Below are 144,179 nucleotides of genomic sequence, written 5' to 3'. Positions count from 1 at the left end.
CTCACATCATATATAAAAATAAACTCAAAATGGATTAAAGACCTAAACCTAAGACCAGAAACCATAAAAATCCTAGAAGAGAACATAGGCAGAATATGCTTTGACATAAATCATAGTAATATTTTCTTTGGATCTGTCTTTTCAGGGAAAGGAAACAAAAGTAAAAATAAACAAATGGCATCTAATTAAATTTAAAAGCTTTTGCATGGCAAAGGAAACCACTGACAAAGTGAAAAGTCAACCTACCGAAGTAGATGATGTGGGATAAAATATTTGCAAATGATCTGACCCATAAGGGGTCAATATCCAAAATATATAAATAGCTCATCCAACTCAATAAAAAGAAAACAATTAAAAAGTGTGCAGAAAAAAAAGAGAGAGAAAAAAATAAAGTAAATAAAATAAAAAGTGTGCAGAAGACTTGAATAGACATTTTTCTGAAGAAGATACACAGATGGCCAACAGGTATATGAAAAGATGTTCAACACTGCTAATGATCAGAGAAACGCAAATCAAAACCACACCTCCAAACAGTCAGAATAACCATCATCAAAAAGTCTACAAATAATAAATGCTGAAGAGGATGTGGAGAAAAGGGAACCCTCCTATAGTGTTGGTAGAAATGTAAATTGGTGCAGTCACTCTGAAGAACAGTAGGAAGGTTCCTTAAAAAACTAAAAACAGAACTATCATATGACCCAGCAATCCTATTCTTAGGCATATATCTAGAAAAGACAAAAATCTCTAATTTGAAAAGATATGTGCACCTCAGTGTTCATAGCAGAACTATTTACAACAGGAATACAAGAAAGCAACCTAAGTGCCCATCAATAGATGAATGGATAAAGAAGACATGATATGTATGTATACATATGTAATAGAATATCACTCAGCCATAAAAATTGAAATTTTGCCATGAGCAGCAACATGGACAGACCTAGAGACTATCAGCGGAGTGAAGTAAGTCAGACGAAGATAAATTTTATATGATATCACTTATATGTATCATCTAAAAAATAATGCAAATGGATTTATTTACAAAGCAGCCCCACAGACATAGGAAACAAACTTGTGGTTACGAGAGGCGGAAGTGGTGGAGGGTAGGTGGCAGAGGGAGGGGTAAGTCAGGGGCACAAAGTAAACAGACACACACCGCTATATAATATAAAATAGACAGCCAACAAGAATCTACCGTATGGCACAGAAGGCTATACTCAGTTTCTTATAATAGCCTATGATGGAAAAGAATCTGAAAATGTATGTATGTGTGTGTGTGTGTGTGTAATTGAATCGCTTTGCTATACACCTGAGAGTAACACAATACTGTAGTCCAACTATACTTCAATCTTTAAAAAATGAGAATTACAAAATTACTAAAGACCCTTCATGTCTAAGAAATACATTCAAGGTATAAATGGTCTGTCAGCAATGAGTTTAGATAGCGAGTAGGATCTGAAGGTCCTTCCTTGCTGAAGGAAGTGTTTTGAAAGCAGAAGTACAGGATTTTACCCCTGAAATAGATGTAAGCTATGGAATTCTTGAAAGCAGTCTATGACTGCCCTCTTCTGTTAATTTCATGGGGAAGATAAGAGATAAACCAAACACACAGTGTTTTACTTTAAAACTAACTTAAAAGATTCATACCACCCCTTATGACAAATACTCATTTACTCAGAAAACAAATACATTAAAATACAACATTCAGGTGAGTTTGATTGTAAAATTTTATAGTTAATGAGAAACTCCATGGCTATTAATACATTAAATTTACCCAAGAAAATAATATGCAACATGTTAGGCATCACAAATTCATGTCAGTAAATATAATACTTACAAGGCATAAAAATATTTTTATGCCAAAAAAGGAGCAGAGTTGATCTAGTCACAACTTTGCCTCTGAAAAAGCAGCAAAGAAAGTTCTATTATATATATGCTGACGAAATCTCAAAATTCAAGGATCCATACCAAGTATCTTTACTATCTCCTGACAACTAATTGTGCTATTTAGAAATCAGACTTAAATTTTCTTTGCTTTTACTTTGTTTTATTTGTTTGTTTTAGTCATTGCTGTTGTTTTATTTCAACAATCAGAAAACAGTATTTTAAAAGTGCAATGAATTCTCTTACATCTACATTCAAAAATACAACTATTTTATTAATTCAACAACTTTTAAAAAAATGAGGTATAACTCACATACCATAAAATTCACTCTTTAAAAGTGTATACAATTCAGTGGTTTTTAGCCCCAAGGGATAGCAGCTATGTATCAAGCTGAAAGTCTACTATTTATCAAGTCCTTGTTTAATTTGATATTCATGTACTAGAAGTCAGAATTTTCAAATTATTTCATTTCAAGGCCATGCCGGATAAACCAGGCAATGTTGGAATAATCATTGGTTCCTGACCAGAGATGAACAGAGCCAATGTGGAAAATGGAATATGCTTCCAAAATTAAAAACAATACAATGTACAGAGTCAAAAATTGTTTCACCTTTGCATAGCCTCACCAGCTTATAAATACAGATTGAACCTCTGGTATTGGCTAGACAGATAAGAAATGATTTGTTACTAGGGAGAACAGGAGATCATAGAATTTTAGAATTGGGTGATGCCTTAGAGATCATTTATATCTTAAATCTCCATTGTACAAATCAGGAGAACAAAGACCATAAGAGAGTTAGTGTCCAACTTAAAGTCACAAACTCAGAGAAAAGCTTTAAGATTCTTACTTACTGCTTCTTCCTCTACAATAATTTGCAAACTGTATTTCTCCAGGATTTTTGGAGAAACCTACAACACTTCTAGGATGATGGAGGGGTAGCTGAGAAGAGCCTCTGTATCTCTCTCTAACTTATTCTAACGTCTTTGACTTTTAAGATTCTAACCAAGTTTTCATTTTAAAGTAGTTTCACTGCTAAAAAAAAAAAAAAAAGAATACATCTATTAATAAAATTTTTGGAATTTGCTAAACTACTCCAGTTTCCAGAGAAGGTATGTACTTAACACTGCAAACACAGTTTAAACATCCTGCCTCGAAAACTGCTCATCAACACCTAAACAGTTCACTGGTTTCTTAGTTTTAGTCCCTCAGTCATGTCTGACTCTTTGTGACCCCATGGACTGTAGCCCGCCAAACTCCTCTGTCTATGAGATTTCCCAGGTAAGAATACTGGAGAGGGTTGCCATTCCCTTCTCCAGGGGATCTTCCTGACCCATGGATTGAACTCGAGTCTCCTGCATTGCAGGCAGATTCTTTACCATCTGAGCCAGCAGGGAAGGCTTAGCACATGGTATTATGTTTTAGGAATTGTTCCTTTTTCATGCAAGTAGAATTTTTAAAATATATAGAACATGCTTGAGTCCCCCAAAAGAAAGCATTTTCTATTTACTGATCTCAAGTTCAGGTACTGAAATGACAGGAAAAAGAAAAAACCCCGCATACGGGTAGATGACTATTAACTGAATGCAAATCTGTCTACATTCAAAAATGTATTTCTGACTATAGTTTCTGTAATATTGATCTGAATTGAAAATAGAATAGCACTTTCCCTTGAGTACTTCATTCTTAAAAATAAAGTTACTTATAAAATGTTTGAAGTCAAATAATGACTAAAGAAGTAATAAAGATGCTTTTCTAAAGAGGCTATTCAAATACATATTCTAGTACTGTATACTACTACTAGTATAGCAAATATTTTCTTATTCCCTAAGGTAACTGACCTTCAAGGAGTATGAAAGGCTGCCTTGGTGCTAGAGTACCCAATATATTTAAGTGTCACCAAAATGTGCTGGGAGTAAAAAGAGTGGGGTGTAGACACTAGATCAAAGCTCTTTGAAAGTCATTTCAATAAATTACTCCTGTAGGTACTTTGATGCTTTCTTGGGTCACTTACCATATTTTAGGGCTGAGTTGACATCTACACTTGGAGATCCAGAGTATCATCTTACTCTCCCGAGTAAGAGTAGACACATTTAGAGGCCAGGTAATAAATGTGCCACAGACAGGGCCACAGACTGGGTGGCTTAGACAAAAGAAATTTATTTTCCCAGAGTCCTCTGATGCTAGGAGCTCGAGATCTAGGTGTCCGCGGGCTTGATTTCTTCTGAAGCCTCTCTCCTAGGGGTCTTCACATGATCTTGCCTCTGTACCTGTCTGTTTCCAAGTGTCTTCTTTTAAGGATACCAGTTATTTTGGAATGATCTCACTTTAAGTGAATTACGTCTTTAAAGATCGTATCTCCAAAGGTAGCCACATTCTGAAGTCCTGGGCATCACGACTTCAGGATATGAATTTTGACAGGACACAGTCGAGTCCACAGTACTCACCATGCAGCAAAAATTGCTGCTGGTAAATGTTTAACAAGCAGCTCACAGGAAAAAAAAAAAAAAGAAAATGCCCTGAATTGTAGCATATATTTATTTCTTTGGTTTAAAAGTCTCCTGTCTCAGCCAGGGTCAAGCTACCAGTGTGATCCCTATGAGTGCAGAGTTGGGAAGAGATAGGCAGCAACACAGCTTTTTATAGTATTTCTACCACAGGAATACACAGATGTAAATAAACTTAAGAACAGAGGTCAGGAGTCAGCAAACTTTTCTGTGTGTGGCCAGGTGATAAATATTTTCGATTTGTTCAACTCTGTCATCGCAAGAAAGCAGCAATAAATAATGTGTAAACACATGGGCATGGCTATGTTCCAAGGAAACTTCAGTCTGCAGCTGGCCTTTGCCAACTGATAAGGAGATGAGGAGATCTAGCATTATTTCATTGCTTCTTTAGCAGCTTTTAAGCAGCCTCCCTGAAGGCCCATTCCCCTGCTCAAGTTCTCCTGCTACAGTCACTGGTACCCCTGAGCCTTCTCAGGCTAGGGCAGCCATGGGCATGAACTACGCAGATCTCCCTTCAAGACATGACTTCGCCATTCCGCTGCAATGATGCTAATAAGCTGACTGCCTCCACATGCAGCACTTTTAACATCTGCCAGAGCCTTCCAGCTGAGGCGATCTCCTGCCTCGCAGGCTCTCGGTCAACAACTGAGCAGGGCAGTGGTCCTGAGGCTGAGCCATTTCTGCCCAGTGTAGGATTTCCATGACAGGGAATGTTTGCTCCAGAGCCCCACACCGTGTTGACTGAGCTTTTGTCATTTCTGTTTCACAATCTGAAGCTTTTCCCCATTCCTGCTCTCTCCCTCTTTTTTTTCTCCCAAGAGACTTCTGCTCCTAACTTCACGTCATCTTCGGTCTCTTGGAACACCCAAAGTGACACTGTGGGTAAAAGGAGTACTCCAAGAAAATCAAGCAGTAAGACAGGGGTTGGGCTAGACCAGAACCACCCCGCTATCAATGAACCTCATCCCATATGGTATTTGGGGCAGAGATAGTCCCTGGCAGAATGTGGAGGCCTGATTACTAAAACTCTCACCATTTATGACATGTGAGACCATTCTGATACAGAGGAATGCTTTGGGTGGGGAAAAATGCAGGCAATTCAAAAGTTTGTGTATGTGTATGGAACAATGGATACAAGCTATTATTGGCTGGCCATTACTAACTTGCACTGAAGCCTACAGAAAGTTAATGAAAAACCTGAAAGTGCTTAATAAACAAGTGAAAACTCATTGCCAAATGGCTTCTTTAGTAGCTTCCAAAGAAGCCCTTTTCCTTATCTCTGGGAAAACAGAAACAGCTTGAACACCGAACTCAGAGTTTAATCATCTAGATGCTTTAAACGTCATTAAAGCCAAGGATAGATAACTTGTCGGAAAACTTGAGATCCTGACACAGAGAACGGGGACAACTGTGCAGACGTCCTCAAAGATTCTGCTCCTGAGACTCCTCAGAACACTGGCATCTGCAAAGGTCACTCACAGTGCTTATTAAAAGCGAGCACTCCCCCTAAGCCACTGCAGTGAGTGCTTCTGAGCAAAACAACACAAAGCCCCCCAGAAACCTATCTCACCTCCTCTCAGGGCTGCTGTACCAACAACTAGCGGCAAGCTACAGCACAAGACACATGGGCATGTGCCAGGTCTGATCCACACTCTGAAATAGCAGCAAGAATTTGCCAGCTTATGCTGGCAGGAAACAGGGGAGCATTGGGGACTGGACTTTGAGGGTCCTTGATCAAGAGAGCTAGGTGAGACTGGATAAGGGTGAATATATTGACTTGGAGGCATTTTGGGGATAAAGGGTTTAATACCCTGGCACCAAAGGATAGGGCCAACTTCCCATTAAGATGGTTTCTAGAAGTCTGGAGAAAGTAACTGTGCTGAGATGCTGAAATACCTGAATTGCAGACAACAGAAGGTGGGATTAAAGAGTTTAGGGAAGTGGGCAGATTGGAGTGCATAGATCATGGGAGGCCAGGAGCCCACAGGAGACTATATTCCATGAGAGGGGCCAGAGGGTACACCATTCACCAAGGTCATCAGGAGTGCCCTCCTAAGAGCGTTACTCCCTCACTAGGAGGCTCAGTGACAGCTCACCTCTGAGGGCCAAGGCTCACAGCAGGCGATGCTATTCACAGGCTTGGTGTATTCAGTTGCAATGGGAATGATGGAGCCTAGAAGCATAGTAGACCAGGAGGCAGAACAAAATGCCAAGAATCAGGATAGTCACAATCATCATGTGTGCATGCGTGCTGAGTCACTTCAGTAGTGTCCAACTCTTTGTGACCCCATGGACCGTAGCCCGCCAGGTGCCTCCCTATCCACGGAGTTCTCCCGGCAAGAATGAGATTCTTGACCACCAGCGCCACCTGGGAAGCCCTCCTAATGACTAGCCAAACTGGAGTGACAGCTAAGGGAGCTTGACCTGGAACTGGCTGAGGAGTTTTATAGAACCCAGTGTTACTAAGAGAAAAACAGATGGGCAGGCAGCAAGATTATGTCTACCATACATAATCAAAGACAGTAAGAGTGAGTGAGGAGAGTGAGGGCGGTCACAAAAATAAAAAAGGCCACAATCTCTTGCCCAGCTCCCAGATCCGAGCCAATTTTCAGACCCAGAACCTGTTGACTGTGGAGGTGGCAGGTACTGGAGGAAAGCACCCCACACACTATGGCAAGTGTATATTGTAATGATTCTTCTGGTCCTTCCCTAAAGGCATCTAGGCCTTTTTTTTTTTTTTTTTTGGTGATTGCATCCCGAGGAAAAGGGAATATCCAGACAGTTCAGGGAAAATCAGACACAGGGTCTGAGTTGACATGGATACTTAGAGATCCAGAGTATCTCTGGCCTTGGCCTCCCCGTTAAGAAACACTTAGAGGCCAGGTACTAAATGTAGTCCTGGCCAAATCCTGGCTCACAGTGGGTATCTGGGTCCATAGAAACAGCTAGAGGTCATTTCCTCCATCCCTGAAGGTTACAGTTGTGATTGACACACTTGGCAGTTGGCAGAATCCCCACACTGGGTTTTAGCTCCTGAAGTAAGAGCTATTATAGTGGGAGAAGGCCAAGCAGAAGTCTGGGAAACTGATACCCAGCCCACTTGAGACAAAATAAACTGAAAGCAACATATCATATTTTAGGTGGGGATGGCTAAGATGAGTCCTACTCTTAAAAAATCACAAGGGTTGTCTGTGATGCTTAATTTTATGTGTCAACTTGACTGGGTCACAGGGTGCCCAAATATTCGGTTAAACACTCTGGGTGTGTCTATGAGAGCATTTCTGAATGAGATTAGCATTTGAATTGGTTGACTGAGCAAAATGCCTTCCCAATGTGTGTGTGTGTGTGTTAGTTGCTCAGTCGTGTCCAACTCTATGTGATGCCATGGACTGTAGCCCGCGAAGCTCCTCTGTCCATGGAATTCTCCCGGCAAGAATACTGGTGTGGGTTGCAATTCCCTTCTCTACGGGGTATTCCTGATCCAGGGGATGAACTCGAATCTCCTGCATCACAGGTGGCCTGTTTACTGTCTGAGTTGCCAGGGAAGCCCACATAATGTGGGTGAGCCTCATCCAATCTGTTGAAGTTTGATGAGCACAAATCCTGATAGAGCACATAGGCTGAGTAAGGGGGAATTTGCTCTCTCGGCCAGACTGTCTTTGAGCTGGGACATCAGTCTTCTCCTGCCTTCAGACTCAGACTCGAATTAGCACTTACACCATCAGCATTCCTGGTTATCAGGTCTTGGGTCATGAACTGGAGCTATACCAAGGGCCATCCTGGGTCTCCAGCTTGCCAACTGCAGGTCTTGGCACACCTCAGTCTTTACAACTGCATGAGCCAATTCCTTATAAGAAATCTCTGTGTGTAGATATGCTGTTGGTTGTGTTTCTCTGGAGAATCCTGACTAATACATGGTCTCTAGCAGGCATGCATGCTCAGTCGCTCAGTCATGTCCGACCCTTTTGCGACCTTATAGACTGTAACCCCCCAAGCTCCCCTGTCCATGGGATTCTCTAGACAAGAATACTGGAGTGGATTGCCCATTTCCTTCTCCACAGGATCTTCCCAACCCAGTGATCAAACCCATGTCTCCTGCATTGGCAGGTGGAGTCTTGACTCAGATCCACCTGGGAAGTGGTTCCTGTCATAACTCTACTTAATTCACCTGTCTGTCTCCTGCAAAACCTGGATGAATCCTGGAGAATGAGCAGCAAGCCCAACCAAGTAGCCAGCCCTAACTACAGGTACCAGCCTCACACTGTCTCTTTACTACAGTATATTAACATGGCTTCAGGTATACCGTATGTCAAAAAGCTAACTGAGCACAGAACCTTCTGAATGCTTATGCTATTTTTTTTTAAGTTGTTTCCTCTATGCCTCACTTATCTGAATATTTTTAGTCAGCTGCCTTCAGTTTTCAAAAAGCATTCCACAAAAACTTCATGGAAAGAACGATTTGCCTTCTTAGATCATCAGTTTACACAATTTTTTTCAATTCCATAATTGTGATAACTAGTACAAGTGGCATCAATAGGCTTAAGAACAAACATGTAATCTCTAAAACACACAATTCAACTTATAGGAGCAGAAATGTATGTTGTATTAGAGTAGTTTTACCACCTGTGAGCATTTAGCGATTCAACATGCCAGTGACAGCAGCATTCTTACGGATGGAAAGGAGAGGGTCTGTTATTCATTCCAAGGAGTCAGAGTGGCTTTAAAGATTAAGTGGAGCTCAGTTATGAGTGTGTTTACATTCAGAAAGGACATGACTCTCATCTCTTTCTCTCTCACCCTGCATGTGGGGGCGGAACATGGAGAATAGTTGGCCGGGAAATGTACTTTTGCTCTCTCAACACTGAACAGATCCGATCTTATCATTTGTCTGCTTCCAAACCACCACAGTCAAAGCTATGGTTTTTCCAGTAGTCATGTATGGATGTGAGAGTTGGACTATAAAGAAAGCTTAGCACTGAAGAATTGATGCTTTTGAACTGTGGTGTTGGAGAAGACTCTTGAGAGTCCCTTGGGCTGCAAGGAGATCCAACCAGTCCATCCTAAAGGAGATTAATCCTGAGTGTTCATTGGAAGGACGGATGCTGAAGCTGAAACTCCAGTGCTTTGGCCACCTAATGGGAAGAACTGACTCATTGGAAAAGACCCTGATGCTGGGAAAGATTGAAGGCGTGAGGAGAAGGGGACGACAGGGGATGAGATGGTTGGATGGCATCACCGACTCAATGGACATGAGTGTGAGTAAGCTCCAGGAGTTGGTGATGGACAGGGAGGCCTGGCGTGCTGCAGACCATGGGATTGCAGAGAGTTGGACATGACTGAGAGACTGAACTGACTGATAGCATGAGTCCCCACTGCCTTCAAGACACATAAACTCTTTAAAAGTAGTGTATCAGGCCCGTCACTGGCTCAGACTCCCTATCACTTCAGTCATATTTCTACCTCGTGCCATTTACGCCCCACCAACTTCCCTGTCATGCCAAACCAGAAAAGATCACACTTTCTCACTTACTCGTGACTTTGCCACTGAGTCTAGAGTGGATTTTTTCCCTTTTTTTAGGTGACTACATAATTTGCTGTCCAAATTATTATACACTTGAGAGTGAAAGTAGACACTAATCAGATGGGATGATGAGAAAACAGATATGAACTGGGGTAGCCCTATGCACAGGTCTGTGGTTCTCCTACTCATTACGGGCCCACCGATTACTTCATTCCTGTGATCTCAGTGCCTGACACTCAGTGCGTGCTCCAAAAACCTTATTTGAAATTGATTATATATTAATATTCTATAACCTTCTTCTAGGGCTGTTTTTGCTGAACTGGGTGCTGTTTTTATTTCCCTCTCCAATCTTGTCCACCACAAATACATACTGCAACCTTGTATGAATGACAAAATGTGCCCTTTCTTCTTGGAAGCAAAATCCAGACTACACAGTGAGTGCACACAGGCTGGATTTCAGCCACCATTTTCCCCTCATGTGGACACTTCTCTGTAGTGAAAAAATTAGTCAATGTGTGTATCTAGAATATATAAAAATTAACTGGTTGTGGAAGGTACTGGAAACACTCCACCAATATATGTGTCAGATGACATTTGAAATCTGGATGAGAAAAGACACAGTGAATCTATAGTAAGAGGAGGAAAGTATCAAACATTATCTGAAATTTTATGTGGAGTGAACATGAGAGCACTGTAAACATCTACTGTGGAGTAATAAATTTGTTTCACATAGAAAAAGAAAAGTATTTTACAAGGGGAACATGGGCCATTATATTATTTAGAGCAAGTGTATTATCAACATACTCCATCCATAGTTCTTTTGGTACTCTGTCTACCAGATCTAGTGCCTTGAATCTATTCATCACCTCCACTGTATAATCATAAGGGATTTGATTTAGGTCATACCTGAATGACCTGGTGGTTTTCCCTAATTTCTTCAATTTGAGCATGAGTTTTGCAAGGATCTGAGTAACAGTCAGCTCCCAGTCTTGCTTTTGCTGACTATATATAGCCTCTCCCTTGTATAGACAGTCCCTTGGACTGCAAGGAGATCAAACCAGTCAATCCTAAAGGAAATCAGTCCTGAATATTCATTGGAACGACTGATACTGAAGCTGAAGCTCCAATACTTTGGCCATCTGATGCAAAGAACTGACTCATTGCAAAAGACCCTGATGCTAGGAAAGATTGAAGGCAGGAGGAGAAGGGGATGACAGAGAATGAGGTGGTTGGATGGCATCACCAAGTCAAAGGACATGAGTTTCAGCAAGCTCCAGGAGCTAGTGATGGACAGGGAAGCCTGGCGTGCTGCAACTCATGGGGTCACAAAGAGTTGCACATGACTGAGTGACTGAACTGAACTGATAAGAGTCTCTCCATCTTTGGCTGCAAAGAATATAATCAATCTGATTGCAGTACAGACCATCTGATGATGTCCATGGGTAGAGTTATCTCTTGTGTTGTTGGAAGAGGGTGTTTGCTATGATCAGTGAATTTTCTTGGCAAAACTGTTAGCCTTTGCCCTGCTTCATTTTGTACTCCAAGGCCAAACTTGCCTGTTATTCCAGGTATCTCTTGACTTCCTACTTTTGCATTCTAGTCCCCTGTGATGGAAAGGACATCTTTTTTTTTTTTTTTTTTTGGTGTTAGTTTTGGAGGTCTTGTAGGTCTTCATAGACTAATTCAACTTCGACTTCTTCAGCAATAGTGGTTGGGGCATAGACTTGGATTACTGTGATATTGAATGGTTTGCCTTAGAAATGAACAGAGATCATTATGTTGTTTTTGAGATTACATCCAAATACTGCATTTCGGACTCTCCTGTTGACGATGAGGGCTATTTCACTCCTTCTAAGGAATTCTTGCCCACAGTAGTAGATATAATGGTCATGTGAATTAAATTCTCCCATTCCCATCTATTTTAGTTCACTGATTCCTAAAATGTCGATGTTCACTCTTGCCATCTCCTGTTTGACCAAACCCAGTTTACCTTGATTCATGGACTTAACATTTCAGGTTCCTATCAGTATTGTTCTTTACATCAGCAGACTTTACTTTCACTACCAAATACAACCACAACTGGGCATCATTTCTGCTTTGACTCAGCCTCCTCGTTCTTTCTGTAGTTATTTCTCTGCTCCAACCCAGTAGAATATTGGGCACCTACTGACCTGGGGGGTTCACCTTCAGTGTCATATCTTTTTGCTTTTTCATACTGTTCAGGGGAAGACTACTGAAGCTTCTTGCCATTCCCTTCTCCAGAAGACCATGTTTGTCAGACTCTAACTAGCAGGGACATGCTCTTCAGCCACTCAACATAGGTGGATGACATGCCTGGTGCCCTAGCTATGCCATTGCTGGTCCTCGTTGAGTGTTTAAATCTTCACTGACCATCAGGTGTCAGTCAATGTGTGGCCAGGGGTCAAGGCAAAGTGGAGTGGCTGGGAAGGGGGTCTGCGAAAGGCTGAAGCTGAGGGTGGATGACACCCAGGAGTGGAGAGCATCCTGGTCTCATGGCTGTGGTTGGCTGCCCCTGGAGCTGATCCACTCCCCAGGAGTCGCTGTCCACTGCGGAGTGGATCCACCATTGGGGAGCCGCTGTCCACCAGACATCCTGGAGTGTGAAGTCAAGTGGGCCTTAGGAAGCATGACTACCAAAAAACCTAGTGGAGGTGATGGAATTCCAGTTGAGCTATTTCAAATCCTAAAAGATGATGCTGTTAAAGTGCTGCACTCACTGTGCCAGCAAATTTGGAAAACTCAGCAGTGGCCACAGAACTGGAAAAGGTCAGTTTTCATTCCAATCACAAAGAATGGTCAAATTACCATACATTTGCACTCATTTCACATGCCAGAAAGATTATTCTTAAAATCCTTCAAGCTAGGCTTCAGCAGTACATGAAATGAGAACTTCCAGATGTATAAGCTGGATTAAGAAAAGGCAGAGGAACCAGAGATCAAATTGCCAACATACACTGGATCATCAAAAAAGCAAAAGAGTTCCAGAAAAACATCTACTTCTGCTACATTGACTATGCTAAAGCCTTTGACTGTGTGGATCACAATAAACTGTGGAATATTCTTAAAGAGATGGGAATACGAGACCACCTTACTTGCTTTCTGAGAAACCTGTACATAGGACAAGAAGCAACAGTTAGAACGAGACATGGAAGAACTGACTGGTTCAAAATTGGCACAGGAGTACATCAAGGCTGTATATTGCCACCCAGCTTATTTAACTTATATGCAGAGTAGTACATCATGAGAAATGCTGGGTTGGATGAATCACAAGCTGGAGTCAAGATTGCCAGGAAAAATATCAACAACCTCAGATATGCAGATGATATCACTTTAATGGCAGAAAGTGAAGAGGAATGAAAGAGCCTCTTGATGAAGGTAAAAGAGGAGAGTGAAAAAGCAGACGTAATACTCAACATTCAGAAAACATTCAGAAAAGATCATGGCATCTGGTCCTATCACTTAATGCAAATAGATGGGGGAAAAGCAGAAACAGTATCAGATTTCATTTTCCTGGGCTCCAAAATCAATGCAGACAGTGACTGCAGCCATGAAATGAAAACACGCTTGCTCCTTAGAATAGTTACGACAAACCTAGACAGTATATTAAAAAGCAGAGACATCACTTTGCCAACAAAGGTCTGTATAGTCAAAGCTATGGTTTTCCCAGTAGGCATGGATGGATGTGAGAGTTGGACCATAAAGAAGACTGAGTGCCAAAGAACTGACACTTTTGAACTGTGGTGCTGCAGAAGACTACTGAGTCCCTTGGACAGCATGGAGACCAAACCAGTCAATCCTAAAGGAAATCAACCCTGAATATTCAATGGAAGGACTGATGCTGAAGCTGAAACTCCAATACGCTGGCCATTTGATGTGAAGAGCTGACTCATTGGAAAAGACCCTGATGCTGGGAAAGATTGAAGGCAGGAAGAGAAGGGGATGACAGAGGATGAGGTGGTAAGATGGCATCACTGACTCATTGGACCTGACTTTGAGCAAACTCAGAGAGATAGTGACGGACAGAGAAGCCTGGTGTGCTGCAGTTCATGGGGTCGCAAAGAATTGGACAGGGCTTAGCGACTGAACAACAACAAAGGAAAAAAAAAAAGCTCATATTCTTACTGATTAGAAATAGACTATGTTAACCATACATATAAAATATTCATTTCATTCTAAGAAATCTATCATTAACAAACAAACATTCAGTCCTTGGTTATTCAACACTTTCACAGCACCGTATATACATTTAAAGTTATCAGCCATTAGTCACTTAAAAAAGATATCTTCAAACTTCTTAACCTTTTTACATATAGAACATGAACTATTTTAATCTTTAAATTGCTTATATTAAATGACAATTAAAGGGAATTTTCTGGAAGCTTTCAAGGCAAAGGGCCCAGGTTCAATCCCTGGTCAGGGAACTAAAAACCCGAAAGACACGTGGCATGTCCCCCAAAAAAGTAATTTAAAGGAATAATTTTTAATGGATTAAATTAAAAATTCTAAACTTCATTAGGTTCTTTCTAAAAAAAAAAATCTAAATAATCAAACTACATGTTTAAGAAATCAAATAGTTTTGAAAGGCTAACAATGAAAAACAATAGCCTGGGCTTCATCTCCCTTCCCTCCATTTCTCATCCCTGTTTCCAAGAAGCAAACACTTCAACTATGTAAAGTTATTTCTTCCATTAGCAATCTCCACTTTTCTAAATAATACATATTAATGTGTATGTATATCATTTCAACTCAGTTGCTCAGTCATGTCCGACTCTTTGCGAACCCATGAACTGCAGCATGCCAGGCTTCCCTATCCATCACCAACTCCCGGAGCTTACTCAAATTCATGTCCATTGAGTCGGTGATGCCATCCAACCATCTCATCCTCTGTCATCCCCTTCTCCTCCCGCCTTCAATCTTTCCCAAAATCAGGGTCTTTTCCAATGAGTCGATTCTTTGCATCAGGTGGCCAAAGTATTGGAGTTTCAGCTTCAACATCAGTCCTTCCAATGAACACCCAGGACTGATCTCCTTTAGGTTGGACTGGTTGGATCTCCTTGCAGTCCAAGGGACTCTCAAGAGTCTTCTCCAACACCACAGTTCAAAAGCATCAATTCTTTGGCCCTCAGCTTTCTTCATAGTCCAGCTCTCACATCCATACGTGACCACTGGAAAAACCACAGCCTTGATTAGACAGACTTTTGATGACAAAGTAATGTCTCTGCTTTTTTAATACGCTGTCTAGGTTGGTCATAACTTTCCTTCCAAGAAGTAAGTGTCTTTTAATTTCATGGCTGCAATCACCATCTGCAGTGACCTTAGAGCCCCCCAAAAATAAAGTCAGCCACTGTTCCACCTTTTCTCAATCTATTTGCCATAAAGTGATGGGACCGGATGCCATGATCTTAGTTTTCTGAATGTTGAGCTTTAAGCCAACTTTTTCACTCTCCTCTTTCACTTTTCATTAAGAGGCTCTTTAGTTCTTCTTCACTTTCTGCCATAAGGGTGGTGTCATCTGCATATCTGAGGTTATTGACATTTCTCCCGGCAATCTTGATTCCAGCTTGTGCTTCCTCCAGCCCAGCGTTTCTCATGATGTACACTGCATATAAGTTAAATAAGCAGGGTAACAATATATAGCTTTGACGTACTCCTTTTCCTATTTGTAACCAGTCTGTTGTTCCATGTCCAGTTCTAACTGTTGCTTCCTGACCTGCATACAGGTTTCTCAAGAGGCAGGTCAGCTGGTCTGGTATTCCCATCTCCTTCAGAATTTTCCACAATTTATTGTGATCAACAGAGTCAAAGGCTTTGGCATAGTCAATAAAGCAGAAATAGATGTTTTTCTGGAACTCTCTTGCTTTTTTGATGATCCAGCAGATGTTGGCAATTTGATCTCTGGTTCCTCTGCCTTCTCTAAAGCCAGCTTGAACATCTGGAAGTTCACAGTTCACATATTGCTAAAGCCTGGCCTGGAGAATTTTGAGCATTACTTTACTAGCATGTGAGATGAGTGCAATTGTCTGTTAGTTTGAGCATTCTTTGGCATTGCCTTTCTTTGGGATTGGAATGAAAACTGACCTTTTCCAGTGCTGTGGCCACTGCTGAGTTTTCCAAATGTGCTGGGATATTGAATGCAGCACTTTCATAGCATCATCTTTTAGGATTTGAGATAGCTCAACTGGAATAGCTTCCCTGGTGGCTCAGACGGTAAAGCGTCTGCCTACAATGCGGGAGACCTGGGTTCGATCCCTGGGTCGGGAAGATCTCCTGGAGAAGGAAATGGCAACCCACTCCAGTATTTTCGCCTGGAAAACCCCATGGACAGAGGAGCCTCTTAGGCTGTAATCCATGGGGTTGCAAAGAGTTGGACACGACTGAGTGACTTCACTTCACTTCAACTGTAATTCCATCACCTCCACTAGCTTTGTTTGTAGTGAGGCTTCCTAAGGCCCACTTGACTTCACATTCTAGGATGTCTGGCTCTCTGTGAGTGTGAGTAATCACACCATTGTGATTATCTGGGATGTGAAGATCTTTTTTGTACAGTTCTTCTGTGTATTCTTGCCTCCTCTTCTTAATATCTTCTGCTTCTGTTAGGTCCATACCATTTCTGTCCTTTATCGAGCCCAGCTTTACATGAAATGTTCCCTTGGGATCTCTAATTTTCTTGAAGAGATCTCTAGCCTTTCCCATTCTATTGTTTTCCTCTATTTCTTTGCATTGATAGCTGAGGGAGGCTTTCTTATCTCTCCTTGCTATTCTTTGGAACTCTGCACTCAAATGGGTATATCTTAACTTTTCTCCTTTGCTTTTCGCTTCTCTTATTTTCACAGCTATTTGTAAGGCCTCCTCAGACAGCGATTTTGCTTTTTTGCATTTCTTTTTCTTGGGGATGGTCTTGATCCCTGTCTCCTGTACAATGTCACAAACCTCCATCCATAGTTCATCAGGCACTCTATCAGATCTAGTCCCTTAAATCTATTTCTCACTTCCACTGTATAGTCATAAGGGATTTGATTTATGTCATACCTGAATGGTCTAGTGGTTTTCCCTACTTTCTTTAATTTAAGTCTGAATTTGGCAATAAGGAATTCATGATCTGAGCCACAGTCAGCCCCTGGTCTTGTTTTTGCTGACTGTAGAGAGCCTTTTCATCTTTGGCTGCAAAGAATATAATCAGTCTGATTTCAGTGTTGACCATCTGGTGATGTCCATGTGTAGAGTCTTCTCTTGTGTTGTTGGAAGAGGGTGTTTGCTATGACCAGTGCATTCTCTTGGCAAAACTCTATTAGCCTTTGCCCTGCTTCATTCTGTACTCCAAGGCCAAATTTGCCTGTTACTCCAGGTGTTTCTTGACTTCCTACTTTTGCATTCCAGTCCCCAATAATGAAAAGGACATCTTTTTTGGGTGTTAGTTCTAAAAGGTCTTCATAAATCCGTTCAACTTCAGCTTCTTCAGCATTACTGGTCAGGGTACAGACTTGGATGCCCGTGATATTGAATGGTTTGCCTTGGAAATGAACAGAGATCATTCTGCCATTTTTGAGATTGCATCCAAGTACTGCATTTCGGACTCTTTCTATGACTATGATGGCTACTCCAATTCTTCTAAGGGATTCCTGCCCACAGTAGTAGATATAACGGTCATCTAAGTTAAATTCACCAATTCCAGTCCGTTTTAGTTCGCTGATTCCTAAAATGTCAATGTTCACTCTTGCATCTCATGTTTGACCACTTCCAATTTGCCTTGATTCATGGACCTGACACTCCAGGTTCCTATGCAATATTGCTCTTTACAGCATTGAACCTTGCTTCTATCACCAGTCCCATCCACAACTGGGTATTGTTTTTGCTTTAACTCCATCCCTTCATTCTCCCTGGAGTTATTTCTCCACTGATCTCCAGTAGCATGTTGGACACCTACCGACCTGAGGAGTTCATCTTTCAGTGTCCTAGCTTTTTGTCTTTTCATACTGTTCATGGGGTTCTGAAGGCAAGAATACTGAAGTCGTTTGCCATTCCCTTCTCCAGTGGACCACATTCTGTCAGACCTCTCTACCATGACCTGTCCGTCTTGCATGGCCCTACAGGGCATGGCTTCGTTCCATTAAGATAAGCTGTGGTCTGTGTGATCAGATTGGCTAGTTGTCTGTGATTGTAGTTTCAGTCTGTCTGCTCTTTGATGCCCTCTCTCAGTGCATACCATCTTACTTGGGTTTCTCTCCATACAGTTCATGGGATTCTCCAGGCCAGAATCCTGGAGTGGGTAGCCTTTCCCTTCTCCAGGGGATCTTCCCCACCCAGGGATCGAAGCCATGTCTCCTGCACTGCAGGCAGATTCTTTACCATCTGTGCCACCGGGGAAACCCGACAACACTGGAGTGGGTAGCCTATCCCTTCTCCAGCGCATCTTCTGGACCCAGGAATTGAATCGGGGTCTCCTGCAGTGCAGGCGGATTCTTTACCAGGTGAGTCATCAGGAAAGCCCAAAGTGAAAGTGAAGTCGCTCAGTCGCGTCTGACTCTTTGTCACCCAATAGACTGTAGCCTACCAGGCTCCTCCCTCCATGGATTTTCCAGGCAAGAATACTGGAGCGGGTTGCCATTTCCTTCTCCAGGAGATCTTCCCTACCCAGGGACTGAACCCGGGTCTCCCACATTGTAACCAGACTCTTTACTGTCTGAGCCACCAGGGAAGTCTATATTTTGTTTACATATTTTAAACATCTCTTGACTTGATGTTAAGAGAGAGTTAGATTTCATCAGTGAGGATGCCTCAACTTATAGTAATGCCAATCCCCCCAGGTTTAAGAATTAAGAAGGACACAGATTTCCACAATTAGAAGTCCAGGGTTTGTAGTGAACCTGAGTCAGATTCATTCAGTGGCTCCAGCTCCATGCTGGGTGATTCCCTCAGTTCCATTTTCCTCTGGGTGATGTCTCCATCCTTAGACAGCTTCTCCAGTGGTGGCAAAAACCCTGTTAACAGTTCCTGGTTTTCACACTGACACACCCAAAATCCAGAGGAGAAAGAGGTTCATTCTCTAATCTTTCACATTAGAATAAGGAAATCTCTCTCTTTTTTTTTTCCCTGAACTCCTAGACAGTTTTGGGCTTCCCTGGTGGCTCAGATGATAAAGAATCTGTCCCCAATGTGAGAGATCTGGGTTTGATCCCTGGCCTGGGAAGGTCCCCTGAAGGAGGGCATGGCAAACCACTCCAGTATTCTTGTCCGGAGAATCCCATGGACAGAGGAGCCTGGCAGGCTACAGTTCATGGGGTTGCAGAGAGTGGGACATGACTGAGTGACTAAGTACAGATAAGACAGTTTTACATTAGTACTACAAACTGGGTCACAGCTCATTCCTGAACAATCCTCTGTGGCCTAGGGAATGTCGTGAATGTATTGGCTAACACCTGCCCATCTATAAATTTATTAGAGTAGCAAGGGGAATTAGGTTACATGAGTCAATTAGGATTAACCAGATCCACTTTTAAAGTTGAATTACATGACCACTATGCAATGGGGGAAAGGTGGAAGGGATGTTGAAGGACAACGCTGACTTTCACTGTAGGCATTTAGTATTCACATGCCACTCCTACCCCAAACACACTGAATTACAGCATCATATTTATTTAAAATAGTAACAGTGTTAACTTTCTGATGATTCTGGAAAAAAATGGCAATAAGAGTACCAGGATTTTACTTCCTTTCTGTATAACTTTTAGACTTTAACTGTTAACTTTTTAGTTGCTTTAAAAAAATTGTACAAAACTTACCTTCCACATATCCTTTACTTTTCCAAATGTTTCACTGTAGCAGAGTATTAGGGAACTTTACTTTCTAGTAGAGGAGAAAGGAAAAGGCAAGTAAGACAAGTAAAATGAAGAAATTGTAAATCATGATCATTGCTATGAAGAAAACAAACAAGGTAACTAGAAAAGTCACTGAGGAAGTCTCCTTTGGAGTATGTTGTTTAGAAAACCGCTCTTAAGGAAGTGAAAGACCTAAAGGATAATGCATAGCCTTCATGAGAATAGCTGAATGAAGCAGAACAGGCCTAGAAACAACCAGAGCGAGAGCCTGTGAGCGGAAAAGAATTTGGCAGGCACTGAGGACAGAAAGGAGGCCAAGTGACTGGAACGTAATGAGTACAGGGGAGAAAAACGGGGGGTCAGACTCTGGAGAGCTAGACTGAAGTGAGATCATGCAAGCTCTTGGAAGACCACGGAAAGGAGGCTGGCCTTTTCTGAAAGGGTGTTAAGCAGTAGAGTGATATGGTTTGTTTTATGTTCTTAAAGAACCCTCTGCTTGCTATACTGAGAGTGGACAGAAGGATGGTGGCAGGGTAAGGCAGCAGTGCAAGTAGGAAAAACAAGCAGGATACTGTGGCCACTCTTTCTCGTAGTGATTCTACTGGAGTGTGCTTTTTGTTCTAGAGACAGTTTTTTAAAAAGAAGTTTGAACAGTTTTGAAAATGTGTATTCACCTTTACTGAAATTTTAATGTACTGTCATCTAAAATTAAAGGTTTATTTAACTATGAAGAACTGTAGGACATCAAACTTGAAGTACTCACACTTATTTTTCCTTCTGTTCAAATATATCTATTAGTCTTTGCTAATTATTTCAGACAAATCATGTAAGCTCACTTTTTCTGAAAGTTTTGCTAGTGATACATATGAATTGATGGGGAAGGGGAAGTCGCTCAGTCGTGCCCGACTCTTTGTGACCCCATGTGAGCCTGAACCAAGGTCCTCCATCCATGGGATTTTCTAGGCAAGAATACTGGAGTGGGTTGCCGTTTCCTTCTCCTGCAATTTTTACCTACATTTGTCTAATTAAAGGGATATTAACTGCTCAGAGGAAAAAAATAGGTGAACCATAGTAACAAGTAATACCAAGAAACCACAGAATCAAATTGATTTCTAATTAAAAAAAAAAAAAAACACCTTTATTATAATACATTAAGTCTCCAAACACTTCAAATTTCATGTTGAAAAATTAAAATCTATGGAGAATTTAAAGTGTGAAGAGAGAAGCTTCTAGCTAAATAAAGCATTCTTTCTCAAATTTAGAATTTATTACAAAAATTAGTATAAATGAAAATAAACACTTTTTAAAAGTTCTCGGGTGGAGAGGGAGGGGGGATTGGGATGGGGAATACGTGTAAATCTATTGCTGATTCATGTCAATGTCTGACAAAACCCACTGAAAAAATAATTAAAAAAAAAAAAAAAAGAAAAAAAAAAAAAAGTTTGTACTCCTAAAATCACATCAGATTCCTTGCTGTTCAGCAAACAGAATAAGTATACCCTAGCCTTATGATTTTCTTCCTCACTGTTCTACATGGTGGAATAACTCTGCCCCTGAAACCTATCTGCAAGTCTCTCTTCTTTACTTCAGATGCTGGCTCACATGTCTATTACTGTATCAGAGAAGCGCTCTGTGACTGTTAAAGTACCATCTCCATCACCCTCTATCCCTATCTCTCTCTCTAAATATATATATACATATATATATATATTTTTTTTTTTTCTTCATAGCATATACCACTACTAGGTATACCATATGTTTATTTTCTGGCTCCCCTCACAGGAATATAAGCTTCAAACAATGTGGGGACTATTTTTGGTTGTTGTTGATTGCCATATCTCAAACACTTGAAACAGAGTGCAAAAAACACATGTGTTAAACACAGATGTTTAACACATAGCTGTTGAATAATAGTGTGTCCTTTTCAAACTAAGCCCTGCATTCTTAACATTAATCGAATGTTAATGTTGTTGATTGCCATATCTCAAACACTTAAAACAGTGCAAAAAACACATGTGTTAAACACAGATGTTTAACACATAGCTGTTGAATAATAGTGTGTCCTTTTCAAACTAAGCCCTGCATTCTTAACATTAATCGAATCTAGGTCGTCTTAAACTCATGATTCAGCTGTATCATTTTAAAGTGAAGACTTTCTTTGCTCCTGTATGATGAATTTCAGGGTTAGGACCTGGTGCCACTGTCCTCCTTGTCTCCAAAAATACATGCTCCTTTGAAGCTAATGCTATCAGCTCTACCACGGGTCAGTCCTCTCTAGCTCATTTCAGTTGCTCTCTTTTATTATCAACTTTAGTTCCTCTTTACTATCGTGTTTTCCCCTTTCAAGACAATATACGGTCATTTTCATTGACTTCAAAAAAATACACGTAGATGATCCATCCAACAGCATACTCAATTTTGTGTCAGTGGGTTTTTTTGTTTTGTTTTTGCTTTATCTCTAGCACTTTTTTTTGGTTCTTTCTTAGGACATCCACTCTCTGCTCTCATTACCCACATGTTTTTCCATGATGTCTACTTTACCAGTCAGAGCCCTTAGTATACTAAACATAGTTGTTTTAAATTTCCATTCCAATAATTCCAACATCTTTGCCATGTCTGGGTTTGATGATCTTTCTCTTCAAATTATGTTTTTTGCCTCTTGACATAACTGGTAATTTTTCACTGATAGCTGGATATGTTGTATTAGGTAAAAGAAACTGCAGTAAATATATCTTTAGCAATGTGGCAGTGATGTGGGGGTGGGGAGGGGAAGCATTCTAGTCCTATGGTTAGGTATCAGTCTTTCAGTGAGTCTACGCCTCCAGACTGCGTACTTCATAGTGTTTCTCAGGTTTTTCTTTTTCTGCCTTCTTAGGTGGGACAGGATGGCTAGAGTGCTCTGGAGTTGGGTATTTTCCTCACTCTAGGTCAGTTAGGCTCTGATAATATCCTAGGAGACTGGGCTCTGGTTAACTAGTTTCCCCCAAGGGCAGGCATTCTTTAGACCAGAGTGCTCTGAGATATTTCAGAATGGGTCCTTTTCTTCCTGCTGGAAGCTCAGGAAGATTTTTTGTCAGGTATTTACTGTGGGAACTCCTGGAGGTAAATTTTAGGATTTTGTCTTCCCTACCCTCCATTACTGAGTTTCCTGAAGTTTTAACTCTTTAAGAGTTGTCTGCACTGAGCTTACAGCAATTCACAAGTATAGTTCAGATTTTCTTCTCCTGGATGGTTCCCACAGTGGTTTATGCTCATCTCTGCTTAGGTAAACTGTAACTACCAAAATTCTCCTGTCTCTCCAATCTGGGGACAGAGATCTGTCCTGAGTCCTCTCCCCACACTTACGGATCCAAGAAAAGTTGATTTTTTACTCCGTTAAGACAAAGTGAAAACTTGTAAGCTCTATACACGCAGAACCAGAAACAAATGTAATTCTTTAACTTCCTCACCTCCAAAGACTATTACATAGCTTCAATTCATATCTTAGACTAACCCTAGACCATGTAAGCCCTGATAACTGCACTACCCGTGACATGTCAGTTTGGGGCATCTTCCTTGGTCCACCGCCTCACTTTACACTGGCAATAAGTCTTTGGCCTCTTAGAGATGTCCAGTCCACTGATGCTCCACCTCCCACTCCCACTACTTTTTAATTATCTGTGTTTACTCCCATGTTTACCCAGCTTGGATTTCTTGGTTCATCATTATATTCATTCTTTTTCAAGCACAATAACTGCCTTGGCTCCCATATTTCTGTCTGTTGAATTCTAACAAAACCCAAACCTGCTTGAACTCAATTTGGTTCTTTGTGCAGAAAACCAAGCAATTTAAAGAAACAATACAATCAGCTGAATGACTTCTCTTTTAATTCATAATCACAGACTGCAAATTAGCACTCAAGATAACCTGGCAATCCTACTGTGCTTCCCTAGGAAGTTCATGTTCACATTTTCTAAGGTAAAAATGTCATTTTTTCCTCTGTTATGTCAAACTCCTTTACTCTGCCTATTTGCAGTTGATGATCCTACTTCATAATTCATTATGAACACAGAAACCGTGAGAGGATTTACTTCATATTCATTCCAATAAATACTTGTACCTCTCTGTATCTGTACTCAGCTTCTTAGCCTTCTTTTCCATTCAAAATTGAAAGAGTATCATTTTTCCTATTATGGGCAGTTCTACCTCTTAATACCTATAGTTTCTTTTCTTCTCAATATTTTGCTTCTTCGGTTATTCCATTTGATTACTGCACATCATCAAATTTTCCTTCTCTGCTTATTATTCATGCCAATCTGCCAATGGACATGTGTCCTACTTAAAAAAAGAAATTCCTTCTATGACTTCCTCCATCCATCACACCTCTGACCTTTTCACAACAAAGGTTACACATACACACATTTATACATATACACAATTTTTAGAACAAAAAATAGCATTCCCCTCTCCCACTTCTCAACTATCTTCAATATTTCTAGCACATTTATATGTCTCATTTCCAAATAACATGCTTGTTTTGCTATTTATCAATGAACATATTTAGGTAGTAATGAATGGTAAATGAGGATCTCAAATGTTAACACTCCCAGTTTATGTTGTTTCCATCTTGTCTACATCTCCAAAGCTAATCCTCTAATTTTAACAGCCATTATACTTAGAGTAGGTTTCTAAGTGGATAGCTAGTGTGTGGAGAGTCACTCCTGCTACTACTACTATCCATTTTCTACACAGCAACTAGAACAATCTTGTTGAAAGCAAATCAGATTATGTTATTCTCTGGTGTAAAAAACTTTCAATGGCATTCTGTCATGTTTGGAATTAAAACTCAAATGCTTTCCATGCTTACAAGGCTCTAGATCAATGGAGGTTCCTTGACTGGTCTCTTCAGTCTCAGGGTCAACCCAGCTTCTCACTAAGCTTCAGTTATATTCACCTCCTTCAGTTCTTCACTTGTAACAAACTCTTCCTTACCTTAGGGTCTTTGCACTTGTTCTCCTTCCTACTCTTCTCATAGTTCTTGCCATAGTACACCCCACCTTACTCTTTCAGTTATAGCTTGAAGAGACTTCTCTGACCACCCATTGCTCTTTCCATCTAAGCATGTCTTTCTTTACTCTGATATTACACTATTTCTCCTTTATAAAATCCATCCCAATTTGTGAGCTTATTTCCTCACTCATCTCTCTCTTCTCCCCCTTTTCCAAACTAGAATGTCAATTCCAAGTAAGAAACCCCTTGTTCATCTTGACACTATTTTCCATATAACTAGCCCTAGGATAGGTATATAAAGATCATACAAGAAATACTTCAATTAATTCTGGAGTTTGTAGACTAAATATAAATTTAACTAGCTTGCTAAAGCATATATTGTACCCAGTAGGAGTGAGATAGAAAACTGTTTAGTCACTAAGTTGTGTTTGCCTCTTTGTGAACCCTTGGACTGTAGTCCTCCAGGCTCCCATGCCCATGGGGCTTCACAAGCAAGAATACTGGAGTGGGTTGCCATTTCCTTCTCCAGGGGATCTTCCTGACCCAGGGATCTAACCCATGTCTCCTGCATTGGCAGATGGGTTCTTTTCTGCTGAGTCACGTAAAGATGTGAGAATTGGAACATATAAAGAAGGCTGAGTGCTGAAAATTTGATGCTTTAGAACTGCAGAGCTGCAGACTTTGAGGGTCCCTTGGACAGCAAGGATATCAAACCAGTCAACCCTGAAGGAAATCAACCCTGCATGTTCACTGGAAGGACTAATGCTAAAGCTGACTTTGGCCACCTGATGTGAAGAGCTGACTCATAGGAAAAGATCCTGATGCTGGGAAACATTGAAGGCAGGAGGAAAAGGGGATGACAGAGGAGGAGATGGTTGGATGGCATTACCCACTCAATGGACCTGAGTTTGAGCAAAGTCCAGGAGATGGTAAAGGACAGGCAACACTAGTGTGCTGCAGTCCATTGGGTTGCAAAGAGCTGAACACAACTCAGTGGCTGAACACCATCACCAGAGAAGTCCTTGTAAACAAGAGGCCCTTGAAATCCTATAAGGCATGAGTTAACTGACCCACTGCCAAGTCAGATATTTGAAAATCTGTCTGTACCCAATTTGAATTCTCTTGTGCTGAGTCCTCCAGGGCCACTCTTGACAAGGACACTATGATTCTTCATTTGGTGTAAGGATACCCACTTCTAGCTGGTGCAGAATCTTTTGTACTGGAACACAGGTGTTTGAGGGCTTGAGGTAGTCCTGTGGTCCCTGATGGCTCACATAGGAAAGAATACACCTGCAGTGTGGGAGACCTGGGTTCAGTTCCTGGGTTGGGAAGGTCCCCTGGAGGAGGACATGGAAACCCACCCCAGTATTTTTGCCTGGAGAATCCCCATGGACAGAGGAGCCTCGTGGGCTACAGTCCCTGGGGTTGCAGAGTGGGACACAACTGAGCAACTAAGCACTGCAGTTTGTGGTCCGAGTCTCCTTTGGGATTTTATGGCATGCAACTGCTCTACTGTGGAGGAGTGCCTGCTAATTTTCTTTTGTGGAGATTCCTTTCGCATTTAGCTAATGTGGAAGACTTTAGTGGGTCTGGTCTCTCGTCAATTCTTCTGGACTTCTGTTTCTTAGCAACAGTTGAGACTGTCCATCCCCACTGTTCTCTGCTTTAGCCTCAAAGCAAACAAGAGAAGAAAACAGGCAAGGCAGTTTGCAGTCTGCCACTTAGTACTATACCCAGACACATACTGCAATCCAATCCTAGCAGCTATTGATAGACAATGTGAAGGATCACCACACTTTTGTGAGGCCTGACAGGAGATGGGAGCTGGAAAATGTTTTGGAGAAAGCTGAGGAACTGGAGTCCTTAATAGCACTTATTCTTCCATGAGAGTCCTATTCCTAAAATTTCATTTTCTGGTATTCAGTATCAAAACTTTAGTGTTAGAAATAGGTGGGAATAAATTACGTTGTAATTCAATAAGCCCCTTCAGTCACTTCTTGACCTGGTTGTATATTCTCAGACCAAAGGCAAATTGACTTCTAATAATCTGCTAAATTTGGCACAAGTCACTCCAATCTACTTTCATCTAGGCACTTTTTTGGGAATTCTTTTCAAATATACTTTTCAAAACTCCACACATAGAAAGCAATGCACCAATATGTTTCATATTTGGCTACCAAGATCTCTGTGTCCCACAGCAGTGACTATATTAGTCTGAGTTCTAAGACAATACCAGAGAAAGCCTGGCTAAAAGATTCAATGCTGTGTAACAGAAGCTAACAGTTTACCATCTTAAGGCAGGAAAATCTCTATTGCCTGTAGCCCTACCTTGATTCACTCAGTTTCGGTTTCTCTTAACTTTATTATTTGCATTCCCATTCCCAGTCAAACTAGAGCAGGATTCTTTCAGTTGCAATTGGCTGCTCCACTTGGGCAAACATGAAATTTTATTATAAGAATAAATTATGATAAATAATTCAAAGGTAAGAAGCAGATTCCTCTTCACAAGGGCCTAAGATCAGGAACTGGAAAATTATTAGGAATCAAAGCAGCTATTTGGTCTGACATGTCAGCACTGCTTCATGAAAACAGACTGGAATCAAACTGCCCAAGTTTTATTTTAGCTTAAAAAAAAAAAAAATTAAAAGAGAGAGAGAGAGAAAAGGAAATAAAAATATTTCATTTACTTCTCAGTTTCCTTACCTGTAGAGAACATAACTCTGATTCTTCATGTGCAGCTCTCAAAGTAGCCCTGGCCAAATTTTATGTTTCTCAGGAAAAGATCAGCTGTCTGATACTTTCTCAGTCCCAATTTTAAATTCTCAGAACAATCTGATTGGTTCAGAAAGGGTTCAGCTGTTCACCCTAGCTAAATCTAGGATAGTGTTACAATGAAACATTTTGCACACCTAAGTGATATAAAGGTAAGAAGCAATTACCTTAGGACACAACTTGCTAAGGGATGCACAAAATTAGTGGAGATAAAGCACAGATGCTCAGAGACACAGTTCAAAGTATGATGACTTGATGCTGACAGGCTGAGTGTCTTTCCCAAGGAAGGAGTTTAGAAGTGCCACTCTCACTGCTCAGGGTACATGCCACCTGCTTTAACAGCTCACTGCAAAACAAATGCTGAATGCTATTTTCACCTTTTGTGTTACTTTGTAAAAACAAAAATCCTCCTTGGATTTCTTGTTTAATGAAAACAGGTATCAAGGTACATTTTTCATAAAAGTGAAATGGCGTCAAGTGAACTTTCAGAAAGCAGGGGATTCCTGTACATGTATATAGCGGCCCAGGCCCACCCTGAATGTCTGTGGCTATTTCTCAGTAGTAGGGGATCATGAACCAAGCCTAAACTTTTAAACAATTTCTTTTATACTTCTCCCAACTCATCCTCTGTTCTTCCACAGTCACAAAAATTCCCAATGTAAGGGACTTGCCTTAAGTCATATAGTAATAATCAAGCTGTGCTTCAATACTAGGTCTGATGCCAAATCCAAAATTTATTTTCACTAACAGTGCACTAGAGTTGTTTGTACCTATTGAGAACTTGTTAGGTAGCGGACCCTGTGTTTAACCAAGTGTTTAAGATAATAACACTTCAAGTAGTTCAAAATTAGGTTTCCTTATTTTTTTTTCATAATTAACTAATTTTTAAAAAATGGGGTACATCACATGTAAAGTTCACAAAATTTAAATATTCAGCTTGATGAACTTCATACGTATGCTGTCAGTTAACAACCAGTAAGATCAAGATCCAGAACATTTCTGTCATTTCACAAGGCTCTCTCATGCCCCTTCTAAGTCAATACCCATGACCAGAGAGGTACCTACTATCTTGACTTCTATCATCATGAATTAGTTTTGTTTGTCCTTGAGTTTCATAAAAATGGAATTATACAATATGAATTGGGTTTTGTCTATTTCGTTTAACAAATACCTATGAGATCCATCCATGTTACTCTTTTTTATTGCTGGGTAGTAATCCATTGTACAAATATACTTCACTTTGTTCCTGTTTGAGGCCATAATGAATCAAACTACTATGAACATCCCTATATAAGTAGAAATCTGCACTCATTTTCTTGGGTATACACTCAGAAGAGAAATTGCTGGATTATAGTCCTAAATTCAGTTGTAACAAATACTGTTACAATATTCATAAAATATATCAATTTCCCAAAGTGACTACAACCAACTTATACACCAACAGCAATGAGTTTCAGCTGGACTTTTTTTTTTTTTTTTTAACAAAATAATGCTATCAATCTATTATGCTAGTCACACTGCTTAGTTCTACAAATGTATTTTATTTGAGGCTCTTTTGTTGCTGTTTATAAGCAAGGCGAAGCTGTTAGGTACAGCTAAGTTGTCAGGTAGATCCTTATTCATTACCATTCTTACTAAACCACAGGCCCCACCTGTTAAGATTTTACAGTAAGTCTTCTATATAGGAACAAGTTTTGAGAGTGTGTATTTTAAGTCCAATTTGTTCAATAAATCCAACAAAGTTAGCCTAGGTACCCAACTAACACAACTGGCTATAGAGTACTGTACTAATAGGTTTATAACAGTTTTCACACACACACACATCAAAAAACAAGCAAAAAATAAAACGCTTTGAACCTTACAGCACAGTACCTTGAAAAGCAGTACAGAACACCAGCTGGCGTGCAGGGATAGGTATCAGGTGAACAGGCAAGGAGAGCCACTGCAGGAGGGAGGGAGGAGGGAGACGGGAGAGCTGAAGGATCAACAGCACCAGCAGATGGAGGGTGGGCTGCGATTTCACCCACGCCGGATGTTGACGGAGTGCACGTTCGCAGCTTTGAAAGTTCACAACTTGGAAAGTTCACATGTAGGGGACTTAATGCACTAAAAAAATAACTACGTAGCTTGCTATCCTATTTTATAGCAGGGTTTCTCAACAATGACACTATCGTCATTTGGGGCCAGTTAATTTTTGATGTGGGGGTTGTCCAGCGCATTGCAGCATCTTCAGCAGCATTGCTGGCCTCTACCCACTGTATGTCAGCAGCACCACATCCCTTCCTTCCCCATTCCGTGTGACTACCAAAAATGTTTCCATATTTTGCCAAATGTCCCCAGAGAGGCAAAATCTCTCTCCCTATTAATGATCACTGTTCTGAAAAAAAGCGACTGGCCTCTCTGCACTTCATCTAAAATACATGTTGTTAATGCAATATTAACAAGATGATGTGTTTTTAAATGCCAGTGACATACTAGATTAACATTTTAAAAAGTAAACTTTTAAAGAATGCATATGCCTAGCCCTCTCCTCAGAATAATGGAATGGAATCCCTTGAAGTAGGGCTTGAGTAATTTTGTCATGAATCTCCTAAGGTGATTATAAATTTTGGCACAGTTGAGAACCACTTTCTTAACAGATTACTATCCCCATGAATATATGCTTTAAAATAGATTTCCACCAACTTTTCAAACACTAGTAGAGCACGAGGCATGTATTTGAGGAGGTTCACAGAAACTCTCAAATCCTAGCAATTAGGTGACCACCTATAGCCTATCGCCATAAACAGTGGTATTTAATGTTGTTTCTGATTGAAAAAAAATTCCTTCTCCTGAATCACTTTTAAAATAATCTAATTTCTTTCTGAATGATTATGTGGTAATCCTTCCAGATAATTCTTGTAGCTAACTCATATATTCAATCTTTCTCTCATGAGGACATTTTCTGTTGTGTCTGAAACACTCTAACTCTTTCACCTAAAAAAAAAAAAAAAAATCATGAAAACCAGGAAAAGAAAAAAATCATATTCCCTTGCAAGCCAAAGTCAAATCACCTGAAAGAGAAATTGAGGCTCACTTTTGCATTTATCACATTCTACTCCAATCTGGCTTCTAGGCCTATTATTCCAATAAAATGTTAATAGTTCTTGCTAAGGCAACTGATGACTACCATGGTAATAAATCCAGTGGATATTGTTTTGGTCTTATTTCAATCATACCTCAACAGCACTGGACACTATTCACAACTCCTTCCCTGAAGCACTTAGGCCTTTGTCCTCCACTGCACACCCTTCTGACATCTGCAACTCCTTATCCAGCTAATATTCCTCTACCTAGCCAAAAATTAACTGAAGTTCTTCATTATACACTCCAAGGCTGTCTTCCAAGCCAAGTTCACGTACATTAAAGATTTTATCTACCCCTTACACACCTAACAGTTTCTATTTTCAGTCCAGATCTCCTCCTCAGGTCCAGACTTCTATTCAAAAGCTTCTTGGATGACTTAAAAAGACAGGAGAAACTCAATTCTGAACTAAATCATCTCCACACATACCCATTTCTAAACATATTGCTATTCAACTCCATTCCACTGTATGTACAGCTTCTCTACTTGCCCAACACTGAATCCCAAATGCATCAACAAATCCTATGGACACTTTCTCCCAAATCTACTTTCTCTACTTCCACACTATTACTCTAGTTCATTAAAGTTATTTCTAATCTTTTAGACTCCTAATTCGAGAATATTGTGTCTGCTTTGATCTGCCTTTAATGTGTTTTTTGAATTTACAGTTAAATTTTTCAATTTGCAAATCCCATCAGTACCACCCAGTTTACAACCCTTCAAATGTTTATTCCAGGGAAAGAATTTACTTATTTCCCCAGTCTTTGGGTACTTAAATGCCCTAGCCCCCATGAGCTTCATCTTCCTCAATTATCGCTCCAGCAGTACCGTATTTCTTATAGACCCCTACAGCAACAACGTGTCATTCAAATCAGGATACTTCTGAAAGTAAAAACAGGTCTATCCTTGGCAACAAGGCATCAGAACAAGACCTAGTTTCCCCCTCAATCAGTCTCTCCCATCAGGAAGCTTCCATAAGCTTCTTATCCTTAGCGATCAGAGGTCAGACAGAATGAAAACCACAATCACAGAAAACTAATCAAACTGATCACATGGACCACAACCTCGTCTAACTCAATGAAACTATGTGCCAGGCCATGTGGGGCCACCCAAGACGAATTGGTCATGGTGGAGAGTTCAGACAAAACATGGTCCACTGGAGAAGGGAATGGCAAACCACTTCAGCATTCTTGCCTTGAGAAATCCATGAACAGTATGAAAAGGCAAAAAGATAGAGGACACTGAAAGATGAACTTCTCAGCTTGGTAGGTGCCCAGTATGCTACTGGAGATCAGTGGAGAAAAAACTCTAGAAAGAATGAAGTGACAGAGCCAAAGCAAAAACACCACCCAGTTGTGGATGTGACTGGTGATGGAAGTAAAGCCCGATGCTGTAAACAGCAATACTGCATAGGAACCTGGAATGCTAGGTCCATGAATCAAGGCAAATTGGAAGTGGTCAAACAGAAGATGGCAAGAGTGAACATCAACATTTTAGGAATCAATGAACTAAAATGGACTGGAATGTGTGAATTTAACCCAGATGACCATTATATCTACTACTGTGGGCAAGAATCCATTAAAAGAAATGGAGTAGCCATCATAGTCAACAAGAGAATCCGAAATGCAGTATTTGGATGCAATCTCAAAAACGACAGAAAGGTCTCTGTTTCTGACACAAACCATTCAGCACAGTAATCCAAGTCTATGCCCCAACCAGTAATGCTGAAGAAGCTAAAAGCTGAACGGTTCAATGAAGACCTATAAAGACCTCCTAGAATTAACACCGAAAAGAGATGTCCTTTTCATTATTGGGGACTGGAATGAAAAGTAGGAAATCAAGAGATAGATACCTGGAGTAACAGGCAAATTTGGCCTTGGGGTACAAAATGAAGCATGGCAAAGGCTAATGGAGTTTTGCCAAAAGGACACACTGGTCATAGCAAACACCCTCTTCCAACAACACAAGAGAAAACTCTACACGTGGACATCACCAGATGGTCAGTACTGAAATCAGAGTGACTGTATTCTTTGCAGCCAAAGATGGAGAAGCTCTGTACAGTCAGCAAAAACAAGACTGGGAGCTGACTGTGGCTCAGATCATGAACTCCTTATTGTCAAATTCAGACTTAAATTGAAGAAAGTAGGGAAAACCACTAGACCATTCCAGTATGACCTAAATCAAATCCCTTACAATTATACAGTGGAAGTGACAAACAGATTCAAGGGATTAGATCTGATAGAGTGGGTGAAGAACTACAGATGGAGGTTCATGACATTGTACAGGAGGCAGTGATCAAGATCATCCCCAAAGAAATGCAAAAAGGCAAAATGGTTATCGGAGGAGGCCTTACAAATAGCTGAGAAAAGAAAAGAAGCAAAAGGCAAAGGAGAAAAGGAAAGATATACCCATGTGAATGAAGAGTTCCAAAGAATAGCAAGGAGAGACAAGAAAGCCTTCCTCAGTAATCAGTGCAAAGAAATAGAAGGAAACAATAGAATGGAAAAGGCTAGAGATCTCAAGAAAATTGAGATACTAAGGGAACATTTCATGTAAAGATGGGCACAATAAAGGACAGAAATGGTGTGGACCTGACAGAAATGGTGTGGACCTAACGGAAGCAGAAGGTACTAAGAAGAGGTGGCAAGAATACACAGAAGAATTGTACAAAAAAGATCTTCATGACCCAGATAATTATGATGGTGTGGTCACTCACCTAGAGCCAGACATCCTGGAATGAAAAGTCAAGTGGGCCTTAGGAAGCATCACTATGAACAAAGCTACTGGAAGTGATGGAATTCCAGTTGAGCTATTCCAAATCCTAAAAGATGATGCTGTGAAAATGCTGCATTCAATCTGCCAGCAAATTTCAAAAACTCAGCAGTGGCCACAGGACTGGAAAAGGTCAGTTTTCACTTCAATCCCAAAGAAAGGCAATGCCAAAGAATATTCAAACAACCACACAATTGCACTCATCTCCCATGCTAGTAATGTTCAAAAGTTTCCAGTTGAGGCTTCAACAGTACGTAAACAGTGAACTTCAGAAGTTCAAGCTGGATTTAGAAAAGGTAGAGGAGCCAGAGATCAAATTGCCAACATTTGATCAGAGAAAAATCAAGAGTTCCAGATAAACATCTACTCCTGCTTTATTGACGATGCCAAAGCCTTTGACTGTGTGGAGCACAACAAACTGTGGAAAATTCTTCAAGAGATGGGAATATCTGACCACCTGAACTGCCTACTGAGAAATCTGTAAGCAGGTCAAGAAGCAACAGTTAGAACTGGACATGGAACAACAGATTGGTTCCACATCGGTAAAGGTACAATCGTCAAGGTTGTATATTGTCACCCTGCTTATTTAACCTAAATGCAGAACACATCATGTGAAATGTCAACCTGGATGAAGCACAAGTTGGAATCAAGACTGCTGGGGGAAATACCAATAATCTCAGATATGCAGATGACACCACCCTTATGGTAGGAGAACTAAAGAGCCTCTTGATGAAAGTGAACAAGGAGAGTGAAAAAGTTGGCTTAAAACTCAGCATTCAGAAAACTAAGACCATGGCATCTGGTCCCATCACTTTATGGCAAATAGATGGGGAAACAATGGAAACAGTGACTGACTTTATTTTCTTGGGCTCCAAAATCACTGCAGATGGTGACTGCAGCCATGAAATTAAAAGACACTTGCTCCTTGGAAGAAAAGCTATGACCAACCTAGACAGCATACTAAAAAGCAGAGACATTACTTTGACAACAAATGTCCATTTCATCAAAGCTATGGTTTTTTCCAGGAATCATGGATGGATGTGAGTTGGGACTATAAGGAAAGATGAGTGCTGAAGAATTGATGCTTTTGAACTGTGGTGGTGAAGACTCTTGAGAGTTCCTGACTGCAAGATCCAACCAGTCAATCCTAGGGGAAATCAGTCCTGAATATTCACTGGAAGGATTGATGCTGAAGCTCCAGTACTTTCACTACCTGATGCAAAGAACTAATTGGAAAAGACTCTGATGCTGGTAAAGATTGAAGGCAGCAGAAGGGGACAGAGGATGAGCTGATTGGATAGCATCACCGACTAGGTGGACATGAGTTTGAGCAACATTCGGGAGTTGGTTATGGACAGGGAGGCCTGGTATGCTGCAGTCCATGAGGTCACAAGAAGTGGACATGAATGAGCAGCTGAACTGATCTTTGACAGACTGGGATAAGTAGAAACCCTCTCTCTGGCCGCAGAATTTTTTGCCATGTTACTTTTACCTGTTATGAAGTTCTTCACTTCCCTTTTACCTAATTCACATTAAATACTTATGTTCTCAAACCATGTCACTTCCTTTTCAGACTAGGGTTCTGCATTATGAATTCTCATGGCCCTATGTTTCTTCATACCATTTTTCTCAGTTATGATTTCCAAGCCTGACAGTTTCTTGCACTAGACTTTAACTCCTGAGTGTCTGGTTTTGCTCTATTATAACCCTCCTTCCCCGCTCCTGCAGAATGCCTGGTATGCAACACAGTGAATGAATGTCAATATGTGATGGGGACAGGAGCTCACACTGTAGTATGGAAGCAACTGTTTATTTCAATATGATATGGTGTACCTACAGAATACAAAATTTTAATGTCCTAAAAGGGAGGTGAGAGAGCTGTATTACATGTCCCAGAGGGTACTGGCACAATTGTGACAGGGCACTCAACAGCTACTGATTTATCTACACCTAAAATAAAATGATTCAGAGGGACTACATCCACTTATGAGACAGATACCTTCCCAATGACCTGAAGAAATGTGTGGCTAGAATATTGTCTCCCAGGTATAATGGGATGCAATGCTGGAATCAGACTGTGAAGGAAGTAATTAAAATATTATGTATGCAAATACATGTGGTATACTTATGTATTTAAAGCAGGGGTGTGACTTCATTAGATTTCAAATCCGAAGGAAGCCTAGGGTGAGTTGGAGGGGAAGGTGTAAGGAATAGAACCCAAGTAAACAAAGTAGTGGGGATTAAGCAGAAAGGCTGAAGAACAACATATATGAATTAAATGGACACTATACAAAGGATTTGGGGGAGAGGAAGGAATGATACCTTATCAAGGCACTAATTTGATATTCTGAGGCTAGCTACTTTTAATATAAATTTATTTAATTGGAGGCTAATTACAATATTGTATTGGTGAGGCTAGCTACTTAAACAATTCCCTGCACACTTAAATTTTTACGTACCACCTCCTCTGCACACTTAAATTTTTTAAGTAGAATCACTGTATCCACTTCAATACCTATTAGATTTTATACACAGTTGCTTCTTAGTGTTATCAAGAATTTCACATCTGAAATTTAACTATGATTTTAAAAATTTATTAGTAAAACCTCCAAATACAGTGGTCATCAACAAGGTGGACGAGCTGTTGGTGGTTATCAGAACAATCTAGTTTTTCCAAATACTTAGAACCTAGAAATCGTGCATTTCAGAAAGGGACAGTTTGGCACGTGTAATTAAGAAAAACTTTCCAAGTTGACTGACTCCTGTCCCCGCCCAAGTGGGAACCATGGCTCCTCTCCTCTGATTTTTATGATCAAGCAAACAGAAAACGTCCAGTAAATTTTCATTATGAGGTGGTTTGGGATTTCATGGTTTCTGTTTATGGAGGACGTTGTAAATTTAAGTTATCATATTTGGAGGGCTCTTTCTGTTTGGCAAGAACCTGGGGAACAATGTCATAGATTGAAATCGTAGGGTATTTTAATACTGTCCTGATTGTTTTAGCAGCTTCTTGTACACGAATCTTCTAAGCAACAAGAACAAATCTGGCATGCAAAACATTAACTGAAAAGCAAGAGTGGTCATTGTCTTTTTGCTGTGCATCTCATAACTCTGGTAAGTGGTTTTCAATCTATTCCCATCTAAAGATACCCACTGGTAACTAGTCCTACCAGAACATAACAGAATTAAGAACCTACAAAGTGCTGTCCTAGATTGTGTATAAGTAATACTTTTCAAAGAATATGCAATTTCCCAAATGGAAAATCAGACAATAACAATGACCTTCTGTTAGTGTTAGTTCCTCAACTGTGTTGGACTCTTTGCAACCCCACTGACTGTAGCCCACCAGGCTCATCTGTCTATAGAATTCTCCAGGCTGGAGTGGGTAGCCAATCCCTTTTCCAAGGAATCTTCTCAACCCAGGGATCGAACCTGGGTCTCGGGCACTGCAGACAGATTCTTTGCCGTCTGAGCCACCAGGGAAGCCAAAGACCTTCTGGTTGATACTAATTTTCAGGGATTCTTGCTAGTCAAGTGCTCAGATTATTTACTGTTGCCTACTGTTTTTAGTACCAAAAGGTAGAAACACACTTTGCTTAAACAAAGTCAAACTGAGAACTTAACTCTACAGAAAAAAATATACTTTTGTCTTATTTACCAACTGGCTTTTAAAAAAACTGTTTCAGTTTTCCACTTACCTTGTATTTCTCCACAGTCTCAACAGTCATTGTAAAATTCTGTGGGGTCATAAAGTATATTATGATTTTACCACAAATATAAATCTCCAAGGTTCAGTATTTTATTGCAAATTTGGCAAGGTTCCCTGCAAAAAAGGTGCCTTGAAATTATATGAAGCATATCATATTCAAATGGCAACTCAGTAGTTTAAAAAGGTTTGACAAGTACTTTCAACAAACATATAAAACTCCATACAGTAATCACTTTTTGTAAGACAACAATAAAATGCAGTATGGTTAAAATTGAAGACTTTATTATCTGAACCACACTCATTACAAAATTCTACCATATTTTCTCAGGCTTTTATTTTTTACTTACCACTCTAGTAATCCAAGAAAGAAATTAGTCTCAGAAACTGAAAGTTCCTATTAAGGCCCCTTTATAATATTTTTAAAGCATGGTATTAAAAATTAGCACTTGGTTCCTATTTCCAGGGAATTCGGAGATGGAGATTTGCACGATCTTATTATTCCCCATAACATTACAGCAATTTAACAACTAGCAAACAAAAAAAAGGAAGAGACTAAGCACAGATCATTTTACAATCTGTAGTGGTGTTTCATTTTGTCACACTATTCATTAACCACACATTTTTTTTCCCTGAGTAGACTCTATGTACCTGTTTGCCTTCCTATACTCTGCAAGGGTAAATATACCTTTCCACATAATAAATACGCATTTAGTGTTATGTTTGGATATCTTCTTGAAGGCTTTGAACCAAACTGTTTAAACATCAGACGAAAATGGCAGTACATCCTACGTATGAAAACAATTATTTTGGGAAGCAGATATCGCCAATTCACTCAACTGACTTGAAGGGCAGGCCTTTACATCAACTCAAGTAACTGAAGAACGGGATATTAGAAAGTTTCAAAAATTATCATTAACCTGCACTGACTCAAGACTGATCTGTGGGCGAGAAAAATAATGGAGCGTAAAAGAAGTCCAACTTTAAAAGAGCTGGAGCGAAACACTACTACCAGGCTTGAAAGGGTAAGTGTTTCTTCGGGCAGATCTATAAAGGAGGTGGGGGATGGGCAGCGTAACGGAGGCCCGCAGTTACAGTTACGAAAGAAACCGTCAACTAAATTGCAGTTACGTTAACCTGAGACAGTTGCCAACGTCGCTCTTGTTGCATTTTTTTTTTTTAATGTAGCGATTCGGCGGCGCACCCTTCACTACCCCGCCCTCCAGGGAGCCGACCTGGAAGTTTCTTTTCTGAATAAGGCATATAGTTTATACTACGAACGATTCCAGAACGGTCACAGGGGTTGGAAAACTCGGTCTGTTTCCCTCAGCCTCCTCAGGTGCCTGGTTTCCCCTCCACCCCCGCCCTCGAGGGAGCCTTTGTCTCAGGGCAACTAAGCCTAGGGAGCGGCGGGAGGAGACCACAGTTGCCCAACAGTTGGGTTCCCAGGCTGTCTCGTGTGACGCAGCGCCCCCACCTCCGCCCCTCAGGGCGGGCGCTCAGAACCGGCGGCCGGCTAAGGCCCGGGCGACCGGACCCCACGCCTCTCCCCGCCCCCGCGACTCCGCCAGCCCGCTCCGTCTTCAGCATCTGCCCACCTTCCCCCCTCACCCCCACCACGTTTCCCATGTTCTTTCTCGGCCTCTTGTTTCCTGACGTCCTCACGCAACCGTCGGGAGTGACAGGAGCGTCCATACCCGCGGGGAGCGAGCCTGCAGCTCCCACTTCCCGGAATTCAACTCCAGGGCCGCTGAGGTAGCAAGCCCCAAGTCCAGAATCTGCGGCCCACCGCGGTCGCCAGAGTCCGGCAACCTCTGCGCGGCCGGCGTGCGCGCTCCCAGTACGGCGCGCGCGCGCGCCCTCCGCTCTCCGCCCCAGTCACAGACCAATCGGCTTCTTCCTAAGCCTCCCCCAACCCCGGACCGCACCCCCCCGCCCCCCTCCTCACGGCTCCAGGACGTAGCCCCGCCTATCTCCCCGCGCGCGCACACGCCAGCCAGCCGGCCGGTGGAGTTCAGCGTGCGCGTGCCCGCCCGCCAGCCCGCCTCGCGCCCGGTGGGGAAGGGGAGTGAGCAGAGTCGCTTACGTCGCGGGGAGGCGGAGGCGACGGCGACCTCGGTGGCGGCGGCGGCGGCGGCGGCTACGACGGAGACGGTTGCGCTCGCTCTCTCGGCGTCATGGCGGCGGCCGGGAGCCGATAAGCAGCGGGAGTGGGCGCGCGCGCGTGGCCGCGGGGAAGACGGTCGCTGCTTACTTGTCGCTTTCGCTGGCTCTCGCAGTTGTTCGGTGCTTCGATAATGAATTGATTGTTGGAGCCGCTCTGCAGGGGGATCGCGGCGCGTCGGAGCCGGCCGCCGGGGCTTTCCCTTCCCCTCCGCGTCCTTCCCCTTCCCCCTCTCCCCTCCTCGCGGACTGCTGCTTTACCGCCGCACCCCCCCACAGCCCACACACGCCCCGGAGCCCCGAGGACGCCGACCGCGGGGCCCGGGCGCCGGGGAGGCCGCCTCTCCAGTCGGCTCCTTCCGCCCCGCCAAGCCTGCACGCCCTACCGGTAAGAAAGGGGGTGGCGGGCGGGTCGGGATGTGGCAGGGAGGGACGGGAGCTGGCCCGGCGGAGGGCCGGGGCTCGGCGCGGGCGGGGGGGGGGGCGGGTGCCCGGGCGGAGGCGGCCCAGCGGGCCGGGACGCCGTGGGCACAGGCCCGGGGGGCGCCCGCGAGGGCCGGCGGAGCGGGCCGGGCGCGCAGGGGGGCGTGTGAGCGGCGAGCGCAGGCCGGCGCCGCAGAGCGCGCATCCTCCGGGCCGGCCGGCCAGCCGGGCGGGCGGGCGTGTGCAGCTGGCGGTCGAGCCCCGGCCTCCGTCGGCGCAGGGCCGGCCGGGCCGCGAGGCGCGAGCGGCGCGCCCGGCCGGGGCGTGGGTCCCGCCGCCACCACCGGGGCTCCTTCCCGGCACGTGGGGAGCGGGCTCGGCGGGGGGAGGGGGCCCGGCCCGAGCGCGCCGGGGAGGACGCGGGCCGGGCGTGTGAGAAGTTTGAGGCGGGAAGGGGGAGACCCCGGGACCAGCATGAGGGGTGGGGGGCTTGTGGGGGTGCACCCCGGGATCGGGGGGCGCAGGCTGAAGGGAGCCGAGCGGCTGCGGACGGCGCAGGGAGGGAGGTTTCCTGGCTCCGCTCGAGTCCCGCTTGGAAAACTTAGCCGGAGGAAAGCGTCCGTGGAGAGGCCGGGGTGGAGGACCGGCGCCGCGGCGAGGGCGACGGGCTGAGGGGAAGCGGTGGCGTCGCGCGGTGTGGAGGGCCGGCGGGGGCCGCGGGCGCCCGGGAGCCTCACGGAGCGTGGAGGGTCTCGGCATGAGGACTCAACCGCGCAAAAAGGAAGACGGGGAGGAAAAAGGAAGTTAGAAAGTACCGGAGAAAAGCCATTTTGAGGGGGGCAAACGTGAAAGGTGAAAAGGAAAGAAGGAAAAGTGAACTTTTGTTTTTCTCAGCGAAGAGAGACTTTCGGGAAAGAGGCAGTTTGCCAGAGTGCCCAGATTTTTTTTTCTTTTAAAGACCTGATCGTTTTAATAGGGAAGCTCTCTGGCCTGGTGGCCTTCATCTTTAACCTGAGGAACGAGTGTTGCGTGAAATAATTTTTTTTTTTTGGTGGGGCGCGGGGTTAACAGTTTGCTGCTGCGAAGTCGACGGGACTGTAGTCCCTGGGGAATGAAAAAAACCGCGATCTCGTTGCAGAGTTTGCGGTGATCAAGTTGGCAGCAGCGTTTCCCCCTCTTTTTTTTTTTTCCTTGCGGAATGGAAATAATCGTAGGAGTCAGTTCTGTGTGCTGAGGTCGGAGGGACAGCTCTGCTCTCAGTCGCCCGTCTCCGTCGGTACTTTCTGGCTGGGGAAGGATCTGACGTCTCCTTCCCCCCGCTTCTTCCTCTCCCTCCCCTGCCAGAGATCTCCTTTGTTTATTCGTGGTTGGCTTGTAGGTGACTCTCCAGTGTTGTGCTGGTATTTTGAAAGGTGGAAATGTTGGCTCTTTAGTCTGCGATTTCTGCCCCGTAACCTTTTACTTAAAAAAAAAAAACAAAAACATAGTGTTTATCCTATACCTTTTTTTTTTTTTTCCCTCCAGTAGAATCTCTGCACGTCCGAACTGGATACATATTGTATTATTGAAACATAAAACTCCGCTATTTAACTTACCGGTAAATGTGAAAGAACTTATTTATTTTGATACTTTGTACTTTTTTTTTTTTGCACAGATTATGTGATACACTTTTACTCTCCTATTCTTATGTGAGCAATTTCAAAACTTTCCCCTCACTCTAGTGTATGAAGCCCTTGGTGATAGGAATCAGTGCTGGATTAACAGTAACTCCCCCCCCCCCCCCCCCCCCCCCGCCTTATTTGTTTGACCAAGTATCTATTAAGATTCCTTTTTTCTAATTTTGCAGTTTAGGTAGATGTTACGTACTACCACTCTGCTTTAGTTATCTGGCCATAATGTGTGGTGTATACTATACACACACAGTTGCAGTTGGTCTGAAAGTTCTGTCACTCCACAAGCATTTTCATGTTTTCTGTCAAAAATAAGCAGTGGTGTGCTAAATTCTAATAAGTAGTCAAGAATGTAGTTAATAGAAGCCTAGGTATTTTGAGAAAAAGATCCCTACACCTTCCTTGCCACATCTAATCTAATTGGCCTAGGTAAATTTGTGTAAATTCTAAATAGGCTTCTTCAGTGTTTTTCTCTACAGGCAATTTTCTTCTCACTGAATTTTTTTTTTTTTTTTAGGTGAGTCAAAAAGGGTCCTAGGAAACCTGTGAATATTGAAGAAAATTCATCTGTGAATTTTTAATATTCAAAGAGGAGTCAGTATTTATACTCATCTTTTAAACTGGGAAGATTTATATTTTATTTTAAAACTTCTTGATATTTACAATGAATGGACACAGTGATGAAGAAAGTGTTAAAAACAGTAGTGGAGAATCAAGGTAAGCATGTTATTACCAAGTATTATGAAAACAACTTAAAACTTATGTGACTGTAATTTTTAGCTTTTCTAATAGGTGGCAGAGTTTTCAGATTCAGATTCACTCTTAACTTCCCACACAGTAAAAAAGTTTCCAATAAATGATGCTTTGTTGAAAATACAGATTTTAACTATTTTTTCCATTGAGATACACAAAGGAAAATTTAGATGTAGAAAGATTGGGATACTTAAATCTCTTTGAAGGTTTATATTATTTGGTGTAATAATTGAAACTAGAGCAAGTAAAAGAAGACATTTAAATTGATATGACTATTAACTGCACTCTCCAAATAAAAGCAATAAGAATTTCTTTACCTATTTTTTTCTGACATTTTGTCTTCCATGTGTGTGCTGTCCACTGTAATAGTCAATACCCATATGTGGCTATTTAAATTTGAAAATTACAAAACATTTCAAAATTCAGTACTCAGTCACATTAGACACATTTCAAGTGCTGAACAGTTACACGTGGCTAGTGGCTACTGAGATGGAGAGACCAGAATAGAAGACATTCCTATCACTGCAAAGGTTCTTTTGAACATTTCTGATCTATATATTTGTTAAAGTGGTGCTGCAGCCCTTCTCCCCAATTATTTTTTCAAATTTGAGTTTTAATTATATATGAATGAGCTAAGAGTTCTTATTTGGGCCATGTCTTTACAAAGAAGATAGGATTTATCAGAGTAAGCTACCTTAAGCTATTTTAATGTGTAAGAAACCTCTTCAAATGCAAAAACCTTTAAAATTCTTCTGTAGCACCCAAATTTTAAGTTACTGTCTGTGTTCATAATGCAATCCATGTAATTATACAGACTTATCATATAGGGAGATCAAGAATATGGACATTGGGGTCAGACTGCCTGATTACTTACCCAATTGTACTTATTAGCTTTGTGAATAACGACAGATTTTTTTTAACCTCTCTGAAGCTTTGGTTTTTGTACCTAATAGGCATTATAGTATTATTTTTCTTATTTAAAGTTGAAGATTAAATGAGATGCTGTATTTAAAGGTCTTAAAATATTTCCTGATATAAAGAGCACTCTATATCAGCATCACATTTTTTATAACATAGAATAATACATAACTGAAACATTATTTAATGGAGAAATGTGAAGGACAAGGAACAGGAAAGCCTTGGCAGTTAAGAGGGCCTCAGAAAAATGTTGGATAGACAATAAAGCAATGGTATATGTATTTGACTTGAGGCTTGGGGTTGCTCAGAGGGTAAAGCCTCTGCCTACAATGTGGGAGACCCGGGTTCAATCCCTGGGTCAGGAAGATCCCCTGGAGAAGGAAATGGCAACCCACTCCAGCACTCTTGCTTGGAAAATCCCGTGGACAGAGGAGCCTGTTGGGTCGCAAAGAGTCGGACACAACTGAGCGACTTCACTTCACTTGGGGTTTTCTGGTTATGCTAGGTGTACTTTATCAGTTTGAAAGGCAAACTGTTTGAATAACAGAAACATCATAGAAAAGAAAGGAGCAGTTATAGAAAGAATTATTATTTAGTAGGACAAGTATTGGTCTTAGGAGTTAACACACCCTGAGTTGACCCTGTCTCTGTGCTAGCTTAAGTTCTCTGAATGATTTCTGAACTGCAAAATAAGGAGAGTGAAATGGAATAATGTTGAAGTATCATTCTGCTACTTAATATACAAAGTATTTAACAATGTAATATAACTGGAAGCACCGGAGTTGAGGGGTTAAAATAGAAGACCTTTGAATTTCAGCTTTGATTCAAATCTCTACAGTTAAATTGACTGTAGTAAGTGAATAGGGGAGTCACTTCCACATTCTCTTGTTCATTAGTGAACAATGAAATGGTTAATAGGTAGAAGTATCTAGAGGAAACACAGGAGCCTAACTACCCATGAAATAGGAAATAAGACTCTTGAGAGTAAATTTTCTAGTTGAGTATATAGAGAGATCACATAACACGTACTGAACCCTTGGCTCTTCCAATAATTTTCTGTGTATTTTGCTGCTGTATGCAAAGCAAAGGGGGAGTTGTAAATAAAATTTGATATTGTAGAGATGAAAAAAGTTAAACCCTATAAAGTCAAATTTGCTTAAAGGAATTTTTGCAGTGCGTGCTCATTTTAAATAATCACAAAGTATATTCTCTAATTACTCTGAGTCATTATTTCTACCATATAAGTTTTATGTACTTCTGAGAATTGTGGTTGTCAAGTTATCCAGTTGTTGCAACTAACTGCCATGGTGTTTATCAGCAGAAGGGAGACCTGCCTGTGTTTTCCTTTCATTTTCTCCCTTACTGCTGGTACGTCACTTTGCTTCGCTTTACAGTTACTAAGCCTCAGCGCCCCCACACCAAAAGTTTTCGTAACAAGGCAGTACAGAGGAGATTGTGCCTAGTTAAGAGTGATGAGGTGAACTTTACAGATACAGGGAGTTTCTTGCAAAAAACAAAAATTACTGTAACTATGAATATTAATATAAAATGATGAAGGGAGAAATATTTTTGCTTTTAAAATCAATATATGTTAAACAATTTGATTGTTATTGGCTAGAAGTTTTTACATGTATTTTTGCTTCAGAGTTCCTCTTTTCCTTTGTGGAAATTTATGAAATGAAGTAGAATTAGGCAGAAAATTGTTTGGCATTTTTAGTTGGTATAATTTTCTACTCAGAAGTGTTTGCTTCTTTTCATGTGAAAACCTTTCTGTAACCATTGACAGAAAGGAAGAAGAATACACAGGGGAATGTCTGTTTAGCTATGTTATAACTGACAGCTTTGAAACTTATTTACTAAGAAATGTGGGTCAGGATGCACCTGTACCTCAGTTTCAAGTTAGGGCAATGTTTGTTGTATAACTGAAGTTAAGCTTTCTGAAGATAACTGTTGAAAGATTTCAAAGAATCAGTTCTCTGCTATGTGAATTTGTTGTTATTTGGAATGAAATATTTCAAATCCTGGTTAGACATTTTTTAATCTTAAGGTTATCTATAATGATGATTTGTTCCACAGATAGATTTGTGGGTAAAGACCAGAAATATATAGTTATATTTTGCTGATTTTTGAATGATTGATAAATGTTTAATACTCAGAAGATGCTTGCCTACAGATTAGATTTTCAATAATGTAAAGTTCATGTAAAATTGAGGATTTATCTTAATCACCTTATATAGTGTGCTCATGAAAAATTATTACAGAGTGAAGGAAATTTTGGTGACGTGTTATGATGGTCTTAACTACTTAGAATTGATCCAGAGCTGATAATTGAGCTATGTGATGTTGACCTGATTCTAAAAGAATTTTTTTTTTAATTGTATTTGTTTGTTATTTTTGGCTGCCCTGGGTCTTTGCTGCCGTGTGCAGGCTTTCTCTAGTTGTGGCGAGTAGGGGCTGCTCTTTGACCCTGTGTGCAGGCTTCTCGCTATGCCAGCTTCTCTTGGGAGGTATGGGCTCTAGGACGTGAGGCTTCAGCAGTCGTGGCGCTTGGGCTCGGTAGCTGTGGTACATAGGCTTAGTTGCCCCTCAGCATGTGGAATCTTCCCTGACCAGGGATCGAACCCGCGTCCCCTGCATTTGTAGGTGTATTCTTAACCATTGGACCACTGGGGAAGTCCAAGAATTCTTTTCCTTGATACACTATACCTTTTTATAGCATTCTCAGTGTTTGATTTACCATACTTATAAATAAGTTTTAAATGTATATGTGTGTACACTTTACATTAGAGGAACTCTGTTATAATTAAATATCCTTGGCTTATTCAAAATATTTTCATTGTATTATGCTTCAGGAATCTTTGGATCTCAACTTTTAAAGTGTTTCCTCAGTAGGAAATATGATCAATGGAAATATTTTAAGTGAAAATCTCAGTTTTGGAAATTCAGAGTCTCTCAAAGACATTTTAGAGGCTTTGAGAAAAAAGCCAGGTTAGTCTAAATGACCTGTTAAATTTAAAGAGCACCAAGTCAGTTAATTTGAACACGAGGCCACATATCTCACCAAATATCTGTTAGTGTCTTATTAAAGACTACTATGCGATGCCAATTTTGTAAGCATTGCTTTTATGTATACACATACCAGAAAGATTTCTTGCCATGAAAATAAGTTCTTGTAAATGAATTTGAATACTTTTTAAAGGCAATAAAATGGTGTTCCCTAAGCTTAGTTCGAAGTTATCTCAGCATTTTTTAAAAAAGGATCAGTTTATTCTTAAATTTCAAAAGTTTGTGCAAAGAAGCATTTTAAGGAAGACAGGAAAATGTGCAATCACAAAGCCAGAATGGTTTGCAGTCATTGCGTTAAACTGGTTTTTGAAGTTAACTATGACATCATTAATTGGGCTTCTCTAGTGGCTCAGTGGTAAAGAATCCACCTGCCAATGCAGGAGACCCTGGTTCGATCCTTGGGTCAGGAAGATCCCCTGGAGGAGGAAATGGCAACCCACTCCAAAATTCTTGCCTGGGAAATCACATGGACAGAGGAGCCTGGCGGGCTGCAGTCCATGGGGTCACAAAAGAATTGGACGTGACTTAGCAACTAAACAACATTAATTGTAGGAAAGTATGACTTTTTTATGTCTCTCTTTTTTTTGCTAATCCCTATTTCTTGATTCAGAATGTATATATATATATATAATTTTTCCCCCCATCTTTTCCTACTAGTTTTTTTTTCCCCTCGTGTATGTGGTATAAGGGAAATCCAGGGTGCCATGTTGCATTAGTTGTTAATACATGCTGCTGAATCTCAGATCATCTCAGGCCATTTCGTAGGCTTTGAAAATTCAAACTGTTAGGAGCTTTGATAATATGTTTCTCTCTCTTCAAACAGAATTGACAGAACTTGTAAGATTGTGGTTAATCTATGTTACTTTAATATATTTAGACTAATTTTTAATTGGCAAAGATAAGAGAATTGTATGTGATTTGATATTCAGTGATGTTACTTTTATCCTCATTGGTGTGAAATCATGTAGGGGCAAATACTGACGTGTAGTTGCTCCTTTTTTATGCTGCTTAAGTCATTGCTTATTTAAGATATTGGTGACTTGTGGATTATAGTTGGTACAGTTCTCTGTTGAAAAATATGAGTATTTGTGGTGACGATATAAAGAATTGTTGGAGAAAACTTTTTTTACATTTTTTATGAAAAAGTTTAAAACATTACAGAAGTAAAAAGTTTTAGTTCCAGTTGTGGTTCTTGGTCTAGCAGCATTGGCATCACCTGGGAGCTTGTTTTTAATGCTCAACCTTGGGCTCCATCCCAGACCTACTGAATCAGAATTTTCTTTTTAACAAGATTCCGTGGTGATTTGTATTTATATTAAGTTATATATTATTTATTACTTATTTATTTATTTATTATTTATTTATTGTATATATATTTATATTAAGTATGTATTATGTATGAAGCTGTTTGCATGGAGTCATTTACCACCTTGTTACTTGTTATTATTGATGTTACTACACATGCTTTTTGTTTTCTCAGAACCCCCAGATAGCTGTGTCATAAGGCATGCAAGCAAGAAGCAGGGTACATTTCATTTCTCTAGAAGCAATAATAATGTCAACTGATAATTATTGAGCTCTTACTCTGACTGAGCCATGGTGTATGTGCATAGTACATTACATGAGTTTATCCTAATTCATCCTTCCAGAACTCCTGTGATGTATACAGTACTGTGATTCCCACTCTCCAGAAGGGGGAACCAGATTTATAGCCACTTTAAAGTCTTCAAAACAAAACAAAACAAAACCCAGAAACTATTAACTGAATTCCGGACTTTAGTTGGATTTTATTGGTTTTTCAATTAATGCCTTCTTTTTATTCCAGGATTCAATCCAGGATACCATGTTGCATTTAGTTGTTAACTTTCCCCAATGTTCTCTCATCTGTGAAAGTTTCTAAGCCTTTCTTTAATTTTTTCTATCAGTTTTGAGAACTACTGGTCAGGTATCCTGTAGAATGTCCCCCAATTTGAATTTCCCTGATTTTTTTGTTAGGTTAAAAGGTTAAAATAGGGTTATCAGTTACCAGTTTTTAGAGAGAGTGTCAGTGGAGATGAAATGCTCTGCTTGTCACATTATGTGGGGAGCATACTATCCATTTGTTATTACTGGTGATGTTAATTAACCTTTATCACTTGGCCAAGATAGTGTTTGCCAGGTTTCTTCACTATAAAGTTACTGTTTTTCCCTTTCCATTCTATATTCTTTGGAAGTAAGTCAGTATGTCTAGCCCACTCTCAAGGGGTGTGGTGATTGGCCAGGTGGGTGAGAATTAAGTCCTGCCTCCTACAGGAAGGGAGTGTCTGTTGTGCTTAGTCACGTCTGACTTGGTGCGACCCCGTGGGTGCAGCCCACCAGCCTCTGTCCATGGGGTTCTCCAGGCCAGAATACTGGAGGGGGTTGCCATGCCCTCATCCAGGGGATCTTCCCCACCCAGGGATCGAACCCAGGTCTCCCACACTGCAGGCAGATTCTTTACTGTCTAAGTCACCAAGGAGGGGAGTGTCTACTATCTACCTAATATTAAATGGAATTCTTCTATAAAGAAGTAATTTTTCCCTCATTAATTCTGTTATCCACTTATATAACCGTGGACATGTATGTTTTATACTTTGAATTATAATCCAGTAAGTATTTTACTATCTAAATTGTTTTCGCCTTGCCCTTTGGGAACTCTTTCAAGTTGTCCTCTATATTCATTTTATACCCTCCCATTCTTTTGTCCTAGAATCAGCCATTTCCCCAAAGAGCCCTGGTCCCTTTTTATTGGAGAAGAGGATGTTAGAAACCATGATTTGGGTGCTGAGTTGCTTCTCAGGTGTCACTGCTTCTAGGCCCTCTCAGTGGACAGAGCAGACAGAGCTAGGTTATGTCAATCCATGTATGTTTATATATGTTAAACCATGTGTGTCTATAGTTGCTTCTATATCTGTCCATCTGTGTGCATAGTAAGATAACCGTGAATTAGGACTGTTGTCTCCAACTCTGATCCTATACGTAGGATTCTTCCTAACCCTCCTTTTTTGTACCTTTGTAACTTCCGTCTGTAGTAAAAACCTTGCTCCCACTGTCTACCATCCACCATGCATACACCCCAACCTTAGTATACGAATGAAGTACTGACTAGTAGTTTTAGGCCGTACCCACAAAAGAAGCAAATTTACCAGCAAAATACAGTGTCTTGTGTACAGTTCCTGTTGTATATAGCCTTATGGTTTCAAGTCAGAACACTGTTTCCAAACTTACTATTCAAGTTAACGTTGTTCTTGTTTATCCCCTTCAGTGGGCTTCCCGTGTGGCTCAGCTGGTAAAGAATTCAACTGCAATGCAGGACACCTGGGTTTGATCCCTGGGTTGGGAAGATCCCCTGGAGAAGGGAAAGGCTACCCACTCCAGGATGCTGGCCTGGAGAATTCTGTGAACTGTAGAGTCCATGGGGTCGCAGAGTCCGACACAACTGAGCAACTTTCACTTTCATCCCCTTCAGTGTGGTTATGTCATAAATTTGTAAAAAAGTTAGATTTATCAGTTTACATATCATCCTCAATTACATGGGTTTCTGTTTTAAACTTGTATATGTTACATTTACTCTGTGATGTACAGTTTTATGGGTTTTGACAAATGCACAGAATTATTTATCCTCCACCCCAGTACTACACAGAATGATACCTTCACCCTAAAAGTTGTCCTGTGTGTCTGAGGTCTACTGAATCAGAAATTTCGATTAAACCAAATTCCCAAGGAGATGTATGAAAAAATGAAATGAAGTCACTCAGTTGTGTCCGACTGTTTGCGACCCCATGGACTGTAGCCTACTAGGCTCCTCCGTCCATGGGATTTTCCAGGCAAGAATACTGGAGTGGGTTGCCATTTCCTTCTCCAGGAGATCTTCCCGACCCAGGGATTGAACCCGGGTCTCCTGCATTGTAGGCAAATGCTTTACTGTCTAAGCCACCAGGGAAGTTGTATAGGCATATCAAATTTATACGCAAAGATATGAAACTGTTTATATTTAGTCATTTAGTATCTTGCCATGTTTTGAAATTATAAATTAAGTTGAAGAAAGATTATTTTGATCTAGAGGTAATAATGGAATGAAGTGAAGTGAAGTGAAAGTCACTCAGTCGTGGCCGACTCTTAGTGACCCCATGGACTATACAGTCCACAGAATTCTCCAGGCCAGAATCCTGAAGTGGGCAGACTTTCCCTTCTCCAGGGGATTTCCTCAACTCAGGGGTCGAACCCAGGTCTCCTGCATTGCAGGTGGATTCTTTACCAGCTGTCCACCAGGGAAGCCCAGTAGCCAAGTTTAAATACACAATCAAGGCTCAGACTCATGGTGTTGTATAGGCAGGCAAGTGAGGTGAAAGAAAAAGAAATTGGGCAAATTACTGGACTGAGGAGATGGGCTGTATGGGAAGTTTTTATGGAGTTTTGAAACTTCTGTAATCTTAACAGTGACAAGAAATGCTGTGATTTGAAAAGGCAAGAACAAATGGTGTATATTAAGCGAGATGGAGAGGAAGGTTTTCACAAGGGTCAGGGTCCCCACAGTAAAGAAGTGCAAGTTCCCTAGAACAGAGAATGTGTTGGACATCTTAACTTTCAGTTCTTTACCCTGAGGTTTGTTTATTGTCTCACTGAATTTTTTGTATAGTTTAGTCCCAAGTGGAAGAAGGAGGATAAAAGGAAGCCTTGCTGAATAAACACTACATGTATTAAGAGACATCCATGAGGAGGGACTGTATTTTCCATGTGAATGAACTGGGTAGACCTACTGGTTTCAGAGAGACTCTAGGTATCTCTTGTAGCAGAGTTAAGTTCTTACGTTTTAATGACTGAGAAAATTGCTATTTATTATTACGAATATATTATCTGTCATTGTGATATGAGGTGACTGCTTGGAAGTCAACTTTAAATAAATGTTTAACTGAATTTGAAAGTTTCTTCGGTGTGGATAAGTTGAGATCTCAGTGATTGAGGTTAAAATGCAGACACATAGTTCTGGCTAAGCAGTACTGGCTTATGGGATCCACTGTTTACAGTACCAGAGCTGTGGCATAAAGCACAAATGTAGTGGAGAGCTCTTTTCTGATGAAAATCATTCCTATTAGCTATTTCACATCTCTCCTGTTACTGCTTTTAGAAATACAGTTCTCTACTCAGATAGTTATTTAGTTTGGATTATTGAGCAACTACTATGTGATGGATACCAAAAGATGCTAAAATTTGAGATTCTTTTCTAAAGCTTAAAGTTGAGAAAGAGACAGACCTAAGCCTTGAATGTTTGAGTTGGGTATGGTAAATACAAGGAGAGTTTGCAGCTCTTCAAAGGTAGGAGACAGGGAAGTTTGATCATAAAACAAATGGTTAATCTGTATGTCATCAAGCCCAGTATCAGAATGAACTTTTGTGGGTTTTGTTTGTTTTTGAGTTGTCATTTAAAACCCTGGTAGATTTAAATTTTATGCATGTTAAAAGTCTTTGTAATGTGACTTTTATGGTGGTAAAGATGTTTTGACAGACTTTGGCAGAAAGCAAAGAGTAATTTTTTATACCCAGGAAAGACAGTGTTACAAGGCAATACATTAAGCTGAATAACTTTCATGTGAAGGAACGGGGCTGATGGGAAAGAGTTAAATGAATCTAAATTCCCTCAGAAAAGACGGTTCTTGTGTTTGTGCTCTGTGTGGCTCTGTCCTTGCTTGACTCTCTGTGACCCCATGGACTGTAGCCCACCAGGCTCCTCTGTTCCTGGGATTTCCCAAGAAAGAATACTGGAGTGGGTTGCCATTTCCTTCTCCAGTAAATGTCATTAAGTTTTGCCTACTGGTTATAGTTATAAATAATAGGAGGGTTTTATCACATTGATATTGTAACACATTTCGTATGTGTTTTGTGAAACTGTTGTTTAATAACTTTGACATCTATGTATACATAATCTTTATTTCTCATCTGATTCCTGAATGCTTACTAGAGAAACTTTTGAGTTTACTGTCTTTATCTCAGATTTAGCATAACTAAACTTGGTCATCTTTGAAGTTAGTCTTGCTAAATGTTATCTTTCTTAGCATTTATTTCTGGCAGTTTTTTTCTCATTTTTTCAGTTAGAGACTTTAAGAATAATACTGTACTTTGAGTTTACTTTCTGATAGAATTTTGTTTTGGGTTGGTAATGTAGAATGCTAAAAGGAGCTGTTGTGTTTGTCCTTTAGTCCCTAACAAAGGCGTTAACTGGTTTTCAGACCCATGGGGATGAATACTTCACAGATTTTCTCAAATTTTGATAATTATTTTATGGCCTGTACTAAAGGATATGGAGGATAACATTTTAATACAGTGTAATTTTATAGAATTTAAAGGTGGTCTGATCTTAGTTAGCATCTAGGTGAACCCTTCTCATTTTTAAGTGACTTCTTCTAGGCTAATATATTTTAAATAGTGAGTTGAAACACATTAGAGTATCATAATTGGATTTTTAAATGAAAGATAATATAAACTAATAGTGTTTTTTTGTAGAATATTATTTCATCAAACTTTTGTTATGTTACATGTGTGTGCTGCATCATTATATAAAATGTATCATGTAAGTCATGCCCCCAAAAGTTTAAAAGTCTTTGACCTCTAATTTAAAAAAAAAAAAAAATTTTTTTTTAAGTACTCAGTATCTGCTAATTTCCATATTGTTTCTCTAGGCCTGTTGAAGTGGATAATGGTCTATAAAAATAACTACAGGCCCCAACTTAATGAATTCCAGGATGTAGCTAGAAGAGAGATACATGTATAAGCATAATTGTGATATTGTGAAGGAATTATTAGTAACATATTAGCAAAATATTGTGAACACATGGGCTGGAGCAATGACTTATCCCTGGAGAAATTGGAGAGGGTCTGCCTTCAATACGGGAGACCCGGGTTCGATCCCTGGGTTGGGAAGATCCCCTGGAGAAGGAAATGGTAACCCACTCCAGTATGCTTGCCTGAGAAGCCCATTAGGCTACAGTCCACAGGATTGCAAGGAGTCGGACATGACTGAGCGACTTCACTTTCACTTTTCACTTTCACATGAAGGATAGGATATTTTTGAGTAATCTTAAAGAGTGAGAAATTTTATCAGTTGCTTCAGAGAGGAAGTGTTTTCTAGAGGGAAAGGATGGGAATACACCAATAGCCAGCTCTAAAGTTGCCCCCTCCCTGAAGCCTTGCCCCTAGTCTCATTTGCCCTACCTCCAGTTCCTGGATCAGGAACCGATATTATCCTGCCCCCCCTCCCCAACTTTGTCCTTATATCTCTGATTCTCACAAGTTTTACTTTTCCCATGGCATTTTGTCCTTTACTAGAGACTCTTGCTCAATACTTGTTAGTTGAAGAGATGAACAAATGAATTCACATTATCTGTGTACAGATCTTATTTCGAAAGTGCTTATTGCAAAAACATTGTAGCAAATTAGGGAACCATTTAAGGTGATATATACTAGAGTTTTCAGAGTCCAGGGTCTCAAAAATAGTTACTTTTTTTTTCCAATAATTAAATTATTATCAAGTGACTAAGCTCTACCCCTTGAGATTATTCAGGTGCTCTGGCTAGTGGGACAGCTTTGTTATATGTAACATATGGCTTATCTTGCCCCAGTGATTGCCAACAAGAAGATGGATGGGAGTGGGGAGGGTATAAGGCAAGCCAGTTAATGCTTAGGGCTAAGTGTAGAAATTTCACATCACTTCTAGCTGTAATCCCTTGGCCAAAACCTGTTCACATGGCCACACCTAGCTGAAAGAGATCCTGGGAAATCTTTAGCTGGGTGCATTGCCGTTTTACACGGGAGTGCCAGTTATGCAATACCAAAGGGCAAGCACAGTGGACGCTAGGTAAGTGATAGGGGCAAGCAGACAGCATACATATGGCACACAAAGGATTTTTATTTTAAAACAATTTGTATCATCCTAAGAATTTAGTGGCTTTCATTTTTCTGAATTTTCTTTCAATTCTTCATAATATTAGTATTTGTTTCTTCACTTAGGCTTCTCTGAACCTCAGCTTCTTTGTTATTTGAAAAGGAAAGGATGAGACAAGAACCCAGTGTTTGGTACATAGCACCAGTTAGTAATGACCATGTCTCCCTCCTCCCCTTAAAAAAAAAAAAATCAGTTTGTTTTGAAAATGTTAGTATTTCTACAGGCTTTACTCATAGACAGTTTATGTATTTATACTTAAAATTATGACAATGCAAAGAACACCTGAAACAAATTTTGAAGTAATGATTCTGATCTTGAACTCCAAAAAAAAAAAAAAATCATTTTTTAAATTCTAAAATAGCTATTAATATTGAGTTCCTGGAGAAGGCAGTGGCAGCCTACTCCAGTGCTCTTGCCTGGAAAATCCCATGGACGGAGGAGCCTGGTGGGCTGCAGTCCATGGGGTCGCTAAGAGTCAGACACGACTGAGCGACTTTGCTTTCACTTTTCACTTGCATGCATTGGAGAAGGAAATGGCAACCCACTCCAGTGTTCTTGCCTGGAGAATCCCAGGGACGGGGGAGCCTGGTGGGCTGCCATCTATGGGGTCGCACAGAGTCGGACACGACTGAAGCGACTTAGCAGCAGCAGCATTGAGCTCCTGGTATAGGTCAGATATTATGCTTTACATTTTTTTAAGATCTTCACAGTAATCAGTAAGTATGTTTATTACTTCCGTGTGGTAGAAACCTGAGGCTTATCTAATGGGTGGTGGTGTTCAGTCACTAAGTCGTGTCTGATTCTTTGCTACCCCATGAACTGCGGCACGCCAGGCCTCCCTGTCCTTCACTATCTCCCTGAGTTTGCTCAAACTCATGTCCATTGAGTCAGTGATGCTATCCAACCATCTCATCCTCTATCACCCCCTTCTCTTGCCATCAGTTTTTCCCAGCAGAAAAAATGCGGGTGTATATATATAAATATAATGAGACAAAAGGGCTAGGAGGCTAGAAGAAAATAAGTCAAATTTCAGAATACTGTCAAGTTAGTCTCAAATTTCCTCACAAATGTCTGTCAAAAAATTCATTCAAAAACTCTCTCAAAGATGTTCTATTGAATGTTTTTGACGTTAAGCAGTAGTTAAGGGGGGGCGGGAGGAAGGCATAAAGTGAGAATTTAGTGCAGGGTACTTGTTCTTTAGTAAATACAGTTCTTGGATTGTAAATACAGTTCTACTTATTGTAATTTAATACATAAATTATTACTGTAAATGTCAGGCACACAATCCTCTATTATAATAATCTGTCTAAAATCCATTACCTTCTGTTGGTGTGTCCTGTAACTTTTCTTCCCCTCCTCCCCAGAGTCTTAATTTATCTAAATTCTACCAGTTTTAAAAAAAAAAAAAGGAAGGAAATGCGATATGTATTAGAAAGCAAATGTTTATTAGGAGAGAAAGACGTAAATAAATGGATGCGTTCTTAAAATGAAGTCATTGATCCTAAGACTTTGATACAGGTAGTCTAACTTATGTAAGTAAAGTAAAGTTGCTCAGTCGTGTCTGACTCTTTGTGACCCCAGGGGCTGTAGCCTACCAGGCTGCTCCATCCATGGAATTTTCCAGGCAAGAGTACTGGAGTGTGTTGCCATTTCCTTCTCCAGGGGATCTTCCCGACCCAGGGATCGAACCCAGGTCTCCCGCATTGCAGGCAGACGCTTTACCCTATGAGCCACCAGGGAAGCATAGGATGTTTGAATATAGTCTTTTTTCTTCTTCATTAGTGCTACTGTTTTTGTTTATTTGTTATGAACGTTTATTTGTTTGGCTGCATCAAGTCTTCGTATGGCATGTGGGATCTTTCGCTGTGGTACAGGGCCTCTTATTGTGGCGCGTGGGCTCTGGAGCACGTGGGCCCAGTGACAGTGGGGTGTGGGCTTAGTCGTTCTGCAGCACATGGGATCTTCATTCCCTGACTAGGGGTTGATCCCGTGCCCCCTGCATTGACGGCATTGAGTCTTAACCACTGGACCACCAGGGAAGTTCCAGCTTTACTTTTGATTTTTCTATCTGTTCCAGGATTTAGCAGGGCTATTTCTTCTGTTGGTTATCTGGTGATAGGAAAGCAGTGCCTACTGCTGTCCCTTTCTTAGCAGGTCATTATTTTATTCATTCTTCCTTTATGTTCCATTACAGACTAGTTTCCAATATATGTGATAAAAAAGCTTATTTTTCTTTGTAACACAAAAGAGTCTTTGTTTATTCACTTGAGAATACATCATTCTTAAGTACCCAGTATAGGTGTTAGTATTTTCTTCAGTTCACAGGACTGATAAGAGTATAAAGTTGAGTATAGAGAAAAGGAAGTATTGCTATTCTGTCACAGGCGGGTCTAAGCTAACATGGACTTGCACTCCAAAGCACTTCTACCCACAGACACATGAAAATGCTAAATAATACAGGGCAAAGGGGGAAGAGTATATGTGCTGCTGAACTTTAGAGAAAGCTTTGGTTTGCCAGGCACAGAAGCGGACTTGGAGCAGCAAATTCTGAGCAAACATGGCAGCACAGGATTTTTGGAAGGATCCAAGCTCTCCAGACAGGATGCTGGGGTTGGGATCAGAACCTAGTATTTGACTACAGAGTTAAGTCTCCTTATTGCTGGGTCCTCAGAAGGGTTGTCTCCTCTAAAAATGGTCTATAAAAACTGTGTGCCTTCAAGGACATTTTGTTCTTATTGTGAGGATAAAATGGGTTTCAGTACCAAAATATTTTGAAAGCTATAAAAAGGTATTAAAAATTTTGTCTTAATTGGAGCATAAATGAGAAACAGCCAAAGGGCCGAACCGATAGCATAAATGTATGAAGCTGTCCAGGTATAAGACATTTGTTTAGGGGAGGCAACTGGCCAAATTGGAGGTCAAATCCTCCATCAAAAGGAACCAGTGCTACTTAGATATAGACAATTGTGACCATGTAGGAAGTGGACCTAGTGTTTTCAGATCATCTGATTCTTAAACAAAAGTTTCTTCTTAAAATTATTTTCCCCCAAACACTTTTAAATTAGATGACTTGGAGGAAGAAAAAACCCAAAAGAGAAAAGTAGAGACAGAGAAATCAAAAGTAAGAACAAGAAAGTTTCTATGGAAGACTTAGACTTATGCTATTATTGAAGAAGTAATGAGAAAGTGGTATTAACCATTTGTTAACTCACAAATACATCTTCAGAGTATATGTAGGTAGAGTGCCAGAAGGTAGGGGTGCAGTTGTTCAGTATAACACCGCTGTGCGCACACTAGCTTATGTTCAGTGCGCTCAGTGCCAGGTACCATGCTGGGTGTCTAATGCACTCCTGAGGGGAGAGGTCTCGAACTAGGGGGGAAGGTAGGACGGGGATTAACAAGTTTCCCAGGTCGGGAGAGCTGCTTTATACCAGACCTATGAGGTGAGAAGGCGTGGCAGATTCCAAAACTGAAGGAAGTTAGTGAGCCTAGAGTGCAGAATAGAGATGTTGGGGAGATAAATTGGAAAGGTAGGCAGAGATCAGATTTTAATCATTTTATCCCAAGAACAAAGGTGAGCCATTAAAACCCCTCAAGGTGTGACCAAAGCCTATGAGATGGAACCAAGGCATAATTGCAAAGTCAGAGAGGGATGTTCATTTTGATGTTTGTTAGTTTGAAAAGCATTTCTCAAAGCTAATCCATAGATACAGAATCATAACATTTTAGTTATGTGGAACCCATGAGGAAGTACACTGTTGATGATAGTGTGCTAAAGCTCCTAAAAATTTAACTTGAAAAAACAATTTAAAAATGGATTTAATGTCTTACTGAACAGAGTACTAATTTTTTGTGGTCACTCAAGTCATTAAGAACACTGACTTATCATAACCTTGGGAGTATGGGAAAAGAATGTTGACTTTTATACGAAAAGAATCTGTGCAGATGTGAATTTTGAGCAGTTTCCCTACTGTCAGACAGCTGGAAATTTTGAAGGCAAACAGAAGGGCCAAGAAAAGGGAGCATTTCCTAGCTGAGTCAGCCTGCTTGAGTAGCCTTCTGGGAAGTACAACCCAACATTTCTGCTTATATCTCATTTGTTGAAACTTTTAGCTGGTAGACATACGTTGCTGCAGGGAGCTTGTGCTATACCCTTTTTATACTGGGTGGACCTTAACCTTGAGATTTCTGTTAGTAAGGAAAAGAAGACATGCTGAGTTAGGCGATTAGCAGTTTCTGAGGCAGCTGTTGTAGGCAGTTATCTTTAATCTCCCCTCCTTGGTATTTTAACCTTTTCATATCTCCTAAGGAAAAGCTTTAAGCAGTTTTTATATTTCTACCTGTACAGCTTAGCCGTTTTATTGACTGAATTTTTGATACTTCTTTTTCATGCCGCTGAATGTTTACTTACTTGCCTGTTTCATATGCATTTGACTTCTGCAGCTTTAAAACTTCCTCACCTTTGTAGCTTTTATTATTTGAATATGAGATTTCACAATGTTGAATATTAGTGACCAAAACTTGTGGGGTTGGAGAAATTTTTTTTTGTTTATTAACATTTTAATTTTGAATTAATTTCAAATTATGGAAACGATGCAAGAATAGTACTGAGAACTTCCTTTGTATACTCTCTGTCTGCATGCACTGACTGTTAGCTTTTCCACAATTCCCTTTTATCCTCACCCTTCATACATGCATGTTTATATGTAATACATATTTTTCCTGAATAGTTTGAGAGTAGGTTGCAAAAATTATATCCATTTATACATTAATACTTAAGTATATCTATCTATCTATCTATCTATATATATAAGAGCCAAGGAATTTCCTTACATAAACCCCGTATACTAATTAAATCCAGGAAAATTTATGTTAATATACTTTAATGTTTAATGTGTATTCCAGTTTTGTCAGTCATCCCAGTCATCTGTCAGTACGGGGTTCTGTCTAAAATTGGATTTGGTTGTTATGTCTCTTTAATCTCCTTTAATCTAGAACAGTTCTTCTTTGTCTTTCTTGACATAAGCATTTTGAAGGCTACATATAGGCTGGTTATTTTATAGACTGTATCTCACAGTTTAGATTTTACCTGTTTACTTACGATTTGATCCAGGTTACACATTCCCTCCACTTGGTTCCCCTACTCTGGGCCTCCCCTACGCTTTGCATCCCCTGGCTGGAGGACTGTGTGAGTGACAATATGTCCTTCACAAAGGTATCAGATCTGTAGGCTCATAATGTATGTCTGTCCCTATTGGTAATACTAGTTTTGATCACCAGGATAGGGTAGTGTCTTCTTTTTTTCCCACTGTAGTTTCTAATTTATCCATTAATATAGCTAATAAACAGTTTGTAAGAAGGTACTCTGAGACTGTGTAAACATCTCACCAAAGCCTGCCCCCACCCCATGTTTAGCAGCTTTGGTGTTTTTGCCCAAATCAGGGTTTTCTATGATGATTGCAAAATGGTAACTCTCCAGCACTACCCCCCTGTCCACATCACCAGCTGGCATTCAGAATTCTATCAGCCCTCCCCTGCCATCTGTCTTTCATCTCCCTGTCTACCTGTCGTCAGCCTGAACTTGAGGATTCCTGTTTTATTTACTAGGTAATTATCTTTTACTGTTTGTTTTGATGCCCAAATCAGATTCGGCCAGTGGAAGCCCTTCAGGTTGGCTCCTATATCCTGTTTTTTTTGTTTTCCTTGTTTTTAGTATTTTGCTTTTTGGCACAGCAAGCTTATTTTGGTTCATCTGGTACCTTCCTATCTTCCTGGTGGCTCAGAGGGTAAAGCGTTCGCAGCCTTAGAATACGCCATTTCCTGAAGGACACCTAGTTTACTAAAGTGGTATTTGTATTTTGGAATCAAGATCTGGCTGCTAGCTGATCATAAATTTAAAACTTCAAAGGTGGTATGTTTACATTGATTGATAAGTAGCGAATAAGGTACACTGTCATAAATGCAAAATGATACATAGGGGTTTTGTTTTTGTATCATTGTGGTATCAAAGATTTGTTCATCTTTGAGGGACAGGTTGAAACTATGCTGTTATCTACAAAGTGAAGAATATGTAGTTGCATAAAGGAAAGGGGAATATATCTACTGTACCCTGTTGTGCAATGATCTCCAGGATACAATGTATATACAATATGGCATCCATTGTTTAAGATTATAAATATGTTAGTAATCATTTGTGAAAGAGGAATATAAAAATACTATTATTTATAATTTGCTTATATTGAGAAAGGACAAATAAATGAAACTTAAAAAATAATTACTGTAGTGGGAGGAAGGTCATGATGTAGAAAAGATAAAAGATAAAAGCTAGATTTTGGATTATAACTTTTGTACCTTTCAAGTTGAAGCTAAGTAAATTAATAAAGCAACATTAAATCAAAGTGAATAAAAGCAGTTCCTAAAACTGAAGTAAAAGCAAATGACCCTAATTAAACAAAATTAGTGACCATACAGAAATAAACAATTTTAGTTGGCTTCAAAGCAATAGTTTGACAGTAAGGGTGAGTATTCCTGAAGGCGAAAAAGAATTGTGAAGAAATGTTAACTTTTAGTAACCATATAATAATGGTATTACTATTTTGAAACTGTTACATGTATTCTAAGATAAAGCAAATAAATGATTTTACTATTGTCATTTGGAACCAAGAAACTCAACCCAAGTGATGGTATGTATAAATAGAAAAATCAAAGAAGTAAAAAACGTACAAATTTAAATGGAAAATATTGGTATTAATCCTTAATATATTGTCTCTAAAAATACACATATCCTAACTCATTAAAAAAAAGTCTTACAAACAATAACCAATCCACTCAGGTTGCAATTTAATTTCCAGCATAAACAGAAGCAAGGCTTTTTGATGAAATGCCCTAGTTACAGTTTGAGGCAAGAAATACACAAGATGAGCCTGGTTCATCTTGTCAGACCAGAAAGTGAGGAAGCTGTCAAAGACAACTTGAGGTCTTGTGAAAAGGATTCAGGAAGTAATAAAGGGTTTCCTGTTTGCTAAAGAGGGGACAGTTTGGGTATTAATGATGATAATGGATTGTTAAAACATTTCAAATAATTTCAGTGAGACTTAGAACATTATTGGTTGTCTTATCTTGAAAGGTTGCTAGCAATTTAGCTCATTTTGAAAACTGAAAAAGAAGAAAAATAAGTGAAAATGCCTTTCCTGTGTGAACTGTACCTCAAAGTTAACAAATATAATGGGGGAAAATTTCTCATTATATAAATATTCCACCTATTAGTGAAGAAATGATATAATGGGTAAGTAAAGAACAACAATATCACTATTTTACTGCCTTTAAATAAATAGTGGATGAGCTTGTGTAGGGCTTATGAGGAACTATGTAATGGAGGGATAAGGCTGAAAATAACATGAGCACGCACATCAAACAACCTCACACAAAAAGAGACAACCAAACATTGTTTTTCCTTTTTTTTTTTTAACTAGAGGTCCACAGGAACTTTTCAAACATGTTCTTGCCAGGGAAAACTGAATTAAGTCTGAGCCTCTAGGTCTGACAATTTATAAGAAACACAAGGGACAGAAAAATGTCAAATAATACCACAGAAGTACAGTTAGTAAAATCTGAAAAGCAGGAAGTGTCTGCAGGAAAAACTGCCTAATTTATTCCACAAAATAAATTGCAGGGGGAAAAAAGAGGGAGAGGAAACTGTTAGGTTAATAAAAGAGACTTAAATATGTGATTCAGCCGCAGAATATGAACCATGTTTGTATTTCCATTCAGTCAGTGAAGAAATGAAATCAACTAAAGAGATAAACTAAACTGGATATTTAATATTATTTAATAATAATTTCATATTTAGCATTAAGAAAATAAGTGATTTTTTAAAAATATATACTAGTTTTGTGGATGTTTAAAAATAGTGGAGTTTTTGTTGTTTGTTTTTACGTGTAAGTACTAAAGTATTTATGGATGAAATTTCAATATGTTTGAGATTGTGTGTTTGTGGAAAGCTGGATTATTTGAAACAAAATTGGTATGAGTTGATAATTGTGAAGGTGGTTGATAGATAAATGGTTATTCGATTGCTCTTGTTTATATTTGAAATTGAGCATAAAAACAATCTTGAAAAGAGACTTTAATTTGAATTGCTGTTTTATCTTTTAAATGTATTTTTTTTTACTTAATTTACCCTAAGAAAATTCTTTTATCTAAGTACCCATATGACGAGTTTTCTTTTGTAAATTGAGAATGATAAGGGAAAGAATTCAGTATTTTTAATAATCTTCTGCCTTATACTATTGGGCTGTTGAGATTTAATGTAATTCATAAGGATAACTCGTAAGTGGTATACAGATACTTATATTATATTAAAAAATCAGTGGTATTGGTTACTACCTAAATAAATAAAATGTTAATTGGAGCTGAGAAATATTTTTATAGTCCAACTCTATTTGTAAATTTTATATAAGATATTAAATCCATAAGCATCTTTGATTTGTTTGCTTATGTATATATCCATCTGCTCACCAAACATATATTGAGCCCTTCATTTAGTGCTCAGCATACAAAGAACAAGTAAAACTTCCAGCACTCTAGGAACATACGGTAGAATACCAAAAAACAAAACAAACTACAGTGAATATTACATAATGTGCTTATAGCTAAGATAGTAATAGGTACAGGATATTGTGGGAATACTGTGGTAAGTATTCCTGCTTTAGTGTGTGTGTGTGTGCGCGTGTGTGTGTGTGTGCGCGCGCGCAAGTTGCTTAGTCATGTCTGACTTTGTGACCCCATGGACTGTAGCCCACCAGGCTCCTCTGTCCATGGGATTCTCCAGGCCAATAATACTGGAGGGGGTTGCCATTTCCTTCTCTAAGGCATCTTCCTGACCCAGGGATGAAACCCTGGTCTCCTGCATTGCAGGCAGACGCTTTACCGTCTGAGCTACTAGGGCAGCCCTTCTGCTAGGAAAGCTTTAATGTTGGGGTGATTTAATTTTGGAGTCAGGAGAGATTTGTCAGAGGAGTATCCATGAAGTGAGGCTCAAGTAGAAATTATATAGTGAAAAAATAAAAAAAGGAAGTAATTGTGCAAAAGCAGAAAGTGGAAAGAGAAACTCACTTTCTGAGAATTACAAGTAGTATGCCATCACTGAAACCAAGGGTGTAGATGGGAAACTGGCTGGAGATAGGTTGGCAGAGACAGATTCCTGCACCTCATAGATGTTTGACTTTTGTTACAGAACCACTAAAGACTTATCCAGTTAGGCCATGTTTGATTTTTATTTTGGAAAGAGCATATTCAGCAGTGGATTGAAATAGAACTACTTCATTACGGAGAGGCTTTTTACCTGTTTTTCCTCAGAATTTTATGTCTCACTGTTACCCCCTTCCCCAAACCTATATATATTTATCTCTCAAGTATTAGAATTTCCTTTTAAAATAAATTGTGTAAAACATTTGCATGGTTCAGAAATTGACAGTTCATTTCAATCCTTGTTCCTTCTGCTTTCTTCTTTCCCCTCTCTTTGTAGGTAACCATTTTTAACTTAATTGTTGTATACACCATTATTGCTTTTGAAAAAAGCATAAGCAAATAAGTGTAAATATTTCTCCCGTCACACACAAAGGAAGCATACTATAAACGCAGTTTTTATCTTGCTTTTTTTACATAACTGTGTCTCATTCTGTGACAGTATATAAGGTATTCCTTACTAATTCTGTATATATTCTTAGTCCTGCTATGAACAATTTAAGTGAAATAAATACTTCATGCTTTTAATACCTAAGGTGAACACATTCTGATAATAAGCCTATGCCTTTAGAGTAGTCTAGGCTCAGGCTGTTTGCTTTTATCATCAGCCAGAACTGCTTTCACCTAAAGTGTATGAAAGGAAGATTCCTGCATTCACTTAAGAATATTGATACATTAACAAGGAATCTTGATACATTAAGAAGGAATTTTGACTAGCTATTTTATGACTACTCAGGATATAATTAAGAATATAGGCCCATGCTAGCTCCCAGATTCAATTATCCATCCGTTTACTTTTTAGGTATTTACTGAGTATCCACCTGTGTTGTGTAAGATACTCTGGGAAAAAATAAACAGTACCTTCAAGAAGCTTATAAGCAATTAAAATCATGCCCCTTCTACTTAATTCTTCTTTCTAAAGGATTAGTTCATCTTCACTTTCTCCTAAACGTTCTCCGGTTACTGTGCCTGACTTGTTTGTGTTCTTCATACCCCCTGGTTGAATTATTTTAAATATAACCCAGAGAGGTATTTATTGGTTGACATGACTGTCTCTCCATACTAGGTTAGAAGTTCTTGTAATGATAAGGACTATTTGTCTCATCTTGGTCTTCCCAGTGCCTAGCAAATGATAGTTTTTTGCTAAAGTAATAAATGAAAAGTGTCGCTTACCTAGTGGGTTAAAGGAAAAATGAAATTGTGTGTCAGGAAAAATATTTTCTCTGATATTCTTACTGAAATTTCAAGGGCCCAAATAGAATGCAGAATGGTCAATTTTGTTTTTTAATTAAAAGGCACTATGTTATTCTTGAACCATGTGTCTGTAGGGTAGAAACTGGCAGAAATGGTCTTGATGTAGGCTTTAAGATGGAACTTTTTGTTTACTCTTCCTATGAAGAAAAACATATTCCACTAGCATCCCAAATTTTAAAAATAGGTGTATGTTTGTTCACACTGTAAGCAAAACTTTTAGAATCAAATGTCTTCTTGTAAACTTTTATGTCTGTGTTTCCGTGTAGAAACTATTAATGCCTTGCTCTCAAAAATTACTTTTAGGAAGGGTTACTGTTTGATCTTGTAGTCTTTGTAGAGTAATACCTCCATCTAGTGGTGGTTCTGAAAACTACAGCAAGATAATTAAGAAGCTTGAGTTTTTTTGCTTTGTGTGTGTGACGTTACCTGTTGTTTCTCATAAAGTCAGGTAAAATTACATCAAAAGCTGAGTCTGCCATGCATTTAAAAAATTTAATGCCCTGGTTTTCAGCACTTCAAATGTAAACACCAGTTAACAAATGGCCTTTCGGATAACATTGATTTACACAGTCATTTAGGTACAGACCATTTCTAGACTACTTTGGACTGGAAATAAGTGCTGAAAAGTGTGTGTGTGTGTATAGAGGCTAGGAAAGATTGTGAGAATTTACTATTTCAGACTTATTACTATGGAACCATAAAAGATTGAATAATTTTCTCAGAGAAGAAATCAGTAATCTTATTTTTTAGTAAATTGTACTTTATCATAGCTTAGTTGTATATCAAATAGCCTTTTAAGGATAGGGACTGTGTCTTAAATATTTTGTTATTCTAAGTTTCTAGCCCAGAATTCTGTACTTGGTAGGTTTTGTTTATTACCCTTGGAGGAAGATTGTGATCTAATTGCTTATGTTTTAGCCCAAGCTACTAAATTTATCAAGTCAGTTATTGCTGTAAATTAACATTAATTCCTTTTTCTATTTGTTTGGCTATGGAAGGTTGACATACTAAACAAACAAGGCTTAATGATGTGGAGCTTTTTGCTGAGTTAAGAAAAGCTAAATTTTGAATTAATTTTGTTTGAAATCTATTTATTTTTAAATTGTAGCCAGTCGGATGATGATTCTGGGTCAGCTTCAGCCTCTGGATCTGGTTCGAGTTCTGGAAGCAGTAGTGATGGAAGCAGTAGCCAGTCAGGTAGCAGCGACTCAGACTCTGGATCCGAATCGGGCAGTCAGTCAGAGTCTGAGTCAGACAATTCCCGAGAAAATAAAGTTCAAGCAAAACCACCGAAAGTTGATGGAGCTGAGGTAATGAATAATGTATCCAATGACAGGTAGATTTCCTGTATTACTTTGGGAAAATGTACAGCATTGGTTTAGAGCATTCTTGATCTAGCTTTTAGAAAATGTTGATTTTAAGTATTAAAATGCACTTTAAATTATTCTCGAACTTGGTGTCATCTGTGGACTAATTGGCTTGGAAGAGAAGCAGTCTGTAACTGTTGATGTATAAGACAAGTATAAAATGAACACACATGAAACTTTCTCTTTTTGAAGCAGAAATTGTTGCATAAATACTCAGTGTCTCATGGATAAAAATTTAAGGATTTTGAGGTCTTTTTGTTAATTTTACAGTGTTATCTCTACTTTCAAGATCTTCAGAGGGTATAATATATTGCCAATAGGAGTATTTGATAGAATTCTGCTTCCTTGAAGATATGTGGTAGAATATGCCAAGGGCCATTCTGTTTTAAAAAAGCAATTATAAGATTTAGTAAAACTTTCTATACATCAGAATGGTATACAGAGTGTTACTTAGAGTACCAGTCATGATAACATGCTTGGGCCAGAATATACACATAGCTTCCTTAATGTAGGAAGTTCTGCCACCAGAAACAAAGAAGTCAGTTGAACTAAAACTGCTTAGTTAATTTGTGTTCTGACTCACGCTCCTCGTCTTCACCTCACACCAGTTAAAAAGATAGGTAGCCACCCTTTGAATAGCACTGGTGGCATGTATTATCACGTTGTTTTTGACAGTAGTCCTAACACCAAAGAATATATTGATTAAGGCTGTCTGTGAAACTCAACACACCATAAATTAGTTATATACATCTAAAGCTCAGCATTTATTTTAATTATATTGCAGCAATATTGTTTTACATATATGTGAGTAAGGAAAATAGTCTTATTATTATTTATTATTTGGAGGCAGTGAAAATGTTGATATTGGTTTTCAATAGATTATCCTTTTTCCAGTTTTCTCAAAACTTTGTTCTTCACTTGCGTATACCTCTATACAGTTCTGGAAATCTAGCCCTAGTATTTTGGCCGTTCAGAGATCTGCGATGCTTAAGAAGCAGCAGCAGCAGCAGCAGCATCAAGCTTCATCTAATAGTGGATCAGAGGAGGTGACTATTCATTGTGAAAGCTGTTATCTGAAAAGTAGCCTTGATGCCTAATTATTTAACTGGGGGCTATTTATGAAATTGTTAGAAAGAGGACGGGTATTAGAAGGATAGGAAAATAACTACATTTAAGTGTGCATCAGTAGCCTTGAAATATAGACATATTTTTACTATAAACACTGTAGTTCCTGTGTGCACATGAGCACGCATGCGTGTATGTTTGCCCAAAAACATTCAGGAAGAACTATAGGTTTCCCCACCTACCTGAAAATGGAGTGTCCTTTTTCCTAAGCCAAGTGGTATAGAAAAGCAAAGACGCTGTTTCCTTAGGACACATCTTGGTAACTGTCATGGGGAAAGTGAGGTAAGCACAGATGTTCACAGGCACAGTTCAGAATCCTGGCAGCTCAGTGCTGAGATAGTTCCCAGGGAAGGAGCTTGAAGGTGCTAGGCTGCATGCTTGCCACCTCAGTAACAGCTTGCTGCGAAACAAATGCTGATTGCTCTTTTTGCTGGGTTTTGTAAAAGTGAACATTCTCTTCAGATTTGTTTCAGTTAGTGAAAACAGTGACTAGTGTAGGTTCTTTTGTAAAAGTGTAGTGGTATAAATTTAACTTTCAAAGATTGGGGGGGGTATCTGTATATCAAAAACTGCCTACAGAGGAAGAAAAATACTAAATGAGGATTTGACATACCAACAATTAGGATTCCTTTTTGAGGTCTTACTAGGCAACAGTAGTGGTATCCAGAAATGGTAGATTATAAGATTTTATACAAAATGCTGACATGGTGATGTTTACCTAATTTCACTGGCTGTTACATATTTGCAGTAAAAATGTAATTACTTTATATGCTAATTTATGGTATAAACATGACATGGAAAAAAGTCTTTACAGTTTTATTAGTAAAGTGAATGTTTAATAGTATTACAAGGAAAAATGTTACTGTAGTTGAATTCTAATCATTAACAACCCTAACTTTGTATATTTTTCTCTACAGGATTCCTCTAGCAGTGAAGATTCCGATGACTCATCCAGTGAGGTCAAAAGGAAAAAGCATAAAGAGTATGCCATTTTGTTCAACTGGTTACTTTTATATCAAGAAAATCCCAGTGATTTGTATTTCTTCCTTTATGACCAATTGTTGCCAGAAGTGAACTTCTTGGTTCATGGCATTTTATTAGGTTAATTTAAACCATTAATTCTTTTATGGTTCTGTGACAACATGAGTTTTTTTGTGCCACTTGTTTATCTCCTATAACACCTCTCACATATTTTTTTTAAACTTCAGAGATCTTCTTAGTCACAATACCAGAAGATCTTAATAACTTGAAAAACTTACATAGGAATGTTGGGACCAAAGATGATGGATTTCAGATAGTTCTGATGTGAATAACTATCCTTTTATTTATCTGCACGTGAAATTTACTTCCTCTTTAGAATTCATTTAGCTACTACTCACTGTAATTTCCCAAAGATCTTGACCCAGAAAGTGTTAAAAATACTTCAAGTCTCAGTTCTGATATTTTAGATGGTCTGAGTTTCCTCTCTCATTTCTTCAAAAACATTGTTCCGTTGTCTTATCTCTCTGTCTTGGATATTCTGCACTTTCACATTGGCGCATCCAGCTTTGGATTTGTTATTTATTTATCCCACTTTATGCACTTTATGCATCTTTAATATGAAGATTCATGAGTTTTACTAGTTTCTAAAAATTCTGTCTTTGTTGGCATTTTCTCTTTTTCGTTCTATAAATTTCTGTTACTACAGTTAACATGTATATTTTATCTGTCTTGGATCATCCCTATTTTTATATATCTGTTGGATCATTCTTCCAGTCCTCCATGAGTCTTACTTTATCATATGTTTTATCCTTTTATTGCTGTGCTATATTCTGGCTGATTTCTTTAGATCTCTCTTTTGTTTTACTAAGTGTGTTTTCAGCTACTGTGTCTTATCAACTGTTTGACTTTTCCACTGAATTAGTAATTTCTAAACTTAGTATGAGTGCAAGCAAAGAATATTTTTAAAATATGAGTAATTTAGAATGATGGATAGATTTTTTGGGATATAAAAATCATTATAATACTTACTATAAAAATACAAAATGGAGATTTTTTTCATATATCCTGCCTATTGCTATATCTAATGTGCAAACTGAAAAAAAAATCTCAAGATAAAAAAATTAGCTTCTCCCATTATGTTTTTTTTTTTTAATATCATAAACCAGATTTTATCATGTGGCTTGCTTATGCAACCCTTAACATGACATAGTTGTAATTGGTATAAGCTGTGCAGAGCACTGGAGTAGAAACAGTGCCTTTGATACAGAATGTAGTGTATATGTATCTTTCATTTAAAGTTAATACTATAGTAGAATATTAACAGTGAATCCAACATTTTTTTCTTTCCATGTTATTTGGAATTAAATAGACTAAAGATAGTAATAAGGGTAAGGTAGTTAGTGACTGTTGGTTAAGATGGGATGTTTTTATTTCTTCAATTTTTTGATACCTTATTTTAAGTTTCTTAATGTGTAATATTTTAAAAATCATTTATTAAAGGGTATGTTTTTAAAAATCACAATCTCCACAAAATTAAAATGAAAGGAATTATTATAGAATCTATTTTGAAATGGCAAATATAATTAGACAGGATTTTCAAAATTAAGCACTGTGACTCTAAATTAGCATACTGTGTTTTCACCTAAACTACACTTACTTGAGTTACATTTTGATGTATGATTAAATGATTAACAGAAAGCTCTGGAGTTGGAGAAATCTATGAAAAATATTTTCCAGCATTTTCTTATTCTACAGATATTTGAGTATTTTTATAAAGAGTGAAAATGATATTTTTTATATTAGCTGGAATATAATTTAGCTTGATTATTTTTATATTTTGTCAGACAAAATTTGCTATATATGTATAAGTTTTATTTGTGGTGTCTCAGAGGGTAAAGCGTCTGCCTGCAAAGGGGGAGACCCTGGTTCGATCCCTGGGTTGGGAAGATCCCCTGGAGAGGGAAATGACAACCCACTCCAGTACTCTTGCCTGGAGAATCCCATGGATGGAGGAGCCTGGTAGGCTACAGTCCACAAGGTCGCAGAGTCGGACACGACTGAGCGACTTCACTCACTCATGTATAAGTAAACATCCTTTATATATTTTATATTCAGTGAAGATTGGCAGATGTCTGGATCGGGATCTCCCTCTCAGTCTGGTTCGGATTCGGAATCTGAAGAAGAACGAGATAAAAGCAGTTGTGAGGAAACAGAATCTGATTATGAGCCAAAAAATAAAGTTAAAAGTAGAAAACCTCAAAATAGGTAAGTATAGTATGTTCTTGGTTTGATTCTGAAAATTGTTGGTTATAGAAGGTATTCGTTCTTTTTCTTCGAGTTTCTCAAATCTTGTTTTATGCCAGTATTTCTGTAAAATACCTGTTTTCTTCGGTTTTCCCTAGATCTAAGTCAAAAAATGGAAAAAAGATTATTGGACAAAAAAAGAGACAGATTGATTCATCTGAGGAGGAGGAGGATGATGAAGAAGAATATGATAATGATAAAAGAAGCTCCCGTCGCCAAGCAACTGTCAATGTTAGCTATAAAGAAGATGAGGAAATGAAAACAGATTCTGATGACCTCCTGGAAGTCTGTGGAGAGGATGTTCCTCAACCTGAGGAAGAGGAATTTGAAACAATAGAACGGTTTATGGATTGTCGGATTGGAAGAAAAGGAGGTATTTAAAGAAAAAGAAAAGAAACCATTTTTGGTTTTGTTTTTCAGTAATATTTACTAGAGTGAATTTTTTCCTGAAGACTTTTCAACTTTGAAAGCTGAGAGTGGAGTTTTTACTTTTATACTTATTTGCTATAAAATATACCTTGCTTCTGGAGAAGGGAATGGCAACCCACTCCAGTATTCTTGCCTGGAGACTCCTATGGGCAGAGGTCCCTAGCAGGCTACAGTTCATGGGTTGCACAGTCGGACACGACTGAGCGACTAACACACATACACACACACACACACACACACACACACACACACACACACACACACACACACACACACACACACACACACACACACACACACACACACACACACACACACACACACACACACACACACACACACACACACACACACACACACACACACACACACCTTGCTTAGGGTTTCCCTGCTGGCTCAGTGGGAAAGCATCTATTTTGACTACTTCATCATACTTGTCCTACCTCTGATAAGCTTGAATCTGATCTCTCAATGAATTCCCCCTTCCCTCCTTCCCTTTTCCATATATTTGTGAACATACAGTTTATCTTTCTCTTGACTTATTTTACTTAATATGATGCTACTGAGGTCCATCCATGTTGTTACAGATAGCAGATTTCCTCCTTTTTATGGCTGAATAGTATTCCATTGTATATGTACGTACAGTGTTTTTTATCCAGTCATCTGTTGGACGCTTAGGGTCTTTCCATGTGTTACCTGTTACAGCAATGTAACCGTGAGCATGGGAGTGCAGCTCTCTCTTCCACATAGTGATTTCAAACATGTAGTTTTTAAGATGATTTTTAGTTAATCTTTCTCTTCTGGAATTCAGAGTTTCTTTTATGAATGTATAATGTAGTTTCCTATAAACTTATACCCTGTTTGTTACTTATTTAAAAGAGCACATATTTTTCTGTTTATATTCTTGAAATTTTGAGTTGAAATACTTGTATAACAGAATCACATGGAAGTGTCGTACCTTTTTTTTTTTCAGCTACTGGTGCTACTACAACCATCTATGCAGTTGAAGCGGATGGTGACCCGAACGCAGGATTTGAAAAGAATAAGGAACCAGGAGAGACCCAGTATTTAATTAAATGGAAAGGGTGGTCACATATCCACAATACTTGGGAGACAGAGGAAACCCTTAAGCAGCAAAATGTTAGAGGAATGAAAAAATTAGATAATTATAAGAAAAAAGATCAGGAAACAAAAAGATGGTATGTTTTATGTTGGAGTTAAAAATTAGTGATTCTTAAATTTATTTGTTTCAATTTCTTCATTATTCAAACTGTTTCACATTTGAGTGACAAGATGGGAGATTTTGTGCTACAGATGGGATTTAGGGGAGATTTTTAACTTTGTTCTTGGGTTAATAATCTTTCAGGTTGAAAAATGCTTCTCCAGAAGATGTGGAATATTATAATTGCCAGCAAGAACTTACAGATGATCTCCATAAGCAGTATCAAATAGTGGAGCGAATAATTGGTTAGTAATAAATGATTCTAATTAAACATTTTATTTTTCCACACTTGAAGTCATCTGAAAACTTAAAGTTTTGCCTGCACATCAAATACAGTATCTTGCTCTTATAATAATAATAGTGTAAACCAGAAGGCTTATTTTTACTTGTATAGTTTTTACCGAGAATTATTCCTTGGATGAAATTCAGTGTAAAATATATCTGATTTATCTCACAGCTCATTCCAATCAGAAGTCAGCTGCTGGCTATCCTGATTATTATTGCAAATGGCAGGGCCTTCCATACTCAGAGTGCAGCTGGGAAGATGGCGCTCTTATTTCCAAAAAGTTTCAAGCATGCATAGATGAGTATTTCAGCAGGAATCAATCAAAAACCACTCCTTTTAAAGACTGCAAAGTGAGTATTGTTTGCCATTTTTAATTATTGAAAACTGTATTTATGCATCATAAATACTACAAGCCCACATAGAGAGTTGGATCCTGATTTCATACAGGCTACAGGAGAGAACTGCTTGGAGGGTAGGTCCTACAGGAAATTGTATTCCTGTAATTACTGTGCCATTTTAGATGTGGCACTGTCTTCTAGACTTGGTGACTGAAACTGTGTCAGAAAGATAATAAATTGGTGGTGGCAGTTGTGGGGACTGGGTTAGGGAGATCAAAAAGGGAAAATTTCTTGGAAACTAGATGTATATGCTTGATTTAAAAGGTAGTGAATATTATCATTGATGACAGGAAAGGAAAAGAGGGATGTCCCCATAAGAAAGTGTCAAGGACTGCCTTGCCTAATATTTAAAAGTTACTACTAGTGATAGTTTGGGGTCTGTGTACTACTAGAATTTGTTTCTTTTATTATAAGATTTAATTAAATTCATAAGGGTAATTTAGAAATGAGAAATCAAATGGAAAGTTAAACCAGTTTTATGTTTTATTTCTAGGTCAGGGCTGGAACTGTGGTTAAATGACTGAATTTAACATAGCTTTTACTTGTGAAGCATGTGAGATCCAAGTATTTCAGCAAGAACTCACTTACCTCTGTCACTTTTTGTTCCCAGAAAAGACCAGAATATTTCACTGTACATTGTTATAGAAAACAGACTTCTTTCAGTCCTCATGTATATTTTTTCATGGAATTTCTGAGCGTGATGATTTGAGATGAAATTTTAAAATTTATGGTAAAAGCTGAGATCTTCATCTTTTAATATGATTTCTTATGTTTAATAATTCATGTTAATATTTGTTTCTACAAAAGGTATTAAAACAAAGGCCAAGGTTTGTAGCCCTAAAGAAGCAGCCATCCTATATTGGAGGACATGAAGGATTAGAATTAAGAGATTATCAACTGAATGGTTTAAATTGGCTTGCTCACTCTTGGTGCAAGTAGGTATATTTTGAATAGTTTATTTAAGAGGGTAAAATTTTTACAAATACGGGGTTTGGAAAAGATTTCTACCAGCATAGAGGATAAGACCCTCTGGTATTTATATACAGGTCTTTGAATTTCGTATTATATAAACAGTTGTTTAGTTGCTCGGTCGTGTCTAATTCTTTGTGACCCCATGGACTATATAGCCTGCCAGGCTCCTCTGTCTGGAATATCCCAGGCAAGAATACTGGAGTGGGTTGCCATTTGCTTCTCCAGGGGATCTTCTCTTCCCAGGGATCGAACCTGTCTCTACTGTCTTGGCAAGCGGGTTCTCTAGCATTGAGCCAGCAGGGAAGCCCTGTATAAGCAGTACTTCTTATATTAAGAAGAAAAAGAAGCTTTTGATTGTTGCAGTATTTAAGTATGTTTTAATTGAAATTAGAATATGTATACATTGTTTCACAGTGTGGACTGGTTCTCTTCCAGTTATTTCTAACAGCTATTTTGACTTCTGTTTTTCTCTTCCTCTCTCTTGTGTCCCCTACTCTGTTTTTGGCAGTGTAGGTGACTAGGGTGCAGTTTTTTTGTTTTTTAAACTTTAATGTAGCTGTAGTTTTATCTGGACTCTACCACTTGTAGATGGATTGTGTCCTTATCTCCATAACTGACTGTAAATAATTCTGTTAATTTTTAAGCTGCTTTTATGTTCTAAAATCATAAACTCTCTCTGTACTATTACAGTTAATAAAAATGTGTATTGTAAATAATATGTGTCAGATTAATCTGATTTAGCTTCATATAAATTTGTACATGGATTGTGTATAAAGGTTACTTGTAAATTTGAATCTTTATTGCATACATGATTTTTGTTTTTCATTTTGCAGAGGTAATAGTTGCATACTTGCTGATGAAATGGGCCTTGGAAAAACAATACAGACGATCTCATTTCTGAACTATTTGTTTCATGAACACCAATTATACGGACCTTTTCTGTTAGTCGTACCACTCTCCACTCTCACTTCCTGGCAAAGGGAGATTCAGACATGGGCTTCTCAGATGAATGCTGTGGTTTATCTAGGTGACATCAACAGCAGAAACATGGTAAGTTGTTTGCCACAAATTTAGAAATTTAGACAAACTCACCTTTGAGGACAAGTCTTTGGTCTTTATAAAGTCTTAGTTTCCAGCATTAAACTTGTTACACAGTAAGATTCATCACGTTTGATTGGCTTAATAAACATTACTTTTTGTTTTAGTGTTATTATATGTATATTTGTCCTGCCTTATTACAAGTTTGAAATGCACATGAAGCCCACAGAAGAACGCAGTGAAGTCCCCGCGTCCTCACACCCAGCCGCGCAGCTTTAACCCTTGCCTGCTCTGCTTCATCTGTCCCTCTGCATGAGACTTTTCCTCCCAGTTATATTGTGACGCAAACCCCAGACAGATTTATCCACAAAAGAGAAGTCACTTTTGTTTGGTCATATGAGCAGTTCCTTTAGTGAAAAGCATATATTAAAAATGTGGCTATTAAAAAAAAAGTGGTTATTTTTTTATAGAAGGTTTTGATATGCTGGAGTATTTATATTTTACTTATAAGTAAGATCAGTGTAGCTTGTACTGTATAAAGAATTGTTAAAGTTATTTATTATATAAACATATAGACGGGTTTTATGTATTTTGAGTGGATTTTGCTTCATATATTCAAGTAAAAGTATACTTTTAAAAAGATGTTTATTTTTAAATTTTCTTGATAGATAAGAACTCATGAATGGATGCATCCCCAGACCAAACGGTTAAAATTTAATATACTGTTAACAACTTATGAAATTTTGTTGAAGGATAAGGTATGTATTAATCTGTTTTTCTGTTTGGTGTGTATCAGTTTTTCCTTTACGTTGTGGATAGGATAAAAAGATAAATCAGTGGTCAGCAGATTCAAAGTCCGTGGATCAAGTCCGGCTTGTCTGTTCATTTATTTTTTTTATGATCTTTGAGGTAAGGTTGATTTTTATATTTTTAAGTCTTGTAAAAACAAACCAAAGGATATGAAACTAGCTTGGTATAGTGTCTGTTGATTTGTAAGGTATTTAAAGAGGAGAAAGGATTACACTACCACTGGCTAAATGCTTTATAGCTATTGTCTCCTTTAATTCTTCATAATTACTTTATAATACACTTCTGTCCCTATTGTGAAGAAAAGTCAAAGTCTCAAAGAGGTTGATGAACTTGCCAAAGTTCAAGTTCAACTTGCCTAAGTCATGCAACTTTTAAGTAGCAGAATCAGGCTTGTCTCCATAAGTCAGAGACCTTTGTGTATATATTGTAAATAAACAATTCATAAAAATCATAGCAGTAAATTGTAACTACACTTGGAGTTAGATACTGTTCCAAATTTTTATTTTGTCCAAATTAACATTAATGAGGTTTTTACTGGACTTAGGCTATAAGCATTGTGAAATTTTAAAATGACACTATAGTTTTTATTTTCAGTATGTAAGCTAGTAAAAACTTTCACTTGATAATTATACTGTTTTTCTAATGGCTGAGTTAGTCATGGAAGGAACTTTTGTTTTTCATTCTGAGTTACTTGAAGATTCCAATAAATTTTAGAACAATACATAATTTTTATTTGAAATATTGGACATAAGTTTGTTTTTAAACTTGCCTCATTTTAATGATTTGAATTCCATTTTTCTCTAGAAATATTAACTATGTTCTTCTGTTCATTTTAAGGCATTCCTTGGAGGTCTGAATTGGGCATTTATAGGTGTGGACGAAGCACATCGATTAAAGAATGATGACTCTCTTCTGTATAAAACTTTAATAGATTTCAAGTCCAATCACCGTCTCCTTATCACTGGAACTCCTCTGCAAAACTCCCTCAAAGAACTCTGGTCTTTGCTACATTTCATTATGCCAGAAAAGTAAGATAAGATACAATTTTAATGTTAGTTTCATTTGCTAAGTTTAGCAGGAAAATAATTAGTGTAGATAATAAGGTCAAAAGAAGGTTTTATTGTCCCAAACATTGGATCAGAGATTATTAAGAAAAGAAATGGGACAGAATAGAATTTGAAATAATATTTTGATTTTTCAATTTTGTAAATAAATAAGCTTGAGCCATGGATAATAAATTATAACAGTTGATTTTGCCTGTTGTTCAGAATATCCCTTAAAAATGGAAATAGTATCATTCTTAAACAGTAGCAATAACAATAACAAGGTATTGTTCGAAAATTCCATTTTCTAATAATTTTAGGGAAAGCAGACTAAGTAAATAACTTGCCCAAGGTCATACACATATTTTCTTTCAGTAGTTTTATAACTTGCTTTGAGAAATATTTTAGTGATAATTACTCTCATACTTGAAAATATTTCTATATTTAACTCAAGGAAAGTAAACAATTTTTCATAAAATAGCTTATATTTTCCATCTGTAGATATACAATAGATTTCTTGGAAGGATAGTTATTAGAAGTGATTAATTTTAACTAATTTTTTCCCCCCTAAAAATCTGTATTTTGTTTATGTCTGACTATGCTGTTAAATATCAAACGCAATTTGACTTCTTTCACTGATTCTTCCATTTGCTTAAATTTTTAAGGTTTTCTTCCTGGGAAGATTTTGAAGAAGAACATGGCAAAGGCAGAGAATATGGTTATGCAAGCCTCCACAAGGAGCTTGAGCCGTTTCTGTTGCGCAGGGTTAAGAAAGATGTGGAAAAATCTCTTCCTGCCAAGGTTGAACAGATTTTAAGAATGGAAATGAGTGCTTTACAGAAACAATATTACAAGTAAGCTGTAAACAGAGCAAATGTTCTGAGGTGCCCCCCAGCCCCGATTGGGTCTTAGAGAGCAGTAACAAGTCTTGAATTTTAGAATAGGTTTATTCTATGGCATAGTGAGGCAGAGAGAGATTTAATGGCATGTCTAAGATCGCGGGTGATAGAAGACTAATTCATCTTATAGCACATCATTGTGTTTCTTTATTTTGTACTATGTTACATTATAGAAGGTTTCTTTTTAAGTTTTAGGATTGCCATGATACCAAGGTATTATTATGTAATTCTGATAATTATGTTATTGACAAGTGGAAGTAGAAACCAGAGAAACAAACTTAGAACAAAATTTTAGGCCCCTCTGCTTTTTAAAAAATGTTAATAAATCATATTTTGTATAATTTATGTATGTTGGATCTGTATAGTAACACTTCAAAGAATCAAAAAGAAATATCCGTCCTAGTTTCTGTTTATACGTTCAGTTGCATAAAGCTCTGCTTCATGCATTTGAACTCCCAGAAACACATTTTATGATAAATCTGTAAGTGCCATTCACTTTAAAAATACATTTACTACATAAATGTTACATTTTTGTTATGGAAAGCTTCAGACCATATACAAAATAGGTTAATATAATAAACTCCATCACTCAAGCTTGGTCTTCAGCTCATAGCCAGCCACCCTCACTTCCCCTATTCTGTCATTTTGAGACAAATCAGATAAAATTGTCTGATAAAATTGTTCCTTCAAAAACTAACCTTGTACAAAGGAAGAAAATAAAAGATGTTAGACAAGGTAAATCATGGTGAGAGGAAATGTTATGCATAATTTGCAGTAATAAAATAGCCACTTATAATTTATCTCTTAAGTTGCATGTGTATTGTGTAAGTATTTCAGAGAAGGCAGTTTGGCTAAACCAGGTATCCTCATGAGGTGTGAGGTATCTGCCTTAGTTGCCCAGCATAGCAAAATTTGTTGGAAAGTTAAGATAGATTATAAAGTTGACCATTTTAAAAATAAATTTGGGGGTAAAGGATTAATGCACTATTAATGCATTATGCACTATTAATTCACTATGTTATGTTAAGCCTTTACTATGTATAGTTAATGGTTCAGATAACTATGTGTTGTCATGAGTCTTACAAATGAGGTTCATATAGTTTTGTGAACAAAGTTTAGTCCTTTGGAGTTGAACTTCATAATGGTGCAGTTTTGGTTTGGTACTTAATTTTTTTTATGGTTTTAGAATTCATCCTAGTAACCTGCTACATCATTTTCATAATCTTTTTTTTTTTTTTGAACAGGTGGATATTAACTAGGAATTACAAAGCCCTCAGCAAAGGTTCCAAGGGCAGTACCTCAGGCTTTTTGAATATTATGATGGAGCTAAAGAAATGTTGTAACCATTGCTACCTCATTAAACCACCAGATAATAATGAATTCTATAATAAACAGGAGGCCTTACAAGTAAGAATTTTAAAATTTTATTACTTCATGGTAAAGCAAAAGTCTAAAAATGTTTATTTCAGTTTTAAGTGAAAATAACACAGTGCTTTCAATATATTGGTTAGATGTTCTTTTTGGTTAATGGTGTATTTAAATAATGGTGCTGCTTATTTTTTAGTGTTTATAAAAATATTTTAAAGTTATAATTTATCCATTTAGTCATTTTGATCATTTTTCTAAAAGCCGATGTAACTGTGGTCTGTCACACTTTATCCAGCAAAAACCCCTTCGTGTATTTTTCATTGTGAGGAAAATTTCACTAATAGTGATTGTGCTGAATTTGTGACATGGCAAATGGTAGTCTTAAGAAGGGCATCTGAACCTTAGATCTTTAGATCTCCCTCTTCTATCGCTTCTGGAAGACAAACGAAGAGTGTGAGGAAGGCACAGTTGTAATCCAGTTGTGGCATTGCTTTGAAGTGCTGTCAGTGACCGCTGCCTATAAATTAGAAGACATTTCTCACTCTTTCAGAACCTTTGATGACTTGTTTCTTCTTTCAGTGTATTAGTTGTCGCTTAGTTGTTTCAGCTAAGATTTTTGGAGAAATGGTGTGATATCTAACAAATAAAACAGTGCTTTTTTTTTTTTGGTGTCCAGAAAATGCAGCAAATCCTAGGTGCTAAATGGCAAGGAAAATTTAGCTTAAGTCATAGGACAAATTGATCAAGGTTCTAAAAAATTTTGAAAACGTAAATAAACTGTTTCAACATTATGAAAATTAAAAATCTTAATTAAAATGAAGAAACTGGTCTTGTGAGACATTTGTTTTATTTGATACAGTTCTTTTAACATGTTATAACAATTGTAATTTATTGTTTCCTTATAGCACTTAATCCGTAGTAGCGGAAAACTAATTCTTCTTGACAAACTGTTAATTCGCCTAAGAGAGCGAGGCAATAGAGTTCTTATTTTTTCTCAAATGGTGCGGATGTTAGATATACTTGCAGAATATTTGAAGTATCGTCAGTTCCCCTTTCAAGTAAGCTTTTCATTTTGTCTTTTTTTGTTGATTTAAATTTTGTCTAATCGCTGGGTATGTTTGAAATTCTTTTGTAAATGAAGAGTAGATTTTATATAACCCATACTCTTTTTAAGAAAATAAATCCGTTTAAAAATTTTTGTCATTATTCCTTTTCTTTTTCTTCTTGACTTTACATTTAACAGCAAAGCAGTTTTTCTTTGTGTTTCTCTTAAATGTTCAAATTAAAGGGGCAGCCTTGTGTATTAGGCTTTAGTCTGAGGAAGGATAGGAGAGGGCAGTACTTCTGGTGTTACCTGAACTGTTGCAGACTCTGAAAATTGTGTGCTCATAGTTATTCTAATGCATAGTTTGCCGAATAAAAATACATGACTTTAGAGAATATACCAAAGAGCTAAAAGGGCTTCTATTCCATCTCTTCAATATTTATTTTGAAATTAATTCAACATAATTACAGCTAATATGAATGTTTGGGCTTCCCGGGTGGCTCAGTGGTAAAGAATCCTCTTCAGTGCAGGAGATGCTGATTCAATCCCTGGTTTGGGAAGATCCCCTGGAGAAGGAAATGGCAAACCACTTCAGTATTCTTGCTGGGGAAATCCCATGGACAGAGGAACCTGGCAGGCTACAGTCCTTGGGGTCGCAAAGAATTGCCCACAACTGACTAAACAACAACAAATATGAATGTTTCAAAGAGTCAGTCTTAGTACTTTACATCTGATTTATTTAATCCTTAGAGTAATTTTATGAATAATACCTGGAACATAGCAACTAGCATATGCAGCTAATAAATGACGTGTATTTAGTGCAGACAGTAAAGTAGAAGTAGAATTAGAATGATGAACCTCAACACACATAATCCCTGCTCTACTGGAGCTGACAGTCCCATGTGGGAGACAGACGTTAAGCAGGCAGTGACAAATAAATGTAATGTTATGACTCTGGTAAGTGCTATGAAGAACAGATGTTGGGTGATATCAACATGATTGAGATACATCTAGTCATTTAGGAGGAAAAGTAAAAAGAATGAAAGGTTTTACTAGTTATAATTTTTCATGAAAAACAAACTTGGTACTTTAAAAAAGCTTTTGATTTTGGACTTCTCTTGTTTAGCTAATGTTTAGTAAACACTCAACATAGAATATGTCAGACACTGTGCAAAGTGTTTTACTATGTTCTCTCACTGTATGAAGGAAGTAGTACTTCTGTGTTCATTTACTGAAGAGGAAACTGACAAGGAAAAAAGGCAAATTACTTGCTCAAGGCACTGGTGAATAGTAAAGATGCTCAAATGTGGGCTATTCAACTAGATCCCATGGGGCCTTGAATCAGTGATTCTCATATTTTAAAACAGAGGGCTTTTGCTGAATTCCTCTTACAGTTTCTGATTCAGTAGGTCTGAAATGGGTCTCAATAATTTGCATTTCTAAGTTCTCAGGTGGCGCTGATGTGTGGGTCCGTAACCACACTGGACTCAATCAGTGTTTTTTAAAACTGGGCTCTAACCCATTAATGGATCTGAGGATCAGTTTAATGGGTTGTTTAAATGTTGTACTAACATTTTTTAAAAAATAAGATAATAATGAGGGTATATCACAGTACACTGTGTCATGAAACTTGCTTTGAGTGTATACTGTGTACTCATTCACATGTAAAACATATTCTTATAGTGGGTCTCAGGTAAAATGATGATCAGTGCTATTATTTACTATTAACAAAAGTAGTTCTGGTGGTTAAGAACACAGACTTTGGAGACAGCATGCTTAGTCATTGCTTTCCTACCTGTAAGTACCTCCTGGTCTTATCAAAAGCAGTGCTGCTTTTTCATACTTGGTTTTAGTTCCTTTTAAAGGTTTTGATTCTGTTACAATGCAGTATTTTAATGTTTTATTCCAGAGATTAGATGGATCAATCAAAGGGGAGCTAAGGAAACAAGCTCTGGATCATTTTAATGCTGAAGGATCAGAGGTATGAATGCTTTTAAAATTGTAAATAAATTGTTTCAGTCATTATTTTAGTCATAGTTGTAGTTTTTTAAGAAAAGTGTTATTGGTGGTAGCCAGTTTTGATTTACAAGTGAGGTTTTTAAAATCCATATTATCTGTTAAACATGAGGAATTTTACCTTTTTGTATCAATACTATTTCAATATAGGACAGTTAATTTGGGTCTAAATAAAGTAGCCCATTTTGATTTAGAATTCTTTATGAATTGTTGTTTATCATTCCCATATATATTTGTATTTGGGAGTCTTGGTTTTTGGTTTTGCTAGCAGCAGCAGATACATTTTATTAGTAATTTTAAAGCTATGTTTCACTTTTATTGGTAAAATAGCCTTTAAAAAAATGTAATAATTTAGGGCAGTGCCGGGCCTTCATTGCTCCACATGGGCTTTCTTCAGTTGCGGGAAGCACGGACCGCTCTCGCGTTTCAGCTCGAAGGCTTCTCCTTGCAGTGGTTTTTCTTGTTGCAGAACTGGGGCTCCAGACACCCAGGGCTCAGTAGCTCCCGCACAAGAGCTCAGGAGTTGTGGCTCACAGGCTCCAGAGCGCCGGCTCAGTGGGTGTGGCGCATGGGATTAGTGGTCCCACAGTATGAGGGGTCTTCCCATTCCAGGGATCAAACCCATGTCTCCTGCATTGGCAGGATTTTTTTTACTACTGAGTCAACAGGGGAGCCTGGTAAAATACTTTTTAAATTCAAGAATTCAGTTATAAAATTCTCACATTGATTATTCACAATCACAATTAAGAATTTAAAATTGTGCCTTTATATTTCCTTACAGGATTTCTGCTTTTTGCTTTCCACAAGAGCTGGAGGTTTAGGAATTAACTTAGCCTCAGCTGACACTGTTGTTATATTTGATTCTGATTGGAATCCACAAAATGATCTTCAGGCACAGGCTAGAGCTCATCGAATTGGGCAAAAGAAACAGGTATTTTTTGTCCTCCTTATTTTACTGTTTTAGAGTCTTTTTTATCATCAGTATTTAGAATTTATTTTGGTTTATCCTTTGGGTAAGATTGTTGAAACAGGCATATTGTTATTGAATACATAGAGTGCTGAGGAGCTTGAATTTATCAGAATCACCTGGAAATTGAGAGAACTGAGAAAACTATGCCTGAGTAGGATCATGTACTCTTTTTTTGATCATAATTCTGTTCACAACTGTAGAATATAATGTTTTTCATTCAGTATATAAAAATATACATTTAAGAATATCTTCATATACTTATTTTAACTATTGAAAGGGATTTTGCATCATACATTGTTCCTTTTTTGTTAATCATGTACCCATAAGATTCTCCTTGCAAAATAGCCATTCTCATAATTTTTGTATAACTCTCTGGAACACTTGTAGTAGCCCTTGAAAAAAATCATCTGTCATCTTTTTGATATCTTGGTTCTTGTATTTTAATTACATTTACCCTCATCTGGGATAGTGTCCTGAAACTTCTTCAAAGCAGGAGGTAAACAAGTAGCACAAAGGGGCTTAGAACATTTTATTTACTTTTTAAACATATTTTCTACTGAGAACTAAATCCATAATATAAACTAAAACAATGTTTACCCAAATAATTCTCATAAAAGAGAGGGAAACTTGAAACAAGGATGACAAGAAGCCAAAACAAATTACAGACTGTCAAAAAACGAGAAGTGAGGAAACAGGATATTCTTACAGGTGAGCGGGCCTGATGTATTTGTGAAGAGATAACATATTTCTGTGTTATGATGAAATGGGGGAAAGTGTTAATTGCACTGGTAGATACCTCCTACGTTTAATCCTCAACACATGGCTAGACAAAACATTCCACTTATACTACTTAAAGACTTTGGCTACCACATCCTCTAATACAGGGTAGAAGAAAGAGGACATATTAGGAAAAGAACCAATAAGAGAAAATACTATAGAAAGGTGTGTGGTAGACCTCTGGGATGAACACCTGAATAAGATCACAAAATAATGCAATCAACTTTCTTATCATTGTGTTAAAAAAATTTTAATGTAAGTATATGTATGAAGTATATTTTTGTTATTAATGAGGTGGATTCTTTATTATTTCATTATTGATGACATGTAAGATTCCTGTGGTTCATGTACTTGCTATTTTAGTAGTAGTTGGTTCTAAATCTGATCAAAGGAGTCTAAGAGCTCCTTTTAAACACGTTCATGCAGCAACTACACAGTGAGTAGTTGTAGGTTACTAATGCAGATTAGTTTTATTGGTGACCTAATACTGTGCACATTTGGAAATAACTTTTGATAAAGATCTAAATAATACAGTATTCACTTATCTACAGATTTACACAGTAGTTGCATTACTGAAAAAATGAATGTGTACTGTAACTTTGTAAGAAAGCTTCATGTTTATATTAAAATATGTATCATTTAGACTCAGTTCAGTTGTGTCCAACTCTTTGCGACCCTGTGGACTGCAGCACACCAGGCCTCCCTGTCCATCACCAACTCCGGAGTTTACTCAAACTCATGTCCATTGAGTCGGTGATTCCATCCAACCATCTCCTGCAGTGGCGAGCAGGTTCTTTACCACTGGGGCCACCTGGGAAGCCCCTCATCCAACCATTTCATGCTCTGTCGTCCCCTTCTCCTCCCACATTCAGTGTTTCCCAGCATCAGGGTATTTTCTAATGAGTCAGTTCTTCACATCAAGTGGCCAAAGTATTGGAGTTTCAGCTTCAACCTCAGTCCTTGCAATGAATACCCAGGACTGATCTCCTTTAGGATGGACTGGTTTGATCTCCTTGCAGTCCAAGGGACTCTCAAGAGTCTTCTCCAACACCACAGTTCAAAAATATCAATTCTTCAGTGCTCAGTTTTCTTTATAGTCCAACTCTCACATCCATACACGACCACTGGAAAAACCATAGCTTTGACTAGATGGACCTTTGTTGGCAAAGTAATGTCTCTCTCTGCTTTTTAATATGCTGTCTAGGTTAGTCATAACTTTCCCTTCCAAGAAGTGAGCGTCTTTTAATTTCATGGCTGCAGTCACCATCTGCAGTGACTTTGGAGCCCAAAAAATGAAGTCTGACATTGTTTCCACTGTTTCTCCATCTATTTACCATGAAGTGTTGGGACCAGATGTCAAGATCTTAGTTTTCTGAATGTTGACTTTTAAGCCAACTTTTTCACTCTCCTCTTCCACTTTCATCAAGAAGCTTTTTAGTTCTCCGCGTTCTGCATTGAGGGTGGTGTCATCTGCATATCTGACGATATTGATATTTCTCCCAGCAGTCTTGATTCCAGCTTGTGCTTCTTCCAGCTCCGCATTTCTCATGATGTACTCTGCATATAAGTTAAATAAGCAGGGTGACAATATACAGCCTTGACGTACTCCTTTCCCTATCTGGAACTATTTAGACTCAAGATAAATTTAAAACAGTTTTAAAAAATCATTTGGAAGACTTAAAAGGGCACAGAATAATTTTTCATTTTGCCAGAATGTCCAGTTTAATGAAGAATACCTAATAATCCAGGTCCCAGTGCTCTAAATGCTGGTGAGCCCTAGTCACTGTGAAAACTAACAGTGGTTCCATAAATTTTCAAGATATCCCTGAATGGTGATTTTGTGTGATATAGAACCACTGACTTTGAGAAGCGAAGCAAAATCACTACACGTTGAGTTTTGTCTTTTGCAAAGCTTTTTGTTGTTAATGGCAGAGCTTCATCATTAACTTGAAAAGTGACTTGTGGAATTTTGGATCATATAGAATGATGAAACAATCAGAATTAAGGGAACTGGTATAAGCTTGTCATAAGTTTACCACCACCCCCTTTCCCAGCTGAAATATAATTTAAAAAATTACTGTCATTCCTTTAAAAAAAGAAAAAGCAAACTGACCAAAATATAAGGAAGGACATAGTCTCAAATAATCTTTAAATTGAGGAAGCTTTTTTTTGCTTTTGACCAGTGAAAATGTCACGTTGGCTGAATTTCAGACTCTGTAACCAGTATTTGGGCATTTAACATTAGCAGAACAAATCCTTATTACTGTACTTTACATTTCATTGTGTGTATCTCTACAGGTGAATATTTATCGTCTGGTTACAAAGGGATCAGTTGAAGAGGATATTCTTGAAAGGGCCAAAAAGAAGATGGTTTTAGATCATCTTGTGATTCAAAGAATGGACACAACTGGGAAGACAGTACTACACACAGGTTCTGCCCCTTCAAGGTAGTTACTTTCCTTTAAAAAAAAAGCTGTTGCTTAATCATACTATGCTCATTTCCCCAAAATGTTACATAGTGTAAGCAGATCACTGAAGTACTGTGTTTAGTGTTGTTTTATTTTTCAAAGCACTGAGCTAATTCCCGGTCAATGGCATACATCCAGTGAGTGCATGGTTTCACCATTCTGGTTTTGTAATCTTGGGGGAAAGCCTTAGGCTTCAAGTTCTTTAGTTTTAAAATAAGTGTACTAGTAATCTTTCACTTATCTAACTATGTCATATTAACTGTTATAAAGGTGACTATGCCAATAACTCATGAAAGTGCTATGTAAGTGTTAAATTTGTGACTGTTAGTGTTAAGTAATTTTTGTTTTTCCTAATTTTAGTTCTACTCCTTTCAATAAAGAAGAGTTATCAGCCATTTTAAAGTTTGGTGCTGAGGAACTTTTTAAGGAGCCTGAAGGAGAAGAACAAGAGCCCCAGGTAAAGAAAAAAAAACTTGTCTCAAAATGTCATTTTTAAAACTATAAATGTAAAATGTATATATCTTAAAACATAATAAAGCATATTTAAAGTAAAGATTTATTTTTCTAGGAAATGGATATAGATGAAATCTTGAAGAGGGCTGAAACTCATGAAAATGAAGCAGGACCTTTAACTGTAGGAGATGAATTACTTTCTCAGTTCAAGGTAGATTTTCTTCTTAAATTTTTTCTCATAATTATATAAATGGAGAAGGTGGGGTTTTTCTTTTGTCACGTAGTATTTTATTCATCTTTTTTTTAGGTGGGATCAGCAGGGTAATCTTAAAAAATGTTAACATCTTTGTCTTAGAATCTGCAATAATATATAAAAATTTTTCTTTCTTCTTCTAGTGACATGACTTGAAATGTACCAGATCATTTTCATAACTGAAGACTTTTAGCTGATTTTTATTGCAGCAGTTTTTGACATTAGATTAAGCATTATCCTAACTAAGAAAACACAAGTAAATCAGACAAAGTAAACAGTAATATTGATAGATACCCCTGGGTTAGGTGGTTTAGTTGCCAACTCATATCTGACTCTTGCAACCCCATGGACTGTAGCCTGCCAGGCTCCTCTGTCTATGGATTCTACTGGCAAGAAGACTGGAGTGGGTATTCATTCCATCCCTTCGTCAGGGGATCTTCCTGACCCAGGGATCGAACGTGGGTCTCCTGCATTGCAGACAGCTTCTTTACCAGCTGAGCCCCCAGTGAAGCACATCCCAGGTTAGGTGAGGGCCAACAAGGTAGCAGGGAGTCCTGAAGCAGCACAAGTCAGCCGTCCTTAGAGTAAGGTGTGCACCAGATGTTTAGTGTACAGAAGCAGATTTCTCTACATCCTCGCCATTTTCCACAAGCTGAGGTGTTTAAGGATCAATTAATGTTGTTCCTTCATTCAGCAAATCCTTACTGAGTACCTGCAATGTGCCACACACACAGAGCATAGTTTTCTTGTCTTTCCAGTTACCTGTAAGCTTTAATGTACCTGTATTGGCATTTAACCTTAAAGAGTGCTTTCTGTACACCAAACTCTGCACACTTCTTTAAATGTATTGTTATTTAATTCTCACAAAAATTGGTGTGCTGTTACTAGCTCTCCTTTTTTAGAGATGAAGAAACTAGCACTTCGGGAATCTAAATAAATTTATCTATGGTCTCAGAGCTCCTTGTGTCTTGTCATCAGCTCTTCAAGTACTTTTTTTATGATTGTAAAAATAAGAATGTTGGGTTTTTTGCAACACTTTGTGGTTAATGGGCTGGTGTGGTAATTACTACAGAAAGTGATTTAGCGTGATACTTTATAAATTTGTTGTTACTCTGTTAACTTCATCTGGTTCTATTATAGTAATAATTTTGTTGATCAGCAGGGCAAAAGAGAATCATTCCTGGAAGATAATTCTTAGAAGTCATTTGGTTTGATCTACTTTGACCTCATATGGAAATAAACTTAGTTTAGCAATCATATTTGGTTTAACCCATAGTCATATTCATTATCCTAGGACTATTTAAGTTATCTTATTCTGATATGCTTTGTCCTTCCTGTTAAGAAAGAAAAAATGTAATTTAAGGATGAATAGTTCTTTAATTTTATTCTGCTAAAATTCTGGAATTTATCAGGTTGCCAACTTTTCAAATATGGATGAGGATGATATTGAGCTGGAGCCTGAAAGAAATTCAAAGAACTGGGAAGAAATCATTCCTGAAGATCAAAGAAGACGATTAGAAGAAGAAGAAAGACAAAAGGAACTTGAAGAAATTTATATGCTCCCCAGAATGAGAAACTGTGCAAAACAGGTGACTTTTTAATTTAAAAGCTGTTTCTGTATTATAAAGAGTATTTACACCTGGACTATCTTTTTTATGAGAAATATTGGTGCTTCTTTTCTTCTAAAGACTTCATCAGATTTAATAATGCTTGTCTCATAAAATGAGTTGGAAAGTGTTCCTTCTTACTATAACCTAAATTTTATAAATATACAACTATCAATATATTTTTCTAATGAGTGTATTTGGTTGTTTCAAGAAATTTGTTCATTTTATCCAAGTTGTTGAGTTTATGGGCATAAAGTTATTCATAATAATACCCTCTTAACTATCCTTTTGGTGTTTATAAGCTATTTAGTGATTTCCCTTATTTTTCATTCTGTTAACGAAATTAAAAGACACTTACACTCCTTGGAAGAAAAGTTATAACCAACCTAGACAGCATATTAAAAAGCAGAGACATTACTTTACCAACAAAGATCCGTCTAGTCAAGGCTATGGCTTTTTCAGTAGTCATGTGTGGATGTGAGAGTTGGACTATAAAGAAAGCTGAGTGCTGAAGAATTGGTGCTGTTGAACTGTGGTGTTGGAGAAGACTCTTGAGAGTCCCTTGGACAGCAAGGAGATCCAACCAGTCCATCCTAAAGGAAATCAGTCCTGAATATTCATTGGAAGGACTGAGGCTGAAGTTGAAACTCCAATACTTTGGCCACTTGATGTGAAGAACTGACTCATTGGAAAAGACCCTGATGCTGGGAAAGATTGAAGGCGGGAGGAGAAGGGGACGACAGAGGATGGGATGGTTGGATGGCATCATCAATTCGATGGGCATGGGTTTGAGTAAACTCCAGGAGTTGGTGGTGGACAGGGAGGCCTGGCATGCTGCCATCCATGGGGTCACAAAGAGTTGGACACAACTGAGCGACTGAACTGAATTGATTGGCATTTTCTTTCTTGATCATTCTAAGTAGAGGTTAATTTTATTCATCTTTCCAAAGAGCCACCTTTTGGTTTTATTTTTTAATTTTCTGTTTAAAGTTTCGTTGTGTTTCATTCTGTGTGTTTTTTCTTTCTTTTTTCTTTTGCTCTCCTTTTAAGTATCTAAAGATAAAAGCTTAGATCATTAAGACTTTCCTTTTCTAATATTAGCATTTTTTTTAAGGTCCTGCTTTTTCTGTACCTCGTGAGTTTATGTATTTATTTATGGCTGTGCTGGGTCTTCGTTGCTGCTCAGGCTTGTCTTCCCCCCAGTTGTGGTTCGAGGGCTTCTCATTGTGGTGGCTTCTCTTGTGGACCACAGGCTCTAGGGTGCTTGGGCTTCAGGAGTTGTGCCACTTGGCCCATTGCAAGTGGAATCATCTTGGACCAGGACTCGAACCTGTGGCCCCTGCATTGGTAGACATAAACTCTGGACTACCAAGGAGTCCCAACATTAGCATTTAATGCTGCAAACTTCCATTAACCACTGCCATTTCTGAATCTCCTAAATTTTGAAATTTGTTGTGATCTCATTTTCATTTATTTCAAAATACTTTCTGATATCTTTTGTGACTTCCTCTGTAACCCATAGGTTGTTTTTTTTTTCTTTTTTTTTAATTTATTTTTATTAGTTGGAGGCTAATTACTTTACAATATTGTAGTGGTTTTTGCCATACATTGACATGAATTAGCCATGGATTTACATGTGTTCCCCCTCCCGATCCCCCCTCCCGCCTCCCTCCCCATCCCATCCCTCTGGGTCTTCCCAGTGCACCAGCCCTGAGCACTTGTCTATAAAACACTGATGAAAGAAATCAAAGAAGACACAAATAGATGGAGAAATATGCCGTGTTCATGGATTGGAAGACTCAATATTGTGAAAATGGCTATACTACCCAAAGCAATCTGTAGATTCAATGCAATCCCTATCAAGCTACCAACGGTATTTTTCACAGAACTAGAACAAATAATTTCACAATTTGTATGGAAATACAAAAAACCTCAAATAGCCAAAGTAATCTTGAGAAAGAAAAATGGAACTGGAGGAATCAACCTGCCTGACTTCAGACTCTACTACAAAGCCACAGTCATCAAGACAGTATGGTACTGGCACAAAGACAGAAATATAGATCAATGGAACAGAATAGAAAGCCCAGAGATAAATCCACAGACCTATGGACACCTTATCTTCGACAAAGGAGGCAAGGATACACAATGGAAAAAAGACAACCTCTTTAACAAGTGATGCTGGGAAAACTGGTCAACCACTTGTAAAAGAATGAAACTAGAACACCTTCTAACACCATACACAAAAATAAACTCAAATCGGATTAAAGATCTAAATGTAAGACTAAAAACTGTAAAACTCCTAGATGAGAACATAGGCAAAACACCCTCCGACATAAATCACAGCAGGATCCTCTATGACCCACCTCCCAGAATATTGGAAATAAAAGCAAAAATAACAGATGGGACCTAATTAAACTTAAAAGCTTTTGCATAGGTTTTTTAAGAAGTGTGTTGTTTCGTTTTCAGATATTTGGGCGATTTTTCCAGGTATCTTCATTGTTGATTTCTAGTTTAATTCTCTTATGGTCAGAGAACATACTTGTATGATATGAATTTTTAGAAATCCGTTGGTGTTTATTTTATGGCTCAAATGAACAGAACGTTAGATTTTTAAATAATGGTAGCAGTGCCATGCCAAGCTATATTGGGTCCTGTGGCAAGAGGAAAAACTTTAGAGTCTTTGCATTAGCTTCTGTTTTTTTAGAATACTGTTTTATTTCAGGATTATGTCTTGATTGTTGAATTTTTTGTTATCTCCTTAAATTTTGCGTCTGAGGCAAATGAACACACCCCAGACTGTGCCCTGCCAGTTTTTGGTTTTTCTTTTCCTACAAACATATTAGGTCTGCTGTGTCCTCAGTTCTGTAGGTGAGAATGATCTGGCCAGGCTTCCTGACTGTCTCCTCAAAGATGACTCTGTCTTTCTCCAGGCCTTCACCCTGAAGGAAAATTTTCTCTAATCTCCAGCCCCATTTCCAGTCTTTCTCATGAGCACCTGGTGAAAGTTGGTGGAGGTTTGTGGAGAAGTACTTGCGATTGGGTGCAGGTTCTCCCTGTGTCTTTTGTCCCCAGGAATCCTCTCTTCTCACAGTAGCTCAGTCTTTAGCAAATGTTAGCTGACTTTTCTCTTACCTTCTTGTATGATACTTGATGTTTACCACTCATCCTCTTCACAAGTAAGCCAGTATTCGAGTTCCACCTCTTATAATCTGTATTTCCTTACTTTTATCTTACTGATTGCCTTGTGATTTGATGTGTGTAATAGAAGTTAATGTTTTGTAGATTAGATTTTTTTACCTTTGCAATAAAGATGACTTTATTGGCAAGTGTACCTTTTCATTTCTGCTATCAGAAAAAATGTCTAGGAATGATGTTGCCGAGTTAGCAGAATGATCATTTTTAAGATGTTTGATACAATATCAGATTGCCCTCTGTTGTATAAATACCCATCAGAGGTGTTTGACTATCTTGTTTTTCTTTACCAGTACCAATATTGGCTAGTATTAATAAGTTAATATTGGTCAAGTTGATGGATTAACTAATTACACTGCATTGTTACTTTAATTCACATTTTAAAAAATATACCAAGAGGTTGTATAATTCTGTTTGTTATTTGATTAATCACTCTTAATAACCTTTCACATATTTTTACAAAAGGACAATGAATATTTTCCTGCTGTTTTACTAGAATGTTCTAAGCATTAAGACTATTAATATAACTCTTTGACATTGATCTGCTGTATTTTGGGTGTTTCTTTTTTTGCTTTTTAATTTTGTTTATAGAATATTTTTTATATGTACTTGTTAATTTTGTCAATCATAATGCTTTCATTGCTCTTAAAACAGAAGCCTGCTTTACCTAAACTTGGGCAAAATTTTGTTTTCAAATTCCAGATTAGTTTCAATGGAAGTGAAGGGAGGCGCAGTAGAAGTAGGAGATACTCTGGATCTGATAGTGATTCAATTTCAGAAAGAAAAAGGCCAAAGAAACGTGGAAGACCACGAACTATCCCTCGGGAAAATATTAAAGGATTTAGTGATGCAGAAATTCGGCGGTAAGATGACATAAGACCATGTTTACTTCAGCTTGGTTTTAGTAGTGGGTAAAATTAAAACAAATTCCACAAAATGCAAAGTTTTAGAAGAGGCAGATATAGTTGTGTGGGGGATTGGGTGGTTCTGATTTTGGTTGTTCATTGTAACTATGAGTCAAAAACGAGTTTGGCGTCTAATCTTTGCTGTGTTATTTATTGTTACTCTATTTGGACTGCTAAATTATTTTGGTTTTATTAATGTTCAGAATAGTGGTCCTTTTGAATAATGAATGTATACTTCAATACATTATTAATTAAAAATTCTCACTGTATATGACTCCCAACATTACTGTTTATGTGGGAGTAATTTAGTTCCATATTTTTCTAGTTTTTTTACGCTGGGGTGATTGTTTTTTTGAAAATAACCATGTTAAAAAGTGTTTGATATGTCCAAATAGGAACTGAGGTAAGATTGGCCTTTCAGATAAATTGTAGTTTTATTTCAAAATGTATTTATTTATATATATATATACACAGCTTTATTTACGGAGGATGGGATAATAGCTTATTTTGTTTATGTAATATTTTTGTGTGTGAAATTTGTGAAAGGTTGTTCATTGTTGTATTTTGAGAGTTTGTTGTTTCTTTCAAACTATTGTAACTCATTTCTTTTAAATCATAGACCTGTCTGATAAAGTTCTTCCTGATTTTTTTCTACCAGAAAACTAAATATATTGTTAGATTTTATTTAGGGTACTTTTATGGCCACCTGATTTGCTGGACTTTCTGTCTTTAGTTGAAGAGGCAATGCAACTTCTACTTTTCCTGGATATTTTCCCTCATCCATCAACCACTTGGGTAGCTTTGTTCCTAAGTAATACTTATTTTTCCACTGTTGGTAGAATGCCATATATCTGATTTAAAACTATATTCAGTAAATTTTTATCAACACTTGAAATGTGAGGAGGTGTAATATGATTGAGAATTCTGGAGACACTTCCTCTGATAGCCTTGACCCTTTTTTGTCTTGTGAAAATAATAAAGTAATTTCTAAAATAAAATTTAGCTTCTATTGTTTTATTTATATTGGTTTCTAAATATTATCCTGGGTGTTAAAATATGTCTTATCTTTATTGGTATCTAACCTTTTAACATTTTGATTCTAGCATAGTTTATTCATTTTTGTTAGTAATAGTGCCTTGAATTATAATATTTACACTAACAAGTATTATTTCTGTATATCTGTTTTGTAACAAATAGTGAAGCCCACATTTAAACCAATTATTTTCTGTTAGGTTTATCAAGAGCTACAAGAAATTTGGTGGCCCTCTGGAAAGGTAAACACATTTGTCATTCTTAGTGGAATTACGGAGTTTTATTTATACTATTCTTAAATTTCCTGCAACAGGTTTTTACAAAATTAGCCTGTAGAAAGCAAATTTCAAATAGATTTTTTAAAGTGTTTTAGTACTATCCTTAATTCTTTCTAGTCTCTAAAATTTTATCTACAAATGTTTTCTATAAAATACATGGTCTATAAAACATTTGCATTTTTATAATTGTAAGGTACTTTTCAAATGCTTTTTCTTACCTTTTCCTTACAATCTTATAAAAATAGCAGATTCATCCAGAGAGAAGCTAAGTTGCTAACCTAGCCTCTGACTTCAGAGACCAGTTTTATCAGTTATTCTCAATAACTGCTGTAACTACTATCTCAAGTATAGAGTTGCAGAGACTCAAATTGGTTTAGTTCTATTTTTCTCCCCCAAACTCCACCTTAAAATAGGGATATTTTCTATTTTATTTTGAGAGGACCTGTATGAAGTTACAATGGAATACTTACATAATTATTTTAGATGAAGAAAAAAATGTTTTGAACATTGATCATTATTCATATTATCTGCTTACTGTGTAATAATAAAAAAATTATAGAACTTTACTCTTATGTATCTTAAATGGCTTCATTTTCTCTGCATTTACCTGAAAATTGTATTATTTTATTACAGATTAGATGCAATTGCTCGAGATGCTGAATTAGTCGATAAGTCAGAGACAGACCTCAGACGACTAGGAGAATTGGTACATAATGGTTGCATTAAAGCTTTAAAGGACAACTCTTCAGGAACAGAACGAACAGGTGATATTAAAATGAAAGTGATTTAAAGAGAGATAAATGAAATTGTTGAAATCTGCTTTTATTGAATTTGGTTGATAGTGTGTCTTAAGTTACCTATTTATTAATCTTAAAAGATGCTTTATAGAACAAAGTAAGGCCATATCCAGGTAATAGAAAATGGAGAACAGAACTGTATTATTGAAGGCAATAGAAACTCTCTGCCTGGTATATTTTCTTGCTGAGAGGTAACATCAGGAATTGTTAGTTCTACTATATTTTTAGTTTGCATGCAGTCATTTCAGTTGTGTCCGACTCTTTGCAACCCTGTGGACTGTAGCCCGCCAGGCTTCTCTGTCCATGGGATTCTCCAAGCAGTACTGGAGTGGGTTGCCATGCCCTCCTCCAGGGGACCTTCCTGACCCAGAAGTCAAACATGTCTCTTATGTCTCCTGCATTGGCAGGTGGGTTCTTTACTGTATTTTTAGTATAGTATAGATGAGATATTAGAAGTGTACACATGTGATACTGGTTTTAACATAGTTACTTCATTATACTTTGTAATTTATCTTTCTAAATAAAAATAATTAGATAAGATTCAATAATTAGATGTACTGAAAAAAAATCATACTGAAACTCTCATTTAGAATGGCTGACATATTAATCCCAGGTGGTGCAGTGGTGAAGAACCCGCCTGCCAATGCAGGAGACTGAGGAGATGCAGGTTAGATTCCTGGGTCAGAAAAGATCCCCTGGAGGAGGAAATGGCAACACATTCCACTATTCTTGCCTGAAAAATCTCTCATGCACAAAGGAGCCTGGCGGGCTACATTCCAAGAGTTGGGCGTGATTGATAACTCAGCACAGCACAGTACCTGTGTGTGAAATGCTTTCTGTGAATCCTCTTGTGCTATATTGTAATCACTAGTATGTAGTGGAAAGACTTGGAGTGAAATTTAAGGTTTGCCAGCAAGCCTCTCCCCTTAATACAAATAAGTAGTACTTAAAAATATGGGTAAATAAATACTACTACTTTTTAATATAAGTAATAACATACATTGCTTTGTATTTTGTAGAATTATATATTTTATACTTTTTAATATTCTTTTCCAAATATAGGTGGTAGACTTGGAAAAGTAAAGGGCCCAACATTCCGAATATCAGGGGTACAGGTGAATGCCAAGCTGGTCATCTCCCATGAAGAAGAATTAATACCACTGCACAAATCCATTCCTTCAGATCCAGAAGAAAGAAAGCAGTAAGTTATTTTTTCTGTTGTAAAATACTTGTTACTCAGTAATTTGGACATGAGTGTATGTTAGAAGTGGTTTTTATTCCATGGCCAGTTTGAATGAAATGTTGTTAAAAATAAAATAAAGCACAGTATTTTGAAGTTCTAATGATCAAATATGGTTTTCAAAATTTTTAGTGAGGCAATTATAAATTTGACAGTGGTTGTTAACTTTAATGATAGGTATATCATCCCATGCCACACGAAGGCAGCTCATTTTGATATAGACTGGGGCAAAGAAGATGATTCCAATTTGTTAATTGGTATCTACGAATATGGATATGGAAGCTGGGAAATGATTAAAATGGATCCTGACCTCAGTCTGACACACAAGGTACTGAAATACTTGATTCTGTTGACCATTCTTGTTAAATTGAATTTTTGCTTTTAAATTATGTTAGAAATAAAGTCAACTCAGGGTCAGGAAAGTTAGCTTTGTGATCTTGACTTCTTTGGAATCTGGTTTTCATGAAGGGATTGAATTTAAGTAATGTCTAGATTCTGCTTTACCTCTGAAATTTCATTTCTGTTATTTTCACAGCATCAGGTTAGAAAGTAAGTCTCATTTAATCATTAACTATCTATATTAATCAAGAGCAGAAAAGGATTTTTTTGTGAGTGTGTGTGTGTATATTTAAATACCAGTGTTTAGGATTTTTGGTGATTTGATGCTATCACACTCGTTATGGGCTTCCCTGGTAGCTCAGCTAGTAAAGAATCCGCCTGCAATTGAGGAGACCTGGTTCAATTCCTCGGTCGGGAAGTTCCCCTAGAAGAGATAGGCTACAAACTCCAGTATTCTTGGGCTTCCTTGGTGGCTCAGATGGTAAAGAATCTGCCTGCAATACGGGAGACCCGGGTTCAATCCCTCTGTTGGGAAGATCCCTTGGAGGAGGGCATGGCAACCCCACCCCAGTATTCTTGCCTGGAAAATCCCCATAGACACAGGAGACTGGCAGGCTACAGTCTGTGGGGTTGCAAAGAGTTGGACGTGACTGAGCGGCACAGCACAGCACACACTCATTAGAATCATTTCTTCGCCTGGAATGGGAGACACTGGAGGCCTGCCCAGTTCTTATACTTTATCTTTTTATGTTTTACTTCTTCATGGACTAGGGGGAGCCTTCAGCTATTTGTCATTTGCTACTATGAAGCAAAATTAGTTTATATTTTCATTGTAAAAGGTTTCTCACAGTGCCTGCTTTGGGTCCTCTTCTAGGTGGACAATACTTTATATTCTAGGGATTTTTGTATACCTCACAGTTAAATACACTGTTTAGAAGGAAGGAAATCTAAGAATACTATGATTTTAATAACACTGACTGCTAATATACCATTATGTATTTGAAAGAAATTTCTAACCTCATACTGTGTAGTCTTTTTATGAATAGAGGGATAGTTTTCTTGTGTATTTAGAATTCATTTCCAGAGAAAGAAATCTTTGTGGCATAGGTATAAAAAATGTATTTTACATTCAATGTTGTTTATTCTTTCAAGAGTTATAACTTGCTAGCACATTATACATGTTTTTTATGAGAAGGCATTTTTAAATGATTATTATCTCTCATGTTATTTATTAAAGACAAGATGAAAAAATTAATTGCTTTTCAGATTCTTCCAGATGATCCTGATAAAAAACCACAAGCAAAACAATTACAGACACGTGCAGACTACCTCATCAAATTACTTAGTAGAGATCTTGCAAAAAAAGAAGCTCAGAGGCTTTCTGGTGCAGTAAGTTAAAATACGATGCTTAAGAGCACTTTACTTTTGGATAAGATAAACCTAGTTTACCCCATCACCCTAGATTCCTGTGGTTAACATGGGTTCATCAGTGTGTTTATCTGTAATTTAGTAGCTTTGTTTGAATATGGTAGTATTTTGCCAACTGATCTCAGCATTCAGGTTAAAACTCTACTGAGTCATGTCTTTCAGAAGAAGAATCTCTTTTTTCCTAGTATTTAGTATGGGAGCAACTTTTGGAGTGAAATGCGGTGTTTTTTGAGAGGTCAAGCCTCCGTTACTGGAGACAGGGCAGTAATTGGATTTGGAGACATTAGGCAGCTTAAGGAATAGGAAGTATTAAAGATCACCAAGCTTATTTATTGATTGTGCTCCACAAAAGAAGGAAAAAGGCAGTAAAAGAGAGGTAAGATTGGTGTAGCTTAGTACCAACAGACTAAGGATTGGGTAGGAGTGTCTATTCTTTTAGCTTAGTAGATTTAGTATTTAAGATTTTTTAATGGAATCTGTGGGGTTGGTGAGAATAAAAATAATTATTTTTAGGGAGGTTCAAAAAGGCGAAAAGCAAGAGGTAAGAAGAATAAAGCAATGAAGTCTATAAAAGTGAAAGAGGAAATAAAGAGTGATTCTTCTCCCTTGCCTTCAGAAAAGTCTGATGAAGATGATGATAAGGTAAGAATGTGTTTTAGAAAAGCAACCTGTTATATATAGAAAAGGGCACATGGCATGTTTTCAGTATGCTTTACATTTGAAATTTTAACTTAGGCTTAAAATTTTACTTTTAGATACTGAAGTCCTTTTTTATAGTTTGTTGTGTAGTCTCATTTATAGAATAGAAATCTACCATCCAGTAGAATATCATATGTCACTAAAGGGAGAGAGCAAAGGTCCTTCCTTTTCAAACATTTGCCATTTGAAGACATTGTCTCATTTTGTTACGAATTTTGAATGGGATTGGCTTATCTTAGTTTTTATTGCATGTATCATTACTAATGGGATTCTGGATTATTTCTCTCAGAATCCACATACATGCAATCAGTAGTCATGCAAAGAAAAGAAATTAGTCTTTGTCAAGATTTGGTTAGTAATACATTGGCCATACTTGCACTTTTCAGGATGAAATCACTTCTGTGAAACATCCAAACAAAAAAGTTAAAACAGAAAGAGACAGTGAAGAAAAAACTGAGCCAGATGTTTGTATAAAGAAGGAACCAGAAGAAAAGAGGGAAGCAAAAGAAAAGGAAAATAAAAGAGAACTTAAAAGGGAGATAAAAGAAAAAGAGGATAAGAAAGATATAAAGGAAAAGGATTTTAAAGAGAAAAGAGAAAACAAAGTAAAAGAAGCTATACAGAAAGAAAAAGACATAAAAGAAGAAAAGGTATGCAAATCATGATACAAAATTTAGAAAGTGACACAATTAGCATATTTACATTTTAGGAGAATAAACTGCCTGTCAGCCCAGTTAATCTCAATAACAGTTCTTTAAAAATACATATGCATATCTAGTAGAGTAGAAAACAGGTTTAAATCCTTTTTTAGATACCTTACCTAATAAGTAATATCATAGGATAGCTTTATTTTTGGTTTCCCCAAGTGGAGAAAAGATAAAATAATACGTCAAAATGTTAAATGTGAATGAACTTTATAGACTACAGTGAGAGTAAGTTGTCTTCTGGAGGTGTGATCACTTTTGCCTTTGTTGTTGTGTATTTGTTCTCTCTTTTCACCAGCTGAGTGAATCCAAGTCTGAAAGCAAGGAAAGATCTAAGAAATCCTCAGTGTCGGATGCTCCGGTCCATATCACCGCAAGTGGGGAACCAGTGCCCATAGCGGAAGAATCTGAAGAGCTGGATCAGAAGACATTCAGCATTGTAAGTAGTAAAGTTTCTGGTTATTGGAAAAATGCCTGTAACATTTGAGTTTATATTGATCTTTTAAAACTTTAAATTTACAAATGTATTTGAATTTGATAGTACTGCACTTCATAGTACTGGAGTTCTTACTTTTCTCTTGAACATGTCAGACAAGTTACAGGATGTTTTTACTTGCTCTTCCCTTTGTTTGAAATGGCTTACGCCTTTGTTTTCTTTAGGTATCTGCTCAAACATTATCCTTGTCTGAAATCTTATACAAGGTAGAAAGCTCCCTGCTGTGTCTTTTTTTTTTTTTTAAATCATAGTTGTCACCATTTTAAACACTATGTCTTGTTTATTTGTTGGCTCTATTCTCCTACTGGAGTACAGGTTCCATAAAAGCAGGGTCTTCATTTTATTTACTGCTCTATTTTCTGGGTCTAGAACAATGCCTAGAATATAGTATGTGGTCACCCTACAAGGGGCTTCCCAAGTGGCGCAGTGGTAAAGAATCTGCCTGCCAGTGCAGGAGACACAAGAGATGCAGGTTCAATCCCTGGCTTGGAAACATCCCCTGAGAAAGGAAATGGCAACCCACTCCAGTATTCTTACCTGGATCCCAGGGACAGAGGAGCCTGGCTGGCTATAGCCTGCAGCATTGCAGAGTTGGATGCAACTGAGCATGCACCCACAGCAGAATATAAACTACCAAAATTGAGCAAGAAATAGAAAATGTAGAGAACAAATATGAATAGCATAAAAATTAGATAAGAAATGTTTTCCCCCAAAAAAAAAAAAAAAAGAAATGTTTTCCCTTTTTTAAAAAGTCGGGCTTGGCTGAGTTCTAACTTTAACTAAAGAATACATAATTCCCAGTGTTTCCAGTGTTATTTAAATTATGCCTGACAAAAGATGGAAAGTTTCCCAACTGATGTGAAGAAATAGGTCGCTATAACAATAAAGTACTCAGAAACAAATTTTCACATATAAGGTAGACACCTGAAAGGCCCTTCCCAGCAGGGATGTGAGGATTTCTGTTTTTGTTTTTTTTTTTTTTTCAAATAAATGGTGGCATTAGGTCAATTAAATATATCATCTGTAGTTGACCCATCCTTGCACACCCAGAAGTAACCCTACTTGCTACTCATGGATGTAATTACTATAAAATTTAAAGTTGTTTTTGCATTTATATACAATAGAATTTTTCTGTAGTTTGATTTTTAGCAATATTTTTAGTCTGGTTTTGGTATAAGGTTAATAGTTTTTATTACATAAATTGGACTTTATTGAATGGTACAGATTTTGGTATGTTGTTCTTTTACTAGCATTCTAGTGATATATAGGCCAAGGAAAAAGATTGGTTTCTATCAAACACCCTGACGTCCCTGACTAGAGAGCAGCAAAATTCATCATTAGCTGCTTTGTTTTGTCCTAAGGAATTAGAAGAAGAGACAGTTTATACTTGTAGCTATATTGAAGTTATAGCTTTGCCAGTGTATTATATAGTTTCTTTTACATTTTATTCTGTATTAGAGCCAATATAGAATATTAAGTTATACTCTGAAATATTTTATCTTTTAACATTAAAACTGTTCAGAATGGTGTGCTACAGTGTAGAAAGTAACTTTTTTTTAAAAAGTAAGTAAAATCCAAGGCTTTTACTTACACAAAGATTGATTTTTAAATGATAATGGAAAACCTTGCTTTCTGAATAAAGTCTGAGGGGAAAACTCTTGACGTTTAAGAGCTGTGAGGTGCGGTTTAATACTCATTTCATGTTAGATTTACTCATGTAAAAGTGTCAGTGGAAGAAGTGGCTCTGTGTTGAATCCATGCCTTTAATGCGCAGTTCTGCTCTTCTTTTCCTGTTTCAGTGTAAAGAGAGGATGAGGCCGGTCAAAGCAGCACTGAAGCAGCTTGATAGGCCTGAGAGAGGCCTTTCAGAAAGAGAACAGCTAGAACATACTAGACAGTGCTTGATAAAAATCGGAGATCATATCACAGAATGTCTGAAAGAGTATACAAATCCTGAACAAATCAAGCAGTGGAGAAAGTAAGTGATGTATTTTTCAGGACGTGTTAAATTTGTAATTGTGTAACTGTTTGTCTCTTACTTGTGTCTAGGGCTTCCCTGATAGCTCAGCTGGTAAAGAATGCGCCTGCAACGCAGGAGACCCTGGTTCGATTCCTGGGTCAGGAAAATCTGCTAGGGAAGGGATAGGCTACCCACTTCAGTATTCTTGGGCTTCCCTTGTGACTCAGCTGGTTAAGAATCCTCCTGTAATGTGGGAGGCCTGAGTTCGATCCCTGGGTCAGGAAGACACCCTGGAGAAGGGAAAGGCTACTCACTCCAGTATTCTGGACTGGAGAATTCCAAAGAGTCAGACATGAGTGAGCAATTTCACTTCACTGTTTATCTCTTGTATTTCAGTTTCTTTTTTACCTCCTGAAGTTTAGGTTACAGAATGTGTACGGGGGAGGCTGATTGTTTTCATTTTTTTCCTTTAAAACGTTTTATAAATAAGTGATCCTTAATTATGCATAATGATAAACCACAGGTGGCATCTCTGCCTTTAGATAAATAGTGAAAGGTGTTTCATTAACATTCAGATTGCATTTTATTCTTAAAAATTTCCCAATTTACCAAATTATTCTCAGTAATATCTTCAACTGTTGGTGTGCCAGTGTGTTACATAAATTTAGCAGTTCATCTTCTCAATATGACTATAAAGCCTTGTAAAAATAAATCAATTTTTATTACATTCCTCAAGCAGTGTAAAATGCAGACTCTATTTTCCCCTTCATTTTAGAAGTAATAGCAACACATTTGATCTTAAAATTGTAAATCTGAACTGTGAAATGATGTGATAAGTGATACTATAATGTGGTAAGTGGTAATAATCACTTAATGATTACCAAATGCAGGTCACTGTTAAGCCAGACTACTAGACAGGCTAGGAAAACAATAAAATGAGCATAAACTAGTTATTGACAACTGTTTACTAACCTACTGATTTCTTTGCTATGTGCAGTGCAGCTGCATATCAAAACAAAACACTTTATTGCACATTTCTGCAGGAGACATGATGATTACACTAAATTAAAAAAAAAAGAAAACAACTATCCTTATCCCCATCTTAAACTCAACCAGGACTCATTTCAGAAAGAGGACATAGGAAGTTGATCATGATCACTAGGCTTTTGTAAATAAGTGAGGCTGAGCTCATGTCTAAAGAAACTGAAGCCTTGCGTGGACGGTAAGGAGAGTCTAAAGCCATGTGCCTGTCATGACATGGAATGATCACCGAGACTGGCATCACACGACATGCATACTTAGTTGCAACTTGCCTAATTTTTGACTTTATGACCTTGAACAGTTACCACTATGTATGAGCCCCCCAGTATTATCACCTGCAAAATGTTAAGACTGCATATTTTTCAGTTGTTGAAGAAAAATGAAAGATTTTTATGAAAAGTGTGTGTGTCTTAGTTGCTCACTCATGTCTGACTGTTTGCAACCCCATGGACTGTGTCCTTCCAGGCTCCTCTGCGCATGGAATTCTGCAGGCAAGAATACTGTAGTGGGTAGCCTATCCCTTCCCAGGGGTCTTCCTGACCCAGGTATAGAACTCAGGTCTTCTGCATTTCATACAGATTCTTTACCACATGAGCTACCAGGGAAGCCCTTTTATGAGGAATGAGAGGCAATAATTCTCAAGTACTATATTCATAGTGTCTAGTTTAATAGTTTATTTATGGTTGGAATATATATACTGGAGCTTAATGCTTTCCTAAATACCATAAAAGAGAATTATTCCATTTTTTCAAACTCTTATCTACTCATACAGTGACCTCTAAAGTACAGAACTACAGGATAGGAATACAGTAGGAGTTCAACTATATATACCAGGATTAAGTGAGAATACAGCCACATTCTCTGTCTTTTCATATTTAAGAGCCAAAGTTAAATTTTCTGTGTCATTGATTCCTGAACATATTCTTGATTGTTTGAGATAAAATTAGAAAATAAAAGAAATGCAGTGAGTTATCTTTAAAGCTGAATTTAATTAAAGGATTACATTAAAATTATTCCCCACCTTTAGTGTAAAAGGAGCTTAGTTTCTCTCTGAAAATACTTGTGTACTACATACCAGTTTGTAAACCTTCATGTAATTAGAGTTTAGATTTTTGAGTTTATGAAGAAGGCAGAGTATCGATTTTACTGGCTTTTTAGATTAGAAGTGTGCAGCATCTTGTTGAAATTACATGTTGACTAATACAAGTAGTTACTTCAGGTTTAGTTACTAGGAAAGGGGGAGGAAAAAACCTCTAAAAGAAGAGAGACCAAATAGCCAAGAGACGTTTGGTTCGCCCTTAACTTTCAAGGTTTTATTCGTCTTTCTACATAGCTGGGCAACTTACCTTTTTTTTCCCTCCCACTCATCTACCTTGATTTCATATTCCTTGGTATTTATTCCTGCTGCCACTGTCTCTGATTGTATCAGATTCCTTTAAATGGTAAAGGAGAACAGAAAGACCCTAACTGAGGAATATTTCAAGAGCAAATTAGTTTTTACTCAGTGCTGTCTTGGAGAAAAATTGGGGGAAAATGTAGAAGCAAGGGTAAGAGTCCCTTGTGTTAAAGGTTGAGCTTCTGATCACCCGACCCTACCCCTACTCTACCCCATAGAACACAGCTATGGTTTCTGATTCTACGAAAGGAAGAACGGTTAAGACCTTTCCTGCAGTTATGGAGAATTGATCCGTGATTATACAGCAGTTGACTTTAAGCAAATTTTTATAGTAACCGTAATTTTATAACCTGCTTTATTTCTTGCTTATGGATGTTTATATACAAGTATTTTGGCTTGTATATAAACATGAGTCGTTGATGAGGAAATGTGACACTAGTTTTTTATTTAAAAATCACTTGTAATCTAGTGATAAGCATAATAATGTGTTTCACTTGTACTTTCCTATGCATCGTTCTAAGATCGCTCTAAAAATGCTCTGTTTAGGAAGTCTTAACAGTTATTAGTTCCACTTTACAGAAGAAAAAAAACTGGACTCAGGTAAACAACCTTGTAGGGCCAGGACCTGGGGGATGGCAAAGGAGGCAGGTAGCGCACGAACTTTAACAAGGCACTCACGCTGCACTAGTTCCAGGTCTGGAGTTGTGCCCAAGATCACACAGTTTAGCAGGTGATATAATTGGGACCAGAATCTGATTTCAACTAGATTTTTTTCTATGGAAAAGGTATTTTTAAAGAGAAATTACTAACAAAAACACAGTTTATTAATTCCCTACCTCTTTACTCTTTTAATGGTGATAGTCTATAAATTCATTTAAGGACTAGTTGAATTTTCTCAGCTTCTGTGGATTTCACTTCACTTGGGTATTATTTAATTTTCTAAGTTTGTCCCTGTGATGGACAGGGAAGCCTGGTGTGCTGCAGTTCTTGGGGTCGCAAAGAGTCAGACACTACCGGGCGACCAAACTGAACTGAACTGAAGTTTGCTTATAAATTTTATTTCAAGGTTAATGTCATACCTATAGTGAACACTTTAACATCTTCTGATGACCATTTCCCTAACACTTTATTCTTAAAAATTTAAAGACATGCTGATACTTGTGGGGAGGGGGGCACATAAAGACATGCTGTTTCTTTTTAGCTTTTTGTTGTAATAAACAACAAAGTGAAAACTAGAATGTACTCATTATCTTTAACGAATAACTCAAGTACTTTATACATTAATAGAACCCAATAACATTAGTCACAATTTTAATTTCATGTATTTTTAAACAAGACAAAACTTGCATTTTACTTTATTAAAGTACAATTGACTTCCACTGTTAGTTTCAGGTATACAACGTCATGATTCGGTAGTTGTATAGATTACGTACCGTACAGAGTTTTACACTATTGACTCTTCCTGGTGCTGTATGTTACATCCCAGTGATGTGTTATTTTGTAACTGGTAGTTTGTACTTCTTAATGCCCTTGACCTGTCTCGCTCGGACATCTGTGCACGTGCCCTCTGACAGCCACTAGTTTGTTCTCTGTGAGCCTGTTTTTGTTGTATGTTCTACCGGGTCCATCCATGTTGTCCCAAATGGCAAGGTTGTGTTCCTTTTTAGGTCTGCGTAATATTTCTTTGTGTGTGTGTGTGTGCGAGAGAATTCCACTTCTTTATCCATTCATCCATCTATGGATGGACACTTAGGTTGCTTCTATGTCTTGGCTTTTGTAAAATAATGGTGCAGTGAACATGGTGGTGCATATATCTTTCTGAATTAGTGTTTTCATTTCCTTCAGAGAAGTACAGAGGAGTGGAATTGTTGGATCATAAGGTAGTTCTATTTTTAATTTTTTGAGGAACTTACATGCTATTTTCCATAGTGACCATACCAATGTATATTCCCAGCAACAGTGCATGAGGGTTCCATTTCCTCCACATCCTGGCCAACACTTATTTTTCCTTTTTTATAATAGCTGTTAGGTGTGAAGTGATATATCTTGTTTTGGCTCTGATTTGCATTTCCTTGATGATTAGTGATATTGAGCATCTTTTCATGTACCTGTCAGCCATCTGTATGTCTTCTTTAGAAAAATACTCAGGTTCTCCACCCATTTTTTTCTCAGTTGCTTTTTTTGATATTTTAATTTCAAAAGAAGCTGTTTTAGTTTAATGTCAAACAATGAATAACAATGGGATTTGGCTAATTAATATATAAATTACAAAGATTTTAATATATTTAGTATTGAAGTTGTTGAATGATTTGATTTCCCCAACCACTATCTGATAGCTTTAATGACTTGATATTAGCTATTCCTTCTTTCTTTCATTTCATTGATAATTGATTACAGAGAATAGTACTGTCTAAAGAATGTTTCAAATAAAAAAACTAAGTAATATTAACTCTACTTATTGATATGCATGAAGTGTTTAGGGGGAGATACATTAATACCTATACTTTTTCTTTGAAATGCAAACTGAAATTAGAGAGACAGAGGGATGGCTATATGGAATGATATGGGATAAAGTAGGCAGAGTAAAATGCTAATAAGAGAATCTAGGTGTTAAGTATATGGGTGATCATTGTAAAGTTCTTTTGTATCTTTGATGTATGAAAACTTTCATGATGTTGAAAAATTAACAAAATAATTATGCATGTGTATTATGAAAATGTTCCATTAGTTTAAATTAGCCTGCTAATATTAGTCTTGATAACTTGATAAGCCTTGTTAATATGCTGCATATTTTACTTAAGTAGCCAAAATTTACAGGCTATATGAAGTATTACTAGAGAAACAAATCTTGAGAATATTACACATATATATGCACATTAAATATAAGGGTTTGAGTGACTGCTCTTTAAACTACAATACATTTTTACAGTTTTTGTAAAATTATAAACCCAAATATTGATGAAGAATAGGTCCATCTTATACTGCAGTTAAGCAAATAGCCGTCACAGACTAAGAAAGAAAAGAAAGCACTTGAGAGGGCCACAGCTGACGTAGCGACACTGGGAAGAGCTCTTGTGGGAATCACAGGTATCCGCCTCTGCGCGCACATGCTGGGGTGACTTTATAGCTGTTGCATGACGCACAGTCTTCTGATTTCCAAAACTTACTATCACCTAGCAGTTTAGTAGTTTACTAGCTAGCAGCTCTTCACACATATCTGTGTTCAAAATCAGAAGGCTGGGGATGTTTGATCTTAGTGAAAAAACAATTAGGAACATTGTCTTCTGGCCTTACCTAGTCACTTAGTCTCATTACCCCATTTGTTTATTTTAAAAATTCTCTGCTACATTTGACTGCCTACCTGAAGGATGGTTACAGGTTAGGTACTTTATGCAGTTATCTCATTCAAGACTTTGTAACAGTGTATGTTTTGTAGTCCTGGGCAATTGATGCCTGGTAGTTGAGAGAAATATGTCTTGGCTATTAAGAAATCCCCAAATTAAGTGCTTTTGTTATATAATTTTATTTCTCCCATATAAAGGAATGAGAAAAGTTATTTTCTAGCTAAGGATTTTTGCTTTTTTAGACTTTCTTTCTTCTGTTAGTATCACTGAGAGATGACTTTCATTTGGGAAGTCATTATTCGCACACACAGGGTTTTACTATTTTTAAAACATCACATAAATCTGGACTTGTGCCTCAGTGGTAAAGAATCCACCTGCCAGTGCAGGAGACATGCGTTCAGTCCCTGACCCAGGAAGATCCAGCATGCCTCGGTGCAGCTCAGCCCGTGCTCCACAGTTGGTGAGCCTGTGCTCCAGAGCCCGAGAACCGCAGCTCGGGAGCCTGTGTGCCACAGCTGCCAAAGCCTGCACACCTAGGGCCCGTGGCTCTGCGACAAGAGAACCCGCTGCACCGGGGAGCCCACACGTCACAGCTAAAGACTAGCCCCCATTCACCGTAACTAGAGAAAAGCCCACGTAGCAACAAGGATCCAGCACAGCCAAAAAAAAAAAAATCCCTTAAAATCTGTTGCTTGAACTCAGTAAAGATATTGATGTTGGGTAGTCCACTAAACCTTCATCATTGGCTATTTAGTAATTTCTTTACTCTGTTTATGTAAGCAAGATTCAAAATCTTTAACGTACCTACTGGAAAGCTAGAGGGTCAAGAAAAATTGTAAATATATGAAATTATTACTATTATAGTGATGGCAGACAGACTTCAACTCACATGTCACTGATTAGCAGTGGCTCTGAAGAAGCTGTGTTGGGACGAATCCAAAGACTGCCTCTGAACTTGTGAAGGACTACCATGGTCAATTACTAATCCTAATCCCAGCATTGGGATGAGAAGAAAGGCGTAAACATGGAATACTGTCCTGGGCTTACAGAGTCTGGTCACGTTACTCTTATGACATTACATTATATCACAGTTATAAAATGACAGTAGCCTTTTAATGCATTATTCAGGACTTCTCTTTCACAAACTTAATCCATGTTTTCTGATGATATTTTACTTGAACTACTAACGTAGTTTATTCCTTTTATATCTAATCTGAACCATAATATGAATCCCGTCCTGATTTGTAAGTTTACTTCTCTTTGGTTTCAAATTAGGATTGATTACTACTTTTCAAATCTGAAGTTTATAAAATGAAGGAATTTAGAAGAGAAGTAAAAGTTAACACTGTCTAGTTTTATTGGGAATCTTATCCACTTATGGAGGTTTTTTTTTCTTTTTTAATGCTAGAAATAACATCCTGAGACTTTGTTCCAGAGAGGGCTAAGATGTGTGTGTTTCTGTGTATACTAAAGGGATTTCATTAAAAACTAAGTATTTTCCACCAGACTAATTTGCCTTTTATTCTTCTAGAAACCTGTGGATTTTTGTATCTAAGTTTACTGAGTTCGATGCAAGAAAATTACATAAATTATATAAGCATGCTATTAAAAAACGGCAGGAATCTCAGGTAAGTAAATGCATCATTTTTCTTTATGTTATTAAAACAGATATTCTTCTTTATATAAGAATTCAGCTAATAAATGTAGAAGGAATAAGGGAAATAGAAAATCTCTATTAAAGTATTAATACCACAGTAAAAATTGTTGCAGGTAAGATCCTCCAAGGAAAGCTAAAATTAGTGGGCAAGAAAACAAGACACTAGCATAGTCTGAAAGTATCTCCTCCAAGATCTTTATTGATTCAGTTCAGTTCAGTTCAGTCGCTCAGTCGTGTCCAACTCTTTGTGACCCCATGAATCACAGCACGCCAGGCCTCCCTGTCCATCACCAACTCCCAGAGTCTGCCCAAACCCATGTCCATCAAGTCGGTGATGCCATCCAGCCATGTCATCCTCTGTCGTCCCCTTCTCCTCCTGCCCCCAATCCCTCCCAGCATCAGGGTCTTTTCCAGTGAGTTAACTCTTCGCATGAGATGGCCAAACTATTGGAGTTTCAGCTTCAGCGTCAGTCCTTCCAGTGAACACCAAGGACTGATCTCCTTTAGGATGGACTGGTTGGATCTCCTTGCAGTATTACAAAGAGAAAAATCATAGCTTTGTAGAGGAGAAACCTGCCTTCGCCGCCTTAAACAAGCCGTTAAGATTAATGTCACCAGTGATAAGACATATTGACATCATGAACCCCCTGTACTGTGTACTGAAAAGGTATATCACTTTGTGGAATTCTTGGCAAAAAGGAATCACACGTCAAACCATGAGAAAATATCAAATAAACCCCAGTTGAGAAATATTCTATAATTGTCTAGTACTCATCAAGTGTCAGGGTCTTGGAAGACAAGAAAAACTGTCCCAGATTGGAGGAGCACCTGAGCCCAGATTGGATTCTGGAGAAGATGAACCTCAGTGGGAAACGAGAAATCTGGATAAAGTCTGTGGTTCAGTTAAGAGTGTTATACTAAAATATAAATTTTTAGGTTTGATTAGTATACTGTGCTTCTATAAGAAACATTAACATTAGGAGAAACTGGTGAAAAGCATGTGGGAACCCTCAGTACTATTTCTGCAGCTTTTCTCTCAAGTCTAAAATTACTTCAGTTTTTTAAAAAAGAGGTCATGGGACCCATAGTTTCTGCTTTTAAAAAATAACAGCATCAAAACATGTATATTATCTAGGGTGAAACAGATCACTAGCCCAGGCTGGATGCATGAGACAAGTGCTTGGGGCTGGTGCACTGGGAAGCCCCAGAGGAATCGGGTGGAGAGGGAGGTGGTGGGGGGGCGGGGGTCGGAATGGGGAACACATGTAAATCCATGGCTGATTCATGTCAATGTATGACAAAAACCACTACAATATTGTAAAGTAATTAGCCTCCAACTAATAAAAATAAATGAAAAGAAAAAAAAATATCTGCTCATGTTACATTTATACATTCTAATAGGGGAGAACTTCTTTTAGTATCAGGATTTTCTTTTTCATGTTTTACAACATTGTTTGAAGCCACTTAAAAGATTCTTACACATGTGTATTTATTTTAGCAAAATAATGACCAGAATAGCAACTTGAATACTCAAGTGACTAGAAATCCAGGTAAGTCAGTCTTGTTAATTGTTTTGGAAAGTCAGTTTGAAAACTGACTTTTTTTTTTTTGCTGGGAGGGTGAGGTGTTTTAGATGATATATGCCCATATTAAATGTAGTATCTTAATAATCCTTTTCAGCTTATTAACTTTTCATAAATCACTAGTACCAGTTTCTAGAAATTATAGAATTGTTGATCATATTTTTAAAAAATTATTTGGAATATTAACAGATTAGTTAATATTAATAGATTAATTATATTAATCTAATTAATTGAATAATTGTTCTGTGCAAGAGTCATAAACGTATAGTCTGAGAAGGAAATGGACCTTACATTTTTCATTGTGATTCTTCACATTTCAGATTAAAGTAAACCTATTCATAAGCCTTAGTATGGCTTTTTATAAACTATTTTCTAAGGGCTTGAACTGCTTGTATTTGGGAACTAGACAGTCAAGAATCCTCCTGCAGTACAGGAGACTCAGGTTCAATCCGTGTTGGGAAGATCCCCTGGAGAAGGGAATGGCTACCCACTCCAGTATCCTGGCCTGGAGAATCCCATGGACAGAGGAGTCTGGTTGGCCGCAGTCCATGGGGTCTCAAAGAGTTGGACAGGAGTGAGTGACTAACACTTTGACTTTCTCACTTTTGTTGGTTGGAGCTGAAACAGGAGTTCTTATAATCTAGCAGTTAAATTACTTTTGTTTATCATGTATTTTTTTAAGTCATTAACGGAAGTTGGGCACTTTTATCTAACAGATGTGGAAAGATTAAAAGAGAATACAAATCATGATGACAGCAGCAGGGACAGTTACTCATCTGACAGACACGTATCTCAGTATCATGACCATCATAAAGACCGACATCAGGGAGATTCGCACAAGAAGGGTGACTCTAGAAAGAGACCTTATTCTTCTTTTAGTAACGGTAAAGAGCATCGTGATTGGGATCACTACAAGCAAGACAGCAGGTAAACTTGACAGTTTTAAAATTTTGCATATTGATGTCTTTATTTGTTGTGTTTGACTTTATTGACCAATTCAGTTTTCAGGTAATCAAAACACGTCTGATGTAAAATAAAGGTTAAATAAGAAAAAATGGGTTTTTAATTATAAATTTAAGGTCAGAGTATACAGTAAGAAAATATTTAGTGTAGGGAGTTCTGTAGTCATGGGATTCATTGTTGGTTTGGAGAATATCGGCTAAAATACTTTTCAAAATATAGTGAGGTAAAATAAAAGACTGGTGAACTGTGGCTGAAGTGTGATGGTGAATTCTACGTTCCATTGCATTAAAAAAAACTAATTTTTGTTTGAATAATTATGTGAAAACAACTCATTGAGGTTAAATTTAATCAAAGCAATCTGAAGAGAGTCCTGAAATCACGAAGTTTTCTCCAGTTACTGTTATTCTGAAGTCTTAAGTAGTAAACACTAGAATATAATAACAGAATACATTTTACTCCTGTTGATAAGGGAATATTTTCATTTAATAAGCCAAATAAAAATACCCAGAAGAGTAAAAGATCAGAAATTAAGAAATTAAAAGGTTTGTTTTTATTTTAGTTGTGCTCACTGAAATTTCTTCTGAGAAGCACGGCCACATTATAAACTTAGAAAGACACAGCGAGAAAGAAAAGCCATATTTGTAGTGGTAAATGTTTATAATTTCACAGACTTGCATAACAGTTTATATTGCTTATAATAAGGACCTTTTGTGAACAAAAAACCATTAAGTCATGTTTGGTGTATTTTATTTGAAAAGGCAAACATCTTAGAAATTACTTTTCATTAAACTTCCATAGATTTTTAGCAGACTGCCACACATTTATGTGTGGAGTAAATTTCACTGTGATTTATATATCAAATCTTCCTATATAGATAATCAGATAAAGGAAGCTTTTAATAGGCATCACCAACCAGTAAAAGTTCTCTTTCATAAATATATATATCATAGACTATTTTAGAGATTTTTATTTATTTTACCTGCTGCAGACTCAAAAGGCTCTGATTTCAAGGGTATTTTAGATGGATATAGTTATCTTAATTCTAATTAATTCCAATAAGGATGCATTAATGCAAATGATGCATAGAAGAAAAAGTAGTAAACACTCTTAAATGGCCATGTGAAGTTAAATGCCATCTGAAGTGCTTTGTATGGTTTCACTTTAGTTTTATGAATGGAATAGTTTTTCCAAAGACATGCAGAGATAATTTTTCAGTGATTTTTAATGAACTCACTTAGGAAATTTTGTGATGAAACACTGAATTTGTATACAATTAGAAGTATGCATTATTTTTGTTTCATTTTTAATAAGATTTATTTGGAAACATTTCATTAGCATTGCTAATTTAAAATTCCTAATTTCTCTTTTATTAGATATTACAGTGATAGAGAGAAACACAGAAAACTGGATGATCACAGGAGTAGAGACCACAGATCAAATTTGGAAGGAAGTTTAAAAGACAGAACTCATTCTGATCATCGTTCTCATTCAGACCACCGGTTACATTCAGACCATCGATCAGGTTCTGAATATACACACCATAAATCTTCCAGGGATTACAGGTATCACTCGGATTGGCAGATGGACCACAGAGCTCCCAGCAGCGGCCCCCGATCTCCACTAGACCAGAGGTCTCCTTATGGCTCCAGGTCCCCGTTTGAGCACTCAGCTGAACACAGAAGTACACCTGAGCATGCCTGGAGCAGTCGGAAGACATAACAAGAACTGATGCTGTCTTTCTGGACTTTTCTTTCAGCCATATATCATAAACCAACACAGTGATTGCCTTACATGACTTGAAAGAGATAAACAGATCTTCTGTCAGTAGCAGTATTGTTACTTCTTTCCAGGATGCAAGGTCTATTATCCCAACAGAAGAGAAAATATTTTTATATTTAAGGATTATGCTGCACTGTACTACAAATATTGTAGTACTATTTTTTTTTCTTTTTTAAAGAAATGGAAAATGTTTACTATTACAGGGACCTCAACACTGCCCTTCCATGTAGGCTGGATAAAACTGTTTTTAAGTCAGTGATTTTAGACTGACGTCCATTTAAATTATGTTTGTATATGAACTTTACTCTTACCTGTGATCATGTTTCAGGAAGGAATGAAAGAGAGTTCTTTTCTTAATAAAGAAAACACACTCAAGGACTTTATTCACTTTCCAAAGCTACTTGTTTACATTGTACACTGCGACCACCTTGCCGCTTTTCATCACAAGCTTGAATATTTAAATTCTGTACTTATATCTGTAAAATAGCCAGGAATTTCCTGTTTGTGATCTATTATTATGCCTTTTTACACACACACAATGACTGTAAATTATTGTAAATGAATTAAATGAGCTTTCCTTACTTCCTTCCCCTTCTCAGGCTTTTTTTGACTGTTCCTTTCCCTACCAACTCAGGCCTTCTTATTGTTTAAATATATATATATATATATATATATATATCAGTGTAATAACACTTTTTAATGATTTGTCTTGATGGAATCATTGTTTAGAATGTAAAAAATGGGGAAAGGGGCCACTTACTTCCATTACAGTCCTTTTTATATTGACTGTTTTATTAGATACATGTTATTTCTTTCCTTTGCCCTTTTTTAGTCAATATTGTGTAACAGAATGGTGAGATGATCTGTAAAATCTAAACTGCATGCTCTGGAAACATTTGTTTCAGATGCATTTGGTTTAAAAGGGTAGGTCTATGAACACTTTCAGAATCCAAAAGGCCAAAAGTTATTGTAAATCCATTTGTTTTCCTTTTCATGTGGGCAATAATGTCAAATGTGCTATGCAGCCAGGTAACATTTTAGATAAACTTGATTGACTTTTAATAAAAACTGTTACAATGCACACTGATTGTATATAAAAACCTTATATATGACAAATTAAATTTAAGAAAAAGGATATGTGGGCTCCTGTAATTTTCTGCTGCATTCTTATTCCCTCAAGCACCTAACTTTTTTTTTTTTTTTAAGTAGTAACATTTAGTTTCCAGAAAAGAGTATTTTGGTAAGCAGTTGAACATTGTTAATTTGTGGCACTACAATTAAAAATCTATTTTGAAGAATATATGAATATATGAAGTAAAATTTAGATAATAGAAATCTTTGCTGGACTCTTGATTTTTGCAGATATTATTTTAGAATGCCTTATATTTATTTACAGATTTTTTTTTTATTTTGTTATATTCAGTGGGAATTTTTTAATCTTGTGGCATACACTCTTGGATGTGTGCTGTGATATAACACATTTGAACCTTAACTTTGACAAATATAAGTATATTGATATATTCCTACAGTATTCTTAAATGTGTCTATACATTAGCTGTGGGAGTGATGTACAGATATTTGTCTATAGATATATTTTTAATATTTTCCTTTTATCCAGTTAGGTCTAAAATTTACACTATGTGTACTAAACAGAGCTTCTATATCCCCCCAACCCTTTTTTAACAGCAGTGATTCCTGTTTAGATAGTTATCTTGAATGTCATTTCCTGGTATGTCAGATAACTTGTGGAATAACTCAATTTTTATAAAAGTGATAAAACAATGCTGGTATACATTTTTGTAAGAGTTATCATTTTTTCCACTATTAGTATAAGTGATTACTTTATTCCACAATATAACATTTAATAAAAAAAATTGTAATGCTTATTAAAGTCATAATATTAATACAGCTAACAGATCAGGGTTGACATTTCCATTCATCACTTTGTAGCTGGGACATTCGCATTATATCCTATTGTGAAAATTTCATAACTCAATACTACATTTTTGAGACAAATGGAATGGACTCAACTTTCTTAACAGTGCTGTGTTTAGTTGAATATTTCAGGCAACTAATCAGCTGAGTTGAATGAAAAATCTACAACTGTATGTAACATTTATTAATTGATGGCAAATATGTTCATTATTTGTAAGAATCAACAATTACGTAGAAAGGGAACAAGCCATACATTTTTAAAGACAAAATGGAGAAAAACATCAGTACATAGGTATGACAGGAAACATTCTCTAAAAATATGCTTAATTTTTGTCTTTTTACATGCTCATTCTGATTTGCCATTTTTATCCATTTGTGTTTAATTTTTTAAGAATGAGGTTATGCATAGTACTGTACTAATTAACCCTCCATCTTAAAAATATACAATAAATGATTCTTATTAAAAGCAATGGTCTGCGTATAAAGAAAATATTCTTTATTTAGGGTATGTTAGAAGATAATTTTCAGACTGGAAAGCTGTGAAAAACGAGTGTGAATGATTGTTTGTTAATTTCAGAGTGAGTGGGTTAGTAAAGTGAGGGCCTTTGAAGCTGCATGAAATGTAGACTACATATGTAATTTCTCTTGAGATCTGTCTTTGAGGTTAAATAATGGAAGGTTTGTGTAGATTATATGTTGGTTTACCCAGATTTCATTTCCTTGAGATTTATCCAGAATATACACAAAGGGTAGATGGCAGAATTCTGTCTGCACCACATTACTGTTTCTGACTAGAAAATGATTGTTGGAATATAAATAACTTTGAACGTTTTTAAGGTGGGATTTGAAAAAGCAACTAATCTTTAAATATAGGATTTTTTTCCGTAGACTTTCCCAGCCTCATCTGAAACAGTATGAACTAGTAAATGTGACTATACTGTTAAAGTTTCTGAATTGATATATTTAAGCATATTAACATAGACACTTCTATTAAACAGATTATTTACATTCAAGGCTCAATTTAAAAATGCAAACTATTACATATTATTGTGGCATTTTATGCAAGACTGATGGATGGGACACATTTAAAAGGAAGCAACTAGACAGTAGTGCACCAACAAAAATATCTTGAGAAAATGTCAAAATTTCTGTGTTAAAATTCTTAAGGCATTTACTTTTAGACATTTATAAGAAAGTTCAATTAAAATTATGTTTTATCTTGGAAATGGCTATATATTGATAGTGATTTTGCAGAATGCTTTGCTAATTTTTTACTTTATTTTAGCACCTACCTAATAGGTTGATTTTACTACAGATAATCTTTGGATTCCGTATAAAGAAAGACCTAGATTTAGGAAATAATACTTATGTTAAATAATGAAAGATGAGATTACTTGGTAAAGTAGAATTTAAAAATAGTTTTCAGATTGTTTTCAAGTCCCTATACAAGATCTCCAGGGGGGCTTCATGTGCCAGATTTTTCTGTTGTAAAAGGCCATTAGCCACCCTGTCCTTCAGTTAAAATAAAAAAAAAACTTACCTAACCTTTACTTGAAATGGGATTGGTAAATCAAACTCCCAAATGAATGAAATGTTTAATGGTAATTCCATATTCTACTGTACATTTGAGTTTTGATCTAAATATTAAATTGAAGAGGTATAAACAGTCTCAAGGAATTGCCTAGCTTATAATGAGCCTATTAAATGATCACTGACTGCATAGATGACACATATTAGCACTTCACATGCAGAAATGTGCACCGCGCTGTAATCTAACATTGTAGGCTGCCGTTAGATTTCCAGTCTGCAGAATGAGCTGTGGAGTTGGACTGGCACTTGTTGCTTGTTTTATCTGCTTTACTTTTAAATTCTTAGATTTGTCTCTGGTGTTGTAGTTTCACTGTGCTAAGTCTAGGTGTGTTGCTGTTTTTTTTTTTAACTTATTTGCTCAGGTCTTGCCTCTGCCCAGCTGATTTTACTTTCTGGAATTCCTATGGTATTCTAGCCTATAATTTTTGAACTTCAGTTCCCTGTCTCAACAGCTTTACTGTTTTTCCTTCTCTTTCTATTTCTGTGCTAACTATCTTCAACTTAACCACTCCCCATGAAGTCATCTCCACTTAGATATCTAATGTGTGTGTACTCAGTCATGTCCAACTCTTTGTGACCTTATGGACTGTAACCCACCAGGCGCCTGTGTCTATGGAATTTTCCAGGCAAGGATACTAGAGTGGGTTGCCATTTCCTCTTCCAGGGGATGTTCCCAACTCCAGGGTAGAACCTGTGTCTCCTGCATTGGCAGGTGGATTCTAAAGATATCTAGTAGATACCTAATGTTAAAAATAGTAAAACTTGCTTCAACTCTTCACCAATGACAGTTTAGAAACTTCCAAATGTTCCATAATTTTTGTTCCAGTTTTATAAAACAACTGTTGACACCAGTCATCTATTAGATAAGCTGCAAAGGTTTCCTCCTAGTGTATGATTCGTGTTTTTGTTTTCTTAATGATCTCTTTTGAAATGCAGAATTTAAAAAATTCTGATAAAGTCCAGTTTATCCACCTTTTTTCTCTAATGGTTCATTAATTGTGTATAGAAATCTTTGTCTAACTCGAGGTCACAAGGATTTTTCTCTGTTTTCTTCTAGGAAGATTATACTTTTAATATGATTCAAGTTGATTTTTGTATGTATTATAGTATGAGTATGGATCAAAATTGTGTGTGGGGGTAAGTTTTCTTGTTCTTTGTTTTTGGAATATGTATATCCCATTTTTCTAGTACCACTTGTTAAAAAGACTGTCCTCTATGTGTGGGTCTGTTTCTGAACCCAGAAACTGGTACTGGAATTACCAGTATAGTAATTCCCTATACTGGTCTATTTATATTTCTATGCTAACACCACACTACCTTGATGACTTTATAGTAAATCATGAAATCAAATAGTATGAACTCTAAAATTTTGTTCTTTGTCAAATCATTTGGCATTCTAAATTCCTTTGCTTTTTTATGTATATTTTAGGATTAACTTGTCAATTTCTACCAGGAAGCCTGCTAGGATCTTTATTGAGATTATATTGAATCTATAATCAATTTGGATAATATTGACCATTTAACAATAATTTAGACTTGTAATTTATTTACACTTTATATATCTCCTTTGTTAGGTATTAATTTCATCAGGTGCTGTGGTTTTTCAGTGGACCAATATTGTTAAATTTACACCTTAGTAACTCATATTTTTCTGAATTATGTTTTATTTTAATTTCAGTTTTTAAGTGTTCATTGTTTGGGGGATTTAACCTTTGTGACCTTGCTTTCCTTCATGGATCACAGCATTGTCATGGGGAAGGGGCTTGCATAACTCAATGAAGTAATGTAGCCATGCCTTGCAGGGCCACCCAAGAGAGACGGGTCATAGTGAAGAGTTCTGACAAAATGTAGTCCCCTGGAGGAGGGAACAGCAAACCAGTCCAGTATTCTTGCCACAGCAACCCCATGAACAGCATGAAAAGGCAGAAAGATATGACGCTGGAAGATGAGTCCCAGAGGTTAGAAGATGTCCAGTATGCTACTGAGGGGGCTCCCCTGGAAGAAGACGGTACAGAGTCTGCCTGCAGTGCGGGAGACCTGAGTTCAATCCCTGGGTCAGGAAGATCCCCTGGAGAAGGAAATGGCAACCCACTGCAGTACTCTTGCCTGGAAAATCCCATGGACAGAGGAGCCTGGTGGGCTACAGTCCACAGGGTCACAAGGAGTCGGACATGACTGAGCGATTTCACTTTCACTTTCACATGCCACTGAGAAAGAGCAGGGGGCAATTACTAATAGCTCCAGCAAAAATGAAGTGGCTGGGCCAAAGCAGACACAATGCTCAGTTATGTGTCTGGTGGTGAAAGTAAAGTCCGATGCTGTAAAGAACAATATCGCACAGAAACCTGGAATGTTAGGTCCATGAATTAAGGTAAATTGGATGTGGTCAAGTAAGAGATGGCAAGATTGAACACTGACATTTTAGGAATCAGTGAACTAAAATGGACAGGAATAGGAGAATTTAATTCAGATGACCATTGTATCTACTACTATGCGCAATAATCCCTTAAAAGAAATGGAGTAGCCTTCATAGTCAACAAGATAGCCTGAAAAGCAGTACTTGTGTGCAACTTCAAAAACAACAGAATAATCTTGGTTCATTTCCAGGGCAAGTCATTCAACATCACAGTAATCCAAATCTGTGCTCCAGCCACTGATACTGAAGAAGATGAAGCTGACTAGTTCTAGGAAGACCTATAACACCTAGAACTAACACCAAAAAAGAGAAGTCCTTTTCATCATAGAAGATTGGAATGCAGAAGTAGGAAGTCAAGAGATACCTGAAATAATAGGAAAGTTTGGTCTAGGAATATAAATAGAACAGGGCAAAGGCTAAGAGTTTAGTCACATGAACACACTGATCATAGCAAACCTCCTTTTCCAACAACCCATGAGACGACTCCACACAAGGACATCACCTGATGGCCAATACCAAATCAGATTGATTATGTTCTTTGCAGTCAAAGATGGATACGTTCTATACAGTCAGCAAAATGATGACCTGGAGTTGACTGTGGCTCAGATCATCAGCTCCATATTGCAAAATGCAGACTCACATTGAAGAAAGTAGGTAAAGTCATGAAGCCATTCAGGTATGACCTAATCAAACCCCTTATGATCAGACAGTGGAGGTTACAAACAGATTCAAGGGATTAGATAGAGTGCCTGAAGAATTATGAACAGAGGTGTGTAACATTGTACAGGAGGAAGGATCAAAACCGTCCCAAATAAAAAGAAATGCAAGAAGGCAAAGTGGTTATCTGAGGTGGCTTTACAAATAGCTAAGGAAAGAAGAGAGGTGAAAGGCAAGGGGGAAAGGAAAAGATAAATCCAACTGAGGGCTTCCCAAGTGGTGCTTACCCAAGTGGTAAAGAACCTGCCTGCCAATTCAGGAGACTGAAGAGATGCTGGTTTGATTTCTGGGTTGGGAAGATCCTCTGGAGGAGGAAATGGCAACCCACTCCAGTATTCCTGTCTGAAGGACCCCATGGACAGAGGAGCCTCGTGGACTACATCTCATAGGGTTGCAAAGAGTTGTACACAACTAAAGGAACCTAGCACACATGCGTGCCCAACTGAACGCAGAATTCCAGAGAATAGCAAGGAGAGCTAAGAAGGCCTTCTTAAACGAACAATACAAATAAATAGAGGAAAACAATAGAGTGGGAACGACTAGAGATCACTTCAAGAAAATTGGAGATATCAAGGAAATATTTTTCATGCAATGATGGGCATGATAAAGGACAGAAATGATAAGGATCTAACAGAAGCAGATTAAGAAGAGGTGGCAAGAATACACAGAACTATACAAAAAAGATCTTAATGACCCAGAAAACCAGGATGGTAAAGTCACTCACCTACAGCAAGACATCCTGGAATGTGAAGTCAAGTGGGCCTTAGGAAGTATTACTATGAACAAAGCTAGTGGAACTGATGGAATTCCAGCTGAGCTATTTCAAATCCTAAAAGATGATGCTGCACTCAATGTGTCAACAAATTTGGAAAACTCAGCATTAGCCAAAAGACTGGAAAAGGTCAGTTTTCATTCCAATCCCAAAGAAGGACAATGCCAAAGAATGCTCAAACTACTGTACAATTGTGCTCATTTCACATGCTAGGAAGGTTATGCTGAAAATCCTTCAAGTGAGGCTTCAACAGTATGTGAACTGAGAACTCCAGATGTGCAAGTTGGGTTTAGAAAAGGCAGAGGAATCAGAGATCAAATTTGCAACATTATCTGGAGAAATGCAAGAGAATGCCAGAAAAACATCTGCTTCTGCATCTTTGACTGTAGGGATCACAGCAAACTGTGGAAAATTCTTAAAGAGATGGGACTACCAGACCACCTTATCTGCCCTCTGAGAAACCTGTATGTTGTTCAAGAAGCAATAGTCAGATCCCGACATGGAACAACTGACTGGTTCAAAATTGGGAAAGGAATATGACAAGGGTGAATATTGTCACCCTGCTTATTTAACTTACATGCAGAGTACATCATATGAAATGCCAGGCTGGGTGAATCACAAGCTGGAATCAAGATTTCCAGGAGAAATATCAGCAACCTTAGATATGTAGATGATGTCACTCTAATGGCAGAAAGTGAAGAGGAACTACAGAACCTCTTGATGAGGGTCAAAGAGGAGACTGAAAAGGCTAGCTTGAAACTCAACATTCAAAAAACTAAGATTAGAAAAAAAAAGCAAAAAACTAAGATCATGGTATCTGCTCCCATCACTTCACTAAAAATAGACTGGAAAAAGTGAGAGTGGTGATAGATTTTATTTTCTTGAGCTCCAAAATCATTGTGGAGGGTGACTGCAGCCGTGAAATTAAAAGTTGCTTGCTCCTTGGAAGGAAAGCTATGACAAAACTACACAGCATAGCAAAAAACCGAGACATCACTTTACTGACAAAGGTCTGTATAGTCAAAGCTATGGTTTTCCCAGTAGTCATGTACAGATGTGAGAGTTGGACCATAAAGAAGGCTGAGCGCCGAAGAATTGATCCTTTCAAACTGTGATGCTGGAGAAGACTCTTCAGAGTCCCTTGGACTGCAAGGAGATCCAGCCAGTCAATCCTAAAGGAAGTCGACCCTAGATATTCATTGGAAGGACTGATGCTGAAGCTCCAATACTTTGGCCAGCTGATGCAAAGAGCTGACTTAATGGAAAAGATCCTGATGCTGCGAAAGATTGAAGGCAGAAGGAAAAGTGGGTGACAAAGGATGAGATGGCTGGATGGCATCACCGATGCAATGGACATGAATTTGAGCAAACTCAGAGAGATGATGGAGGAGAGAGAAGCCTATCATGCTGAAGTCCATGGGGTTACAAAGAGTTGGACACAAGTTGGAGACTAAGAAACAGCTAGAGTTTAATACTTAAGTTAATAAAATCATCCAGTGTATGCACTCTCTTTTATCTAACTTTTGTCTCTTTTGTCTGTTCCACATAGTGTTTTTGAGATTAACTCATGTTGTATGTATCCACAGTTCCTTCTTACTGCTTTGTAAAATTCTGCTGTATGGCTGTATTGATCAGCTCACAAATGAGTTTCCAGTGTTTGACTAATACATGGAACAACAGACTGGTTCCAAATAGGAAAAGGAGTACATCAAGGCTCTATGTTGTCACCCTACTTATTTAACTTATATGCAGAATACATCATGAGAAACGCTGGACTGGAAGAAGCACAAGCTGGAATCAAGATCACTGGGAGAAATATCAATAACCTCAGATATGCAGATGACACCACCCTTATGGCAGAAAGTGAAGAAGAACTAAAGAGCCTCTTGGTGAAAGTGAAAGAGGAGAGTGAAAAAGTTGGTTTAAAGCTCAACATTCAGAAAACTAAGATCATGGCATCCGGTCCCATCACTTCATGGCAAATAGATGGAGAAACAGTGGAAACAGTGGCTGACTTTATTTTTTTGGGCTCCAAAATCACTGCAGATGGTGACTGCAGCCATGAAATTAAAAGACGCTTACTCCTTGGAAGGAAAGTTTTGACCAACCTAGATAGCATATTAAAAAGCAGAGACATTACTTTGCCAACAAAAGTCCATCTAGTCAAGGCTATGGTTTTTCCAGTGGTCATGTATGGATGTGAGAGTTGGACTATAAAGAAAGCTGAGTGCCGAAGAATTGATGCTTTTGAACTATGGTGTTGGAGAAGACTCTTGAGAGTCCCTTGGACTGCAAGGAGATCCAACCAGTCCATCCTAAAGGAGATCGGTCCTGGGTATTCATTGGAGGGACTGATGCTGAAGCTGAAACTCCAATACTTTGGCCACCTGATGTGAAGAACTGACTCATTGGAAAAGACCCTGATGCTGGGAAGGATTGGGGGCAGGAGGAGAAGGGGACGACAGAGGATGAGATCGCTGGATGGCATCACCCACGCAATGGACATGAGTTTGGGTGGACTCCAGGATTTGGTGATGGACTGGGAGGCCTGGTGTGCTGCAGTCCATGGGGTCACAGAGAGTCGGACACGACTGAGCGACTGAACTGAACTGAACAGGTGTCGTCTAGCACCCCGGACTCTTTAATTTAGCAACCTGCGTTCCTTCCTCACACCGTTTTTCCACACCTCAGCTCCTGCGTAACTTATTTTCTGGTCAGTAGAACTCTAGTTAATGAAAGTTTTACCCTAATTATAAATGAACCACCACCTCACCTGTATTTCTTCAGTCATTTTAGCTTCTGTATAAGTATTTTTACATTTAGTATGGAATTCAAGATAGTCTTTTCCCATTCTGAAAGGAAGAGGGCAAGGAAATGGTTTACTAGTGACTAGTTGCTGTCAGAAAGTTAGGTCAGATTCCTTCCTATTCCTTTCCTTGGACTTCTCACCTTTTTGCTCCATTACAATGAACTTTTCTTGTACATAGAATATGTTTTGAAACTGTCCCCTCTTCCCTGCTCCAAGAATGCAGAGGGTTCCAAAGTATTTTTCCCATTTTATTTCTAGCTATAAAATGTCATGGGGTCACAAAGAGTTGGACACGACTGAGCGACTGAACTGAACTGAACTGATGTCAACACTGATTAGAGACTGAAATTAAATTATCTAACTAATAATTGTATTTATTTGAGCTGATGACACAATAAATAGTAAAGAACACATGCTAATTTTTAACATCGCTGCTGTTACTGCTTAGTCGCTCAGTCGTGTCCAACTCTGACCCCATGGACTGTAGCCCACCAGGCTCCTCTGTCCGTGGGCTTCTCCAGGCAAGAATAGTGGAGTGTGTTGCCACGCCCTCCTCCAGGGATCTTCCCAACCCAGGCATTGAACTCAGGTCTCCTGCATTGCGGGTGCATTCTATACCATCTGAGCCACCATGGCAGCCCAAGAATATTGAAGTGGGTAGCTTATTCCTTCTCCAGGGGATCTTCCAGACCCAGGAACTGAACCTGGGTCTCCTGCATTGCAGGTGGATTCTTTACCAGCTGAGCTTCCAAGGAAGGCCCATTTTAACATTATTGTTGGTCAGTTTCTACTTGAGCAAACATAACTGGTTACAAATAAATCTGAGACTGTATGGTAATCCTAAATATAATACAGCTGAGTCACTCAGCCTTTATCTTGTGTTCTAAACCTGCCCTCCAATCATAGGGGAGACTCCTATGGCCAAGTTTGTACTTTATGATTGTTAATCAGGGTTCTCCAGAGGGGAAAAAAAAAATTTTTTTCCCATCTCTCTCTCTCTCTCTCTCAGAGATTGGCTCATTTTAAGGCATTGGCTTATGTGATTGCGGGGCTGGCAAGTCTAAAATTCCTATGGCAGGCCCACAGCCCGGAAATGAGTTTGGACTTCGCTGTTGCAGTCTGGAGGTGAAATTCTTACTTTTGAAATCTCAGTCTTTGCTCTTAAGGCCTACAGCAGACTGAAAGAGGCCCACCCACATGATGGCGTTGGTGGAGGGCGGGTCATCGGCTTTCCTCAAAGTCTATTGATTCAAATGTTAATCACATCTAAAAGTGTGGCTTCCCCAATGGCCCAGTTGGTAAAGAAGCCACCTGTAATGCAGGAGACATAGGTTCATTCCCTGGGTCAGGAAGATCCCCTGGAGAAGGAGATGGTTACCCCACTCTGGTATTTTTGCCTGGAAAATCCCATGGACAGAGGAGCCTGGCAGGCTGCAGCCCATGGGGTTGCAAGAGTCATACATGACTTAGCGACTAAACCACCATCACCACCCCATCTAAAAAATACCTTCCCAGCAGCCTCTAGATTGGTGTCTGACCAAACAACTGAGTATGGTAGCCTAGCTCAGCTCACACATGAAATTAACCATCACCAGGATCCTGCCACTCCTTGGCCATAGCTAACTGAGAAAAGATGCAGGACATTCTAAGCAGGACTGATCCGGTTTCTCACGGGAACTCATTATGAGGGACTTAGGGACTCTTGTGGGTCTTTGTTGATCCCTTGACCTAGAAAGGTATACACTGGTTGCCTTCAAAGGAGCAGAAGAATGAGGCAGACATGCAGAGAGCAGCAAAAACGGGACACCAGAGCAGCCGAGTGCATTATCTGATGGGGCTTCAGCTGTATTTATTGCTCTTATTTTGTAAGACAATATTAGATCTCTTTCCAAACAAATCCATTTCTTATTTAAGTTACTTTGACTGAGTTTACATTCTTTACCACAAAGTCATCCCTAACACACCATTTTCACATACCATGTTTTTTCTCATTTCTGCGGTCAACTGTCAATAGCTGTTAAGTTTAGAGAAGTTTTTATTTGATTTGGTAATAGAGAATTAAATTCCTGACATTGACAAATCTCAGCCAAGTGGAGGGATATTAACGCAAACGAAGAAAGCATGTGAGGTGTGGAAATAGAAACTGTGATGCACAGATATTTTCAAGAAATTCAGTGGTGAAGGGGAACAGAGAAAGAGGCCACTATTTACAGGGTTATATGAAATGTGAGGAAGATTTTTTTCCTAGGAGCAGAGGTTGCGTGAAAGGGAAGCAGATACTTGAGGATATTTTTCATTTATGGAAATGACACAGTAGAAAGAAAAAATATGACACAGAGGAGGGGATAATTGCAAGGATCATGCCTAGATAAAGGTGGGAGTTTATGAAGAGAGAGCTTCAGAGCACAGGGGAAGGAGTTGGTCCCTAAAAGTTACTTTCCACAGTAGAAGAAGAGTGAGTCGTGTGCGGCTGGGGTTGCTCACAGGCTGGTAATTCTGGAGGCTACATTTACTTTCTCACTACTACAAACCAAGTTCAGTCACCTAAGAAATGGAGAAGAAAGAAGTTTAATAACGATGAAAAATGGTGAAATATTTCTCTTCAAGGGAAAGAAAACACGTAAGGAAGAAATGTGTAACGGCACTGCTGTAACTAACTAAAAATGACCGATACCCCATCAAATGACTCCCTGTGACTTTATTTTTTATCCCCTAAATGGACAGACCTGCTTGTCTTTCAAATGTATAAAACAGGAATAAGAACAGTTGATTGCTGTTACTGAGCACTTTACCTATACACTTTTAGTTTTTCATGGCATCTATGAGGCCAGTAGTTTAACCATTTTCCTGTTGTAGAAACTGACCAAGAGAAGTTACTTCTCTCAAGATCACAGCTAGGGATGGCTGGGTATAAAATCCAGATACAGTTCTTTCAAATTTCACTATGCCCTGCTCTTTGCACGATGCCATACTTTCTCTGTAATGTGCATGTCATTTACTGACAGCTTCAGGGTATGGAGTCTCCCAGAGCACAGACTGGCCAGCAGAGAGGACGCTCGCTGCAGGGAGACTTAAAGGTAAAACTCCCCATTTGCATTGAATTAGTTAAACAATATTTCTTTCTTAACCCCGAACGTATGGGCTGATTTTAAATTCGGCTGATGGAGTGTCTGTATCACATCTAGGGACCCTTGAATATTATCTGGATGTCTCTGGAAAGCAAAATATCTTGCTTGGTGGATAAGGTAATTTTTTTTTGATTCACTGGGTTGTCAAATCCTAATTTTCAAAATCCTGTCACGAGAGCCACATTTCATTAAAAAAAATTGTGAGAATATGTGAGATGTAGTCATGTCTACAACAAATGGCTATTTGTTCAGCAAAAAGTAAATGGACTTCTGTTTCTAAAATGCCACTTGTCCAAATATGTACTTCATGTGTTCCAACCATTAACCGCCAGCTGCGGCTGCTGGTGCTGCTAAGTCGCCACCAGAGGGCAGTATGGATCCACCCAATAAACGGAACCACAGAAAAGACTCGACTGGTGGTCTGCAAAATTTTGCTTGGAGATTCTTTAAAAACATTTTTAAAATTAAGAATCTCTTCAAAAAGATTAAGTCACATTTAGTAAATTTCAAAATAAGGACATAATTTTTGTATGTTATAATAAAGGATATAATTTCAGGTATATTTGAAATATTGATAAAAATTTATATCACCTTTTGCATATATCCAAAGGCAATAAAATAGCAAGGCAATTTGATACACATCATCATCCATTTAAAAATTAAATAGTGAGTGGAGGGGAGGGAGGACCCCAGGTGGTTCCCCTCTACCCCTGCCCAACCTGGTCTTATCCTTGTATTTAATTAATTAAGCAATAGCTCTCTTTTTTTAACCCCTAAAAAGTTTACATGGAAAATGCTTTCTTAAGCAATTAGAAAATATGTATTTTTCTATTTTCTTCTTAACTTGTATATAAATTCAACTTCCATCAGAATATATATATATACCTGAAGGATTTTCTTCATCATCCTCACACTTCTCTGCAACAAAAATCATAAATAAATTGAAATATAGTTTTTAAAAATTTTAAGTGACCATAATTATAGTTATTACTAACATACAATTGATCACAATAGAGTAAATATATTATAAATGTTGATAACTAATTATTAAAACTAAAAAGTAAGAATGTATTTTGAATGTAGATATTAATGAGAAGGATGAGGATACATCTATTTTAGAATAAAATGAATTCAGCATCAATTTTATTCTTATTATGCTGCCAAACTCGATCACATCATTAAGTAGTAGGTGGAAAGGGAAGGATTTTTGCTTTGGAAATGTCACAAAGTTATTTGAATCCCCCCAGGTTATGTGAGGAAAGTCACATATTACTGATCATCAGAAATATTTTAATGATCTAATAGTTGATGACTGATTTAGATCTTCCTAATTTGTGGTAAGAAAGAATTGAAAACTATTTGATTTGCTTTCTTCAAATGGTGCAACTAATAAGGGATTAATCTCCAAAATGTACAAGCAGCTGGTGCAGCTCTATGTCAAAAAAGCAAAGAACTCAATCAACAAATGGGCAGAAGATCTAAAGAGCCAGTTCTTCAAAGAAGACATACAGATGGCCAAAAGTACATGAAAAGATTCTCAGCCTAATTATTAGAGAAATGCAAATCAAAAGTACAATATGGTATTACTTCACACCAGTCAGAATGGTTACAAAAAGTCTACACATAATAAATATTAGAGAAGGTGTGGAGAAAAGAGAACATTCCTACGCTGTTGGTAGGAATGTAAATTGGTACAGCCGCTGAACAGTACGGCGGTTCCTTAAAAACCTTAAAATAGAACTACTAGATGATCCAGCGAACCTACTCCTGGGCTGTATCTGGAGAAAACCATAATCTAAAAGGATTCCTGCACCCTGATGGTGAATGCAGTACTATTTACAATAGCCAAGACAGGGAAGCAATCCATCGACAGAGGAATAGATAAGGAAGATGAAGTACATTTATATATAATGGACTATTACTCAGCCACAGAAAAGAATGAAATAATGCCATGTGCAGCCACATGGATGGACCCAGAGATTATCAAACTAAGTAAAGTAAGTCAGACACATGCATATACACTCATATGTGGAATCTAGTTTAAATGAAAAGATACAAATGTACTTATTTACACAATAGAAGCAGACTTATAAATAACAGAAACAAACTTATGTCACCAAAGAGGAAACATGGCAAGAGGAATATATCAGGAGCTTGGGATGAACACACGTCCATTACCACATGTGGGACAGAGGACCACCCAGGACCCACTGCATAGCACACAGAAACCTATCCATATTCTTCGATAACCTATATGAGAAAAGAATCTAAAAAAGATGAATACATGTATAACTGATCACTTTGTTGTATACCTGAAACTAATATAACATTGTAAATCAACTATACTCTAATAAGATTAAAATATTAAAGTTCCATAACAAAAATAAGCTATTTGATTTGCAAAATGACTGTTATCTTTTCACTAGAGTCATTCACTTGCTTAAGTAATATTTTGAGCTATGCCCTGGCTTGATGCTCCAGAGGTTTTTCAAATCAGGGTATTGTTCCATGGTAAGACAAGGGATGGTTGAGGGATATGCATTTCACTTGTTCAGTGGGAGAAGGCTGATTACAAAGAGGCAGTGGGCAAGAAAAACCAACATGATCTCCAACTAAAGGGAGGGTTTTGGGCAGAACAGTTCCAAGAAATATTACGTGTGAAACACGAGGACCTGGAAATCATGTGTATGTATGTCTTAGAAAGTTTTCACATACATCAGCTGGAAGATTATTGTCCTTACTAACTTAAAGCAAAATAAAAACAGAACTTTTCTCACGTCTGGATATTTGAAATCAGTTGAGAAAATGTGATGAAAACTGAGAAGCACACACAGAATCTGATTTTTATCTAAGTAAACATATTCTTTTAAAGCCCAATGAAGAAATTTCTTTCTCCAAATCAAAGTGTTTGTAAGTCTACACCTTCTTCTAACTCTGGTTCCTATCATCATAGATATGATTTTGCATTCTGCATTTTAACTGCTTGAAATAGACTTTTTTATTAAAATTAAAAACTCATAAACACAGAGACACCTCCACAAAGCTTTTATGAAGAAGAACAGTTTGGGTCTTACCCACTTCCCTCCAGCATCATTTAGCTCCCTTTTTTAACTTTTGCTCCATTTTACGATTGTAACCGACATACACTGAAATACACCGTGGGTATTGCTACTGCTCAATCTTACAGTTGTAGGCATTAACTATCATAATTTTCCATTATGAAAGAAGAGAGTTCAGTTCGATTTTGCCTCCATCTGCGCCCCGCAGAGTTCCCAATCGTTCCTGAGTAGATACAGCTTTAAAGGGAACCATGTTCAGCTCCCGCATTATGAGAATCACGCAAACAGTCTGAGTCACATAGGCAGTATGCTGTGATGACTGGCAAGCACAACATTTTCTTTTCCTCGGAATTTTCAATAGCTTTCTACCTGCTCAATTCAGTTTCAAGCTCCCTGAATTCTATAAATCCTCAGTTAATATGTTCAGACGTGTTCGGCTTGAAACAATTTCACCGTCTTGAAGAAGTCTCTTCCAAAGCCGCCTCACCTTTCCCATTTGGGGTGGAGCTGCCTCTAGCTGGCTGCATGACTGTGGCCTCGTTTAGGAATCCTGTTGGCTTCCTTCCTGCGATAGATCCCCTGGCTCCTAAAACCCCGAGTTCCTCCTGGGTCAATCCCCTTATTCTGGTGGAGCATACTCTCCAGTAGCATTCTGCGAAAAATAAATAAATAAGAATTAAGGTTTTGAAAATGCATTTCTAAAAAAATTTTGTTTTTCTTTTTCCAAATCTGCAATGTAATTGATACTAGAGAAGGTTTTAAAACTGTAGGTAAGAACTTATTTTTTCTTTTTTCTAACCAATGGTTTAGTAGAACATGTTGGTTACCAATCCTTGTCCATATTTGGAATATCTTCTTCTCCTTGTGCCAGACACTTACAGTCTGACCTGGAAATTCTTTAAGGTCATATATGCTTCTACCTTTGGAATGAGAAAAAGCTCAAAAACTTCAAAAATAAATGGAATTTTCTAAGTCATCACTGAGGAAACAAAGAATTTCCCTGTGAGTCACCTTTGCAGTCATTTTTCACCTCCTGTATTCTAATTTTTCACTCTCAGAAACTGGTCTACTCACCACCCCCAAATTTACCTCATTTTCCATACCTTTGCATGTATATTTTCTGGGCCCTGAAATATATCTATTAGCAGTCTTACCTGTCCTTCAGTTCTCACTTAATTTCTGATTTTCTTTATGACATTATCACCATTTACTTCTTAAAAAAAAATTACTTCTTCCATTTTGAACATTTTATGCAACCCAACAGTGGCTGTGGGTCACTTTATATGCAAAGTTTAGCCACTAATTTTCAGAAAGATCAAAAGACAAGAATTTATCACCATTTATAAAAGGAGAACAATACTTAAAACATTAATCATCTTTATTTCAAACCATGGAGGAAAATGACAGTATGTGCAGTCTTCACAAAGTAGCACAGTGACGCTCCATATCCGGGGTATTTCTTATCTTAATATTTATTTTAATTGAATTAGAAAACCACATTCATGTATCATTAAGAATGGGAGAAACTATTTGATAATAATCAGTTTTCCATGTTTGTGTTTGTGTATAATACTGAAGTTAGAGTGATTCCTCACTGAAAATCACTTTGCTGGACACTGTAAATGAGTTATTACACAGAAAATAACAACAGTAACAATGAAAACCTATAAAGTTGACTGCTTCAACGTAAAAGGTGAACCTGTAGGTTTCATTTAGCTCTGGGACATTTCTTCAAGCTCTGTCATGTCATTCAGGTGGTGATAAGGTTTATACTATAATAGCTCATTAATTTCATTCTCTGAAGGATGAAAAAAAAATCAAGTACTTGCAAAGAGTCAAACTCAGCAATGCAGTGATTTGAACAAAAATTTTGTCTTAGGAAAATTTATCTTCAACATTATTTTCATTCAAATGCTCATTTCAACCTTAAAACTTGTGCAATTTTGGTCCTGATTTATTAGATTCTGGCTATTCACTAGAGTAATAATACAACATGAAAGTAAAAATACTACCACTACTGGTATTTTCCTTGTCATGATGAAGTGTCTTACTTCATCTCTTCTTTAAAAAAACTCATGAGAGCAACTTTTCCTTTAAAAGCCAGTTTACCGTGATATGTAAAAGCTGAGTCATCTACTTATTATTTTGTCACATAACGTGAGGAAAGCAGTTATAGTCATCACCACAATTTAATTACATTACTAATTTTCACAACTTCATTTAGTGCTGAATCATGACTGCATGTCACATTTTCTACATAACTGCTATCTATAAATAAAGCATTGTGTAAATTGGCATTAATATAAATTATTTGCGATTTATATGTCTTCCCTCCTGCATATCAGTTGGAGTGTTTTGAGATACATTTATAGTCAATGTATGGCAACCTTTTTCTCTAAATGTCCAGAGAGAAAATATTTTAGGTTTTGCAGGTCTAAATGTAGCATCAAAGTAACATTCACAATATAAAGATGAAAGTGCCTGTGTTAAAAAAAAAAAAGTTCTATTTATGAACACTGAAATTTTAATTTCACATAATTTTCATATCAGGAAATTTACTCTTAAGTTTTTGTTTTCATTTCATATATCAGGAAACTTACTCTTGGGTTTTTATTTTCCCACTTAAAAATATAAAAGCTACTGGTAGCTGGAGGCTAACAGGTGAAGATGAGTCAGACTTGGCCTGATAGCATGCTAACCCCCGGCCCATATCACAGCTCAAAGAGAAACCAATTAACAAAAAGTCAGTTCTTCGGTAGCCTGGGTTTTCAGTAAAAAGCAAATAAACAGTAAATCATCAAATACTTCTACCCTATAGGTTCTGCATAGATACCAAAATCTGAACCATATTTTGACCACTGGCAATTAACAATGAAGCAAATGATCAGCTAGCACACGGAAGAAAATGATTGCTCACCCGCATTATGTGCCATTTATATGACATAACATCTAACAGCATCATCTGAATAAGGAATTTTACCAGTAGCCATTTGTTCACTGGCAGGCACATAAAAACATTCAATTGTTGGCATTCAGGTTTCATAATACATTTGTTCTATCTCAGCCCACACACTTTTATTCTTTTGGTGTAAATTGTAGCCAAAAAGATCTTAGCTCAAACGTAACTGCTCTTTAAGAAAAGTGTGTATTCATGAAAACACATGAGACGGTGTGCCTTGATTTAAGTCTTGATTCACCTCTTTCGTCAGTTTTAGAAAATCTTCAGCCTTTATCTCTTTGAATATATCAAACATTTCCTCTGGAACTGGGTTTTACATATGACGGACCTCACAGTCTATCAGCCATGCCTCCTAAGCATTCTTTAATATATATATATATATATATATTACTATAAACTATTTTAAGCATAAAATAGAGAAAATTATAGAAAACAATATAACTCATACCAGTAAGTCAATTTTGTCAGACCACAGCATTTTGCCATACAAGCTTAAGTTATATATATTGAAAGATAAAATATTATAGCTATAATTGAAATCTCCTGAATACCTTCCCAGAATCTTTCCCTCCATGTCTCTCCCAAGTTAATAATGATTCATTTTTTAATATTTTTGTACACAAATATGCTCTAAAATTTTCTATCAAAATTAAATAGTTCAGATGTATCAATCTTTTTTGTGTATAGTTTGCTTCTTGCACTTTTAGTATATGGCTTAAGATATTCTTAATTTAAGGTCATGAATCAATCTATCTATATTTTCTTCTCAAATTTGAAAAGTTTTTTCTTTTGACATTTATGTCTTTAAATCGTCTGGAATTTATTTTCATCTAGAATGAGGTAGATGAAAATAAATCCCAGAATGAGGGCTTTTCCGGTGGCAGTGGTGAAGAATCTGCTGCCAGTGCAGGAGACTCGGGTTCGATCTCCTAGAGAAGCAACCGGCAACCCACTCCAGTATTCTTGCCCGGGAAATTCCATGGACAGAGGAGCCTGGTGGGCTACAGTCCATGGAGTTGCAAAAGAGTCAGACATGATTTAGCACTAAACAACAGCAAAGAATTAGGTAAGGTTACAATGTCTTTTTTTTGCATATGAATAAGCAGTAGTTCAAACACACTTTATTAAATATTTCATTCTTTTCCCACTGATTGAACAATAAATTCCACTATATATCAATTTCCTGTTTATGCTTGGGTCAACTTCTGGCCTCTATTCTGTTTTCCTCACTTATTTTTCCCATTCTGAGGCAGTTTCCCACTGTTTTGTTTCATTTCACTTCAGTTCAGTTCAGTTGCTCAGTCGTGTCCGACTCTTTGCGACCCCATGAACCGCAGCACGCTGGGCCTCCCTGTCCATCACCAACTCCCGGAATTTACTCAGACTCATGTCCATCGAGTCGGTGATGCCATCCAACCATCTCATCCTCTGTTGTCCCCTTCTCCTCCTGCCCCCAATCCCTCCTAGAATCAGGGTCTTTTCCAATGAATCAACTCTTCGAATGAGGTGGCCAAAGTACTGGAGTTTCAGCTTCAGCATCAGTCCTTCCAATGAACACCCAGGACTGATCTCCTCTAGGATGGACTTGTTGGATCTCCTTGCAGTCCAAGAACTCTCAAAAATCTTCTCCAATACCATAGTTCAAAAGCATCAATTTTTCGGCACTCAGCTTTCTTCACAGTCCAACTCTCACATCCATACATGATCACTGGTTATAGATACCTAGCGATCAGGCTGTTTTAACATATTTTTCTTCAAAATTATTCTGCCTTCTCTCCAATAAAGCACACAACATTGACCTTTTTTGGTTTTAAAGTCTTCATAGCAATAAAGGGAAGGAGATATATAAACATGAACAAATATCAATCTGTCACATTGGTCATTTATCTGCCCTTAGAAAAAAAATTTCAGCCGTTTATGTAATGAATAATATTCTTTGGCATAGCTCTGTAAAACTGTGATTGATTTTATAAGAACAGTCATTGTGCCAGAAAACCTCTAGGGTTATATGCCACTATAGACAAGTGTTTTAACAGATAATGCACTGGGACTGGCGGCAGTGGATCAATTTTCCAATAAAGTTCATTTATCTTATATTCTTCATTGTACTTAATCACACGCTCCTTAATTGGCTGCTTGTGCAAAATCATCACACATTTAATTTCCCTCTAACCCATGCAGATTCACATTCTATATTCACCCTGGAGTTCTGCTCGCTGTCTGTATTTCCACTTTCATTCTTAGTTGCATTGTGCACACTACATTTTCATCGCTCTTTGTTAATGATCTATTAGCTGCCAGTGGCCCGGTTAGATCATAATGTGTCTTAAGAACATCAAGAATCTTAGAAACACTTTCAAATCACTTGAATATAAGTATATACATTTCTATGTCTGGTATATCTGACCCTGCTGGGAAATAAAGATGAGCATTTAAGTAAATGTTCCAGTCAAGTTTACTGGCTAATTGTTTAAGGATTGCAATATATTTTCTTATTTTCCAAAAAGACTTTCTGTAGATTAAGAGATACATATGATAGGGAATCTCTCAGTGCCAGCTTTTAATGATCTTTAAATGGATAGTGCAGGCATAATTATGAGATAGAAATGAATTAATATTGTAAAGGGCTTAGAATAGCATCCAGCACACAGTGACTTCTGTACAAGTTTAAAAAAAAAATAAAATAAACTATAGGCTCAGTTAGTAAGAATCCACCTGCAATGCGGGAGACCTGGGTTCAGTCCCTGGATTGGGAAGATCCCCTGGAGAAGGGAAAGGCTACCCACTCCAGTATCCTGGCCTGGAGAATTCCATGGACTGTATAGTCTATGGGGTCACAAAGAGTCGGACACGACTGAGCGACTTTCACTTTCACTTATAGAGCAAGAAGATATATATTCAAAATAAGTGAGATGGATGAGGCAAGTGGAAAACAAAAGGTATGGAATCAGAACACAGCGTGCAAAAGAACACCCTTCAAGTCCCTTCAATGATGAGAAGTGGATCACAGTCTTAGCTTGAGCCTTCTGGTACCAAGGCAAAGGCAGTCAGTTCTATGACTCACAAGAGCCCAGAAGTTAACAAGAGATGGCCTTATTCTTTATATGAAGAACAGAGACAATGCGTCCCAGGTATGAATATCTGTTGTTCCCACTAAGTGTCTCGTGGCTAATGAAGCCACAGGTTTCAGACACATCACACTGTCCCCTGAGAGCCGTCTGGGGCTGCAGCAAACCTGTGGAAGGAAGGGCACTGGGGTGGTGACGCGCTATCTGTGTGGCCTGGCTTAGTCTAGGAGTAACTTTGAGAAGGTCATTAGGATTGAGCAGATTGCTTATCTTCCAGGCTGCAGTTATCTAAATTAAAAAAAAAAAAAAAAAAAAGGCAGGGGATGAAGCCTCCTTGGCACATGGTAAGCAGTCGATATCTATTTCATAAAGGAATGAATGAAATCCTTTACTTAAGCCATTTTCATTGGAAAACTCTATGTGCTGGGCAATGCACTTTCTGCCTTCTTATCTGGAATTCAAAATAGTGGTTTAACCTTTTCTGGATGACTCCGTTCCACTGGGAAGCACATCAGTGCTGCCTCAGGGGATGCTGTGGGTCTCTCACACTCTGATGCACAGTGATGGCTCCTTCATTCTGTTGTACAATTTTGAAGTTCTCACTTTTGCATCCAAAGCAGTTGTCAGGTTTTTTTTTTCTGGTTATTGCCAGTGTACCTGTTTCACCAGCCATCTTTCTCCGCTCTGCATATTTGCCGCTTTTCTTGTGATTGAATGGCAAGTCTGGGTTGTATGTAAAATGGAAGTAACTAAGCCCTGACGGATGGTTAGAGATTCTTCTCTGAGCAGAATGAGCAAGATTTTGTGCACATATTCTGTAAGTTTCCCTTAGTGGCTCAATGTCTTTTTATCTTCCTATTTATTCTGGCCTGTGTTCGGGATAGTTGAGTTTGCTAGACAACTGCTCTTGGGACAAATGCGACATTCATCTATACAGAAAACAGTATTACACTGACTAAGGTGTCAAAGGGAGAGCTGACTGGCAAACACACTCATGAGAAAGAGATTGCAGAAGTGTTGCTGGGAAAGCCATCTGCTGATACATGATAGATTGGTTAAGCAAGAGCTGCAGGTGAACGGGGACCAGAAAAACCAGACTGTAGCAGTGAGTCATTCAAGTGCAGGAGACAGAGGCATTGAAGGCCCAGGGCTTGGAGCTTGAATGTCCCAGATACTCATCTGTGTCCATCTGCAACTTCACGTGCCTGTCCCTGGAGTGAGAGGGTGGGGCTTAGTCAATGCATCTCTTGGTCATTTTCATACTCCCTGGGTAGAGTGAAAAGAACACTCCTTTCTTATCCGAGATTTGAGCAAGTTGCATCCAGTTTTCATTTAGTGATTTTATTATCTACCCTAAACATCTGGGAATGGTACAACAAAATACATGGATAATGTAACACAATGCGATCTTCAGTTCAGTCGTGTCCAACTCCTTGCGACCCCGTGGACTGCAGCATACGAGGCCTCCCTGTCCATCACCAACTCCCAGAACTTACTCAAACTCATGTCCATCGAGTCAGTGATACCATCCAACCATCTCATCCTCTGTCGTCCCCTTCTCCTCCTGCCTTCAATCTTTCCCAGCATCAGGGTCTTTTCCAATGAGTCAGTTCTTCGCATCAGATGGCCAGAGTATTGGAGTTTCAGCTTCAACATCGGTCCTTCCAATGAACACCCAGGACTGATCTCCTTTCGGATGGATTGGTTGGATCTCCTTGCAGTTCAAGGGACTCTCAAGAGTCTTCTCCAACACCACAGTTCAAAAGCATCATTTTTTAGCACTCAGCTTTCTTTATGGTCCAACTCTCACATCCATACATGACTACTGGAAAAACCATACAATCTTAGGAAGTATATTTTTAGTGTATTTTTTAGGATATCTGGGGTCTGTTTAGTTTGCTTTTTTTTTTTTTTTTTTTAACCACTCAGGCTACACTGTTTCCCTCTTACTCTCCAGAAGGAAAAGAAGAATGATCATCAATGGCTAACGGCAGCGGCAGAAGCCAGCTTCATGCTCGGGAGAGAACGCTGCGTGTCCTCCTCGTGGTTTCTGCTGCTCTGCACATTCAGAGAAACTTCCTCAGTAACAAACTGTAGAAATGATCCCTGAACATATAGTTTTGTTTTTTTTTTTTAGTGGATCAGTGTAATTCACAAGACAACAAGGGGGTGTATAATCTGTAAAGAATAAGCACATCCTTGAGATTTTTTTTTTCTGGCAAAATGTTACCCAACACACTACTGATACCATCAGAAAAGAATGCATTAGGAGTATTTTAAATCTTATAAAATTTAGTTTACCTATTTGGGCATATTCTTCATGCCATTTTAATCAGATAATCATTTGCAAGCAATTGAGTTTGTTGATACTGTTGCCAACCTGATTAATGGAATGGAGTGTCTGGAACATTGACCTACTTATTCCTCTAAAACATGAACCATTTATCTTTGTTTATTCTGAAAATTTCTTCCCACATGTCCACCACCACCTTGGTCCCTATCCAGTTCTTCCCAAAGATCTAAATGCATCGTTTTTCCTCTAACAAAAAAAAAAAGGGGGGGCTTCATAGTGGGTGATCACTGCATTGTCAGTTGGCTTGTTCAATTCACTTTAAGGTCAGGTTAAAAGGACACGGTCCCAACTATAAATACATTGCTTAAACTGAGGTCAAAGGTAGCTCAGGGAAGGAAACCTTCTTCCCAGAGCCACCTGAGCCCACTCCCAGAATTCACTGACCCACCCACACAACACGAGTCCACAAGGCGAGTCAAAGTGCTCTCCACTGAGCCAGCCTCCTGCGGCTCTGTAGCCTCACCATTCACAGAAGCTGGGGATCATCGGGACTGTCCTTACTGATGCGTGGCAGCAAGGCGCACGCTGGGGTCGGGAGCTGGAAAGGACCGAATCTTTGCTCGTGGAGAATGTGACGTGAAGGAAATCTACCTCTCCACCCAACTGGAAAGTGAGACAGGAGGAAGCTCCTGTCAGGAAAAACTGCAGCTTTCTAATACCTGTGTCCCTGCAGACGGTGACTGCAGCCAGGAAATTAAAAAACGCTCATTTCTTGGAAGAAAAGTTATGACCAACCTAGACAGCATATTAAAAAGCAGAGACATTACTTTGCCAACAAGGGTCCATCTAGTCAAGGCTATGGTTTTTCCAGTAGTCATGTATGGATGTGAGAGTTGGACCATAAAGAAGGCTGAGCGCCAAAAAATTGATGCTTTTGAACTGTGGTGTTGGAGAAGACTCTTGAGAGTCCCTTGGAATGCAAGGAGATCCAACCAGTCCATCCTAAAGGAAATCAGTCCTGGGTGTTCATTGGAAGGACTGATGCTGAAGCTGCAACTCCAATACTTTGGCCACCTGATGCGAAGAACTGACTCATTGGAAAAGACCCTGATGCTGGGAAAGATTGGGGGCAGGAGGAGAAGGGTATGACAGGGGATGAGATGGTTGGATGGCATTACTGACTTGATGGACATGAGTTTGAGTAAGTTCTGGGAGTTGGTGATGGACAGGGAGGCCTAGCGTGCTGCGGTCCATGGGTTCACGAAGAGTCGGACATGACTGAGCGACTGAACTGAACTGAATACCTTTGTTGCTCTTCCTGGCATGCCAGAACCTGTGTATTTACCATCTGGGATTTGCTGAGCTCCTACTTAGGTAAACTGTCTTTTTAAGAAGCCTAAAACATGCAGAAGCACAGACATTTTTAAGCATTGGGAGAATATTTTGGAGTTTCCCAAGCCTATCTAATGACCATATTCAAACATGAAGAGTTGCTGACAGTTTAAAAAATGAATTTATGTTAGTTTTTTGGTGAAAATTGTTCATACTTCTCTTTTACATGCAGTGCTACAGAATCATGCTGAGACTTTTACAACAATCTCCACTGATGGGTAAACAAGAGATGCTTGAACTCATTTCTAAATTAATGTAGGTTAAAAGGCAGCTTATGAAAAATGAATTCTGAATTTTGTGCAATTTATTCTGGTAGCCATTTGGGGGGGGAGGGAAAGAGCCAAAAAAGAAAAACACTCAATTACAAAGGACACATCAACCGCTGCTGAGACTAATCATGAAGAAGAGACAATATTTTCCTGCCCTTTGGCATACGTTGTAAATTCCAGGAAGACATGGTTTCTGGATTATAAGCTTTTACACAGCCTATAACACTTAACAGTTTCATATAGATAATTTCAATAGATTAACGTCTGCTTGAATTGATGAAGAGCTGAAAGGACGTGACACTCACAGATAAGCATTTCGATCTATTATCACTGAAGAGTGCCTGGATTTATTATCTTGCCCTGGATATTAAGCACTTGTTTCTGTGCTACATGGGGGTGTGGGGCGTGTGGCGAGTCTGTTAGAGCCACACCAGTGCAGTACTAGAGCAGTGTTCTTTCCCCAAATGTGGCATTTCCTTCTTTCCCTTAGGAAAGCGCAGGCAGGAATAACCTTGCTTGCCAGATAGATGTGATGATTTACTGCATTTGAAAGTTTTAATGCTTGGTTACAGCAATTTGAAACGAAACATTGCTCAAAACAATGGCTTTTCTCTCCGTGGCAGATGATCCTTTCCATAACTCTAATCCCACGTTATCTTCTGCAGTGTGGTCGTGATGTCCCTCATCCAGAGACAGTTTATTTCTCTGTGTTCCTAAGTTTGGGTAGGTCCTGTGACTGCTTTGACTTATGAAATACGGTGGAAGTGACGCTGTGCTCCTAGTTCCTGGTGCAGCCCTCAGTTGTTCTTGATTTATCGTAGCTGCTTTTGCATCATGTCCCCGCTCTCTGTGTTCCCTCTTAGAGCCGCCATCAGTTCAGTTCAGTTCAGTTCAGTTGCTCAGTCGCATCCAACTCTTTGCGATCCCATGGACTGCAGCACGCCAGGCCTCCCTGTCCATCACCAACTCTCAGAGTTTACTCAAACTCATGTCCATCGCGTGGGTGATGCCATCCAGCCATCTCATCCTCTGTCGTCCCCTTCTCCTCCTGTCCCCAATCCCTCCCAGCATCAGGGTCGTTTTCAACGAGTCAACTCTTCTCATGAGGTGGCCAAAGCATTGGAGTTTCAGCTTCAGCAACAGTCCTTCCAATGAGCACCCAGGCTGTGCATGAAAAGCCCAAGTCAAAGCCACGTGCAGGTGTTTTAGTCCCTGGCCCAGCCCACCTCCCACCTCCCACTGCTGACTGTCAGCCAGTTGAGCAGGGCATCTTGGATGTCCAGCCCAACTGAGTTTTTTGATCACTGCCCCCTTATCCTTTTTCCTAATTTGTTTTATCAAAGAGCACTTTTTCTCAGGATAGTTTTTTTTTTTTTTAATTGTAGCAGAGTACCATGGCTTTCTTATTGGCTCACTGGTTAAAAAAAAAAAAAAAAAACCCGCCTGCCGTGCAGGAGACACAGGTGTGATCCCCGGGTTGGGAAGATTCCCCCAGAGAAGGAAACGACAACCCACTCCATTATTCTTGCCTGGGAAATCCCATGGACAGAGGAGCCTGGCAGGGCTACGGTCCATGGGATCGCAAAGAGTCAAAGGGTTGGACACGGCTGAGCGACTTCACTTTCACTTTCAAGCAGAGGACACAATTAAGCCATGCCTAGACTCCTGGTCCACAGAAGATGTGAGAAAATAAACATTGGGTTATGTAGGTTTTTTGTTAACAATCTTATTCACATGTAATACAACTCACCCATTTAAAGTGTGCAATTCAACCATTTTTATTCTTTTCAGAGCATTGTGAAACTATCACCACAATCAATTTTGTAGTATTTTCACTGCTCCCAAAAGAAAGCCCATATTTTTTAGCCATGACCCACCAATCTTTTATTTCCCCAGCCGCAGGCTACCATTAACCTACTTTCTGTCTCTATACATTTGTCTCTAGTAGGCATTTCATATAAATGGAATCATACAAAAAAAAAAATTTCAGCACTGAGGGTTGACCATAATATTCCTTTTTGCTAAACTGTAAGTTCCTCTAGGTAAGGAAATATGACTATTTAGACTTGAATCTCTAGCATTCAACAGTATTTAAAAAATTTTTTTAATTGGAGGATAATTGCTTTACAATTGCTGTGCTGGCTTCTGCCAAACAACACCGTGGATCAGCTAAGTATACGCGTGTCCCCTCCCTTGAGCCTCCCTCTCACTTCCGACCCCATCCCTCGGCTCTAGGCTGTCACAGAGCACTGGGCGGGGCTCCCTTGTATACGGCTCCTTCCCAGGAGCCGTCTGCTTTAGACGTGGTGGTGTATCTGCTTCAGTTCTCCTCTCTCAACTCGTCCCACCCTCTCCCTCCCCTCTGTGTCCAGAAGTCTGTTCTCCATGCCTGTGTCTCTATCCCTGCCATGCAAATAGGTTCATCAGTACCGTTTCTCTAGATTCCACATATATGTGTTATTATATGATATTTCTTTCTCTTTTTATGCAGTTCAATTCAGTGGCTCAGTCGTGTCCAGCTCTTTGTGACTCCCATGGCCTGCAGCACGCTAGGCTTCCCTGTCCGTGGGACTTAATTTCACTCTGTATAACAGGCTCTAGGTTCATCCACCTTTCTGGAACTGACTCAGATTGGTTCCTCTTTATGGTGACTAATATTCCCTTATAAATATATGCCACAACTTCTTTATCCATTCATCTGTTGATGGACATCTGCGTTGCTTCCATGGCCTAGCTATTAGGTTGGTACAAAAGTAATTGTGATTTTGGACCATGAATTTTAAATCATTTTAACTAGGCTCAAACACATCTTTATTAATCAAAATAGGAACCATTATAATCAGCACATTTTTGCCAAAGAGAAATAAGTTTGTTTATTCCTGAAGCATAAAAATCTGTGCTTCACTGCTATGGAGAACAGTGTGGAGATTTCTTAAAAAACTGGAAATAGAACTGCCATATGACCTAGCAATCTCACTTCTGGGCATACACAACGAGGAAACCAGATCTGAAAGAGACACATGCACCCCAATGTTCATCGCAGCACTCTTTATAATAGCCAGGACATGGAAGCAACCTAGATGCCCATCAGCAGATGAATGGATAAGGAAGCTGTGGTACATATACACCATGGAATATTACTCAGCCATTAAAAAGAATTCATTTGAATCAGTTCTAATGAGATGGGTGAAACTGGAGCCCATTATACAGAGTGAAGTAAGCCAGAAAGATAAAGACCATTACAGTATACTAACACATATATATGGAATTTAGAAAGATGGTAATGATAACCCTATATGCAAAACAGAAAAACAGACACAGAAGTACAGAACAGACTTTTGGACTCTGTGGGAGAAGGTGAGGGTGGGATGTTTCAAGAGAACAGCATCGAAACATGTATATTATCTAGGGTGAAACAGATCACCAGCCCAGGTTGGATGCATGAGACAAGTGCTTGGGGCTGGTGCACTGGGAAGACCCGGAGGGATTGGGTAGAGAGGGAGGTGGGGGGGGGGGGATAGGGATGGGGAATACCTGTAAATCCATGGCTAATTCAAGTCAATGTATGACAAAACCCACTACAATATTGTAAAGTAATTAGCCTCCAACTAATAAAAAGAAATGAAAAAAAAAAATCTGTGCTTCAGGATTCGATGAACTCTTAGAAAGCATTTTCTGCCTCCCGCTGGTTGTGGAAGTGTTTTCCCTGAAAAAAGTTTTCGAGGTGCTTGAGGAAGTGGTACCAGGTTGGCAAGAGGTCAGGTAAATATGGTGGATGAGGACTACAAAGAAAGCTGAGCACCGAAGAATGATGCTTTTGAACTGTGGTGTTGGAGAAGACTCTTGAGAGTCCCTTGGACTGCAAGGAGATCCAACCAGTCCATCCTAAGTGAGATCAATCCTGGGTGTTCATTGGAAGGACTGATGCTGAAGCTGAAACTCCAATACTTTGGCCACCTGATGCAAAGAACTGACTCATTTGAAAAGACCCTGATGCTGGGAAAGATTGAAGGTGGGAGGAGAAGGGGACGACAGAGGATGAGATGGTTGGATGGCATCACTGAGTCAGTCGATGGACATGAGTTTGAGCAAGCTCCAAGAATTGGTGAAGGACAGGGAGGCCTGGCGTGCTGCAGTCTATGGGGTTGCAAAGAGTCGGACATGACTGTGTGACTGAACTGAACTGAATTGAGGTAAAACTTCATAGCCCAACTTGCTCATCTTTTGAAGCGTTGGCTGTGCGGTGTGGTCAGGCATCGCCATGGAGAAGAATCGGGCCTATGCTGTTGACCAGTACCAGCTGCAGGCATTGCTGTCTTCAGTGCTTCTCACTGAATTGCTGAACATGCTTCTCAGATTTAATGGGGTTCAGAAAGCTGTAGTGGATCAGACTGGTAGCAGACCACCTAACAGTAACAATGACCTTTCTTTGGTGTAAGTTTGGCTTTGGGAAGTGCATTGGAGCTTCTTCTTGGCCCAAGCATTGAGCTGACGCCATATATGATGACATCGCTGGTTGTCATATAAAATCCACTTTTTGTTGCACATCAC

The 144,179-nt window shown here is 38.2% G+C and overlaps 1 protein-coding gene and 1 non-coding gene across 5 annotated transcripts; one reads left to right on the top strand and one right to left on the bottom strand.

The window, feature by feature from the left end:
- The first annotated feature begins 39,140 nt into the window (after positions 1-39,140).
- Positions 39,141-115,626, top strand: CHD1 (chromodomain helicase DNA binding protein 1). Of its 4 annotated transcripts, none has more exons than XM_043913689.1 (38): positions 39,141-39,658; positions 41,221-41,290; positions 41,881-42,080; positions 65,666-65,867; positions 66,863-66,970; positions 67,967-68,031; positions 70,146-70,295; positions 70,433-70,707; positions 71,737-71,962; positions 72,130-72,230; positions 72,443-72,621; positions 73,477-73,604; positions 74,475-74,691; positions 75,348-75,437; positions 76,327-76,517; positions 77,198-77,386; positions 78,676-78,838; positions 79,705-79,857; positions 81,754-81,825; positions 82,642-82,791; positions 85,906-86,054; positions 86,436-86,532; positions 86,644-86,739; positions 88,194-88,370; positions 92,283-92,443; positions 93,718-93,759; positions 94,429-94,559; positions 95,655-95,793; positions 96,010-96,160; positions 97,438-97,560; positions 98,113-98,241; positions 98,685-98,948; positions 99,301-99,441; positions 101,298-101,476; positions 108,771-108,867; positions 110,395-110,446; positions 111,196-111,406; positions 112,816-115,626. In XM_043913689.1, the coding sequence occupies exons 3-38, from the start codon at positions 42,028-42,030 to the stop codon at positions 113,159-113,161; spliced, it is 5,397 nt and encodes a 1,798-aa protein (XP_043769624.1). In that variant the 5' UTR covers positions 39,141-39,658; positions 41,221-41,290; positions 41,881-42,027; the 3' UTR covers positions 113,162-115,626. The 4 variants fall into 4 exon arrangements, with proteins under 4 accessions (XP_043769624.1, XP_043769623.1, XP_043769622.1 ...); XM_043913688.1 differs by having other exon boundaries at positions 41,218-41,290; XM_043913687.1 differs by lacking the exon at positions 41,221-41,290.
- A 21,968-nt stretch (positions 115,627-137,594) lies between these two features.
- Positions 137,595-137,801, bottom strand: LOC122701210. The gene has a single exon (XR_006343034.1). It is a non-coding gene; the product is annotated as a small nucleolar RNA U3 (small nucleolar RNA).
- Between the last annotated feature and the right edge of the window lie 6,378 nt (positions 137,802-144,179).

Source organism: Cervus elaphus, chromosome 9, assembly GCF_910594005.1.
Source record: "Cervus elaphus chromosome 9, mCerEla1.1, whole genome shotgun sequence".
Classification (NCBI taxonomy): Eukaryota; Metazoa; Chordata; class Mammalia; order Artiodactyla; family Cervidae; genus Cervus; species Cervus elaphus.
This window is presented reverse-complemented; position numbering and strand designations above follow the sequence as displayed.

What these genes read in the sequence shown, in the direction of transcription:
- CHD1 (XM_043913687.1), top strand. Translation starts at nt 42,028, where the DNA reads ATGAATGGACACAGTGATGAAGAAAGTGTTAAAAACAGTAGTGGAGAA. An exon ending in GATCAGGAAACAAAAAGATG is followed by an intron (nt 71,963 to 72,129) that starts GTATGTTTTATG and finishes ATAATCTTTCAG; the next exon opens with GTTGAAAAATGCTTCTCCAG. An exon ending in AAGACATAAAAGAAGAAAAG is followed by an intron (nt 98,949 to 99,300) that starts GTATGCAAATCA and finishes TCTTTTCACCAG; the next exon opens with CTGAGTGAATCCAAGTCTGA.